General features: G+C 40.2%; 10 protein-coding genes, 3 long non-coding RNA genes and 1 pseudogene across 20 annotated transcripts; 8 read left to right on the top strand and 6 right to left on the bottom strand.

The window, feature by feature from the left end:
- Window positions 1-4,443: 4,443 nt before the first annotated feature.
- Window positions 4,444-11,394, bottom strand: LOC115684287 (phosphoglycerate mutase-like protein 1). Of its 2 annotated transcripts, none has more exons than XM_056303466.1 (10): window positions 11,111-11,394; window positions 10,203-10,264; window positions 9,944-10,051; window positions 9,738-9,817; window positions 8,865-9,027; window positions 7,769-7,842; window positions 7,513-7,602; window positions 5,190-5,309; window positions 4,888-4,932; window positions 4,444-4,810 (listed from the first exon to the last, which is right to left on the bottom strand). In XM_056303466.1, the coding sequence occupies exons 1-10, from the start codon at window positions 11,331-11,333 to the stop codon at window positions 4,687-4,689; spliced, it is 1,089 nt and encodes a 362-aa protein (XP_056159441.1). In that variant the 5' UTR covers window positions 11,334-11,394; the 3' UTR covers window positions 4,444-4,686. The 2 variants fall into 2 exon arrangements, with proteins under 2 accessions (XP_056159441.1, XP_056159442.1); XM_056303467.1 differs by having other exon boundaries at window positions 10,203-10,329; window positions 11,111-11,212.
- On the bottom strand, window positions 10,441-11,104 carry LOC130135104 (uncharacterized). Of its 2 annotated transcripts, none has more exons than XR_008814594.1 (2): window positions 10,703-11,104; window positions 10,441-10,618 (listed from the first exon to the last, which is right to left on the bottom strand). It is a non-coding gene; the product is annotated as an uncharacterized LOC130135104 (long non-coding RNA). The 2 variants fall into 2 exon arrangements; XR_008814593.1 differs by having other exon boundaries at window positions 10,716-11,104.
- Window positions 11,395-24,381: 12,987 nt separating the features above from the next.
- Window positions 24,382-27,880, bottom strand: LOC115684329 (GDP-mannose transporter GONST3). Its single transcript, XM_030609066.2, has 2 exons — window positions 27,492-27,880; window positions 24,382-25,798 (listed from the first exon to the last, which is right to left on the bottom strand). Exon 2 carries the CDS (start codon window positions 25,795-25,797, stop codon window positions 24,709-24,711), a length of 1,089 nt encoding a protein of 362 aa, XP_030464926.2. The 5' UTR covers window position 25,798; window positions 27,492-27,880; the 3' UTR covers window positions 24,382-24,708.
- Window positions 27,881-28,490: 610 nt separating this feature from the next.
- Window positions 28,491-30,893, top strand: LOC115684324 (uncharacterized; annotated as a pseudogene).
- A 4,283-nt stretch (window positions 30,894-35,176) lies between these two features.
- Window positions 35,177-36,880, top strand: LOC130135047 (formin-like protein 3). Its single transcript, XM_056303283.1, has 3 exons — window positions 35,177-35,896; window positions 36,558-36,761; window positions 36,806-36,880. The coding sequence occupies exons 1-3, from the start codon at window positions 35,177-35,179 to the stop codon at window positions 36,878-36,880; spliced, it is 999 nt and encodes a 332-aa protein (XP_056159258.1).
- Window positions 36,881-37,461: 581 nt separating this feature from the next.
- LOC130135113 (uncharacterized) lies at window positions 37,462-38,951 on the bottom strand. Of its 2 annotated transcripts, XR_008814602.1 has the most exons (3): window positions 38,285-38,951; window positions 37,885-38,188; window positions 37,462-37,781 (listed from the first exon to the last, which is right to left on the bottom strand). It is a non-coding gene; the product is annotated as an uncharacterized LOC130135113 (long non-coding RNA). The 2 variants fall into 2 exon arrangements; XR_008814601.1 differs by lacking the exon at window positions 38,285-38,951 and having other exon boundaries at window positions 37,885-38,265.
- A 92-nt stretch (window positions 38,952-39,043) lies between these two features.
- LOC130135112 (protein FAR1-RELATED SEQUENCE 5-like) lies at window positions 39,044-42,276 on the bottom strand. 2 transcript variants are annotated; one of them, XR_008814600.1, is made up of 3 exons: window positions 40,052-42,276; window positions 39,721-39,966; window positions 39,044-39,645 (listed from the first exon to the last, which is right to left on the bottom strand). XR_008814600.1 is itself a non-coding variant. In XM_056303491.1 (2 exons), exons 1-2 carry the CDS (start codon window positions 41,758-41,760, stop codon window positions 39,640-39,642), a joined length of 2,046 nt encoding a protein of 681 aa, XP_056159466.1. In that variant the 5' UTR covers window positions 41,761-42,276; the 3' UTR covers window positions 39,044-39,639. The 2 variants fall into 2 exon arrangements, 1 of the variants encoding a protein (XP_056159466.1); XM_056303491.1 differs by having other exon boundaries at window positions 39,721-42,276.
- A 999-nt stretch (window positions 42,277-43,275) lies between these two features.
- LOC115665048 (tryptophan synthase alpha chain) lies at window positions 43,276-50,522 on the top strand. Of its 2 annotated transcripts, none has more exons than XM_030586930.2 (10): window positions 43,276-43,433; window positions 44,443-44,667; window positions 45,117-45,263; window positions 45,338-45,403; window positions 45,888-45,996; window positions 46,803-46,879; window positions 47,399-47,476; window positions 49,132-49,209; window positions 49,966-50,025; window positions 50,106-50,522. In XM_030586930.2, the coding sequence occupies exons 2-10, from the start codon at window positions 44,482-44,484 to the stop codon at window positions 50,238-50,240; spliced, it is 936 nt and encodes a 311-aa protein (XP_030442790.2). In that variant the 5' UTR covers window positions 43,276-43,433; window positions 44,443-44,481; the 3' UTR covers window positions 50,241-50,522. The 2 variants fall into 2 exon arrangements, with proteins under 2 accessions (XP_030442790.2, XP_030442791.2); XM_030586931.2 differs by having other exon boundaries at window positions 43,281-43,433; window positions 44,430-44,667.
- Window positions 50,523-51,774: 1,252 nt separating this feature from the next.
- On the top strand, window positions 51,775-54,770 carry LOC115684347 (peptide methionine sulfoxide reductase B5-like). Its single transcript, XM_030609082.2, has 3 exons — window positions 51,775-52,191; window positions 54,080-54,236; window positions 54,417-54,770. Exons 1-3 carry the CDS (start codon window positions 51,824-51,826, stop codon window positions 54,579-54,581), a joined length of 690 nt encoding a protein of 229 aa, XP_030464942.2. The 5' UTR covers window positions 51,775-51,823; the 3' UTR covers window positions 54,582-54,770.
- A 1,305-nt stretch (window positions 54,771-56,075) lies between these two features.
- LOC115684334 (K(+) efflux antiporter 3, chloroplastic) lies at window positions 56,076-67,039 on the top strand. Of its 2 annotated transcripts, XR_008814586.1 has the most exons (20): window positions 56,076-56,305; window positions 56,726-57,100; window positions 57,555-57,656; window positions 58,440-58,520; window positions 58,659-58,760; window positions 59,241-59,318; window positions 59,736-59,804; window positions 59,951-60,001; window positions 60,612-60,725; window positions 60,800-60,901; window positions 60,991-61,125; window positions 61,631-61,812; window positions 61,884-62,019; window positions 62,861-62,932; window positions 63,021-63,122; window positions 64,521-64,682; window positions 65,234-65,323; window positions 65,417-65,578; window positions 65,746-65,845; window positions 66,264-66,383. XR_008814586.1 is itself a non-coding variant. In XM_030609073.2 (19 exons), the coding sequence occupies exons 1-19, from the start codon at window positions 56,270-56,272 to the stop codon at window positions 66,534-66,536; spliced, it is 2,424 nt and encodes an 807-aa protein (XP_030464933.2). In that variant the 5' UTR covers window positions 56,078-56,269; the 3' UTR covers window positions 66,537-67,039. The 2 variants fall into 2 exon arrangements, 1 of the variants encoding a protein (XP_030464933.2); XM_030609073.2 differs by lacking the exon at window positions 65,746-65,845 and having other exon boundaries at window positions 56,078-56,305; window positions 66,264-67,039.
- A 671-nt stretch (window positions 67,040-67,710) lies between these two features.
- On the top strand, window positions 67,711-70,823 carry LOC115684336 (pentatricopeptide repeat-containing protein At2g35030, mitochondrial-like). The gene has a single exon (XM_056303265.1). The coding sequence runs from the start codon at window positions 67,820-67,822 to the stop codon at window positions 69,995-69,997; it is 2,178 nt and encodes a 725-aa protein (XP_056159240.1). The 5' UTR covers window positions 67,711-67,819; the 3' UTR covers window positions 69,998-70,823.
- A 2,230-nt stretch (window positions 70,824-73,053) lies between these two features.
- On the top strand, window positions 73,054-84,317 carry LOC115684337 (probable sphingolipid transporter spinster homolog 2). Its single transcript, XM_056303461.1, has 17 exons — window positions 73,054-73,234; window positions 73,281-73,372; window positions 74,364-74,495; window positions 74,991-75,092; window positions 75,767-75,871; window positions 75,994-76,069; window positions 77,210-77,284; window positions 77,680-77,782; window positions 77,861-77,926; window positions 78,451-78,523; window positions 79,047-79,141; window positions 80,093-80,169; window positions 80,366-80,479; window positions 81,143-81,262; window positions 81,964-82,092; window positions 82,691-82,769; window positions 83,888-84,317. The coding sequence occupies exons 2-17, from the start codon at window positions 73,311-73,313 to the stop codon at window positions 84,016-84,018; spliced, it is 1,539 nt and encodes a 512-aa protein (XP_056159436.1). The 5' UTR covers window positions 73,054-73,234; window positions 73,281-73,310; the 3' UTR covers window positions 84,019-84,317.
- A 1,529-nt stretch (window positions 84,318-85,846) lies between these two features.
- Window positions 85,847-87,647, top strand: LOC130135105 (uncharacterized). The gene is made up of 2 exons (XR_008814595.1): window positions 85,847-86,565; window positions 87,436-87,647. It is a non-coding gene; the product is annotated as an uncharacterized LOC130135105 (long non-coding RNA).
- A 157-nt stretch (window positions 87,648-87,804) lies between these two features.
- LOC115684333 (general transcription and DNA repair factor IIH subunit TFB4) lies at window positions 87,805-94,892 on the bottom strand. 2 transcript variants are annotated; one of them, XM_056303487.1, is made up of 12 exons: window positions 94,746-94,892; window positions 94,506-94,594; window positions 94,096-94,366; window positions 93,752-93,798; window positions 92,339-92,376; window positions 92,209-92,254; window positions 91,689-91,742; window positions 91,450-91,518; window positions 90,185-90,261; window positions 89,247-89,342; window positions 88,624-88,744; window positions 87,805-87,876 (listed from the first exon to the last, which is right to left on the bottom strand). In XM_056303487.1, exons 1-11 carry the CDS (start codon window positions 94,774-94,776, stop codon window positions 88,672-88,674), a joined length of 891 nt encoding a protein of 296 aa, XP_056159462.1. In that variant the 5' UTR covers window positions 94,777-94,892; the 3' UTR covers window positions 87,805-87,876; window positions 88,624-88,671. The 2 variants fall into 2 exon arrangements, with proteins under 2 accessions (XP_056159462.1, XP_030464932.2); XM_030609072.2 differs by lacking the exon at window positions 87,805-87,876 and adding an exon at window positions 88,060-88,335.
- Window positions 94,893-106,348: the final 11,456 nt, after the last annotated feature.

Raw genomic sequence — 106,348 nt, 5'->3', positions numbered from 1 at the left:
GAATGACAAAAAACTGAGCTAATAAAATTTAACTTACCCATAAAAAAATAGGTGCTATAGACTATAAACTACAATATCTCAAACATATTAGCACCTTTTTAAATTTCACACAAACTCTCTCCTTGCTTTATAAAAAATAGGTCGTCCGCATCATAAAGAAGAAGCTAGTTACATAAAGTGCCTTGGAATATAAACACTCTGCTAATACAACTAATCTCGGTATCACATTATCTGGAATGAACAAGCAACCGGGAATCCACTTTTTGGATCAGAATGGAGTAGCCCCAGGGGACTGACAGACTTGCCACGTAATAACAGAAGCTCAGTAGACTCCTGAATTCACCCCATTTCTGTCGAATTTACATTGCATCCATAGGACAACCGGAACCACCTGAGAGAAGCCGACGGACACCCGAATCTCAAATTTGAAAAACGTTTGCTCACCGCTATCTCTAAAGGGGCAAAAGCACTTCACTTGCTACAGGATGGGATTCATTCACTTGAATTCCTGCTAGAACTACAAAAAGCTCCAGTCTTAATGCACCACTACTGTTGAGCAGCCTTTCCTCGGGTTCATAGAGTCGTCTTTTTCCATTTACCCACAACGTAAGGTAACCAGAAAATTACACGACATAGATTCACAAACTTTGAAGGCATCTTTTTCATCAAGAAAAAATTGGGTTACACAAATATAGACTCAAAATAATAATAAAGAGAAACCCACAAATGAAAAGTACCATAGCAGAGCACATTCTAACTTAAAAGAGACTTTTCAAAGTCCATTTTGCATCTGAGGTGTCAAGCAAGTCCAATCAGCCATGCAGGATTTTCTGTGCGAAAACAAAAATGTATCCACATAGTCAAATGTATAGAACGAAAGAAAAGGCTTGCTTATCTTCAAGTAAATTGCCCAATCTGTTTATATTGATGCCTCGAAAATTATATACTTTGGAGGCATAAGCTAAATTCTCTCACTTCAAATTCATGGTTTGTGCTAAGATTTCTGCAGACAGACTAGGAAAAGGTTCTCCTTATCTAGAGCATTTAGATTACATTATTCATTAGCTGGAAAGCACAGTTGCCTTCAATTTACAAAATTTGCTCCGATCTAATTCTGAGTACCACTCCATACGCCAATGTTTACACTATCACACATTCGAAGAAGAAGGTATCAAACGAAGCTGTGACTTCAGAACATTCAATCCGCCAAACACACTATTCCACCCGTAAATGTGAAAAATGCAAAAACAATCCCGTGCCGAAATTTGTTCACACCATACCCAACAACTAAAAAGCTTTTTTCCTTCGAAACCGTCAAGCTTTCCACCAAATTCATGGTGGATCTATGTTATCAGCATGGTTGTGAATTTGGACACTACAAAACATCGCAACATCAACATGAATGTACAGCACACGATTCAGTACCACGTGTTGAACCCTGTCAAGAACCATTTGGCGACCAACGAACACGAATCGAGACAAGCCCACATTGATTTCATTCCAGTCCCAGAATCATACGAAGTCATACCCACCAAGCACAACAGGGTCGGCAGCCCAATCCACATCCACCCGCGCACCCAGAAATTGCACAGACACGACCGAAACGAACCGACACGACAAGAACTTCCACGAATTAAAGGGACTTCCCACCGGGTCGGGTCGGAGCTCGAGGAGGCGCGGGAATTCGGACAAATGGAGTACTCGTCAATCATTACTTGGAATTTCGCCGAACGTTCGGGTCGGAGGAGGAAGAAGCGCGAGGTTGTCCCGGCCCGTCGCGAGAGGAGGAAATCTCAAGTAATGATGACGAGTGCTTCATGAGCCGAATTGAGTTTCAGCGCAGAAGCAGCAGAGAAGAAGTTGAAGAAGACGAAGACGGCTGAAGAACGAAGCAGAAAACTTGCCACGCTTGGAAATGTAGGGTTTCTCACGTATACCTTTATAGGGGTGGCTACTTATAATTAGGGGTGTGCCGATCCGGTTCCCGTTCCTAAAGTTAAAAGAGGTTCGGCTTCCATTCTTCTAGCCGAACCGACTGCATCGATCCAAGATATTTTTTCTTCAAAAAATTAATAAAATGTAAACTAAATCCTAAGTGAACTTTATCGACATAAATTCTTTGATAAAAATTAGTAAAATGTGAACTAAACTATAAATGAACTTCATTGATATAAATTCATCGATAAAAATTAGTAAAATGTGAACTAAACCCTAAGTATTTGACCAAAAAAACCAAATCCTAAGTGACCTGGTTCTATTAGATCGGACCGGAATCGACCGCGACCGACGGTCCAGCCGCCACGGTTCCCAAAATTGGGAACCGGTTCTCCCGGTCTGGTTCCCGGTTCCACTCGAAACCGGACCGGACCGGGAGCCGATCACCCCTACTTCTCATACTCAAGTTTTGACCCCCACCATTTTAAGGTCTAATTTCAAAATAAAATACCAACTTTATTTTGAATAATAATTCTGTCCCGAATCTTTTTGTTTTCTTATCTCGTGAGAACTAGTCGATTTTCACTTAAATCTCAAATCCGGCCAGACCAATTCGAAAATTTCACGTCATAGGGGCCGGGTTTAGGACTCGAGTAAAAATTGGTACTTTTTGTTAAGATAGAAAAAAGAAAGTTCGGACCAGAATTGTTACTCGAGATAAAATGTGTGCTTTTATTTTTTAAATCAGCCCTACCATTTTACAAGGCGAGCAACCGGGCCAATTTAACCCGAAAATTGAAACGAACCTGTATATATGTAGTGAGATGCAATAGGTGTACAAGAGCACTCAACTAACAAGTTTGTACTAGTCATGAGCCAAAAATGTGTATATATATATAATTAGGTTTCCGAGCAGAAGCAGAGAAGTTGAACAAGAAGAAGAAGGCGGCGACGGCGGCGGCTGAAGAAGGAAGCGGAAGAGGGTTGCTTGGAAAGCTAGGGTTTCTGAGGCATCATTTATAGGTGAGGTTACTTCTGCTGTGCAAGTTTTGGCCGTTTCATTATGTAGCATGGGCACCGGGACCAGTTTAACTTGAGAATTGAATAAAAAAAATAACGCATACATCGATAAGTGCACTAATAATCTTAAAAGTGATAATGAAAATGCAATCGAGTCATAAACTTCGAGTTAAACTTGTCACATTAGTACAATCGAGTAATTCCGTTCAACTTTGCTGACGAAAAATATCGACATGGCTCTTTTTTTATTATTTTCTCTATCCTACGTGGCGATGACATGGCTAAGACATTTTATTCAAATTTGATTTTTAATATAAATTTCATTTAAAGTATATAAAAAAAAGCTAAATTAAAAATATATATTTAAGAAATCAAGCGGCGAGCCGGTGCCCCACCATCGATGTAAAGGCCCTCGCCGGGGTCTTCGGACCCCAGGTTAGTGGCGACCATCCCATAACCTCGTTGGTCCTTCCCAACGAGGGCTTGTAGCCCTCGCCACCTAGTTTCTCACCCCCTCTTTTAAAAAAAAAAAAAAAGAGCTTATTTTTAATTTAATTTAAATAAAAATTGTATTAAAAATCATATTTAAACCAAAACGACGTTATTTTAACCTTATGTTTCATATTTTAACCACTTTATCGCCTTGTAAGAAAGAAAAAATATTATAAAAAATCACGTTAGCATTTTCTTAGCCTAGTTGAATGGAATTAATGGAAGAACTCGATTACATCAATTTGCAAAATTGTAAAACTCAATTACACTTTCGTTACAAGTTATAGAACTTTTAGTTCACTTACCCCCTTATATATATATATATATATATATATATATATATATATATATTATTGGAAATCACATATCTACGTGTATTTCACATAAAAATACGGGTCTTTGACTAATAGAGGTTTGGGGTGGTCCAAGTTCGACCATAGAGAGAGAGGGAGAGAGATTTGCTAATTTCTGTGCTTTGCTTTGGATATTAGCTCAAATACCAAATACTAAAAGATAGAGCTTGATGATGCATGATGACTCGTCTGATTCAAGCAAAATCGAGTGGTTGACTTTGTCATTTATGTCATTACAAACATGAAAAGCCATGGATATCATATAACTTCTAACATCCAAAATCCAATCTACTTTTAATACTCTAGCTTGAACTGAGCTCAAGTGTGAGCCTAAGATGACCTTGACACATCATGATCCATAGTTTGATGAGAAGGTTGATCTCGACTCTCGAGTAAGTCGAATTGTGAGCTATGCGAAGTCCGATCAGACTACTAAACCATAACCTAGCAATTTTGAGCGGGACACAATAATACAGTATATCATGATGCAAACTGGGAAAGGTCCGACAGAAGTAAGAACCTGCCGTTTGATATGAATTGATAACTATTCATGTTCATGCACCAGTTCTACTTGTTCTAACCAGAAAATTTCGAAGCACCAAAAATCTGGCGCAAGGCTAAAATGCTACAGTTCATTCCGTAATGCATCGAAAAGGATTTGCAATTACTGAGAGTAGAACAAGAGATCGTATAATGCAGAACATCCATTTGCTTATGAATTAAAGGATGGGTTTTCATACCCAGATGCAGGGACTGAGGAACACAAGCTTCTGCAAGTTGATATTCACCCACAACAACAGAATTTCTGCACTAGCTTGCAGCTGCTGAAGAATCGTTGAGATCTCTCTCTCTCTCTCTCTTTCTCTCTCTCAGGTGTCAGACAGGGTTAGGGTTGTTCATTCTTGGAACTCTTTCCTTCCACATTGTTTTCTGTAATGTCGCTAGGGTGGTCAGGTCCATGAGGAATCTTTCCAGGAAAATTTGTGGCAGAGGGATCGGATCCAACATTACTGAAAATGAAGATGAAGCAGGGTAAGCAATTCGAAATAGAAGAAAATAAAGGAGCAGCAAGACTTCACAAGCTCACCTCTTGTCCACGAGAACCATTGACCGCAGTTCACAGTTTGCAAAGCTGCCCAAATATTATAGAAGTGTCATCTCATTGCAAGATAATACTACACTACAAGATACATAGATGGCTCTAAAAAACTTCCAACAAAAAGGAGACATGCAGTCACTCATTCATCTCAATCATAACAATGGGATGGCCGAAATTAAATCCTATTGAAGATTAAACGTTGGAGCATAAGGCAATAGAGTTCAATAATTTTCATATTTCTACCAAGGCCAAAATCCAAGAATTAATGAACAGGTAAAACAGATACTCACTGTCTACATATTTCCCCTTTCACCAAGGGGTGACAATCTTCTCCGAAAGAAGTTAACGTGTGACACAAGAAACCACTATGCGTGACAATTGCTATCTCCTTTTCTTTCCGTGTCCACAACCTGCAGAAGTAAATAGAACCATTAAGGCCAATTTTTATTGTACAGCCGAACCAAAAGATAGCTTGCTTAAAATCCTTGCTACCAAAGGAGAAGGCAAGCGGCTTGCATAGTCAAAAGTGTATGCTCTTAATTATTGACCCTATTCAGTTTATCAGCACTCTCCATCCACTAGATACAGCTGTTGGCCCACCATGAAATAAGACAGTACATTTTCGCCAAACTTACTAATCCACGATATCCACATAATACTTAGCTATACCGAGCTACTAGCATAAAAACCCAGGCAAAGCATTATATCAAGTTAAAAGATAAACACTTACATGAAATTTCAATTGTTATTAGCATGAATCTGTTTTTCAGAATGTTGTCCAAGTTGAAATGCTATCTATGTTGTTTTCCACCTCCTTTTGAAGAAAAATATAATTATATTATCATTGTTTTCTAAATTTTTATACGTATCTTTCGAATTAAATATTCTTCCTATTTATTTTCCTTTTGCCATCAACTAAGCATTGTTTCTGAAATTCCCTAATTTTCTGCTGTTAATTTCTTATAGACATATTGATATAGATTTCAAAAGTCAGCTAATCCTCAAAGGGAGTATATTTGATAGTATGACAAATAATATACACAGTCACCTCTAGGTAGTTAAAATGTGGAAGAAGTAAAGTAATACTTATTCCAAATACACGTGTCATTCAGCGAAAGAATGAGGATATGAAATTTTTTATACCATCTGTGGAGATAATAAAAATCTCACAATGGATATACATTTTTAAAATTCACAATCTGATTCATTAAAGAACTCTGAATGCAATTTCATTTTAACGTGGTTCCTTTTCTATGATTAGTATACATTAGTAATTTACTATGTTATATAAATTTCACAAATTCAGGGTTCTTTGTTTATGCTGGATGAATACATGTAGATCACACAAAATACATCTTTCTTCTTTTAACTAGTTTATCCTTATTTGGAAAATAGAAAACACCATAGTATTATTAGTATAATTACATGAAACCCATTTGTCTTTTCTATTCTTTATAGTGCGTTAAGTGGCTTTTCTATATTGGGAAAATTAAATATATGGCATCTAAGTAATTTGCCAATTGTCATCCCACTTGAAAAATCACCAAAGCTTTCAAGATGTAAGATACGGTACTTAGCTATAGTTAGCTACTGTAAGTTGTCTGGTTACAGAAGGCCTATCATAAGTTTATATGGGACCTACAAATCCAACAAGGTAGAAGCACTCAGGCAATTGAAAATTCCTGCCTAAGATTCTGTCATATATATAGCACTACGTCAAACTGGACCGCCATAAAGTCGAGCAAGAATCAAGATTCCAATAAACCATATGTATCGAAGATCCCAGTTGCATCTTCTGGCGTCTTTCTCTAGCCACTTATCATGCTTGACTATATAGAGTAGAGAATTATCCATAGAGCTAATAAAGCATATCCGCTAATTTGACCATATCCAGTTTCGAAGCTGAATTTGGGGCACTTAGGGAAGGTGTAAAAGTATTAATTCAATTAAGTTGCACAATTGCAAGTTGAATTGGATGCCAATGCAATCTTAAACAATCTTTCGTCAAATCTTCTGAACTAATACCTCCAATATTGGATTGCAGGATGGTCATCAACCAGGGAGGCAAATCAAATTGCTGATATGCTAGTTGGATGGGAAGGACAACAAATGAAAGATACCAACTATGGAACCAAAGCCAGGATGAACCTGCATTTTTGGCCAAAGAAGACTTGAAAGGCGCCTCCTTGCTACTAGACTTATTACTATGGACTTGGATATAGCATCCTTAGCCATTGAAATAGGCAATGTGCAAGCTTCAAGTAGCTTATGTGATGGTAGAAATGTATTTTGACTACCGATTGGTGCTGTTTATTTGGCTGTTTTTGCTGGTTTGCTTGAAACTCTGTTCTTCGTTCATTGATGATTATCTCCGTTTAATCGGGGGGAAAAAGGAACATGGTATAATATGATTACATGAGAAAACCATAGGCTGTTGAAACTACTGAAGTTGCAGTTTCATTTTATTATACGGTATATGATAGGACAGAGCTTACAAATAAACGAAATTTCATGCAAATGCGAGTTGGTTTTGCAGCTGTAATCCTGCTCACTGAAGAGTGAGTGGTGTGGCACGCATGTCAAAGCCGAAAAAGTAGTTAAGCAACCACTAACCAGTTGAGGAATTTAATTCCCCTAGCTGCAAGTTCTTCTTTGGTCTCTCTAACATCTGCCTTCCACAAAACATCCTCATCGCTCTGAATCTGCATATAATATGACATAATGACCAAGCTGCCGCAAATTAGAAAGAACAAAAGAAAGCACATAAAGCAGACTAACTTAGCAGTTAGCAGCACCAAAGACATACTAGTGTTATATATAACACAAATATACTGATTTATTTGAGTATATAACAAGTCAAGTACTTTCCAGGGAGAAATCAACTCCTGGAAAAAGAAACTGGTAATCAGTAATACTTCTTCTCTTATCGCAAGGATGAACACCCTGCAATCAGGAAAGGAGAAAAGTGTTTAGAATCCATGCATAACAAAATGCCAACGCTAATAATTGCATTAATCCACTCAGGTAACCGAAAGGAAAACAAATGGAAAAGAGAGTGAGAATGAATCAAAAGTACCTAAACTAGTTAGATGAAGAAACTTAAGTTCTCTAGTACTTGCAAGACAAACTTGCTTATTACAACAAGTTGGCACAAGGACATGATGCATCGAACGACCAAAAGGACATCCTTGACTATGAATGAAAGGAACTAGAGCATTTTTAGCAAAAAAAAAAAAGAAAGGAACTAGAGCATCTAACTGGAAAAGCTTAAGGAGCCATGAATCTATCATTTTCTAGGAAATCATCAAGAAACACTCAGAACAGAATTGAGGAGAGGGTTACAAAAGCATTTGACAGCACCTGAGTTGGCTTTATTGATTGTACTGCCTAATTGAACGAACCTACTAATGATCGTCGGTGCAGTTTTAACTCTCAACTGTGCCATGTCTATCCATCTCTTTTCTTTTGGTTTAGTGAAGAGCTTATTAACAATAAGCCTGCCATGCACAATGTTAAACCACTTAGTTTCCAATCTATGAATGTCATTCTCAGGTTCACCTACTGAGAGCCTTCCCATTTGAACTTGCACTATCCAGATTCCTTAGGCTTGGCTAGATAACTATAGGGCATGGATTTGACAAGATTTTCTTAGAGCAACTGTCTTGTTTCAGGAAAACATGAATTACGAGCATCAGATAGCACTGCCCACAACCTTATGCACATGCAAAGACCAACTCAAACAGAAAAGGCCCACTAATCAACAAGAGGAATCTTTGAGATTTATCCATCCTTATGTCCATTAACTGAAAGCTTTCAATATGCTGAGAACTCTAAAAGAAACTTATGCGCATACAAATATTACGTGTACCATATTCCCAAATAAAAGCATGAAGTGTAGCATTGAGTAGAGCACATTTAAACAATGCATACCAAATGTTGATTGTCAAAAAAAAAACAATGCATACCAAATGTTCTCGGCAAAGTTCTACTGCTACAATTGGTGGAGAGTCTAGACTTGAAATAGCACCACGATCACTATTTCCTGCATTTGCAACCATTAGTGGTAGTATATCCAACCTATCTGTGTAGCCTTCACCACCAAATACTCCAACAGCTGTTTGAAGAGTCCTACAAAGCCATGTTCATAAGAACTGCAAGAATCAAACATCTAATCAAACATTACAAGGGAAATAGAATATTATCTTGTACAAAGTATGTGATGAACAGATATCACATGCTTTACTTAGCTATAGTCAAAGTTAACTTATACAGCACTATATATCGGCTATTGAAGTCAATGAAAGAAGTAGTTGATGCAGGTTTCAAAAGCTCTAACAGAATGCCCATGCACTTCATTCAATCTTTTGTGCCTCCTGTGACATTTCAAGACAAAGTCTTAATCCAGTCAATGTGCCTAGACAGAAGTCGCAGTTAGTCCATTATAATCCTGCTCAAAGTTTCAAGAGGCTAAATTTCATTTCAAGCGACACTACTCAAATGAAATTCCTAAAAGAACGACCCACTTCAGTACATTGACGCTATTTCCCAAGGTCTATACCTAATAGTCCTCATAGAAGACCTGTTGAAATTCAATTTTTCCAAATCTTCACCCTATAGGTCCATTGCTTCTATTTATACGGATGATTACCTGTTTTTATGTTGACCTTTTCAACGAAATGATTAGCATAACTATTCTAATTCAATGTTGAACACTTTTTCCCTAACTAACAGATCACGATACAGAATCCACAGCAAGCAGAAATAGAATTACTATCAGTTCCAGCATACGAAAGAAGTCATAAATCAGTCAAAAAGCACAAAAGCACTGGCAGCAGTACCTCAGCAAAGGAGATGTTATGACTAAATCAATCTTCTTGGAGAGTCCACATGCCCGAACATGCTTCCTCAGATTATCAACCTGAGCAGCACAGCAAAGCACAACAGTTGTTTTTCTAAGATGGGCAATTCAGTCCGGAATAATATGAAATGTACGGAAATGCAGAGGATTCTTACTGGAAAATAATATTGTTGAAAGCAAAATTACCTGCTGCCAACCTAATGGGGTGAGATGTGCATCAAAATAATCCGGATTCATGTAGGTTTTGTAGTTCTTATCTCCTTCTACATTGTGAATCCCCTGTCCATGCCTCACCTGGATGTGAAGTTTCATAACATCATATTCTCTTCAATGCATTGCAAGAAAATTCACCAAGAGGGATACAATGACGTCCTTCATCAGGCGTAGCAACTTCAAATCCAGAACTGACACAATATATATTTGAACAAATGAATTTGACACCAACCAGGTGAAGAGTTTTGCAGCGATGGAAAGGAAACAAGCTAGGTCCTGAAGCTCCCTCCATTTCTGCCATAGATTGTTTACATGCAAAGGAAGCAACAACTATGTTGATAACAATGACAAGCAAGTTACTGCATTGACAGTATATATGAAGTTATGAGGAGAGAATAGGCCCTCCAAAGTTGTGCCCCAAGTAGGAGCAATTCAGAGATGAAAAAAAAAAAAAAGCGGGGAAGTTGAAGAAAAAACCCACTAAAGAACTCGTAAAATATGATATCAACTAAGAGCAAACAAGAGGAGGTTAAAGTCCACTACGAAACTCGAAAAACGACACATCATTGCAAAGCATCAGATCATGTCAACTGTCAAGAGCTTCACCAGCACTACTCTTGCATCATGGACAAAAAAGAATCAATGCTTCTGACAAGCCACAAAATTTGAACATGTTTTGTTATCAGCTCCCAAATGGGTCTGAGTCTGGCTCAAAAGCTAAAAGAATCACACCGAGTAAAATTACATCAGTCCCAGTTTGAGCTCATAATTAGCCCACCATTCTTTTTCCATAGAAATTCACTTGTGCTACCCAATTTGAACTCCCAACCGATGATGCCCCTCCCTAAAGATGACAGAATTCGTATATGCCATGCTAACAACAGAGACAAAGGAAGAGAGAGTCCACCACCATCCAAACGAAGCACCAGAATATGCCGTACAACTGGGTCGACAAAACGAATTAAAAAAAGGCGGATTCAAAGAGCCTACTAGTTCACCCATCTATCGATCGAAAGACAAGAAAGAAAGAAAGAAAAACAAAAGTCAAACCAAGAAAGACCACGGAAGAACACGCCACGGATGAGCAAAGATCCCAGGGCAAGAGACCGTGGAATCAAGAACCCATCAAACCCATCTTACCGGAAGGAGACGAGGAGCAGCAGCGGACCGAGAGAGACGGCGGGAGGAGCCGGCGGCGGCGGCCTTGCGCGGCGGAAGTAGCGGGTGATGCTGCTGCTGCTGCTGAAGGAGGAGAAGGAGGAGAAGAAGAAGAGAAGAATGGGGTTGAAGTGGAGCTGCGAAAGGTGATGGTGCGGGGAGTTGGGAGGGATATGATTGGCGAGGGAGCAGCCAGAGGAGACATCAAACGACCGGAGAGAAACGAGCGACTCCTGTCGCCCGTTCCTTCGTTGGGACGTGATTGGTTCGGCCTTTTGGCTTCTTGCCTGTTGAGAAAATTTCCGTATTTATCTTGACTTCTTGGAATTGAGATCGATATTATTTTGTCTTCCACGAGGCGGCGATTTTCGATCCGACATGGCGAACTTGCGCAGCCCGGGATTGGACTAAATGAGCCGTGCTCGGGACTTCTTGACCGCTAGCATCTCGATGATGGAGGGGAAGCGCTTTGACGGGCTCGCCATTTCGACTAATCCGTATATTTGCGAGACTTTTCTGATAATTGCTCAAACGGACCGCTAGCAGTGGTTAGACATGTTAGAATGGGGCATAGACCTATTTCATAATCCATAATTGATGGGCTGCTGGGTTGTCATATAGATTAATTATATTCGATAAATGGGTCATAAATGGGTTTAGAATAGTAAAACCTAAAATAATATGAGTATTAAATGAGTTCACAACTTACATAGACCTAATCCACCTTTACGACTCTCTCTCGCCCTTCCTCGATCTCCCGCTCGTTTACTCCATGCTCTCAGCTCAATTTGGATACGATTAAAAATAAAAGTGTTTTATCAATATGTGTCGGGTCGGGTTTGAGTTGAGTCGAGTATGTGTTACTAGATTTATATTGTATGAAAATTGATCAAAACGGATTAAACGGGTCAATTTGAGCCGAACCAAACCCGACCCTACTCGTTTAACAGGTCTAGCAGTGGTCGTCCCTCCCCGGCCTTTTACCTATTAAAAAAAAATCTCATCTTCTTTCCACTAAAGTGAATTGCGATAATAATAAATCATTGGTTTCATGCGATTTACATCAGTCCGTGGAATTAGGCAGTGCAAATTCATTTTAGTACATCTAACATATTTTATCCAATAATTTTTCTTTGTTTTGTAGGTGATACGATCGATAAAATAAAACCAATCACAATGTAGGAATCGCATGGAAATTCATGCTTCTAGCCGGACTCGATGTAGATCTTACGTAACCTTGATATGCGATTGTCTTGATAAGGTCAGGGCTTTCACCAAAAGCCTTCCCAGATGATCCCAGTTGCTGCTGATGAATCTACCTTTGCCAATCAATTGCAAGTGCTCCTTGAGAAAACCCTAAAGAGATCATGTAATAGAACACTTTTGTGTCCCATTTAAATCCTTAACTAAAGTTGTACAATCGAAGAACCGACGTAACACATTGCACATTCGAGACCATGGGTAATCTAAGGTGCATGGCACATTGCGCGATTTCGTCGAAAGCTACGAAAATGCTTCTGGGAGAATATACCGTTTTTCTACGTTATGTTCATCTTGAGCCAAATTTCATGGACAGTCGGTGATCGATTGTAGGGAGGCTTCTATCTCGACTCCTCGTTTATAAGCATGATTGAGCACCCAAATTCTGTTCAATAAAGGTATGAAGCGACGGCGTATTACAATTCGAGTCGGAGGAGTCTGAATTCGATCAATTGCCAGGATCAACTAACTAAATCGTTAGGTAAGTCCTCCCATGAATGCTCCAATGCTAGTGACAATTAGTTTGCAGTCACCGCACAAAAAAAACCACCGCTATTACCAAGTGCTTATACGTCTTCCTTTTCCTTTCTTAAAAACTATCGCGGTAAATGTACTTCTGAACTTTTGTTCAACTCAAATTACCTTAAAGCCTTCGGAATACACGAATTTTGACATGCAAATTTGTTTATGATTTTTGAAAACAAATTAAATTTAACATGATGTTTTAAGTTTTGTTGGAAAAGCCACTAATTAACTTTGCAAATATAAATATGGGGTTGACTTGTGGAATAAGGAAATGAAAAAGTCAACGACTTTAAGTTCATAAAAGGCCATTTTCAACTCCTAAAACGTCCTAAGTAGCCCTCCAATTTGCTAGCTCAAAACAATAACATGGCAGCTAATCAGAAAATGGCAGTGCAAAACAATAAAAAAAAAGCAAGCTGACAGCAGCTAGGTGTAGAGTAAAATGCTCAAACTGAGAGGCACTCTCAAGGGATTATAATGTATAGAAATCCTCTGAGGGGTTATCCAGGATTCAACTCTTCAAAGAGAAGCTAGAGCGGATGATGTTATTGCTGGAGATGATTGGTGTTGGCCTGCATCAAGATCTGAGGCCACTAGTTGCAATTCAATCTGCTATTCGTGGTTTTATGGGCCCTGATCCTGCTCCGGCAGACAGAGTGATCTTCTCGTGGCCCAAATCTGACTACGGTTTTTGGCATAAATCGATCGATCTGGTTTAAGCCAAATGTTGCTGAACATGGTTTTTATCAGGTAGCTCGCGGACTAAAGACCCAATGAGAAAGTGGTGTATTGTTGATGAAATATGACCTTCTAAACTGCCCTAGGCTCGCTTATTGAAGTGGAGCCAACTCTTTGGGTACAGTTACAAGCAATCTGAGCTTCACCCTTTCTTACAAATTGCATCAGTCTGATACATTCAACTCACTTTTGACATACTTCACAATTACAGCTTGAATAAGCAATTATTTGTGTCGTAAGCCCTCCAAGACCTTAGCAGTCTCATTCACATAAAATGACTCCCAAACTGGCTTAGACAACCTACAAAATGTTGAGTTTTCAACCTTTGTGTAATGTAAATGTCCAGACACCTATTTTCGAGCCCTCAAAATTGCGCCCCGAACGTCCAATGCACTCTGGAAACTGGTCACACTCCCCGTCCACAAGTACCGGATGTGCAATTCTCAATCGCTAAAAGTCGGACGTCCGGTTCGCATGGCCCGACGCTCGATTCTGAACCACCTTGATATGCTTCTGGTATTCCAAACCCTCTTCCTTTTTTCTTTTTTCTTTTTTCTTTTTTCTTTGTTTTTGATAATCCGGACTCCAATGACCAAATTTCGCAACAGGCACCAACCGCCATGCACTAACCGGAAGAGAGCTCTAATCTGGCCCCACAAACTAGCCTCCATGTAAAGAAAGAGTATTATGCCCTCTTCCCTTTTATTGGGCATAAAAAAAAACCAAAAAACCCAAGAACTGTTATATATCTGGACATAATGTCAATTTTGAAAATAGTTGTTCTTCTTTTCATTTAAATGTGTTTTAGGGTATTGCTAAATACATTCGGACTATCTCCATCTTTTAACGAAAATTGGAAAAAGTGGAGCATACTGTGATGGAAAATATATCCTGTATGGTAAAGAAGTAGACAGGCCAAGAATATTATAGGGAGATGTTTCATGGCGTTGTTCTCGTGGACTGTAGCCGTTGTTGGTATTATTGCTTGCTCCAACGCTGTTCTTTGGATGGCACAAAGTCAGCTATTTCACATCGTGCGCGTTGACACAGAGAGAGAGATTCAAATTGGACATGACAGAATCAAGAGACATCAAACCAAAGAAAAGAATCAATGGATATTGTAGGAAAGAGCAAGAAGAGACACCATTGTTCCAACATAGCCCAGACAGTTTCACTCAAAATACAACTGGAAGGGTAGGTTTCCTGGTGTTAAAAACAACTGAAAGGTGTACTCTTACTGAGAGAGAGAGAGAGAGAGAGAGAATGAACTATGGATCACTTACAATACTAATGTGACTATCAAAGTCAACCAAGTGCAAACAAATTCACGTTTGCATTGTGTATTCGGATTTTGACTTGTCTTTTACATAAAGAAAGAAGGAAAAGTGTTACATTTTGTACATTGTGATTAATGATTGCTTCATTGGAATTGGAGTGGGAAGCAAAGAAAGTTGATCGGATCCAAAGAGTAAAGTTGAGTAGAAATGGCTACAAAATGTATAGATACAGGGACACAGGCGGAGGAACCTAAAGAGACATGCCTTTATAGAGTTCATTGAGCTCGGTTTCTGAATAAGAGGAGGACAATCGAAAACAAGAAAATGAAGATGAAAACCGCGGATGCTGTTCAAATATTGGCATTCATTGCTGGATTTCTCCTCGTTTTCGATGTTGCTGAAGGCGATCCGAACACAACTGTGGTGTACAAAATCTGCAACGGCATAATTGACCCAGGGGGCGACAGCTTTGAGTTTAATACACTGACGGTTCTTGACAATTTAGAGAGAAATACGTCCAGTCATGGTTATAACTACTATAACGCATCTCCGGATGGTGACGGCACCAAGTGCTACGGCCACGCAAATTGCAATTCCAATCTTTCGAAGCAGGATTGCCATACGTGTGTATCAACCGCTAACATATTCATACTTAACGAGTGTTTTCTGAGCAATGGCGTTCAATTTCGGTCAAAGGATTGCAGAGTTAGGTATGAGCAATACCCGTTTACTGAATAAGTTATAAGTCGCTCTCGCACGAATTTGAAGTTTGTATGCAAGATGTTGAATGCTGGCAAGCTACTGGAGTTTGTTCAATAAAGAGAGTGCTTCTCGTGGATGTTGAAAGCTAGAAAACATCGTACAATGCCTTTGCTTTCCACGTGAAAACATTTTTTTTTCATTATTTTTCAATTAGTATTTTGTCATTTTTGCTAGTGTGGCAGTGCCAACCCGGCACGTCACCACGTCAAGTTGATGTGAAACGCGACACCGATAGTACATACAGAGGGACCGCAGATGAGGATGGTAACCCTCCCTCTCCTTTGGCAGAGGGGCGAGGTGACAGACATTACTCTCTCCCGTTTGATCACTCGATTTTTTCTTTTTTTGTTCTGATGTGAGCTGCCACGTTAGCGCCATCTCATCACTCTACGACAACTTTTGCCACGTCGACTTAACATAACCACTTCAGCAGAATTGATGACAAGTACCGGAAGAACTCAATTGGAGAACAAGAGTTCAAAATCGAATTGCAGACATAAAAAGAGGGGGAAAACAGTTAGGGGAATGAAAATGGAAGCTGAAAATGAACACTTAGCTAGCCAAGATCCGCCAAGCAAATTCTCTTATACCACCTGAGTATGTGTAAGCGACCGGTCCATGACAATTGCAATTTCCTCAAGGAGGGGCAATCAAACGGTTGGTACCGACTCTATGGACATCTAGAGACCTACATAGGACTTTCGCAACAAGGGTCATGTTTTGTTTCAATCATGATCGGAAAAAACTCTCTTCAATCAAGTTTCCGATTGATGGGTTACAAGCTTGAGTATCTCCGACACTTTATTTTGGTTGAGTTTGCATGTGATTGATGTCTATAGCTCGCAACCCGCTTATCAGAAACGTAGTTGAAGGGAGTTTTTTCCAATCCAAGTTGTGGAAAATATTGCGGTTACGAAATTGAATCGCCACTGCAACGACATTAGAAATAAAATAGCCGCCACACTTGTACCACTCTGTGTGATAACATATTGGTGATGCCATCTAGATGAGGATATGGAACTCATCATCCTTACAGATTTCGGGTTGTTAAGAGAGCGAAGTTGAGTGAGAAGCTTTTCCTTGTCTCTGTAACGGCACTTATCGCGACAATCGTGCAAGTACTTCAAAACCAATGAAGAATTTACGACCAAGATCAATGGGATCAAATTCAAAATCATCCAATTTCTTGCAACGAGTCACTTAATCTATCACAATAGTGATGACTGCATCTGAGGTTCATCGACAAACAAAGCGAACACCATCGAGTATGCTTACTGTCAAGATCAATGGGATGAATGAGAAAAGAATGGTAGCAAATGAGTGCAACATCTGCCTAGATTCGTGGTCGGATCTGACGAAGGCTCGGTACAAGTCCACATATGAGGATGCCATCGAAGCAGTTTAAACCGATCGGAACAATCTAACTGCAGACAAGCAAATGAGAAAACAAATTGAAGTGATTCTACTTTCGTGGAAACATTCGTTTCTCTACTGATCACTGGCTCTTCTTCTGCTTTTTGTTTGGCTTCTACTTCTCGTAAAAGTTTAGGGATGCTTGTTGCTTGCTGATGCATGACCACACCAGACATACAAATCAAAAGCCACACTGTTCCTAGTCTTGCATGAGGTGGCAATTTAGATTCCATGTCGTGAACCTGTGAGCTGCTCATGCTGCATTGCCTGGATGAGGCATGTTCCATACTTCTTGACTGCTAGTATTTCGATGAACTGTGATGACCGGCTCACCGACTGCAAACCTTCAGATTGCGGGCAGTGTGGAGTACCAATCGATCAATTTGGCATCCTACTAAATGGAATTTAGATAACAAAAATTGATTGATTCCGTGCGATTTACATGAGTCCGTCAAATTAGGTGGTACAAATATATTTTAGTGCAAGAAACTTGTTTTATATATTAATTTTCCTCGTGTTATAGGTGTACATGACCAATAAAATAAACCCAATCACGATGCAGGAATTGCAGGAAAATTCATGCTTTTGGTGACTCAATACAAATCTTATGTAATCTGAAGTAATTCACTTAATCAAATACTTGCTATCAATTATTTCCCCTTCTCTCGGAATCCAAGTGGCACTTTAATACCGAGCTCTCTAATCATTCTTTGCTTCAATTTGAATTTGTAATCAAGGATTTAATTCTTTTTAGGTGCACTTTAATCAAGTGTAAGCATGACTGTTATGCTGAAAAAAGAACAAGAAGGCGAAAAGACTTTGTAGGGGATGGTTGATGACAGAACCAGATGTTAGATCAAAGAATCCAATCTTCCTACTACTAACGATTGTCCTGAGTCAAAATGAACTTGAAAGAAGGTCTGGGCTTTCACCAAAAGCCCACCCAGATGATCCCAGCTGCTACTGATGAATCTACATTTTCCAATCAATTGCAATTGCTCCTGACGAACACCCTAAGAGATCATGTCATAAAACAGTTTTGTGTCCCATTTAAATCCTTCATTAGATTTATATAATCGAAGAACTGAGGTAGCACATTGCGCAATTCGTCAAATGCTACGAAAATGCTTCAAGAAGAATGTATCGTTTTTCGACGTTATATTTATCTTGAGCCAAACTTCATAAATAGTCAGAGATTGATTGTAGAGAGGATTCTCGGCTCCTCATTTAGAAGCATGATTGAGCTCACAAATTCTCATCAGACGGCGAATTACAATTCAAGTTGGAGAAATCTACGTTTGATCAATTGCAAGGATCAACTAATTAATTCATTAGATAAGCCCCCTTATGAATGCTCCAATGCTAGTGACACTGATTTTGCAGTCATTGCCCTAAAGAAACCACAGCCATTACCAAGTGCCTTTACATTTTCCTTTTACTTTATCTTAAGTTTCGATACATGTATTTTTAACTTTTCCTCAACTCAGATTACCTAAAACCTTGCGAAATACACGGATATTGACATGTAGATTTGTTTATGATTTTTTCAAAAAACCTTAACCTTTACATAATGTTTTAAGTTTTGTTGGACAAGCTACTAAATAACTTTGCAAAAACAAACGTGGGATTGACTTGCGGAATAGAAGATGAAAAAGTTAAAGAATCTAAGTTCATAAAAGGCCAACTTCAACTCCTAAATAGGCCTCCAATTTGTTGGCTCAAAGCAATAATATGGCAGCCAATCAGAAAATGGCAGTGCAATCAATAAACAAGCAAGCTGACAGCAGCTATGATTGGAGGAAGATGCTCAAACTGAGAGGAATCCTGAAGCCGTATGTAACATACATTGTCGGGATTGAGAAAGAACAAAGTAACGAAGAAATGAAACTACACAAGAACCAGATCAATAGAAAACCTCATCACCATAGCCATTTCTTTATACTCTGTAAAAATTCATTTGAAAGCCCTCCATCGTCACCACGCACATGGACACACAAGGACAGAAAAATAGAAAAGGAAGAGAGGAAGAAGATCATGAGAGAGGGCTCTGCTCCGTTCTTATATGCTTTCGGTCACGGAGGATTAGGGTTTTCGCTCCTCCGAAATTACGGTTGTGCCCCCCATGGGCCGCGGTGTCAGTTCCGGGCTGGCTCGCTCTTGGGCTACGGTCCATCCCTTTTTTGGGCTTGGTCCGTGAAACAGTCTCTACGATGCCATGATCAGCGAGAGCTCTGTCGAGTCCCACACTTGTTTTCGGTCAAAGTCTCCGTTGTCTTCTTCACTTCACTATGTTGACCCGGAGCCAAATTTTCAAACGGACCTTTACTCTCAACAGGGATTTTATTGGATAGATGTCCTCCAAGGGGTTATCTGTGATTCAACTATTGAAAGAGAAGCCGGAGAGGTTGATGTTATTGCTGGAGATGATTGGGGTTGGCCTGCATCAAGATCTTAGGCACTAGTTGCTATTCAATCAGCTATTTGTGGTGTTATGTGTCCCAATTCTTGTTCTGCAGACACAGTGATCTTCTTGAGGCACGAACTAGAGTTGGGTTCCTCGGCATAAACTAATCTGGTTTAGGCCAAATTTCCTAAACATGGTTTTCGTTGAATTGGTTGCGGACCAAAGACACAACGAGAAAGTGAAGTCATGTAGATGAAATGTGTATTTTGTGCAAGCAGGAGCCTGAGACTAGGGATCCCTTGTTTCTCACTTCCCATACTAGTTTACACATACTAGAAAACGGCTAAATTTTCAACCTTGGCATAGTTTGGATGTCCAGACACCTGTTTTCGAGCCCTGGAAATTGGGCACCGAAAGTCCAATGCACCTTGGAAACTGGTCAGATGGCCAGTCCACAAGTATCGGATGTGCAATTCACAATCACCAAAAGTCAGAGGTCCGGTTTGCACAGCCCGATGCTTGATTCTGAACCACTTTGCTGTAAGTAAAGAAATAGACAAGACAAGATTACTACAAAGTGGCGTTATTCTCATGGACTATACCTGTTGTTGTTGGGAAAATTCCCTATGTTGGTTTAACAATGACAGAGACAATTAAAGGCTACTGATGTGTGTATTGGTGTAGTACCAAGTGATATATACACAAACCATTAGACAAATGATATACCATCATGTGTGATTCCGAGTGCTCTGTCATAGTCTGAAATGATCTGCCGATATAAAAGGAACACTGCCAATATATGAGGTGAACAAGGTATTGGGCATAGAGATATCTATATGCTCGAAGGATATCTAAAAATGTGAACAAGTTGACAGGACCTTAATCGAGGGATAATTGAAGAACGGGGATGTTCATAATGGCTTGGAAGGACCAAGATAAAGGTGAATAGTTAGATGGACATTGGTGATAGTGAACAAGTCTAGAATTGTGATGTTCATTGAAACTTGGAAGGACCACACTTGTGAAGGTAAATAGCTTGGTAGAGTCATAATCATCAATATGTTTGGAAGGACTAGAAGATAGAAATGCAACGGATAGTTATTGGGATAATAGATTGTTGGCTAGAGTAATTTTCTTCAAATGAGGTTGGAAGACAATGACAATACCAATAATCTAGTGAGTTCAGTGAACAAAGGAATCAATAGTGATGCTGATGTCCTTGGAGGTCTTTGGAAGCTGACTCGATCAATTAGTGAAGACGAGGAATCAATGGGGATCCTGATGTCCTTCGAAGTCTTTGGAAGCTGATGAAGCCAAGATGATCATTGGATGATTGATCAGAAGTCATTCCACACGAATTTGTAAATGGACCTCATAAACAAACTGATGATAATCAGCACCTTTTTTTGGGTAAGGGATCGAGCTGATATCAAGTCCCGAAAGGTGCTGGCCATCTGCTCATCTAATTGGAACGTTGATCAAGATGACACTAGCCATTACAAAGGCTTGTAGTTCGCATCGGGAGTACTAGAGATAAATCAAAGCAGTTATGGCAATTATAATAGAAGACAAACACTGATAGGAGCAGTCTGACAAGTTTAGGAAACTGCCACTAATAGAGAGGGGCCGTTCTGCTAATTGTTACGTAGAACCAACAGCTACTTCATGGAGTTGAGTTGCAAATGGTTATCTAAGGTTGGATGGCTATATATTCAATCCAAGAGAAGTAGTGAGGTTGGGTGGAAACGAACAAACCGAGTATATAGCTCTTGAGTCTTCTTCTTTGCTTTGTTAGCAACTATGTTGCTGATAATGTCTTTGTGTGGTGCTACTTAGTTGTAATCATAGTAGAGTCAAGTGTATAAGTGTAAGAGCAGTGGTTGTATCCTGATAGTGTGATCTATCCTGTGAAAGAAACAACACTTGCCAGTTGTAACTTGCAGTATTGATTACTTGTGGATTCCAGCCTTGTTATGGTCGTTAGTCTTGGAAGTGGACGTGGGCTTAAGGATAAAGCCGAACCACTATAAAACTCAACGTGCTATCTTCCATTTGTTTTACTATCAGCTCATCCGATTATGTTCTTTTGTTCATCAGTAACACTCCTAATTACATTAAACTATTTATGCTGATAGTGAAGTTTAACTTGCCGTATTTCATAAAAGTTCTTTATAATTTCTCATTCAACTTATTCATCCCCTCTAGATTGTAATGTTATCTCCAATAATTTGTATCAGAGCCTCATTGCTCGTTATTAGAAGTTCTTTTATTTCTTAGCATAAAAATAATGTTATGGCTAACTTTACGAGAGGTGTTTTTACAAGTTTCTATTTGTTGATTATCTGTTCTTTAAACTCAAGATTTCAGGAATTACTTTGTTACTTTGAAGGATTTCTTTGTTTTGAATCGAAGTCTTCCAAATTTGTATTTTACTAAAGGATCTTCATTACTTTCAAAATTTCACAAACCCTCCTTCTTGGCTTTGAAAGAGTTTTCTAATTACTTTGATTAAGTTCTTTGGATAGAAGATCATCCCAGTTCAAATGAGCAGTCTTACTTTCTAGTAATGTTGTTTATGAAGATTGTTCTTTAACAAAAATTTGTTCTATCTCGAAGTCTTTAGTCCGTCTTGTTCATTTCTCAACCTACACGATCTCACCACAAGCAAGAGAAAATATAACCAGAATTCTATTTCATCAATGTGTTCATCCACGACAATTAGCACATCTATTTCAAATGATATGTTAGGTGCAACAAGATCGATGATCGTGATGAGCAACCAAATGGTTGGAAACAAAGCAAACAAGAAGGCCATGATAGCAAGAGCAATCACTATTGGAAGAAAAAGAATGGAGCTCCTACACTCGCATATGCGACTAGAGAAGAACAACCTCAAGTTCCACTTACTCCTATCCTTCACAATATTCAGAGAAGACCTGCACTAATTGCTTAAAGTTATTTACTTCGTACATTGTGCATTGTTTCTGAAAGTTATGAGTATTTCTTCATACGTGATAGTTAAAGAGATTTGGGATCAACTCCAAAGCCACATTTGAAGGAATCAATAGAGTAAGGGAAATGAAGTTGAACATTTTGATTGGTGATTACAAAATAGCATCAGAAGTGAGGTAAATAAGAACATTGCTGATAATCTACAGAAGATCACCAAATATGATCCTATCCAAATGTCAATGCTATCAACGAATGATTTCAAATAAGCATTGATAAAACTCGGATTCAAAGGTATAGTATTTGGTAAACATCTACCTTGAGTAAGAGAATCAAATTTCATGATTATCCTCTAACTTGCTAATCTTGATAACGCAAATGCTTGACAAGAATATTATAGGGAGATGTTTCGTGGCGTTGTTCTCGTGACTGTAGCAGGCATTGTTATTATTGCTTGCTACAACGTTGTTCTTTGAATTGGAGTGGAAAGCAAACAAAGGGAGGACAATGCAATGGCTTTAAGTTCCCAGCGTGCGACAACTTCGGGGCTAACGTACTAGGGGTTCTCCACGATCTAGAGATAAATACGGCCGATCAAAGTTATAACTACTATGCTTCATCTCCGGATGCTGATGGCACTAAGTGCTACGCCCATGCGACTTGCAATAATGATCTTACGCCGGGGGATTGCATCACGTGTCTATCGTATGCTAACGACTACATAATCCACGAATGTTTTCTGAGCATCGGCGTTCAACTTGAGGTGACGGACTGTAGAGTTAGGTACGAGCAATACCCATTTACTGAGTAAATCAGTAGTTCTTCGCACATGAATTTGAAGCTTGTGTGCAAAACGTTGAATAATTGAAAGCAATGGAGTTTGTTCAATAGAGAGAGTGCTTCTAGTGGATGTTGAAAGTTATAAAACATAGTAGAATGCGTTTGCTATATCATGGCTGATGCGGTGTAATGCAAAACTTCTCTCCAACCAAGTCTTTGATTGGTGAGTTTCAACAGACAGACACATTTGATTTTGGTTGAGTTTGAATATGGGTGATGTCTATATCTCATGACCCACTTTCGGAGACGTGGTTGAATGGAGTTTTCTTCGGTCCGGATTGGAGGAAATTATTGCCGTTACAAGATTGTACCGCCACTAAACAACATTAGAAATTAAATTACGGTGGCATTCGTACCTTCCTGTGTGAAAACCTATGGGGGATGCAATCTAGATTAGGATATGAATAGAATGTTACCTTGGTGTCGAAAGAGCAGATTGAAAAATTAACCAAGATCAATGGGATCAAAATTCAAAGTCATGCAATTTCTTGTAAGTGGTCCACTTGAGCTATCACAACAGTGTGACTGCATCTGAGATTTATCAACAATCGAAGTGAACAATGGTCGGAAACGAGTACAACACCTGTCTAGTATTCGTCACCGGATGCGACAGGCTTGGTACAAGTCCACGGATGAAGGATGCTACCCACCATTACGATCTATTGAAATATCCTGCAGACAAGAAAATGAGAAAACATACATAAGGAACGATTGTCTACTCATCCTTCATCATTGTCCTGTTTACGCTGTCGCCGTTCTTCTCCTTTCTCTTTGGCTTACACTTCTCTTACAAGCTTAGGCATGCTTGCTGATTGCCGATGCACGAGCGCACCAAGCATATAAATCAAAAAGCCACGCTGTTCCTAGCAATTGTTGAATGCTTGCCCAAGTATGAGATAGCAAGATTAATCCCCACTAAGCCAATCCGAGGGGGAACCAAATATGGGTTGTGCATGCAGTGTCATCAAAGCTTCATGGCAGCTAAAACTATCAGTAAAGGAACTCTGACGAAGATCAATTCAATCCACTTTTCAAAAGCATGCAATATCCTGCAACAATTAAAATGGCTACTTAGGCCATCACACTATTATATCTAATCACTACATGTAACATTTAAGAGTAAACAAAGAGAACAATCTATAATTGTTTGTATTGACTAGATCACTGGAATGAATGAGAAAAGAATGATATAGCAAAGGAATGAACCGTCTATCTAGATTTCTCATCAGATATGATGGAGACTCGGTACACCGAGATGAGGATGCCAATTAAACGGCATGGTAACTCACAAAAAGAGCAGAGCAATTTACGCTGCTCAAGACCAATCTAACTATGGAGTGTGGACAATCCACCATAATATTTTGACACAGAAGCGTGAAAACAAATGAAATGAATTTATTTCACGGAAACACTCATTTCTCCTCATCATCACCGGAGCTTTGTTTGCTAGATTGCATCTGAATTAGCTGCTGCTGTTCCTCCTCATTCTCTTTGGCTTCTACTTGTTTCTCAGGCTTAGGTTTGCTTGTAGATTGCTGATACATGACCCCTCCAATCATACAAATCAAAAGCCCCACTGTTCCCAGCAGTTTTGAATGCTTGTCCCAGATAACAAGATTAATCACAACTGTCAATAGCTTGTTTACAATGCCAAGCACTGTAAATCCAGTGGCAGAAATTGCCCTCCTACAGGAGAACCCAAAGAATGAAATCGCTAGACCAAATATGCACGATAATCCCACGGGCAAAACCACCTGAAAGGAGTACCAATCCGACTCATCGGTGATTTCATGCTTTATCTTCTTCAATTCACCCATTATAAGAAGCTCCAGAGGAAACAGTAGAAGAGCCTCAAGATTATTATACAACACAAGACCCCACGTATTTAGTCCGATGGTCATGACCACATGCTTGATGTACACAAAATCTATGGACATGCTCACAAGATAAGCTAGAGCCCAGCTGTATGCCATGAATGTGAACTGATAATCTGTAAGCACATAAAGAATACTTCCACCAAATATGGTGGCCAATGAGAGCCATGTTTTCATCGAAGGCCATGGTTGATGCAAGAAAAGAGTCTCTCCTATGGCAACAAACATGGGAACTGCAGAACGGAAGACGATGAATGTATCAACATTGGCATGGAGGAGGAGCTCACTGTTGGTGAAGAGAGACAGGTAGAAAATTATAGCTGCAGGCAGAAACCGCCACATGGTCACTAGACCAAGTGAATCATGCTCTATGAGCTTCAACCGACCACAGACAAATACACCAGCAGCACTTGTTAAGTACTGCAAAGCAGTCAGAGCACCAGGGTAAGGGAACTTCATAACTGCCCATTTATTGATGATTGAGAGCAATGATGCTGAGATGCAGTACCCAGCAGCTATACCATAAATTGAGGCTTGGTGAAGCAAAGCATTGTACCAAGAAGAGGCTCCAGTATCAACTAGAGCCTCCTCAGCTTTTGGATTTTCCACATCTTTATTAGTAGACATCCTGTGGAAAAGGAAAATATCAAAAACCCATTTTCCCCCTATAGTAAACGTGCTCTCCAATTTTATAGCCAGATATCAAACAAATAAACGTGAAACGAAAGTATAGTAACTTCCTGAAAGAAACGTTTAGAGGAAATGCTACTAAGTTGCAACTCGATACGCACTACATGTATATGCAAGTAAAAAATTCATCACCATCTACACTATTGAGCAGTTTTCTTTTGCAAGTAATAATTTCTATTCCAATTAGTTCCAATCAACCAAAAAGGTGTCAAGAATAGAAATGAGGAGACAATTCCCATTCCATTGACTTTAGTCCCAATTACTAAACAAGCCCTTAGGGAATTTGGCTTTGGGTCAGGTCATAGAAAGCCAAACAAATTAGCAGTATTTTGCCCTGTCCCAAGAAAAATGACCTATGAACACCCCATATAAATGAAGCAGTGGCAAAGAAAGGAGATGAAGAATCAGATAGACTAACCCGAGAATGATTCTTCGGATGAGGTGAGGCAAAGAGTAGAAGGGTTTTCAGGGGGCTTTAAAGCTTTAAGTCTGCCAGTTTTCTGCTTTTTGTTTTCCCACCTTCCTAAGCGGTTTAGAATTTCTAATTATTATAAATAAAATTTTTAATTTATTTTTAGCGCGAGTTTTGGTATAAAGTTAAAGATTTGAGATGTTTAATATCAACTAAAATCAAACTTTAATAGTTAATGAAAACAAGCTCAAAGCCACAATATCCCCAAACAACACCTAATATTATTTGTGATTAGAGCCTTCGCCATTGAGCCTTTGCTGAACAGAAGTGACTCCTCCACTTGAAAAGAAAAGAAGAAAAGTTTCAAATGGTTTATATGAGGAAAAATGGGCAACTGTTTTCATCAACTCAAATTATTTAATTAACTCTGGCATGATTATTCACCACACGAAAAACCCACCGGTCCCACCCTCACTAAAACGTGACTACATGAATTACCCTTATAAGTAGAACTCTCGGAGATAACAGATATCAAAAGGCACCTTCAACTTCTAGAAGAGGTTGAAACGCCAATCCAAGTTTTGGCCACGGTCTAAACCAAGGAACCAACCGTGTACACTATATAACTGATAATGGGTATTGAAAAGAAGCATAGAAGACACAATAACCCAGCGCCATTCTCTCACAGCACCTCAAAATCTCCCGGCAAAACATGCAAAAGCTGTAAAAATAACTTCATAGCAATAAAAAGCGAGGCTCATCACCTCAAGGAAGACCAAAACCGGGTATCTGCTAACTTATCACGCCGATACAGTAAAAAGAAACAATCAGAAGATCAAGGGCTCTTGCAATACAGCAAAAGAAGCACTCATTTCTCTTTGCAAAAGTAAGGCATTTGGCAAGCGGGCATCGGTACTTCACGCTTGAGCAAGTGAAATTTGGGGGAAAGTGAAGATTGCACCATGCCCAATATGGCTTTTTTACAGGTTGGGCACTCCAACACAAGCATGCCCCATACCAGCAAGAGGTGCGCAAGATTTCGACGTCAGACTTCGAACAGAGCAGCAACGGCTCCTACCCATAACCTCTCCTCGACCTCGTCAAGCCCATAACCAAAACCCGTTCGCGCCAATCATCCCAACAAAAAGCACCCCCAGAAACGTCGCAACCCTCGCAACGCATTCCCAAAACCGAACTAATTCGAAAGAAAGAAACTTACCCTCCGCGCCTCGCCTCTCCCCGCGTCGGAATCCCAAGAGCGAGAGGCTGAGCTGCCGATCGGCTCTATCGCGCTCCGATCTCGCGAGCGAAGATCCGACACTGCCGCAGCATGTTCTCCTCCCAAATCTTTCGCACCCGAATCCTTCCCTTCAGCGCCCCGGGGGGGGGACTCCGAATCTCTCGGCGAGATCGAACGACGGAGGGAGGGGGACGGGGATCAATGCCGGACCCGGGAATCGTCGGATTCGGACTCCGGCAGGGGCGCGCGAGGGGAGCGAGATAGATCGGCGGGGAAACGGCGCGCGATCGAGCCTCGGGTCCGCGATTTTCCTCCTCCTCCTCCTTCTTCTTCTTCTTCGGCAGTTCGAGCTCGCGGTTTGGCGAAAGGAGAAAGCCCGAAATGCTTCAGCCAGGAGCGATGCAGCGAGATAGAGAGAGAGAGAGTGAGTCCAGCTGGAAAGCGGAGAGCGAAACGGCGCCGTTTCTGCGAGGAGGGAGAAAATATTGGGTTGTCGCGGACCGCCAAGTCAGCGTGGTCCCCTACCACTCACGCGGCGCCGCGTGGTCCACGCAGCGCGGGTGGGGCCGGCGGGCCAGGCCGCATTTTGTGCACGAAAAATTAATGTTTTTTTTTCCCTTTAGCCCTGCACGCCTAGTCTGCCCGCTAAAAACCTTACGCCCCTTCTTTCAAGTCTCTCCCCTCTCTCTCTCTCTCTCTCTCTCTCTTCATTAATGGCAGCCTCACCCTCCTTCTCTCTCCTCCTCCATCTCCTCAGCGCTCCCCCTCTCTTCTCAAACGAAGCCCCGCCCAATAGCGGCTGGGTCCCGAACCTCTGACCGCCGTCGCCTCCACATTGTCTGATCACGAGTGGATGTCCTTGAAGTTTTGCTACAGGGAGGCGCAAGTATTAGAAAGAGATTTTGCTTTTTGGGCCTTATTTGTTTTTTTTTTTTTTTTTTTTTATCTTGCACCCTTTTTGTCTTCGATAAAGTGGTGATGCCTGTAACTGAACTGAGCTAAACTCGCCAATGTTCTCTGGAGCCTTAAGTATAATAGGTTTTAGCCTGCACATAATTTGGTTGAATGTTGTGGTCCTCTGTGTAGCGGAACTACTAGCCGAACAAATTGTCAGAGTTGGCATACTTGGCCTTGTATCTAATGTATGAGGGAAGAAGTCTTTCTGGTACCCTTACATAAGGGAGCTTGATCATCAGCGAGGAAGGGGCCAGATGGCATTGGAATCTCCGCTTTTGTGGGCAGAATCTGAACTTGATTACTTAACAGGCAGTCCAACAAAAGTACTACAGTGCTATGTTTTGTGGTTGCTCTGTAATAAATACTTGGACAACTACATCAAAGTTTATTTATTTGTTTTATGTTTCAAAAGTCTGAAACTTTACATTCTGTGTCGAGGCATCAGGCCGAAGTTCTTGAGAGGGCTGAAGGGATTAGAAGAGAATACCATGAGCTCGACACTGTTTGGTTTATGGCTGGTTCTTTGTTTCAGGTAATAATTTTTGCTCTTATACTTTGTCTGTCCAGTTCCTATCACCAGTAATTTTCTTTTCTGTACTTTTGCCAGTAATTATGCTAGCTCAGTGAGTCTACTTATTTTGATTTTGTAGCAATACCCTCATGATATTCCGACTGAGGCCTTTCCGTTTGAGATTTTCAAGCAAGCCTTTGTGGCAATTCAATCTTGCGTGGTGCATTTCCAGGTGCTGCTCTCCATACCTTTTGCATGGGGAAATAAGCAATGTTGCTCTCACTAGATAACTTACATTTTGTAGTTGTTTAATCAGATGACTCCTGTTTGATTCAGAAAGTCAGTCTTGCGCGAAGATTTGCTTTAGTTCCTCTTGGTCCCCCATTGCTAGCATATAGAAGCAATTGCAAGGCAATGCTGATGGCTGTTGATGGTGCTGTTGAACTAGTAGCTGATCGTGCATATAAGGCTGGAGAACCATTAGCTGTTTGGTATGAATTCTTCTCTTGCTGAAGTTGGCTTTTCAGTGTAAAATCGAGGTCTTCCTTCTTTTCTTGCTGATCCTTATGGCATCCTTGTTCTGCACTTCAATGCAATCTTAATGGTTGTTATATTTGGTCTAAGGTGTGGACCGCAGCCTAACTCAAGATTGCTTTTGAATTACAGTTTTGTTGATGAAGATAACTCTTATGATCGGCTTGGGGTTGAGGTAAAAGTGGCTGCTCTTTTCCGTGCCATTTCATCATATGCTTGTCAAACATTCTGATATGCTTTCCTCCTTCTTGTCTGTTTAGGCTTCTTTGAATACTGAGGATCCTCAATATCAGGATAAAACAATGGTTGCTCAATGGAACGGAAAGCTTTCGAAACAAGTTTTTTATGTATGAAACTTTTTGCAGCAAATTAGTAGCTTGGATTTGCCTCTCATGAGTATTGCATTGCTTTGTTGTGCTGGTGTACGCCAGAAAGGAAAGGGAAGCTGTGTTTGATATGCTTCCTTATTTGCGATTGGGCTATGTTTCAGATCCTTCGGATATGCAGTCAGTCATTTCATCCCAAGGTCCAATCTGTCCGGTAAGTTTCATCCTTTGAAATCAATTTTAGTTTTGAAGTGCTCTCATGTTGTGGTTAATTCATATATCATTTATCTAGCATTTAGCTTATATAGTCTGAATAACAGATTAAACTCTGGTGGATTACACGTTAGTTTTTGGCTACTTTTTTGGTTTTTTTGGTTTTTCTGATTCTCGATGCATCTCCTAGAGTGACCTCATGTGTAGTTCACTGATACTACTCCATGTAATACTGTTTGTATATCCAAAGAGAAGAGGGTTCACTAATAATGTTTTTCTTTAGAAGCTTCGTCAGTCTTCTCATGTCATTTTGGCAAGAATTAATTTGTGAAATGTCAAATGTTTTCTTCAGGTGAGTCCTTGCACAGAGAGGGCTGTCTTGGATCAACTAGTTGAATATTTTGAGTCACGTATTGCTGGCTATCCTACAATCTTGAGCGAAGATGAGTCTTTGGTAATTTGACTCTGTTGTACTCCATTTTATTTCTTCAACTGCTCCACATTTTGTGCAAGTACAGTGGGAAAGATGGGTATGGCTTTATCAAAAATGAGTTGAAGTGGAACCCCACCTCAGTGGGTTTTGATGCAGGCCTTAAGACAAGAGTGTGCACTGTGTTTTAGGTTCAAGGAAGACGTGCACTGGTTCCACGATGAAGAGACTCTCGCTAGGCCTCCCTTATTCCTTACTATTGTTAAAGATGCTAACTAGTCCCCTGTCCCTGCCCCTTTCCTCATAGCAGGTCTTTTGTGTGACTTTCATGTGAAGTGTTCATCTTTTTATGAGGCAAGAAGATGTTATTTTGCAGGCACAATTTGCTTTGTAAATACTAGTGACGGATATTTCCTTGCTGCCTTTTTATGAGGAAACGGCGCGCGATCGAGCTTCGGGTCCGCGATTTTCCTCCTTCTTCTTCGGCAGTTCGAGCTCGCGGTTTGGCGAAAGGAGAAGCCCGAAATGCTTCAGCAAAGAGAGAGAGAGAGAGAGAGAGAGAGAGAGAGAGTGAGTGTGTCCAGCTAGAGAGCGGAGAGCGAAACGGCGCCATTTTTGCGAGGGGGAAGGAGGGCGACTTTAGGGGTCGTTTGGCAAGTTGCAAAATAGTGAAAATTTCTGTTCTTTTGTTCGCGGAATCAGTTTGGGAACAGAAATCCGTTTGTTAAAATTTTTGTGCCCGGGCGCAAATTTGCAAAAAATTATTCCCAGAACCAGTTTCGGAACAGAATCAAGAAGCAAAAAAAAAAAGTAGCTTCTTGATTCTGGAACAATTTTTCCATTTCTGATTCTTCTTAGTTTTCTCCTTTTTTGGTTTCTTCTTCTTCTTCTTCTCGGTTGCCGCTGGTGAGGGTGTCGCGGCCCTCGCCGGTGGCTAGCGAGGGCGGCTCGCGATCGTGACGGCGAGGCTTTACACAGCCATGGCAAGGCCGACCACGCCAAATCTGGCCAAGGTCGAGCCTCGTCCGGCCAAGGCGAGGTTGACCTCACCGTCGCCACCCCCTGGCGACGGCGAGGGCGGCGGCGAGGGCCGCAACGCCCTCGCTGGCCCTGGCCTGTGGCCGGTCGCAGACGCCAGCGGCCGACCATGGCCAAGGAATGAAAGGAAAAAAAAGAAAAAAAAGGAGAGAAAGATAAAGAAATATTAAAAAAATTCAAGAAATTATTAAAATATTATTAATAAAAAGAAAATTTGTGTAGTTACCAAACGCATTTATGTTCTTTTTTCTATTATAAGAATAGAAATTTTGGGCAGTTGTCAAACGCCTTCAAATGTTTAGAAATCGTTTTCGAGCACAGAATCAAAAATAATCATTTCTGAGCAGAATCAGTTTCCGGGTACAAAATCGTTGCCATGCGCACCCTTAGAGGTGTGTAAAGGAACCGGGATCGGCCCGGAACCGGCGGTTCCTGTGGGGACCGGTCCGATTCCTGGTTCTAATTTACTAAAACTAGTGAGTACCAGTCCAGTTTCTGGTTCTAGGCGTGGAACCGTCCACCCGGATCGGACCGGTAATATATATATATATAATTTTTAAGAAAATTTCAACCAAAAAAAAAAGAAAACACTTTTAGAAAAGTGAAAACCATACTTCCATCAACTCACGGTCGCGCTTTTAGCAGTTCATCGCCTCTCTCTCTCTCATTCTCGGTCACCTCCATTTGTGTGAAACTTGATGGGACCGGTTCCATGGACCCACCCGAAAATCGGACCGGACCGGCGGTCCGGTTCCCGGATGATTTGGTTTCAATTTCTTGAAACCGGTCCTTAGCGGGCGATTCTCGATTCATCTTGGGAACCGCTCGCCCGGACCATGCTCACCTCTAAGGCGAATCATCTTGAAATTGGATTTTTAATTTTGCTATGAAATAAATATTAGCACGTGTGAGGGAGATGCAACTCCTCTATCCTCTTCAGTAATGATGACACAAAAGGTCCCCGATGTATGATGCGACTTCTAAACTTTTAGTTTGTTTAATACAGTCCGTGAATTTTAACCCGTTGTGCAATATTGTCTCCAAACTTTTGATTTGTCCGATATGGTACTTGAACTTTGGGTATATGTTCGAAGTTTTCCCTAAACTATATAAAAATGTTCAATACTGTCCATGATGTCCATGAACTTGAATTGATCAAAGGACAGCATTGAAAATTTTCATATATTTCAATGAATAGATTGAACATGTACCAAAGATTCATGAAACATATTGAACAAATTAAAAGTTAATGGGCTACACTCATATTACACATTTGGTCAAAAGTTTATGGACCATTTATGTCATTTTCCAAACTCTTTTTTGATTATCCATTAGAAGGAATATACACATCTATACATTTGCAAGAATATGAAAAAAAAAAATGCAGTAATGGAAGAAAATAATCACGAGTTAATTAAGGAAATAGACTTAAATCGGTGTAGGATAAGGAAATTTACTTGCGTTTGGATCTTATACACGAGAGATTCATTGAGTAAATATGATAATTTTCTTCGCATTTTAAACTACAATCTTGTCCATAGTTTGGTAATACGTGAGCATTATATAAATATATTTTATAGAAAAAGAGCATTATTTATATTATCAGCTAGTATGGGGTACTTTTGGAATTTTAGGTGAAAGTTTGAAATTGAAAGCTTTTTTAGGTTTGCTTGATTATATAATGGAAGAGATGCTAAAGATTAATTGCTGAAATATTATGAAGATCCACATAATTACTTTTCCCTTTGGTATTGTGTGTGTAAATATATATAAGTATATAGTATTTTTTTTTATCTGTCCTAACCTAACTCTCAACTCACTTTCAAACTTTTGTCATGTCTCTTTGTAAAATGTGAGAGTCGAAACCCACATCTAAAACAACGCGTCCCCATCCTTAGCCTTTTGAGAAGGTAGGAAATCGAACTCATCACCTGCCCTTCCCAAGTAGGAAAGGTGGTCACCCAGTGGTTATACAAGTATATAGTTGACAAGAGAAATTAAGTACCAAACTAATATGTGAATATCTTTTAAGAAAAAGTGACAAAAAATTTTAAACTATGTCCGTTGTGACACATACATCCATAACAATTTTTGTGACATCAAAAATCCCAAATTATGCCCACTCTTTTTTATATCAGTTAACCAAAGTGGACGTCATATCAATATTGATTGCTTTCTAATGTTCATGTAGGTGGATTTTTAACGGTTTTTCATTGACAGAATTTGGAGAGAGGGTAATTATTTCATATAGGTACAAATTTGGGAATTTTGATCTCGCAAAAAAAGTTTAGGCCAAATTTCACAACAGGCATAGTTTAAGGTTTCTTATAACTTTTGCCCATACTTTTTTACCTTTGAAGTGCAGGCAAGTTTGGATTTTTCCGCTTTTGGCAAAAATCCAAATGGGTGGTTGGATTAAATCTCAAAAATGATGCATTTTTCCTTTTAATCGGGAAGTAAAATTTAGGTCGCTCGACTTTATTCAGAAATATTTGAATTTAGCACGATAAATTAGGTCTGTTAGATTGATGGATTGGATAAGGTATAGATCGGGTCGAAAATATCAGGAAAACGATACAAATGGTCCTTGAATTTTGGCCAAATATGCAATCTGATCTTTGAACTTTAGCTCAATGTGCAATTTGTTTTTGAAGTTTTATTTGTTCCTGATTTTGAATTAATGGAAGAACGATATTGAACATTTTTTAATATATACTAAAAATCCAAGGACCGCATTAAACAAATCAAGAACCACGCAAAAAATTATGCTAAAGTTCAAGGACCATATCGAACAAATTAAAATTTCACGGATCACATTGTATATTAAGCTAAAGTTCAGAAATCATTTGTGTCATTATCTCAAAATGGTCTGACTCAAATCTATTAGAAAAGGTAAATTAATCATGATCTTGGAAAAGTTTAAGGATTATGCAGTAGGATGATGATGAGAAAATATTCAGAGGTTTACACACGCCACATCACGTGCCTACGTGGCGTGCGTAAACTCACGTGGACCACTGATAATAGGACATGTGGCTGTGACGTGGAATAAAAAAAATAAAGCTATATTTGGTTTCTCTCTCCTCTGACGCCGTAGGATAGAAGACCCTCTCTTCTCTGTGCCTATAGGAGGAGGCGTGAGCATGGAAGTGAAGCAATAAGGCTCCGTTCGTTTGGCGGAAAATATTCTCCTTTTGGAAAATATTTTCTCGGAAGTCATTTTCCTGGAAAATGTTTTCCCGGAACATAATTTTCCGATGTTCGGTGACCAATATGAAAAAGTTTCGGAAAATATTTTTCGCCGGCGACCGGCGGCGGCGTTCGGCGGCGGGCGGCCGGCTGCGTCCAGCGGCCGGCGGCAGCGGCAGCGGCGGCCGGCGGCCAACGTTCGGCGGCACGGCAACAGCGAGCGGCCAGCCGGCGGCCTCGGCCGCGACCGACGGCGGCGGCAGCCGGCGACCTTAGTGAAGAAGAAGAAGAAGAAGCTCCGGAAAATGATTTCCGCTTTTGAAGAAGAGGAAGTCATTTTCCGTAGACTTAGGCTATTTTGTGAGGGGGGAAGGAAAATATTTTCCCACGGAAAACATTTTCCGCCCCCCGAACACCGGAAAATATTTTCCGGGAGAATATTTTCCGCCAAACGAACGGAGCCTAAATGCGTGCATTAATTGCTGTGTCTCTCCCCCTCTCCCTCTCTTTTCTCTTTCACATTAGTTTGAATTCCATTACTTTTTCACTCTTCTCCTTCCCTTCCCATAACGCTTCTTCTCGTCTCATCCTTGTTCTTAGCTTTTCTTCTTCACTTTCGTCGTCAGTGGCTCCGGAAATCACCGGTGAAAAGCGGAAGGCCGATCGCAGCGGCTGGGTCCCGAGACCCCTTCCGCCTCCTCCTCCGCCCTCCCGCCTCTCGCCTCCGTTCTCCGCCCCCCGGCTTCCACCTCCCCCCTCCCGCCTCCGCCTCGTCGCCTCAGCCTCGCGGCCTCCGCCCTCTCACCTTCCGCCTCCGTCCTCCCGCCTCCACCTCCCCCTCGCGGCTTCCGCCTCGTCGCCTCCCCCTTGCGGCCTCCGCCTCAACCTCGTGGCCTCCGCCCTCCCGCGCCTGTCCTCTCGCCTCCGCCTTCGCCAGCCTCGCGGCCTCCGCCTCCGCCCTCCCACCTTCCGCCTTCGTCCTCCTGCCTCCGCCTCCTTCTCCGCCCTCCCGCTCGTTGCCTCCCCCTCACGGCCTCCGCCTCGTCGCCTCAGCCTTGCGGCCTCCACCTCCGCCCCCGTCCTCCGCCTCCGCCTCAGCCTCGTGGCCTCCGCCGGAGAAAAGTCGCCTCCGCCCTCCCGCTTCCACCTCCGCAATCAGTCAAATTTTTTTTTTGTTGGTGTTAAGGTTTGACTGATCTTTCCGTATAATCCCTTTTTTTTAGAAGTCTATTAAGTTATATAACCCATTATATGTGGAGATCAAAGTGACTAACTGAGAAAATGATTCCCTCGGAAAGTTTGGAGGAAAAAATAAGACAACTAGAAAGAGAATATATTCTCTTATTCGTGGGTCTCAAATGAGGTAAGCAACTTTCTACACCATGCTTCTTGTTGTTAGTCAAATTTTACTGGGAAAAATTCTATCATTGTGGTTAATTCTATAAGGCAAGCTTTTTTAAGCCACGATTAGTGGAGCTGATAGATTTTGAAAATGATCCACAGGAACATGTAGTGGAAAAAGATTGTTGTAGGTTTTGTTATCTATTACATTTATTTGCTTGGATTACTTTTGTTGATTAAATCTAATCTAATTTTGATTATATGATATTATTACTTTAGTATGGCATCTCGAGGATCTTCAAATTGGTCGGTTGATTTTCCATCCAAGATATGTCCATGTCCTCAAGGGGAATTATGCACGGTAAAAAAAGTGCAAAAAAATCCTATTAATCGAGGAAGGTTATATTATGCTTCGACTTGTAATGTAAGTGTATCAATTTACCATATTGTGCATGTAGTGACATTTGTAATACTTGATATTGCTTTACACTAATTTTTTTTTTCAGACAGATAATTGTCGGGGGTTTGTGCAATGGGTTGAAGATTATATTGAAGAATGCAGGATCTGTTCGCCTAAAAATGTGGACGCAGTCAATTCTGGAGAGGCATCAAGCGAAAATGAAGAATTGGCAATCATAAAAGGAGATTTGAAGTTAATTAGAAGAAAAATAGGCTTTATTATGTCAATGATAATATTATATGGAGTCATCGTATCTGTCCTTCTTGGAATTGTGATTTCTATGTTACTATATAGGTAATTATAGGAGTTAATCTTGATGGTTATGTAGAACTTCCTTTACTTTACTATGATCAGTTTAACAAAAGTTAAGACGTTGGCTCTTATTTCTCATTTTCAACAACAAAGGGCGATCGTGGAAATTGGTTCGTCGTATATCAGTTTACTTTTTCTGGCTTAGAGAGCCTCCGAGTTCGTCAACCATACGATTATGAGTGAACTCCCCAGTTGTTAACAAATGGGTTATTTTTTCATAGGACAATAATGTTGTCTTAGGGAGATGGGTATTCATAGACCTCAACACTAGGAATAAGTGAAGCTTTAGTTAGTGATTTGCGGTTGTTTATATACTTGCTCAAATTCTTCTACAATAACCAAGAATCGTTCCTTCATTATGGAAAGACAATAATGTTTGGAAAAACCGTATTTCTTCTTTGTGCATTCATTTGGAGATTTCATTATCCAATAATTGGTCATGTAAATGGGTCTATCAAATTGAAGTGTGCGTGATATTCGATGTCTGTAATAACATGAACGTGTTTGTTTGATATTCCTCCCAGAGTTATTTCTCTCACGTTTCAAATTCATCGAGATGTTCCAATTTTCGAGCACCATGAATTAGGTTTATGATCACATAAGCGATTGAAGGCAATTTCTGATAAGCTGCCAATACATTTGGAGCTGAATGACAGAGTTTTTTTACATGTCAAAATTTCATATAGAATATACAATTTACAATGACTAACAACAGAAGATGGCATGTTATTAAAACAAAACTGACCATTCAACAGGCCCAACAATCAAGAAAAAAAGAAAATTCTCAGTAGAATCTCAGTGGAAGTTTCAGTCACCTAGCTACCTATAACGGGTTTCTCCCTTCATCAATTTTGATAACGAGGAGATGCTCAAGGTCTGACCCCTTTGGTCCTTCAGAGTATAGTGTCGGGAGATAAGCCTCATACGCTCGGAGGTAACGGGAGACAAAATCTTTAACCTACAAAATGCAAAACTTTTACTCTCAGAATTCAACAATCAGATGGCTGCTGCATGTACAACTAAAACTAGGGCATGTCAAAGACTGATAAACAGGAAAGCACCTCCTCATCAGACATCCCAGGATTTCCGACCTCTCTCATGGCAATTTCTGTATGAAAAGATTTCGCCAAAACGGTTTATACATAGTTAAAATCATGACAGAGAAAATAAGTAACACAGTGAATTTGTAGATGGGATTCTACATTTCGATAGAACATAATGTGGTCATAGGGAAGGTGAGATGCGAGCCTGCAAGCGCCATTGGTAGACACAACTGGTGTCCTCAATCTTGATGACTATCCATGCCTCGACAAATTTGTCCCACGCATCATAATAAGCTTCAAGATTCTTGTTTACAGTCTCTAGCTGTATAACAGACTCAGAAGGTATTAGTCCAGTTATCATACAACAGCATGACGAAAAAAGTCATCCAAACATCTGCAAGATTCCGTGAGTCCCAACCTTTGGATCAACAGCTTTGACTACATTTGCTAGCAAGGGTTTGAATCCAAGCATCCAACCTTCAAACAAAACAGCCTAGAAGACAAGCGGAAGTCATAACATCATTGATGGAATAAAAGAAAATCGAAATTCGAATCTGCAAGAGATGATCAAATCCACAAAAGATCGTAGCCATGCCCACAGCTGAGTCAACCTTTCGTCAGGCATCTTCTGAGAAAGGATAACCCACTAAATAACCCCATCGGTTCTGCTTGCCTTGTAGTTGCCAGTATTTATACTACCAAGTCATTGCGACTTTAACATCTCTATAGCCCATGCCCCTTCTATCGGTTAGAAAAGACATACACAATCGATTTTTCAACTAGTGCAAGTTCATCCTCTCACCATCTTGCTGCCTTTTTGTCTAGAAATATCTTATCGTTAATGGCCCTTCCACTTCTGGCCAAGTCCATGGATCACCTCTGTCACCCTTTCCATTATAAGCAGACTGCAAGGGAGGAGAACTCAGCATTGGTGGCATAAAAATAACACCTGATGTGTAATGTTCGAGCTACATAATGAACTCTAAGGAAGAAACAAGTTTTGACAGAAATCAAGACCGCCAATCTTAAACCCGAAACCATATGCATCGATTCAGAGTATCTACAATGATCATTCGTCAAGTCATTTGCAATGATCATTCATCAACTATAAATCTCCCAGTCCATCCACACTAGACCGTGATGGATTTAGAACAAGAATTAGAGATGCTGGGCACCCTAGAATTATAGACTTGGCAATCGCATTCACTTGGCTTGGCTAGCCAATGGATCCGTGAGCTTCAAAGTGTACCAATGCATTCAAATGAGCATTCATTTCATCTCACATATGGAGAAAACAACACAAATTTTGGGCTGAATTTGCCAAAAGGATCATTTCACTCGGCATCTAAATTGTTTGACTAGAACCACATACAAGATGACTTCACCTCAAGCATCAGGGATACAGAATAACAGCTAAAGCTATTCTACAAAAAATTTGTAAGAATGAACAAAAGATGTAACTATTAACTCAGGTGAATCCTCCATTCAAACCGAACTTAAATAATAACTTCTTTTGATCACAATCCAGCATCTCGCTCATGCTACAGCCGATGTTCCTTTGGCTAAAAAATTTGTAACGTTGCTCAAGTCTTTTTTCAAACTATGGGGAAAGAAGTCGGGATAATCAGCAGCTTCATCGAGTTGTCTCCCCATTATATCAATCAAAAACCTAATCCGAGGTTTTAAAGAGCTGTTAATGCTTTTAATCAGAACTGGAGGATAACCAGTCACCAAATTCGCTATCTACCCATCGTAGTGAATGATCGCCGAAGGTCAATCCTGCAAAAAAGGAAGAGTATCATAATAACTTCATGGCTTTCATTGATGAAATCACAAATTAAACAAGCATCATACCTTGTGTGAGGTGCCTCCTGCGCATGAAGATGGTTTTCTCTTTCGCTTTTCACTAGCGCCCTTCAACCGAGTGTTTGGTACACCTTTTGGTCTTCTCCGAAGGGGATCAAGTATTTGAATTTCATAGTTTTCTACATCTTTAGCTTCATCTCTTTCCACCAAGAAATTAATATGATCATTACCTGTCGAAGATTGCATTTTGTTTGTGATATGGGAGCGAAGACGCAGCAAGGTTGTAGTTGCGAGCTCCTCCGAAACATCATCGTTTGCACTAATATTCATGACACTGAAAGCCAATTGCATCAATCTCTTCAAGCATAATGTTTTTGACTTTACCACAGCATGAGAGCTTTGTCCAACATCACAATAAGTCCCTTGTTTTGCAGCTTTTGTCCACCTCTTCAGAATGTATTGTGAAGGAATGCTCGTAACATTTACATGTCTCAAGATGCATAAAGTATGCCTACACAACCATCTTCGCATTTCAAATAACTTGCAACTACATGTAATGGTTAAATCACTTGAACTAAAACAAACAACATGCCTCCTTTCACTACTTTCAGTTGCCACGATATAAGTGTGCACTGGCTCATCAATTTCCGATCTACAAACACCCACAGACAAAGCATGCAAGAACTCATCCTGGAATTTTCGATAAATGACATGAGTGTATAAATTTGCAACATGTTTCAAAATTCCACTATTTTCAACCATAATCCGCGGCTCTCCTCGAGCACACTCAAAATCATCAACAACTTCAAAGTTGCACATTTTTTCTGCTTGCTTCTCATAATGATTGACAAATTCAGACAAAGTCATGGTCTTGCATGCCATATCTTGAAAGACGTTATTTGTGCTCTCACTTCTTTGTGTGGATCTAATTCCTGCAGAAAAAATATCTTGGCCAAATGCAGGACACCATTTATGATGTAGCTGGTACATGTTATTTAACCACTTGTGATCCCCCAAGCTCCATTCTTGACACATAGCTTTCCAAACATTCTCCATTTCAAATTCATATTCACAACGATACAAAAACTCATGCCAATAGTTATCACGAAAACTCGGATTTCTAAGAAGATGCCCAATATGATGCGTAGCATTTTTCGCAATGTGCCATACACATAAACAATGATTAGTATTCGGAAGAACAGTCTTAATGGCATTCGCCATGGCTTGATCTTGATCGGTGAAAATAGTCTTGGGTGCTTTATTACCCATTGCCTCTAAAAAGGATTGAAATGCCCAAACAAAAGAAGCAATAGTTTCATCCAATAAAAATGCACAACCAAAGAGAACATTCTTCCAATGATGATTCAAGCCAACGAAAGGTGCACATATCATATTGTACTTATTTATACGGTAAGTTGTATCAAATACCACCACATCTCCAAAACTTTCATAGTCTAGCTTGGATACACCATCAGACCAAAAAAAATTGGTCAATCTTTGTTCCTCATCCAGTTGAAATGTATATGAAAAATTGCTTCCATTTGATTGTAAGTAATTAAAATGGTTAATGAGACTTTGACAATCACCCGTACTAATCAAATCCCTTCTCTTCGATTGTAAGAAATTTTGACAATCACGTAAAGTGAAGCCAATATTCTCTTGTCCTCCCGCTTCACCACTTAGGTAGGAGTACACTTTCGTAGCCCTTATACTAGCTCCAGCCATAGAAGTCAAAATGCTTTTATTAGTATCTGTCATGTGCCTGTATGATCTTATTAAGTGTTTCTGATTATCGTCAATGAAAGGATGATTATGATCATCCTTAAACTTGTCGACCATCCAAACTCCATTTTCAATTTTGAATCTTATGCAAGCTTGACATCCAGTTCTCTTTACTGTCCTATAAACATATCTTTGTTCATGAGGTAGGATTGGTAGAGAGTGTCCTTCACAATTACAAAGAAATGTGCATGTTCGCGATATTCCTTTTCTATTGTTTGCCTTTTGTCCTCTTCTCACTCCAAACCTCTTGGAAATTGCATATGCAGTGTATGTCTTACATGCTTCGTCCCCGTTAGCAAATATCATGCCAATTCTAAATTCAAATTCTTTATCGACATTATGCACAATGATATTATCCCCTGTAGCCTCTACAAATTTTTAAAAGAAAATTTCTAATCATTTAAAGAAGGCAGATAAAGTGAAAACAAACTTTAATGCTAAGAAGATGAGTCATACCCATTTTTCCCGAGAACAAATCGAGCTAGCAGCAAAGTACTCGGAATAATCTGTCCAAAATTTGTACAAATGTAAGTTAGTGACCGTAAAAGATTGTGAAGTGTGCATATTTCAATCATAATTTGAAATGAGTGTAATGAAGCATGTCATAATTCCAGTCTATCGAGTGTAATTCTAGGTCTTTGCATTCACAAAAGTTGGCATTTCTGAAGCACGATCACATATTTGGAAGCAAAAGCCTATTGCAATGTCTGTGGTGAACTTGCCAAATCTACACATTTAAAAAATAAAAATAAAAAAACACGATGACTCATAGATATCAAGGATTCTACTGGCGGCAAACCCTCCAGCAAGAAAGATGTAGCAGAAAATTCCCTCGTACACATTTGAAAAAAAACACACACAAATCACATAACATATCTAAAGATAAATCATTTTCAATTTTATCTTTTATTTCAGTACTGATTTGAAATCCAAACTTGAATTTGATTATAGTTCACGTGGAATGTTGAGCCTGTCAAGTGTTTAAATTGGGCTTGATAATGTTAATGAAACTCGTTCATGTTTGAATGTGGTCTTGACCAAAAAGATTTCAGGTCGTGACTAAGTTGAGTTTAATTGTTAGTGAGGTTGATTGACTCAAGTTACCTAAGGCCCCCGTTCAACTTCATCTCGTATATCTGAAGTGGCAGTGATTTGTTATCGAAACTCAGAACTTCACAATCTCTTTGAGGAAAAAATCTCCAAGTTTGCCTTCATCCTTGTTCTCGAGAGATAGATGAAAGACACTGGCGGAAGGTGGGAGGGCGGAGGCGGAGGCCGCGAGGCTGGCGGAGGCCGGAGGGCGGAGGCCACGAGGTTGAGGCGGAGGCCGCAAGGGGGAGGCGACGAGGCGGAGGCTGCCAGGGGGAGGCGGAAGCGGGAAGACGGAGGCGGGAGGACGGAGGCGGAAGGTGAGAGGGCGGAGGCCGTGAGGCTGAGGCGACGAGGCGGAGGCGGGAGGGGGGAGGCGGAGGCCGGAGGGCAGAGAACGGAGGCGAGAGGCGGGAGGGCAGAGGAGGAGGCGGAATTAATGCACACATTTATTGCCTCACTTCCTTGTTCACGCCTCCTCCTATAGGCACAGAGGAGAGAGGGTCTTCTATCCTAGGGGGTCAGGGGAGAGAAAAATCAAATATAACTTTATTTTTTTTATTCCCCGTCACAGTCACATGTCCTATTATTAGTGGTCCACGTGAACTCAGCACGCCACGTAGGCACGTGACGTGGCGTGTGTAAATCACTGAATATTTTCTAGATGATGATTGATAGCAACGTGCCACGTCACTTCTTTCTGATGACTGGTCATCTATGGGAGTTGAAATCCCTTCTTACCAAATACAGCGAGCCTCGCAGATTCGCATGCAAATGGCTCTTATACTCCAGAAATGGCGGCTGGAAGTGACCCGGCATTCCAAACCCTAGCGCTGTAGCCCCCGCCGGTCAACTCCCACCTCCGCTCCGGCCGCCGTCTCCCGTCGCAGGTAACGGCAGCTCGCCGCGGCGGCGTCCCCTTGCCGCCGCGTGTTTTTCCCTCGTAATCTTGCTGTCGAGCGTGACCGGTGTCTGCGAGTGTTCTTTTGAATGGGTTCGTTTTCCCGGTTCGTTTTCCGATCATCTCGCTGTGGCTGGTCGGAAAATGGTTGGAAGTGAAACTGGTGGCTGTGCTCGTTCTATCTTTCTTTTCGAGGAGATTTTGGATTCCAGAACGTGTTGGGTGTTGTTAGTTTCGTCTGAATGTTAAGATTGGTGTCGATTCGATCATGAACTTCCGAGACACTGTCGTGTGTTTGCTTGGATGTCGGAGTTGCTTCAATGTAATGATTAAATTTGCCAAATTGGATGATTTTTTTTATTCCGGGTTATGTGTCTCTCTTATCTTGCATGTCATTTTGGGTTGATTGGTTATCATTCTAATTGTAGTTATCATGGTTAGATACTCTTTTTTGGGGGTATTGGATTAATGTCTATGATGTGAGGAGTTTCTTGATTCCGTGTGATATCATAACTTATCCAGTCCAACTGCAAGCAGTTTGAAATTGGGTCGTCGAATGAGTTGAGAAATTTACAGCATGGATTCTCTTTTCTTTTCGTCTAGTTTTCCTCATTTTTGGGTGAGGAAAGTGTTGTCTCGTTTAATCCCCTTTGCTGAACACGAAGAATAAATCATGAAATAGCTTGATCCACAAGAGGCGGTTGGATATGTTATGCATGTCAAACCCTGTTCTGTTGTACCATCAGTTCAAGCTACTCGTTGTTTCAGTTTCCTCTTAGCGAACGCTTGTGAGCCGTGAGTATTAGCTGGATTCTACTGAGTTCATTGTACTGAGATATGCAGTCGCAAGTGATTATATCTGTGTATTATCTTTTAGAGACGGCAACATGCTACTTCTATCACTAATTTTGTTTGGAGAACTGCTATTATGTCACATTTGACATGATGTGTTTTCCTTGTTACTTGTTTATTAATTCATTAATAGGATTGAAGTGCAGGAATAAGAGGTTTTAAGCCGTTATCCAAAGGCGCTGGGTATGGCATTAGCTCTTAAACCAACTTGCTTTGTTCAACTTAAGAAACCCAAATCTTGCTGTGCTTTCCAGTCTTCGCGGCAACTAGCAGTTGTTTCTACCAAAAGAAATACAACAATGGCTGCTCTTAGCATAGTATCGACAATTGGCATCTCTGAGACATTTGCTAAATTGAAGAAAGAAGGCAAGGTAAGAATGTCATTTGAGTTTCTTGTTGTTTGTTAACGAATTCAATGACTATCCTTTTTGACTATTTACTTCATAATTTTCATTGTTTGTTGGTTTTTGGGTTGGAAGTTCATCTTGATGTGACACGACATGGTTGCTTTCTTGTTGAATCTTAGTTGAACTACTGATCAGTTTTATGCAAAGTGTTGGGAATAAGTAAGGTTCAGCAATTGTATCTAAGAGTTTGTTGTACCATTGTTAAGATCAACTCTCATTGCAACTAGTTCAAACTTGTGCAACTGGCTAATCAACATGTCGATTGATTTCCTATGATATCACTAGCTACTTTAGTTTTTGGCTATGATAGTAATTGGAAAAGCAGTAGGTAATGCTTTTGATTTTTCATCTTTTATTTTAATATAGGAGGGATGCTCTTTTTATGACAAATGTGTTCTTTCATTTTTGCGAAGGTGGCATTAATTCCTTACATCACGGCTGGTGACCCTGACCTTTCAACTACCGCACAAGCTTTGAAGGTGCTTGACTCATGTGGTTCAGATATAATTGAGCTGGGTGTTCCATATTCTGATCCTCTAGCAGATGGTCCAGTAATTCAGGTCTGTTATTTCAATATCTTATAGTTTGTTTATTCGAGGTATTGTTCCTTCGTCTCATAGATCTTCGTTTTTAGGCTGCAGCCACTCGAGCCTTGGCAAGGGGTACTAATTTTGATGCAATTATTTCCATGTTGAAGGAGGTAAGACTGTATGTTACTTCATGATTTCTGCCATACTCGAAGAGACTGATTAATCATTGCCAAATCTGTGGCTTCTTCTCCTTCTAATGGACAGTTCAAGGTCCAGTATGATTGATTCTAGTCACATTATATTTACTAACCCAGCCTTATCTTCTAATCAAAGAAATTAAATTTGTGATGCTGCTTTTGAAATTTTCCATATTATGTGTTACCCTGACCTTCAATTCCTGATGATAGCAAGTTAAACTTGCTTAACATAATACTAACTTTTAGGATGAAATTTCTCGGTAACATTACATCATATTGTTCTTTTCAGATTCAGTGCTCCAATTTTGTACTAGTGATCCTAGTAGTGTAGAAACAGTGATGTATATGTGCAACCATCCCTGGCAGTTGTAGAATGGTCACAGTACTGTTGATTTATATTTTGTTTCTTTCTTGCATATTTGAGATCTGTTCTGATGCTGCAGTTTTAAATTAATAGGTTGTCCCGCAATTGTCATCCCCTGTTGCTTTATTCTCATACTATAACCCAATTCTGAAGCGCGGAGTGGAGAAGTTCATGTCCATCGTTAATGATGCAGGGGTTCATGGTAATTTGCAAGTTTCCCTCTTGTCTTTTGACTTGAAACACTTACATCTACATATAACATTTTGGTTAAATTTAGTAATTTGAGGGAAAATAAGTTTTCATTTTTTCCCACAGCCTTGGCCAAGATGAGAGATCAGTTGAATGTATTCAATTTTGGATGTAGATGTCATGGTGTAAGCTAGCATTGTCATCATGCCTATCTAACTCGATTGCATAGTTCAGTTCTTAAACTTATCCATGTTTAGTTTTTCATTAAACATTTATTGAAAAAGCTATCAGGGGGATAATCACCAATGGATCAGATGAATAATACAGTCATAACATTATGAGCAAAAGCCAAAAGGTTATTTTGGAAATCTATCATGAAACTTTTTACCAAAAGTTACCCTTTGTGACCCTAGAAAAAGAGTGAGAAATCATTTAAACCAATTTTTGGCTTGGGCCAGTATGCAGATCAAATTGCCAGGACCGCTGGAATAAGTTTTCAATCATTATTACGGGTGTGAGGTGTTTTCTTTCTTTCTTCTTTCTTTCTTTATAGGTGAGATGAGTATAACTCATCAATTGAAGATCTCAATGGAAGTCTATATGCTATATAAGGAGCTGCTGGAGAATTTTCATGTTTGCTCTTCTTAAGTGATGCACCGATGTCTAAATTAAGCAGTAGTGATAATAATTTCGTAATAATAACGGAGGATGCTTTTTAAGTTGAAAAAGTAAAATCGGAAGTACATTCTTGTTCATCCATGGTCTCTAGATCTGTCTTAGTTTGTAATCTTGTCTGTGCCATTTTATTGTTTTTTTCAGGGCTTGTAGTTCCTGATGTTCCTTTGGAAGAGACTGAAATCTTAAGAAAGGAAGCTCTTAAGTACAAAATTGAACTGGTCTGTCCAACTCTTAAGACATCTTAACATTCTTCACCATTTACTTGTTTAAATTTTTGAGGATCACGTTTTGCACCATTTACTTGTTTAAATTCCTGAGGACGACACTATGCATTATGGATATAAATTCTAATTTTGGAATTAAAATAACAGATCTACCTCGAGCTTATTGACATCAGAAAATCGTAATTCTTCACATATTTTTGCTAATTGTTTCCCCATAACAAAATAAAAAGTCAAATGGTTCTTCACTTTGTGACTTTCTCATAGTTAGTTGTGCACCTTGTTTATCTTCTATGTCCATTTTGTTATTGTAGGATAGGTTTGTTTTCTGTTTTGTTGCAAAGTGTTGTACACGTCGACGAAAAGTTTACTACATAGGGCCTGCATTCTTATCCTTAAATGGCCTGTCTAAAAGTGTGATGAGGTCTGCTTTTGCTGATGTAATCTTGGCCTGCTTTGTTGAGGTCTGTTGAATCAAGTTAGCCTTACTCTAGCCTCTGTGACTATATGATTCAGGTGTTGCTTACTACACCTACTACTCCAACCAGTCGAATGAAAGCTATAGTTGAAGCCTCGGAAGGATTTATATATCTTGTAAGATCCTTTATGCTGCTCATCCTTTTCCAATGCTGATCATTTGTATTGATGATGAGTGTTTCTTATTTAAATTGATTCAGACTATTAGACAGAGATTGTATATTTTCCAATGAGAGTTTCCTTTTCCAATGCTGATAATTTGCATATTTTCTGTTTGTTTCGCGGAAAATGAACAATTTGGAGAAGACTTTCCTAACTTAAATCGTTTGATCTCAGAAAAATGAGTTAACGGAAAAAATTTCATTGTCGACCATATGTTTAGGCATAGACTGTCATTAATTCTGCATATATTTTTATTGACTCATTCATAAGCGATAGATAGCAAAACATTTTCGAATTGCTGGTTTCCCATGAAGCTGAAGGAGCCAATGTGACAGTGTCATTCGTGTTACTTTTATTTGGTGATCACTTTTGATTGCTAAAGGTTCTCTTTGTTCATTTGCACAAGTCATTTAGACAATTAATTCAGATCATAGCCGGCAGCGGACAGCAATAACCCTGTAATGGAAGTACTAAGGCACGAAAGTTCACTTTAGCTGGATGAAGTGGGGGAGATGAAGATTGTGAAAATACTTTCTGTTAATCTCTTCAACTCTTGTTGCTTGAGGCAGTGTACGTGCTTTAATCCAGCTAAAGTTGGCCTGAAAAATGAAATAGGGCTTCTTTGAAAGTGGCTACAACTATTTATATGGGACTTAACCCCTGGGCTAGTGCCATTTTTGTGGAACACGGATAAAATTGACAATCTGATTACACATATAATAACCTATGTATGTCATTTCTGTTGCATAACGTAAGCTACCGCTTACCAGTGTTGACTTGAATTAGATCAATGTGAAGCTCTCCAAATGGATGAATTCTACTCTACATGACCCAAAACTTATTAAAACACAAGTAAGAAGTATGAAGCCAATCCTGTGTACAAGTGTCGATATTACTTTGAACTTTTCTCGTGAATAAACTTTGTTGGTAGGATAGGACAAGTTTCATGTCTTAGTTAATTTGCGAGTAATGAAACAAGAGGGAGACCCCAGTCCGATTATCCTGCTTCACAACAGCAATTTAAATCTTTCTTTAAACCATCTTCTGCTTTGCTGTTTCGTTAAGTCTAACAATGTTCTGTATCTTTTACTTGACTGGAGTGTAGAGGAGTTGATCATGTTATTAATGTAATTGCTATTATCTCATGCGTTGATCATGTTCTAGCCGCTGATTAGTCAAGCATTGCGCATCTGTCTGAATCAGGGAAGTCAATGAAAGGACATACACATCCATGCAACAATGCGTGCCCGTGTGTATATATGCATAAGCAAGTCCCTGGATTAGGACAGTAGCTGATTTGAAGGGTTACGGCGACATTGATGTTGCTATAGTGGTTTCATTGCTCTTGCTGGTCTCTAATTGAAAAGTAAATTTTGGTTTCATGTAACATCATGCTATTAGATTCCACATTCACTTGCTTCACTGATGAAAGTTTCGCGTATAGTAAGCTTATAGCAACGGAACACGCATGAATTATATGCAATTGTTATTCTGGGTGGTCCAGTGTCAGCATTTTGCGTGACACTATTGTTTCATTTTTCTTTTTGAATTTCTGTGTTTTTTAGTTGATTCACAAAGAGATGACATGGCCATTATTTTATTTGTTATAGGTGAGCTCAGTGGGAGTAACTGGGGCTCGAGCATCTGTGAGTACTCGTGTGGAAACTCTTTTGCAGGACATTAAGGAGGTTAGTTGATTCAGAACATTTCGCTTGTTTCATAATGGGCGATTTCATGCCATCAACTACCTAGGAATACTCATTAAGATACTCATCATGATAAATTTAGTTTTCAGAGGATATTCTCATTTTCGGGATTGTCCTTACAATTGCAACAGAAATAAATTCAGTACAGCCTCAAATCCTTTGGGTGTGAGCAGCCTACATTTATGGCCATTTAAACATAATGGTAATAATGCATTCTTCAGAGAGCAGGAATTTAGTCCTTAGAGCTTCGGTTTCGTTCCTTTAATTGTTCTATGCAGCTTCAAACAAACCTTGGCCAGAGGTGTATTTGAAAGACACGACAGTGGGTGTCATATTGAAAGTTTTAGGGCTCAAAGAGAACTAGATGGCCAAAAAGTTTGCCTGAAGTCTCCTTTGTGGTTTTCTGTAGCCTGTCTTATTTGAAGGACAATGAGTTCCTGGTTGGTTGATAAGTCTAGATACCAATACTCCACATGCAGATTAATAATCAACATATCAGGAAGTTCATGTCACTTCCAGCTCCATCATGGGATTTATTCTTAGTATTCAATTAGAGAGACACTTAAAGATGGTCCTGTGTATATTCATTGACTTGTGGAACACCTCGTACCCATTTGAGTTGCTGTATTCTCCGAAGTTGGGCATGTTGGTGAATATGCTTCGATATTGTTAAACATTGAAGTGGGATAATCTCAGGGAAACTCTTTTTCAATCATTGAGGCATGCATGCTCTTGCAGGCAACTACTAAACCCGTAGCTGTTGGCTTTGGCATATCAACCCCTGAGCATGTGAAGCAGGTTAGTCTTTATTGGCCTACTTTGATGAGCAAAGACAGTTATATCTCGTGTTTGTACTCGGTTTTCATTCATTCTCGCAGGTTGCGAGCTGGGGAGCTGATGGTGTGATTGTTGGAAGCGCGATGGTGAGACTGCTGGGCGAAGCCAAATCTCCAGAAGAAGGGCTGAAGGAGCTCGAAGATTTCACTAGATCCTTGAAATCTGCGCTGCTTTGAGAGGGTTTTTGTTGATCTGACTGGCTTGTTAGCTCTTCATTTCAGCCTTTTGGACACAGTGGAGATTATTTAGATCAAACCCCTTCGGGGTTCCCTTAATTGTTACAGCATATGTTCGGTCCAAGAACTCTTTTGAATTTATGGGCCTTTTCGTCCCGGAAACCGGTTTTCAGTAAACTGCAATTTTCAGTCAGTACTCTGAAGAGCACCTTCACTTCTCAAAACGATTTGTGAGATTGATCTACTGTAAATTGCTGCATGAGACCCAAGTCCATTCGAATATTCCATTTGTGAATGATTTGAACTCAAAAATCGTAGTAGAGTCATCGCATTCCGGTTTACGTGTAAGTTGATTGTTACTGGAGATTCATAGGCTTCTCAACACTTTGATCTTGCTTTGAATCTGCCCATTCTAGTCACCTGCCCAACTATAATCTCTTGTTGCTGCGAGGAATATATATATATAGGGACTGCTCAGAAATATATTTCAGAATTATATATCGACGTTATATTTGGCGTTGACTCCGGTCAAATTCTCACCGAATTTTAATGACGTGCTCTCGGATGCAATGTATTCTGGAATACTTTTTTTATATTTATATCACTTGTTTGACGAATTTGCCTTGTGTAATTAGTCGTGTGCCGTGATCTACACATATGGTCGGAGTCGACATCGCCAGGGACACATTGCAGTCGATTTCTAACATTCACGGGGTGAATTGCGAAGGATTGAAAGGTGGAGGGGAAATTTGCAATAAAATTAAAAACTTTGGTAGTAATGTGTAATTAGCCTAATTATTATACCAAGAATTTTGTTTTTTTATTTGTTCTATCTCTAATTCTGCTCACTTTTTTACTATTACTTTGCCTCTTGCAAAGCGCGGAAATCGAACCCGACCCTTACGATACTAGCGTCTAGGGTGTGCAAAAGAACCGGGAACCGCCCAGATCGCTCGGAACTGGACCGGAACCGGTGGTTCCTAAGGGAACCGGTCCGGTTCCTGGTTCCAATATTTTGGAACCGGTGGGTACTGATCCGGTTCCCGGTTCTAGATGTGGAACCGGTAATATAATAATAATATATTATATTTATTTAATTTTTAATTAAAAAAAGAAAAAAAAAATCCTAAACCCCTAAACTAAAAGCGCTAATAACTTCACATTAAGCCGAGAAACACATTTTTTCGCTTTCGCCTCACGCTTATTCTCACTCTCTCACTCTTCTCGATCGATGCTTACCTCACCGTCTTTGACTCTCCGTCCTTGGCAGGCGGGATCGGTTCCTGGACCGGCGGTCCGGTTTCCGAGTGGATTCATGGAATCAACGGACGGTTTTCAATTTTAATTTTTCGGGAACCAAATCCCGAACGAGCGGTTTCCCGATTCTGGGATGAGAACTGTTCACCCGGATCATGCTCCCTCCTGCTACTAGCGCCCCTACCCCGAGCCCTCTGCCGCAGCAAGAACCTTCTTACGTGGCCCCGTTCTCCCTCACTAATCTCATTGCGGTTTGAAGCATTCAAAAAACATTTGACAGAGACTCTCTGTCTCTCTTGGCATCACCAAAAAGAGAAGAAGAAAGAATGGGATTTGAAGCTCTCAAGCTCTCGCCACTCTCCTCCTCCGCCAAGTCCATCCTCCTCTTCTCCACCGCCGCCGCCGCCGCCGCCGCCAAGCCCCCTCTCTCCACCCTCCTCCCCCCGCGCCCTTCCCTCCTCAAGACCCGCCTCGCGTCCTGCTCGACGAGGTCGCCCCCGCCTCGCCCCGCCGCCGCCGCCGCCGCCGCCGCTGCACATCGGGGGTTCGGCTGGTCGAGCCGTCCGAGGCGGGGCTTCCGCGGCGGGGTCGTCGTGGCCATGGCCGCGCCCGGGCCGGTCAGGAAGTCGGAGGAGGAGTGGCAGGCGGTCCTGTCGCCGGAGCAGTTCCGTATCCTGAGGCTGAAGGGCACGGAGTTAGTAGTTCCTTTGGTTTCTCTTAAGTTCTTTTCTTTTTGGATTTATTGATGTTTCTGCTGGATTATTTGGGTTCCTGCTCTTCTTGATGCCTCACTTTCCGTACTGGGTTGGGATTTGTTCGAGTTGGGTTGGTCTCGTTTGTGACGTAATCGCCATGCTGTCTCCTTGAAGCTCGGGGACACTGAGCAGCGAGCTTTGGAACACAATTCTGTTCGACTGAGGCTGTCTCGGGCTGTCTATTTATGCGACCGCGCGAAAGATTTTCGCAAGTTTGTGCGACGATGTAATGTGTTGAATCGGAAATGGGTTTTGAGTGCAGCACATTTCTAGCGTGTTGAGCGGTGTGTGTAGGAAGTGGATTCTTTGTGAATTACTTTTATTTGGAGAACCCACTGAGGAAATGCAGGTGTTCTCTGTGTTTTTCGAGGTGCTGGGGAGGGTTATATTTTCCTGGGTTTTTTTGTGGGAATGAGCTGTGTTAGCTATTACTTAAGTTCTCTGGTACTGTCCTGTGTTTGGAAAGACTTGGTTTTTGTTTGTAAATATGTCGGCCTCTTTAGGTTCCTTTGGGTGCTAAGGATTTGTTGCTACATGAGTACCGAAATCTTGGTTACTTATGAAGTCTTATGCTTTTGACTGTTCATCAAAACAAAGGTGAAGAGGTGTCGAAATCACCCTAAAGTGTGAATCATAGGGTTATTTATAGATATTGTTATGTCAACGATTCCATCATTTGATTTAATCAAAGTCACAGCTAAACCTCGAGCCAAAAAGCGACTCTCAGAAAACCAAGCCATCCCAGACTTTTTGGACAGAAAAAAACTCAAAAGAATCAGTTGGTTCGAATCTTTGTGTTTTGAAGAGCTATTTTTTTAAAAATTTTGTTTCTCAAAACAACTGCTGTCTATCTGTGTAAGGGAGTGGAAGTCAGTCCAGAATGATCTCCATTTTGACTTTTGTAATGCTTTTGCATTCCCTCTGTGTAATGCTCTTTCTGTACATCTCTGTATCTTGTTTCTATTCATTTTACTTTGATTGTTTGAAGGGTCTCTTAATCTTTTAAAATAAGAAAGCGATGCAGAGCCAGTAGTCAAGCTCCTAAACTACTAGCTCATAGCACGTCCTCAATACATTATAGACATATGCAGGATATATGACGGATCAAGGGACGAAGTTCCTAATCCTGTTTTCAAGAGAATCTCAGCACTAAGAATCATGTCCTCATGTTAGTGCTGCAGCATTTTAGAAAATCATTTATTTGTCATTCTCATGATCGTACTGTTACCATCGATTGCCCTTAAGGCTGATCGTGATATCTGAAGTTCTTATCAACCCTCTTTGTGGGGCTTTCGTGCTTTAGTAATCAATCATTTGATGACCTTGTGCACCTGATGGACTTCAGTTTGGTACTACGCATTGCTCGGGCAAACAATCCTTTTCGTGTGGTTTTGGATAGTATTAGCTTGTGGAGGTGTTATACATACAAACAATCCTCTTTGACTATTCTTAACGGCTTGGAAATGATCAGAGAGGACTTAAAAGTCGCCAAGCCTAATGCAAGTAGTTGAAGACTCATATATATATATTCTTTTTGAACGCAATCTCATCCTCTTTCTAATTCTAGTAATAAACCAATGGAGAATAAAGGAGCATAAATGAGTACTTTTCGATGCCTCCTCTGCTATGTTTTTGTACAACAAGCAACTCTTTCTCTGGTTTGATATCGGGGGGTATCATGTGTGGTAAATCTTGGACACACACACATATATATTAATGTATTATCTAAGAACAAAGACGTGTGACCAAAAAAAAAAAAAAAGAACAAAGACGTGTTATCTTGATCTGTTGATCCTTCTCATTTTTTGCTGTTCCTCTAACATGTAGATATCCAGGCACGGGTGAATACGACAAGTATTTTGAAGAGGGGGTGTACACTTGCGCAGGATGCGGGACTCCTCTTTACAGGTCCACAACTAAATTTAACTCCGGCTGCGGCTGGCCTGCTTTCTACGAGGGTCTCCCAGGAGCTATAAACTGCATTGTGAGTTTCTTTTCTCTTTTGCTCATCAGTTAAACGTGTTGGTCATGAGTATTGACAGACAATTCTTACTAAGTTGATTTCTATGAAGGCTCGCTCTTCATGTCATCTCCCATATTGTATTTGTGGGGTTTTCTGGACGGTGAAAATGAAAAATTTATTGGGCGTGCTCTGTGATTTCAGCTGGATCCAGATGGCATGAGGACGGAAATCACTTGTGCTGCGTGCGGCGGCCATCTGGGTCACGTGTTCAAGGGCGAAGGCTTCCCAACACCGACCGACGAGCGACATTGCGTCAATAGTATTTCACTCAAGTTTGTTCCCGCCAACTCTTATCCTTCCCAGTGAACTTCTGCAGCAAGACAGTTCATTCACCGGATGCGGCCTTCAACTGCTATCGTCATCTTAGATTGTTTGCTTCCGATCTCCACACTATGTACATCAAGCCCTTTCTGTAAATCTTCTCGATCTGGATCGAAACCGCATATTTGCTGCCATCTCTCAAGTAATAAAAAGTCAAAATCTTTATTCTTGTTATCATCTTGCAGATGCTTCTTGCCGAACTGTTCTAATGCGTGACATGGTGAAAAGGTTGTGCTTAATGTAATCAATCACTATATACGTATAATGGAATGAACTTCAAACATTTAAGTAATAAAGTTAACCTTTTGTTGCGCTTATGAAATTTTGATAGGATTTTTATTAGGCTCCCTGTTAGGGTAAAAAGCAACTTACGACCCTTGCCATTGAATTATTGACATGCGGAAGAATTCGGTCGCTTCTCGAACATCGGAATGTGTAAATAATTTGTTTTGATGACGTGAAAATAAATTGGACACAAATAAATGATTTTCCAATATGCTTAATCTAAGTACTTTTCAGACTACTATTAGCTACTACTTATTTTTATTTTTTACTCTTCGAGTGGGTGATAATTCTCCGGTGAGATGTCTCAATCATACATGATATCAGTATGCTTAAAAGGAATGAAGAAGTATTGATCCCCTGGCAACTGGGAGAAATAAAAATGCCAAGCAGTGAAGGCAATCAAGTTGATGTATACTGACATTTGCAAGTTGCAAATTTTACTCTTTTTGACGTGAGATGAGGTTCTGCCTGATATAGACAATTGCGATATTCTTTATTTGCTTTGGACTATAAGTGATTTTAGGATATAGGTCGTTTTGGTTCGGTTCCCCCTATAGAACTGGAAACCAGACCGTTTAAACACCGATTTTACTTATAGAAATTGGAAATCGGACCGATACTCCTAGGAACCGAACCTAATTGACCAGTTCGATTCGGTCTGAACGGTTCCCGGTTCGGGCGGTCCGTTTTGCACACCCTTAATTCTTCATGAGAAAAAAGCAATTGCCAACCTAGGAACTTTTGCGTGTGGTTAGTAATTTACATAGACAAAAGTTTGTTCGAATACATCACTGGTCATAATAAGTAACCTTTCTAATGCGGCGTATGACTTATGCAAGTAACTATTTATTTACCAATAACTAGTGGGTTTATCTCTTCATTCAAGTTATTTTTCTTATCAATTAAGTCTCCAACGTACAAAATTGAAAGCCCATTTACCCAATTGCCCAATTTTTTTTTGAAATTGAAATTGATCCGACGGCCTACATTACGTTGTTAGAATTCAATGATTCTAACTACACAACAGTATCGCACAGAATCCATGATCTCAAATTCATTCAAAGGGTGTTCCCGTAAATATCATCACGCTATCAACATACGCAACAATCCACGTGGCGGCCACGTCAGCGCCGGCGGCGGAAATCGTCATCCATCCATCCAGGCAAGAAGAGCAAGGATCCAAAAGAATCTCTCTCCCGCATCGCGGGCGCTCGCATTTCCTCCACAATCTCTCTCTCGCTCTCTAGCTTCCTGCTTCGCGGCTTCGTCACAGCCTCACCTTCGCTCCCCGCCCCCCTTCAAAACTCGCGAGGGAGGACGACCCACGAAGAGCTGAGATCGGTTCTTGGTGCGGAGCTCCCGCATGCGCTTGAGCTCCTCCTGCCGCCATGTGGGAACCGCTCAACCTGGGTCACGTCCCGAGGGTACGTACCCTCTTCGCTTGCCGGTTCTGGGTTCACCCGTCTGCGCGCGCTTGCTTGGCTGTTTCGTCCATTTTTTTGTGAGCATCTGTTCTTGGGGTCGTTGAGAATTTGTGCCCAGAAACCGCCTTAGGATTGCCCAAGCGCCTGTGGGGCCGCCGTGTGAAACGGCTGTGAGTGTTTCGGAAGATGGGTTGGTTCCATATGATTATTTCGACTGCTCAGTGCTGCTTGGGATCTCTTTTGCATACCGAGCAGTCCGATGTAGGAATGCTCCTGTTTGTAAAGTGACCCACGATACAGATTCTTTGTTTCTTCCACTTGTGTGTTATAAGCATCGTATAGATTAGCATCATTCTTGGCTATGACGGTACCATGGTTGATTGAAGTGATGCTATGTGTTACCCCTTTCTCAACTTGCAGGGATATGGCATGGTGAAGCATGGTTTCGCTGCCCCCATCTCATGTGGCTGTGGACATTCTTTGAAGAATTCGTATTCCTCTAGCCAGCAAGTCCGTGCGCCACCTTTCGCCTTAAAGTATCGGATTGGTCGCCGCTCGTTTGTTTCAGGAGATACCTGTGAATATATAAGTTTGCTGACTTCCTCAAGATTGGGTCAGAGGCAACTTCGTCGCGGCAATTATAGGCTGGGCCGTTCTGGAAGAGCACGGATACGAGCGACGATTGATGTCGCTAGTGCTGTTGATGTCATCAATGATTTGGGAATGGATACTCTTACATTTTTAGCAGTGACTGTAGCAGTCGTCCCAACATTCAAGTTACTCAAAGCGAGTCCTGTAAGAAATACCTTTTGATTCATACTTATCTCTTTTGGTGTTGGGGCCTACCAATGGTCCTCATGCGTTGACCACACGCACATGTTTGTTAGTTGAGTACATTAACAGTAAGTCTAAAATTCACTATGTTATGTCAAAGGGAAAGAAGAATATTAACCACTTAGGTCGTTAGTTGATATAAGCCTGACTTCAGCAATAATTGTTGGTAAAGTGCAAGGTGCTTCCTTTAATTTCCTCTGTCCCACCTACTTAGGAGGTTGTTGTGCTATGGGCCACGGCCATCAGAATCTTTGTTTTCACAGCATGTGAACCAGTTTGCGACTGTCCTCAATCAAACAGACCATGCATACCTGCATAAACTGATCTTTTTTAATTGAAACATTCAAGTCTCTTATTGCAAGATTCTATATGGATGGAGGCATGATTGGTCTAAGAGCTATTGTTGTGTCTTCAGATACTTGGTTTCTTCTTTGCCGGAATTGTACTTAATCAGTTTGGATTTATAAGAAATCTCACAGATGTCAAAGTGCTGTCTGAATGGGGCATCCTTTTCCTGGTAAGCTAGTTTCTCTCTGCCGATAATCTGAATTATTGTATCATCTTTTTCTTTTTGTCGCAATTAATGATGTTTCTAACTTTTATTAGTCACTATTTTCTGAAAGAATCGTTACTTTAAGTGTGGCCACCCTCACTTAGCAGCAAGGGAACAAGTGAAAGTAATGATACGTCGCGATGTTTCTCTTTCAATCAAGCTTCTAATTTCTTTAATTGGATGACACAATACGTTCAATAGATATCCAAGTCCCATCTATTGTTTGCATCTTGGGTCTAGGGTGTGGAGTGCGCATCAAGAAGACTGACCCTTAGCTTGATTGCACAAACTTCCACCTCCATTAGTGACCATTCCTATGTCAAGAAGTTGGAATTGTCCATTTTTGTGTTTTTAATTGAAGTGTGAGCAACTTATCACTTACTCATATTCTAGACATGATAGTAAGTTGGGAAATGCGTTGTCTTGAATTTTTCTGGCAAGTGTTGCATTTCAAGATCAGGAGGGACAATGATTTCCCATCTGCTGTCTTCGTTTTGGTAATTTGAGCCAAAAACACTAAGGTGATATCTTGAAGAAAGATCTTGAGCACTTCCAACATGGTGATCCATGTGACTCCACTTAATAAGTGGCTTTGATTTACTATTTTCCTTCTTTTTTCCCTCTAGATATTCAACTTTATTATTAACCAGTGGAGCAAGATACGCATGTAAATAGATATATCTCATCTATCATGTTCTTTATGGACATGACTCTACTCATGAAAGAACCATGCATCTTCCTCTCCAGCTGTTCGAGATGGGATTGGAGCTATCACTTGCACGCTTAAAAGCTCTTGCAAAGTTCGCCTTTGGCATGGGATTGACTCAGGTAAAGTGTTGTAACATTGCATGAATTACAGTTTGAGGTGAAACTTTGGAGGTCCAATCCCTTTTACTATTCGGCATCTTACTTTCTTTCTCAAGAGTCATATCACATTTTGACATTCCATTTGTTTTCACCTTAAAGGTCTTGTTATCCACTCTGGCTTTCACGGCATTTGAACTTCCACCTAATGGAGCTGTAGGAACAAAAATTCTAGAGTTCCTTTTCCACTCAAGGCCAGATTTGGTGAGTATGTTGTCGACGGAGTAACAATATATTGCATCTACCACAATACGTGGCTTCATGCTAATGCTTGTATATTGTGTCTTAAAACCATCTCATTTGTCACAAACATTCCAGCACAATATTTCACTCACATATATATTTTCTGTGGGTCCTTAAATGTTTTCTCATGTTCTTAAATTTCAAAGATTTTGTTATTATGCTCACCTTAAGCTTGCCTTAAATTTGAATGGTAGGCTTGAGTACTTGCTCAGCAGGCTGACTGCTTATTTTTGGTGCTCATGCCTATCTACTTATGAAGCCGTCACCTAGTAGAATATGGAGAAAGTGCTTCATCTTAAATAATGAAGATTCTTTTATTGCACCGTTGCTGAAGATTGCTTTGGCTTTTAAATTGTAAAAACTATCGCACTGGGATTGCCCAAGGTCCATACTGTGGATCCTTGTGTTGCTTTTTAATTGACCAAACTTTGTAAATTGCAGGTGAACATCAGAACTGTGGATGAGGCAATAGTGATTGGTGCTGCTCTCTCTCTATCTTCTTCTGCTTTTGTCTTGCAGGTAGTTAAATTTTCAGAAATCATGATTTATTTGGTATATGCACTTTTCGTTATTCATACAGTTGGACTTTGCCCTACTTCTTGCCAATTATGAGATTATGGTTGGATGAATGCATAGAATGGTATGGCAATATAGAGACCTTACTAGATACTTATCACTAAAAAATGTAATTGAAGATGATACATAGAATATAATGCATGAACTTGTTCTCCCTGTCCTAAGCTCTTATTTTTATTTCTTTTTTTGTCCTGTCAGTGTGTGACGTCAGAGTCATTCTTGTGACCGCTGATGGCAGAATAATATGATCTTATTGATGCTTCTTTGATATAGTTGTACAGATTTTATTCGTCTCGTGAGCATTTGCTCGTTAGAAATCAATCTTCCAGGTTTCAAGAGTTTGCTAAAAATAATGTGTAGCTTCTTGCAGAGAAAGGTGAGCTGGCAACGAGATTTGGTTCCGCAACTCTGGGGATACTTCTTTTACAGGTTAGATTTGGTTCTAATGATATGAGATTTTCTTTGCTGCTAGTTTAGCATGTGACTAGTTTTTTCAATCTTTTACTTCACAAGCAGGATATCATGCTAAGTAGAGGTGCATGACTTTTTCGGGTCGAATGACTTGTTTTTTGCAGGATATCGCTGTTGTCCCTCTTCTAGTTATCCTTCCGGTGCTGGAGAGCCAGGTTCTCTCTCTCTCTCTCTCGCTTGCTGTGTGTGTGTAAGAGGTCTTCCTTGTGCATGATGAGGAGGCAGGATTTACTCGGGGAGGGGGGAATTAGTTTAGGGGCGACATGAAATATTTTTTTCAAAATTCCTTAAAATTCACTAGGAAAATTTCAGTAGCCAGGCTGTGACCAGACCAGCCTATGCTTGGGTCCACTTTTACATGTGAATTTGGGTGGGTGCATATGGGTACATTGCATGTCTGGCTTGATTGTTTCTATTTCTAGGGTTTACTTATGTGGAATCTTCATATGGTAAAATATGAACAAATAGTAAGAAGTAGCATTCTTTCTGAGAGTAGAACTCATAAGCCAGAAAATTGATTATAGATGGAATGGTTATAGGCTGAGATGCACGAGACAGTAAGAAAAAGTTGAAGACAGCTTTTTTTCATTTTCGCCCCTCTTTTTGATGTTTTGCATGAGTTGATTTTGTTGTTTTAGTTCATTGAGAGTGTAACTCAAGTCTTTTTTAGTGTCATCACTGTAAACACTGGGGATTCAATGGTTTCAGACACTTTATTCAGCTTATCAAACCTTCGCTCATGGTCATCTGACTCTTCTTTTGCAGAATTTGGTTGAGGAAAGCATCTGGCCTGTGCTTGCTCAAGAAAGTTTAAAGGCTTTAGGTGGTCTTGGTTTACTTTCTCTCGGAGGAAAATACCTGCTTAGGCGAGTTTTTGAGGTGTGCTTCAGGGTTTCTTCAATAGTAAGAAAAATTGAAATAACTTCTATTCTTAATTAACTTCATTACATCAGGTTGTCGCAGAAGCAAGGAGCTCGGAAGCTTTTGTTGCTCTTTGCCTGTTGACTGTTGCCGGGACTTCCCTTCTCACCCAAATGTTAGGCTTTAGTGATACTGTTAAGTGTCCCTACCCACAAAATGCCTTATACTCTGAAGTGACTTCTCTTTCAGAAATTTTTACGAGATGTTAACATTTTATGTGCAGCTTGGAGCATTTTTGGCTGGGGCATTGTTAGCTGAAACCAACTTTCGGACACAGATTGAAGCAGATATCAGACCATTTAGAGGCTTACTGCTCGGATTGTTCTTTGTGACTACGGGGACTTCCGTTGATATGGAGGTGGGAAAATGTTCTTCTCACCATCATTGTGTTCGCAAATAGTTCTCTGGTTTGTGTACATGAAGGCATATCTATGAGATCTCTTCATTCTACTGGTTGAATTGGGATTCAACACTACTGAACTTTTGGCACCAGGTTGACCCAATCATAAATTTCCTTGTGAGAACATCAATGGACCTTGGTACTTTTTCTGAGTTGAGAAATTTTTAGGGTTTTATGAGTTGAGTAAGCCTTTTGATCATATGTTTGCATTGCTTGTTCTGTGAATTTAAACTTTTGGCACCAGGTTGACCCAATCATAAATTTCCTTGTGAGAACATCAATGGACCTTGGTACTTTTTCTGAGTTGAGAAATTTTTAGGGTTTTATGAGTTGAGTAAGCCTTTTGATCATATGTTTGCATTGCTTGTTCTGTGAATTTAAAAAGACATCAACCATTGAAAGAGAATTGCAACAATGGCAAGCATATTTTTCTTTCAATGCAACTGAAAATTTTACTTTGCAGCTGCTTTTGCGAGAGTGGCCCAATGTGCTTGCTCTCCTGGGGGGTTTAATCTTCATCAAGACCCTGATTATAACAGCAATAGGTCCCCGTGTTGGACTCACTTTACAAGAAAGCGTAAGAATAGGATTGCTCCTATCACAGGGAGGGGAGTTTGGATTTGTTGTCTTCTCCTTGGCAAACAGGTTAGTTATGGGTACTTGTTGGCTGGTCCCTTGAAGTCATTGGCTCACAAAGTTCTTTACCACCTGACCAGGCTTGGGGTGCTGCCGCTTGAGCTGAACAAGCTCCTCATAATAGTCGTAGTGTTGTCAATGGCATTAACACCTTTGCTTAACGAGGTTGGAAAGAAGGCTGCAGATTTTATTGATGACAAGTTTGAAACTGAGGAAGTACGTTCTTCTTGTCATATTTAACGATTGTTGTTTTATAAAAACATCTAAATTAGTCTCTCTCATTTGCCTTTCTAGTCATTCGGATCAATCGATTAATCTCGTGACCAGTGCATATTCATAAAACTGCAACTTGCGTGTTATGCCTTAGAAAATTGATCGTTCTTTATTGAACTACTAAAACTATATTTGTTGAGTGAAAATTTTTATGTTAAAAACAAAACTCAAGGAACAAATTTATACAAATCATCTCAAAGGCAACATTCATATTCTTTTCGAGCCCCTTAACTCACTCTCATGTCTTGACTAAAGGAGGGAAAAGCTGATCTGACCCGAGAAATTTGGCCAAAATTCTGATTTGATATTAAGCCAACTTGACCAATATGTCAACTGCATGAAACCTGAATTACTTGAAAATGCAATAACCAAACCTGACAAAACTTGGTCAAGATGATTTCCCAAACTAACCTGATTCCAACTCCAAAAACATCTATCTGATCGAAGTACACTAAATCATGATCATGAATTAATTCCAAAATTTGAGATCCTTGTCAGTTCATTTCCTGAAAATATGTATTATATTGCAAAATCTACGTAATTATGAATTTTATGGAACTAAGCCTCTGCAATCAGAATTCGAAACTGACTTCTATCTAATAAACTGAAACTAACCCTGCATCTCGAACTAACTCAACCTGCCAGATTGCCAACTCCAGTCTCGATGGTTTTATTAACACAAATCGCTAGTCAGCTGAATGGATAGCCTGGGCTAGCTTGTTTAGTTCACTGATGGAATTTCGCAGGTTGTGCTGCAGATTAACTCTTACGTGTATTCTTGCAGAAAGTCATGGAGATTGCAAGCTTCGATGCTAGGGATCCTGTTGTGATTCTTGGATTCGGACAGATGGGTCAGGTATGATTTGGGCATCGAGTTCTTCCTTTGATTAAATTACCACTTCGGCTGCTTTTATACACCATGGTTATAAATTCTATCCATGCAGGTCCTTGCCAATTTCTTGTCAGCTCCGTTGGCTTCTGGAGTTGATGGTGACCTGTCTGGTTGGCCTTATGTTGCTTTTGATCTCAATCCTGCTGTAGTGAAGGTTAGTTACCTTTTCATAATTTCCCTGATGAAATAAGAAGGCTGTTAACACAAAGCTGATCAAGCCTAACAGTCGTTGAAGGACTTTCACATACTGTTTTGAAGAAGGAAATAGAGGACTGTCAAACATAGATTTCAGTACTGTCAAAGCTAATAGCTGATTAATATAGTTTCTGCAATTAATAAATAAACTATCCAAGACAATCACGTAACAGTATTGTTGTCTTGATTAAGTAATGTAGTATCTATGAGCACTAACATTTTTAGCTTTTCCACTCAAAATGAATTGGGATAAGTTCACTTTTGGTGCTCTAACTTGTACTGTTTGTGTAACTTGTCATCCGGATTTCCTTTCTGTCAATTCAGCCTTCTTACTTGCATGATCTTTGCTAGACTGTTAGTATGCCGATGTGATGTTCTGATATGACAGTTTTTATTATTAGGGAAAAGAAAACCAAAACCAAAATAAAGTATTAGAAAGCTATTTCAATTAAAATAATAAAGAAAAGAGGGAAAGAGAACTAGATAAAGAGTAGCAGGCTGCTCTTGAAGGGAGAGGGGGGAGGGGGGGGGGGGGGGGGGTGGAGTGTTCTGTTGCCTCTCCAGTTGCCAAAGAGCAAGGATGGACCCAAAGGGGGGCCCTGGGGATCTACAAGTTGGACTTGTTGAGGGCCCATATAATTATAAGCTTATTGTGAATGACATACTGGGAATGTTCGTATGGTCAAATAGATCCATCGGATGCATATATTCATCTGTCCGCTTTTTGCTTCAGGATCATAAAGAAACACATTTTTCACTGGAAAGGGTGGATTTTCCTTGCATAGGAAATTCGGACCGCAGCCAGAGATACTGACTTTGACATATCCGAAAGGATGAACTGTAACTTCCCTTAGGAGAGTGAAACTGGAAGAATTTTCAAATTAATGACTAGATGGAACCAAGAAATGGCACATCCTCCGTGGAATTCTAGAAGTTCGTCTTTAGGATCGTTCGTCTTTAGGATCAAACGATTCCATTGAATTTAGATGCTACGTTACCCATTGAAAGGGAAATCGTTTTGGTAAATGCTGTTGGGCTTGTGCAGCTGCTTGGTGTTTGCTGTACTTGTTCAGGTCATATACTTAGATCCACATTTGCTGGTGTCTGAAAATCCTGTCATGTTTCTCTCTTTTTCGAGATATCTTCAATTTTGCGATTTTCATCAGAAGGAAACTAGTGAACTTCTGTCCTATTGGATTTGTCTCTTACTGATGTACTAGTTTCCATTTTTCGGAATGAAATACTGAAGTTGGTAGTGCTTTGATAATTTTTTTAATTAATTAATCTTTTGACATACTGAAGTTAGTATTGCTTTGATAATTTTTTAGGTTAATTCATCTTCTATTTGAACTCTCAGGCATCTAGAAAGCTTGGTTTTCCTATTCTTTACGGAGATGGATCACGTCCAACTGTGTTGCAATCTGCTGGAATTGCTTCTCCAAAAGCTGTCATGGTGATGTACACTGGACGGAAGAGAACGATAGAGGCTGTTCAAAGGCTTCGACTTGCCTTCCCAGCTGTAATCTCTCTCTCTCTCTCTCTCTCTCTCTCTCTCTCTCTCTCTCTCTCTACATGTATTTTTAGGTGCATGCATTTGATTTGTCCGAGTCCACGCCTACATAATTATTTGTACTACCTTCTATTCTTACGCCCTTATAATACAAGTGCAAAGCCGGTATTTTAGATCATGTTGCTTTAAAGCGATGGCACTCTAGAAGATGTTAATGGACTTTTGTGAAGAGGAATGCCAATCATGTGTACCTAGCCTCTCAGAGTTCTAAATGGAGGAATTAGGCCCCTCTTCTTTTTCTATGTTGGTTGAAATCAAATTAATTCATGAACATGGGGGCCTTCAAGGAACAAGAAAAAAAATTTCTGGATCTTTAGTGACAATGACTCTCATGTCAATATCATATATGTGGTCAGCTTCTTCAATATACGTTCCTCCTAGTTCTCGGTTTGTGGACATCATATAATTTCTACCTATATTGTGCTTGCCTGTTGTAATCACTTCTCAAGTTAAGGTAATTCTTTGTCTCACTTTAGTAGTTATCTCATTTTTCACTTCAGATTCCAATTTACGCGAGGGCCCAAGACGTTACGCATCTTCTGGATTTGAAGAAAGCAGGAGCTACAGATGCTATCCTAGAAAAGTCTGAGGTAACTACTAATATACTTTTTTCTTATGAATTTGTATGCTCTTGACTATAGTGCGAGAAATTAATTTAAGTCGAGTTTCATTTGTTCCTGCAGACAAGTTTACAGCTTGGCTCTAAGCTTTTGAAAGGGCTTGGTGTGATGTCCGACGATGTAACATTTCTGAGTCAGCTTGTTCGAGATTCTATGGAGCTACAAGCTCAAGATGAGGTCAGGCAAAATGATGGTCGAGAATCTAATGTGATGAAGCCACTGCAGGTACTCAAACCTCACGTGTTTTGCAATCTGTTTGACTTGCTGCACTCGATGGGTGATGCCAATGGGATAATAATCTAATGCAGTTGTTTCCTAACAACGAAAATTCACAACAAAAGCCTGAGTGGTCTTAGACCACTATATTTAGATGCCCTAGTTTTTTATTTCAGCTTAGTAGGAATGTTTGAAAAACGTTCTGCACCACAATAGCACTGGAAAGTTGACAGTCTTACATGGCGGATTTTCGATGGCAAGTGGCCTAAAAAAGAGGTAGTCCCGAGACTAAGTAAGCTTTCATTAAATTGTTGCTAAAGATCACGTTTTGTACATCTTTTGCCTGTTTCTAGGTAATCTTACACTTCACCTACTAATTGAGCCACTAGGAGCTTTCATCATCAGGTCTCGGCCAGCTACGTCTTTGCTAGAGTTATTTTTCCAACATGAACCCAAATTATGTTGCTATAAGGTGTAAAAGTAGAAGAGATTACAAGAGTGATTGGGCATTTTTCTGAAAGGGTCAACTACCTGAACAGTGGGTGATTATTTCTCTTTCCTTGATAAACATTCTCTCCGATCAGTGTCACTGCCTTAGCCTTTTAGCATCAAAATCAGATTTTGAAGTGTCACCCAGTTGCTTTCCAAAGCGTTTGCATTCTTTCACATATGTTATGATTTCACCATTCGTCAGGTAAAAGCAGGTGACTTAGTTGGGAAACAGAAGTCCTCTTTATCAACTGCCTCTGAAGAGAAAACGTCTGGAAAGAACCAGGAAGAGGCCGCAACAGGAAATCACTTCAATGAGAAAGAAGCCCGAGCAGGTCATGATAGAGAGCTTCAGACGTCCGAGGATCTAGACAGTCATTTCATAAGTTGTGAGAAGGATCCCGAGAACGGTGCCCTTGTTGGGAAATCCGCCGGTGCTACCTCTGCACAAGAAGTAGCAGATCCGGACCACAACTGAAGACCGAAGAGGCTGGAAAATCTGTCGCCTGCAACTACTGAGGCACCACAAGGCTAAACCGGTACAGCAGAGGCGTATATAATCAAAACTACTGAGAGAGTTCTGGACAGCTTCGAGGTAGAGGATAGCGCGTATATAATCAAATGTCATGCAAACAAAATCAAGTGGGAAACTTGATCTGTTTCAAGTGATGTAGCTTTCTTTTCTTTCCTTTAAGAAGCGAATGGAGCTTCGAACGAAATTTGGGGATTACTCTGGGAGGTAGCGGACAGTTTATTCATCTTCTTGCTGCTGCTGCTGCTGCTGCTGGAAAAGGTCTTAGTGCTGAGGCATTATGTTATGCTCTATCTTGAAGGGTCGTCCAGTCGTCCAGTGGGTTCATACATGTATACACTAATGGTCATTAGAAACGCGATCCTATTATTATTTGCGCACGACGCCCATATTGAACTTATTTCGCGCGTTTAAATTCACTCCGACGTAACTATTCATTATTTTTCAAAGAGGAGAATGCTGCTTCAATGCATCTTTATCCCTTTAAGCTTATTGATTTGCAGGGCAGTTTGAGTATGGCTATCGTCGTTAAGTACTGGAAAAGTGGCGTGCGGTCCTCGTTTCCAGAATTGCAATTTCCGTATTATGCACGATCAATATTTTGAAAATCGAATGTTTTCTCATTAAGAATGTTTAACAAGTGCTTCGGCGACACTGGTTAACAATGCCCCTGTTTAATTGTAGCTGTATGGTCTCAAGTGAATCGCATTACGAGCACATTCTCACCGTTTCAAGCCTTATATTAGTTGGAAACACATGAAAGCAACTGAAAGACATCATATCGTTCTGAAAGTTCAAAAGTCTTGGTTAGATGCTTGTGCTTACTTTATTGTATTTTCCAAATTCGCTTGATCTTCATGCATGCTCTGATTATTTCGAGGTAAACAACTTCTTAAGAAGAGGTTACGTTTGTTTTGCGAATAATAAATTATTTAGAAAATATTTTTTTAAAAACAATTACTTGGTGCCGCTTACAAGAACGCACGAATGAAAAATAATTTTATCATCAACAATAATATTTAATCATGTATTATTATCGATAATAAAAATATTTTAAATTGATAAATTATTTCAAACAATATATTCAATTATTTATAGAGAAATGTTTCCAACGAGCCAAAAAAACAGAGCCTCGGAGCGTCAGTGATGTCAGTGCAGCAGAGCTAGTTAAGGACTAGCTTGCGAGCAGTACAATCATTCTATGAACATCTCACGATTCGCATCGCATCATGAGAAGGGCAGTGAGGGCCTTGGGAGAGCAAGGGAGCCACCTCTTCGACCAAAATTCGAAGATCACCCAGTTGGGTCGATCGGCCCGGGTCGAAGAAGCCATCGATGTCTTCTCCAGTATGACCCAGAAGAACACCGTGACGTACAACTCCATGATCTCTGTCTACGCCAAGAACGGCAGAATCCGCGATGCCCGGGAGCTGTTCGACGGAATGCCGCACCGGAACTTGGTTTCTTGGAACACCATGATCGCCGGGTACCTGCATAATGATCGGACCGAGGAAGCTTACCAGCTGTTCGAGAAAATGCGCAAGAGGAACCGTCATACGTGGGCTTTGGTTGTAACGTGCTTTGTGCGGAGCGGGCAGCTTGAGAGGGCGAGGAAGCTGTTCGATTTGGTTCCCGATAAGCAAGATGTTGTTCTGTGGAATGCCATGATAGCGGGTTATGCGAAGAAGGGCGAATTCGACGAGGCGAAGCTACTTTTTCATGAGATGCCGGTTAAGAATTTAGTTTCATGGAATTCGATGCTTGCGGGGTATACAAAGAATCGGGAAATGCGTTCGGCATTACGATTTTTTGATGGAATGGTGGATAGAGACATTGTGTCATGGAATTTAATGCTAGATGGATTTGTTCAGCTGGGCGACATGGACTCTGCTTGGAACTTCTTTAGAAAGATTCCAGACCCAAATGTTGTTTCTTGGGTCACTATTTTATGTGGGTTGATGCAAAACGGAAGGGTTCTGGAGGCCAGGAGACTCTTTGACGAAATGCCTAGGAGGAATACGGTTTCATGGAATGCAATGATTGCAGGGTATATCAATAACCGTCAAATGGATGAGGCCATGAGCCTGTTTATGGAAATGCCAGAAAGGGACTCTGTGTCATGGACTACTGCGATTAATGGATTTGTTCGCATTGGTAATCTTGACAAAGCAAGACACCTTTTAGAAGAAATGCCCTTCAAAAACAGTGCAGCCCAAACAGCAATGATACATGGATATGTGGAAAGTCAGAGAATGGATGAGGCTGGTCAACTGTTCCATCAGATTGAAACCCGTGATGTTGTTTGTTGGAACACCATGATTGCAGGATATGCTCAAGTTGGAAGGATGGACAAAGCCTTGGACCTGTTCAATCAAATGTCAAAGAAAGATGCAGTAACGTGGAATACTATGATTGCAGGTTATGCTCAAGCTAGACAAATGGACAGTGCATTTGCAATATTTAGGGAAATGAAAGAGAAAAACATAGTTTCATGGAATTCTTTGATAACAGGTTTCCTTCAAAACAATTTATATTTGGATGCTCTGAAGAGTTTCGTGTGCATGTGTAAGACGGGAATAAAACCTGATTATTCAACCTTTGCATGTGGACTCAGTGCTAGTGCCCATCTTGCTGCAGTACAGATGGGCAAGCAACTTCACCAACTTGTAATAAAAAGTGGTTATGTTGGAGATTTGTTTGTTTGCAATTCCTTGATCGCCATGTATTCTAAATGCGGACATATGATGTTCGCTCAACTTGTGTTTGAAACTATGGACAATCCTGATGTTATCTCTTGGAATTCCCTGATCACTGGATATGCTTGGAATGGTCATGGAAATGAAGCTGTTGCGCTCTTTGAACAGATGCTTCTGGAAGGGGTTACTCCCGATGAGGTGACCTTTATCGGAGTTTTATCTGCTTGCAGTCACGGCGGACTGATTGATCAGGGAACAAAATACTTCAGAAAAATGACGGAAGTGTTCGCCATCAAACCTCTAGCTGAACACTATTCTTGCATGGTGGATTTGTTCTCTCGAGCAGGAAAAATTGAAGAAGCATTTGAAATTGCTTGTGATGCAGAGACTAAAGAAAATGCTGGATTGTGGGGTGCGCTGCTCGGAGCTTGTCGGAAGCACCAGAATCTAAGACTTGCCAAATTAGCGGCTGAGAAGCTCTCAGAACTTGAATCCAATAAAACCTCAAACTATGTACTCACATCCAACATAAATGCCGAGGTTGGCAATTGGGATGAAGCGGAGAAGGCAAGGATATCGATAATGGGGAGTGGAGCAGAAAAGCAAGCTGGCTGTAGCTGGATTGAATTGGGAAATCAGGTTCACATATTTGTATCCAATGATCAAGCGCTGCCCAAACCACAAGAGATCTACACAACATTGAACTCTTAGCTGCAAAGACTTTCGCCACATGCATGGCATAAAAAGCAGAGTCCTTCAAATTTTCCGTAGCTCTAGCATTTTACAGGAAAATCGATTAATGATCATTCCGTTGCTTATCATTGTTAACATCCCATACTTGGCAAACCGTATAGTACTTTACTAACGTGAGCTCCACAATGGAGGGACAGAAGAGCCAGTCATCAGCGCTGACCAGATCAAAGTCATTGCTTCTCCATTCGTCTTGACCGTCCAGTCTTCCATCCGTAACTTTTCTGCTGTTGCTGAGGACGACTTGCTCCCTTCTTGCTATCAGCACCAACACCAGTCGCAGCAGCGTGATTCGGTTTAAGAGGTACAGAAGGTGAGGAGGCGGCTGCCCCACCGGAACCGGCTTGATCCGGTCGGATCGCCTCACTGGCCTTCTCCATTGTCTTCATCTGCTTCTTCAATTCCAGGCGGGACGCAGCCCCGACAATGACGGACTTGGAGGACCTCCTCCTGGCCCTCATCTTTGTTGCCTTCACGCTCTTATTTGTCTCCAGGAACAAGCCCCAGATTGAGTGCAACCTGTTGAGGATTAAGCAGCTGTACAGCCTCAACTAAGAGGCTAGGATTCGCGCGGGGCAACGCAAGGGGCGTCCAGTGGTTCATTGGCGGCAACTCAAGTGCAATGATGCCAAGGCCACGATGAGGCAAAAGAAGAAAATAATCTGTGAGAGAGTGGAGTTCTACAGCAAAGGGGATTACAACGAGGGCGAGTTCCACAAGAGGAGGTGCAATGGGAGTGATGGGTGCTTACTTCGTCAATGGGTGATAAGAAGGGGATTGGATCGAAGGCAAGTACGACGGGTACGGGATCAAGAGTTTGGCTTGTAGGAGCCAGTAGCACTGGCAGCATTGGGATGGGCTTCGGCACAGGTTTGGCGTGTATACGTTTTACACTGGGTGGATTCATATGCTGGAGAGTGATGTAAAGGGCAGAGCCATGGGGTTGGGGTGCAGAATTGTGCTGATGGAAGCTGCTATGTTGGGGAATTCAAGTCTGGGGTCAACCATGGACTTGGGTGTTACTATTTCAGGTGAAGATATTTTTCTGTTCTTTGTTGTGTATGTTTCTTTGCCTCTGATTTGGATGTGATCATGTTTATTTTTTGTTGGGTTCAGTCTCTTTTGATTGTAGATATAGGACATTACAATTTGATTTCTATCTGTGTAGGTCTGCGACAGGTGGTATGGTTAATTTGTTGTTTGAGCAAATTAGATAGGTTCTCTTGTGATCTGGAAGTTTGTGATCGTTTTTATCCTGTCATGTCCAAATCTGGGGCTTTTTCCCCAAAGGATTCAACCTCAGGATATGTGTGTCCTCAATGATTTTGGATATGATTTCTCAAGATTATAGAAGAGTGAATGTTCATCATCATGTGCTCTGGGCTCTGGTTGATGATCTACACACAAAAGCGCACGCATATGCTGGGTGTTCTGTTTATTTTTCAACTTGGAAGATCTGAGGACGATAGAGACCATAACCATTGGGCTAATTATTCAACAGTATCTTTTGCTCTGGTGCTCATGCCCTGATTTTTCTTGTGTCAATGATATGCTGTTGTTACAGGAACGGAGACAGATATGCTGGACAATATTTCGGCGATAATATTCATGGATTCCGTGTCTACCATTTCACAAATGGCCATCGTCGCGAGGGTTCTTGGCATGAAGGTTCGAAGCGAGGCTATGGGGCTCTAGTTCCCTCAAGAACCCTTTACCCCTACTAACCAACGCAGTTCCTCGAGCGAATTCGGGTACTTCAGCTTTAAGTCCTCATCCCTGTGCAAGGCTGATTACTAGATTCATCTGAAATTTATGGTAGAATAGTAGGTAGCCGGTTATCTGAGCTGATAAACGCTCCAACTGTTGAGCTTCGTCGAAATCTTTTATCCTTTTCGGCAACGGACCTAAAGGGATCCCGTCTCTTTCAGTATTGTTTCATGTGTTGTTTAATTCCGAATTGCATAGATGTTTTGACTCACTTTCTTGCCCTTCTAAACGCAGGTTGCCAAAAAAAAGGGCAGCTGGAAATGCACTTCACCTCCGCCGAGTGGACGAACGGGCCGTCGCGAGTAGGGCTGCAACTGCCGCTAGACTTGCCTCCGCGTGCGCGGATATTTAAAATTAGTGCCGATGTGCGGATAATTACAATTTACGATCAAGCATTCTGCTCTATTTGCTTTTTATAGAAATGGTAGGATCCCTCTTTTCTACGATCAAACATGTATGTGGGTGCGTATAACGGGGAAAATTCCAAATAAAGGCCTGAAGTATCCTCAAAATAAGGGCTTGAAGTGGATTTTGTGTCAAATAAGGACCTGAAGTGCTATTCTTTTTATTTTCCTTTTTTCTTTTCTTCTTTCCCATTTTCATTTTTACCATTTCTTTCTTTTTTCCTCCATTGCCGGCCGACGAGGGCCTGGCGACCCTCGCCAGCCACTGGGCGAGGGCTCGGCCAGTAGCTGGTGAGGCTCGTGGCCCTCGCCTACGGCCGGCGAGCGCCTAGGGCGACTATCGCCGGCGATCGACCGAGCCCTCGCCCAGTGGCTGGCGAGGGTCGCCGGGGCCCTAGCCAGCCCTCGCCGGCCATTCGGCGACAGAGGGGAAAAAAAAAGAAAAAAAAAAGGAAAATAAAAATAGAAAATAAAAGGAAGAAAATAAGGTCATGCCATTTCTTTGAAAAAATAATGATACTTCGAAACCTCATTTGAAATAAGATTTACTTTAAATACGTATTTAAAGAAGTAAGTGCACTTCAAGCTTTTATTTTAAATTTTCCCCCTAAAACGTGACGACAAATCCTCTAGCATTTTTGAACCCGAAAGAGGCAACCAGAATCTGAGGATAACGGCCAGCCCCGTGGAGGGAATATTCGATATACTCATTTCCTCCAACTTTCATTTATTTTATTCATTCGTTTTTTGATGACGTCACAATTCTTTTCTTTTCTTTCCTTGCTTCTTGGTTGGTCCCTCCCTGCCTACGTTTCCTTCCTGCCTCCTCTTCCTCCCTCCGTCAACTACCATTCCACCATTGCAGGACGCCAAACCGCCGACGACTTCTCAGTCGCATCTTCTCCATCGGAATTCTCAGCCGAGGAGGGAGCTCGAAAGTTCCGGTAGCAGCAGCCGCCGCAGCCGCCGCCGATCAGCTCCTTGAGCTCTGCGGCAGGGAACGAACAAACGAACAACCTCGCTCGAGGTCTAGACAGAGAGAGAGAGAGAGACAGAGAGAGAGAGAGAGAGAGAGAGAGAGGGAGGGAGAGGGAGAGGGAGGCATGGCGGGGGTTTCATCAGTCTCGCTCGCTGCCCCGAACCCTTCGTGGTTCTCGCCGAAAATGTACTCCCCGATTCCTGATCGCTCCTCCCTTTTGTTTCCGTGGCTCTTTCGGTAGCTGTTTATTGCGGATTGCTGGATCGGAACTTCGGGTTGCGTGTTCGCCGCGCGTAGTGCGTTGCCTGGGGGGTCTGGGGGAAGTAGTTTGGAATTGGAACCTTAGGGGCCTCGAGATGACCCCGAGGCTGAATCCGTAAGGAAAAGAGATGCGAACTTGCCGGCGGAATTCTGGTCCTTCGTTCTGGTTCTGTTGCTCTGTGGGGGGGCGGGGGGGTGAGCATGGCCGGATTAGCCGTGGCTTCGAGAGTTTGAGGGTCTCGCGGGGTGTTGGGGGAGACGGCGAGGGTGGAGAATCATCACGCTGTGGTGATTTTTTCGTGTACCGTGTTCTTTGGTAGAAGCCGAGTTCTAGCGGGCATGCTGTGGTGATTGTGTGTGATGGCTGGTTCTGCAAAGTCGCGACCTCGGCTAGTCTGTTGAAACCTTGTTGCTTTCTGCAGGCGAATTCCGAAGCTTTAAAATAAAACAGCTGTAGTTTCTCTGTAGTATCTCGCTCGTTTAGTTTGCTTGTCTGCTCTTTTTCCTAAAAGAAGTACATATTTGAGATACATAAAAAAGTGCATCATACTCCAAGTATCCTCTGAAGTGGCAGGGCTTGCATTGCCCGAAGATGTTTCATTTGGAGAAGACTGCTCATTTAGAAAACCGTGTATTGATTTCTAGAGTTTAAACTTTGAGGCTTTATCATAGATAATCTGGATGCTGAAAAAATGCCCGTAGCAAAGCTCTGGATAGCCAATTTGAGGACTATGACTAGGTGGAGGCAAAGCAAGTTAATATAGCTGTTCCTAATTACATATATGATGCCCGATCACTGATAGGTGCAGGAGGACAAACAGTGGACGTAGAAGGAAAATATGTATTTCTCAAAGTGATTAATGTTATGTTGTTGAAACAACTACTTGCTAAAAATCTTCCCTATATGAATTTGCAGATTGCTTACCATGTTCTGCATAATTAACATGCTCACCTACATTGACCGTGGAACCATAGCAAGCAACGGTGTTAATGGAAGCAGCAGAACGTGCACAGAAAGTGGCACATGCACTTCCGGTAGTGGAATACAGTAAGGCTGTCAGAAGCTTTCTTTTCACACACGAGTGCCGAAAAATATATTGCTCCTGATATAAGATATCATTTCCTTCATTTAGTTGGTTCATCTCCAGCAATTTTTTTTTTTTGGTCAAACATCTCCAGCAATTTCAAAGAATTGATATCTTGCTTTCTCATTTTGGTTGACACTTGTGTTTGGTACATTTTCCTCAAATTTTCAGATGTCTATTTTGGCTAGATTTATCCCAGTGAATGATAGCATGTAATGCTCTGTATATGCATGTATATGTGCGAGTTTCCCCTTTTTGTATTCTTTGTTACACAAAAAGGGGAAACTTATATCACGGATCCCCAGAGAACTCGCTGCTGTAATTCTGTCTACTCATTTATCTGTCAACATTGTCCATGTGGCTTCATGAAGCAGTATAAATTTTTCGCCCGTTGCTATGTGTGGTTTTCTTTTTCTGTTTTTTGCATTGAGAATGCTCAAGTTCCTTTTCGTATGCAGGGGTGACTTCGACTTAAGTAATTTTGAAGATGGAGTTCTATCATCTGCATTCATGGTTGGACTTCTCATTTCTTCTCCTGTATTTGCAACATTAGCGAAGAGGTAATAAACTTCTGCTATAGTTTTGGTCATCGGGAAAGCATGAAAGTAGTGGGTTAAAGTAAAACTACATCACGTGGTAAATTGATGTAATTCTTAGACTAAATAGAGCGTCAATGATAAAGCAATACATCGGATAAATCACACGGCATAGAGAAAAGTTAAGGGAACTTGAAGGGGAAAGTGGTAGTTCAAAATGTCTTTTCAGAAGAATATAGACTAACATTGTAATTTGCCCAAGGTTTCCTCTCTTGTGCATCTTCTGCAATGCTTACTTTTTTAAATTACTATTTCTTGCTTTAGGCGAAGTTGTAGGTTGCCCTGTTAGAAATAGTAGCTCTTTAATATTCCAAAGTGTGAGCTGCAACTACATTTCGAGCAAAGCAATTGATTTATTCTCTGAATGCTTAGGACAGTAAATTTAGCAGAGCATCCATAAGTTTGTGAAATTCATTTTGGGATAAATAAAATTTGTCATGTGGGATTATTTTCAAAAAGAAAAGGATTTTTGTGCCCTATGCTACGTCATAATCTTCCTGGATTTGATTGAGCAATGAAACTTGAGTCTGTTCTTTTGCATTAATGTCTTTGTTGTAATCATTTGAACATACAAGTTTTGAGTTGTCATGATGATTCCATTTTCTCTAAACCATTCTTATGTACCTTTTCTTTTGCAGCTTTAACCCATTTAGGCTCATTGGGTTCGGACTTTCAGTATGGACTTTTGCGGTGATCGGTTGCGGCTTCTCATTTAATTTTTGGTCCATTACCGTCTGCCGCATGTAAATGCTTTACATTTTCTCCTTGCTTTTATGATGCTGACTCTTTGGATTATTTCATAATAGCTCATGGCAGTGCTTGTGTCCATATGGTTATCTTTACTAGTGATCATGTTGTTGGTTAGGCTTGTTGGTGTTGGTGAAGCTTCATTTATCAGTCTTGCAGCCCCTTTCATTGATGATAATGCCCCGGCTGCTCAGGTTTTGTCTCTACTATTTGTACTGTGCTATGTTCAAATATTGCCAGTATTTTAATTCAGTTGTGCGGCTAACATTAGAAGATAATTAGTTCTTGTGACTTCTAAGTTGGTTACCTGTCCACGATGTCCCTTTTTCGACCTTCATAAATGGATGTTTTCGTTCATTTTTTTTTTCCACTTGTGAAGGTGTTTATATTGGAGCTGTCAAATAATTTATGGAGTTCCTTACTTTAGTCAGTTTTACCTTATTTCTTTTTTTCTCACTTCATTCTAAGCTCAGGTTTGTATGCCTTGTGAGATCTCTGTCTGGCATATAAGCCTCTGTATCAAATTGACATCTTAACTGTGGGAAATAGGTGTTACCACTTTCATTTAACAGTAGAGGATTCTAGTTTTAAGTTTTGTTGATGAGGCTACTGTTGTCTGTTTATTCTGAGTATCCAGGAATATCTGCTGATTGGTCAAGAGTATGTTACTAATTGTGGTTGCCACAAAGAGTGTACTGGTCCCTTTCTGCAGATTGATAATATTTAGTAGGTGGGGAGGGAGCAATTATAAAGCAAGATGACTTGTTTTGTTAACTCAATTTTCCTTTTTGTGTACACGTCTCAATTAATCGCGAAGGTTTGTCTAATAGTTGAGACTTTATCCTGTTGGAGTTCCAGAAAAGTTGCTAGTTGCAGACTGGTGCTAAAATATGTTTTCTTTAGTTTCTAGAGATCTCCAACTTGTTGAATGTAGTCACTCAAAATACCAACATTTGCTGATTCCTTTCAGCCACTATTTGGAATAACCAATTAGAATGTAACGACTATTTGCAGTCGTCTAAAAAGTTACTGCATTGTTGTGGAACGTCAAGTAGTTGTCATGATCGCAGATATTGTCTGTGTGGATTGTCCAGCACTTTTTTAATGGTCTGACTGAAACTTATAATTTCTCATACTGACTTTAAGTTTTATCTAAAGGATGACAATCCTGTAGTTTTTGGTATTGAATCCCCTTTGTTCAATTTATTTTACTAACCTACTCCATTTTCATATTCTCTGTTATGAATGACCTACTTAATGACCCTTCTGTTTTATGTTTGCCGCTGCATTGTGCAATACTATACTTTTCTGGTGATACCCTGTCTTTATTGCAGAAATCGGCTTGGTTAGCAATATTTTACATGTGCATACCAACTGGCTATGCAATGGGATATGTTTATGGTGGACTAGTAAGTTTATATTTCATAATCTTCTGATGTCATAATTAAGGTATTAAGAAATCTCAGTATGTGACAGTTGCACCTTCTGCTGTCTATCATGAGGCTGCTAAGAAGTCGTTGTGTTTACTAGCGTAGGTGTTTACAGGGGCTTATAGTAAAGCTCAACCATCGATTCTGATATTTCTCTCTTGTTCTTTTACATTTAACAGAGTCAACTTATTGTTTATGCCAAATTTCAGCTGGGCACATCATAAATGATTAGGAAACCTCCATATGTACAACAGGTTGCTAGATAACCACAAAAAATAGAAACCTTGGCCCTAAAGTCTCTTTGACATATATCCTAACTTGATATTATTTGTCATCCTCATCTCGTAACTGTCCTTTTTCTTATGATTCCATAGGTTGGTAGTAATTTGAATTGGCGTTATGCATTCTGGGGGGAAGCAATTCTGATGTTTCCATTCGCCATCCTTGGTTTTGTCATGAAACCTTTGCAATTGAAAGGCATGTGTTCCATATGAATTCTATTCTCGTATTGCCAACTACTTATGCTATATATAATCTAAAACTTTTTAAATACAGGCTTTGCTCCTATTCAATCAAAAGAAGCACCATCAGACATAGAGAAGCCTTCTTGTGAAACTGAAGGTTCTCCCTGTTATGATTAACTTTTTGGAGATATATGGCTGTATGTGTTGTCTGTTAATTATGTCAACTGATATCTCATAGAGCAATGGCAAGATAGATTAATTCAGTATGATTGTTTGCTGTCGTGAGCACCAATCCACATGTTTGTTCTCTCCCTCACTTTGCATATTCCGTCGGAATTGGGGTGGGTGGTTAGCGTGGGGATAGTCTGCTGAGGTTATATATATATATATTGTTTAATTTTCTCACGTTTTAAATGATTTGAACTTGTGACTAGATACAAAGGCTTAAGTCACTACATATAACATTTTTATCTCACTTTAAAGTGCAACCGCTGTTGTGACTCCAAGTAATGTTTATCTACTTCCATTCTACTCTTGTTGGATTGTCCTAATTTTCCATAATTGTATTGTGCTCCTTCTTCAGAGCAAATATCTCTTGGTACTCGATTAGTGATGTAGCAGAGGATTCAGTTCCAAATGGGAATTCATTCTGTCAGTCTTCTTATTAGTTGTTGAATGCAGATGTGGAGGTCAAAGATGGCAAGATATCCATGAAGGATGAGTGCAATGGCAAATGCTCAAGTATATCATCCAGGTACTGCAAGTATCCTTAGATTGAGAATAATTGGTATAGTGAAGTTGTACTAGATCTCATGTCAATAGAATAAAACTGTAGTTTTGGATTGTTGCCTGGTCTATTAGTTTATTAAAACTAGGAATATTTCACTTATCGAAGGCATATTTACAGGAGTTTGGATTTACGGATACCAAATAACGGCTATATAGATTTGTAATTTGCATTGCTGCAGCATTTTACCCCTAGGTCACCGCGGCATTTTGGAAGCATAAGGGACACTCAAACTGTCAAATTGCCACTTAATCTCACTTAAATAGATGCTGTATGAATTGACGTGATGCATCACGGGGCACTTGCTGTCTGTACATGCTTCCGTATGATTGTTGGGCCAATGGAAGTGATGTATCCTGTTTTTTATCATAGTACAGAAGCTTCAAACTGGATACTGATGATATAAGTTTCATATGAACTAATATGGAGTAGCATCGGTGAAGTTCATGTCAAATTCTAATTTTCATATCATGATTCTTTTTTGATGCAGGTTGATTGGCTCCAATTATTGGGATCATTTGTCAAGATTCGCTAAAGATACTAGAGTTCTATTGAGCAATAAAGTATATGTTGTGAATGCTCTAGGTAATTATACTTCGTATGTTTACCTAGTTTATGTTGGTTCTGCACAAAATGAAGAGGCAACTGCCTAAATTTCTTTCTTTGCCTGGATATGGGGTTGATGATTAAGAGAATCTATTATCATGATCATTAGGTGTCTGAGATAGGAGTGGCGATTCATTTTGATGGTTCATGTTCAACTTTTCATGTCATACCAACTGAGGATATGCTTCTAAGCGAGTCAATTTGAACATCGCTAGTATCATTAATTGTGTCAAAACCCTCAAGCCAAATATATCCCCGTATATAAAATAGATAAGACAGATCCAATTATCATGTAACCCAATTGTGTCTCTGCAACCGAAATTCATTCATGTAATCCAATTAATGGAGCTATTTGATCTATCTGTTGCCTTTTACTCATGGTAAGGCTTGGAAGCCTCTGGAGCATTCTTTGGACAATTTTATTTTCTAAGATCCTATGCTGTGAGATAGTTGTGAATAATAAGACAAATATATAAAAAAAAAATTTGGGGAAAAGTCAACAAATTTGTTAACTTCACTTCCTTTTCTCCTTTGTTTTTTTTAGAAATACAAGAACCTGGAAGATAGGAGATTACTTAAATATAATAGTAGATTTATGAGATAGAACTAATACCAAATATGAATAATGCTTAAACTCGTTCGTGTTCTGGGAATATTTAGCACGACCTTATATTAAATGGTTTACACGGATCTATTTTGGGTCTAACTGATACGATCTATTTACTAAATGTCTTTGTCCAGTTCTTCTTGTGTTCTGATTTAACTTCTCATGTCATGTTAGACTTAAGAATTATTGCCTTAGTTTCTGGTGGCTCATGGATGAGTTATCAATACAATAGTCATATGTGGATACAGTTCTGCTTCTTCATGATTCTGCTTCTTAGCTGTATCTCTTCCAGTAACAGTTTACATTGCATCTGGCTGCTTCAGGTTCCATAGCATACAACTTTGTCCTTGGTGCATACTCATATTGGGGACCCAAGGCTGGTTACAATATTTACAATATGGTACATTCTTATACTTGATGATTTTTTCTCTTCTTCTGGCGTCCTGTTTATACACCAGTCTTGTATTTAGTTATGCAGCAGAAATCCTGCATGGCTTTGCTAAGAAGCTGAGCAAGGATTTTATTGAATTTCTCCACCTAAACTTAGGTAGGCTGCATTTTGTAGATGTTATCTTATAGATTCCACATCTTTGCAGACTGATGCAGACCTGATATTTGGAGGGATTACAATTGTCTGTGGAATAGTAGGAACTCTTGCGGGAGGTTATATCCTTGATTTTATCTCTTCCACAATCACAAATGCGTTCAAGGTAGTGGATGCTCTTGATCTTTCAGATTAATTTTGTCTTATCTGTCTGAGTATAGGTGTTCATTTTTTTAATTGATGCATTTTCTCCCATTTTGCTTTTTCTGGATTTGTCAAAGAGAAGCAGTTGTTTACTTGGACACTTCAAGGATCTGTTTAATATTGATTTTTATAGGACAGGAATGAGGGCATCAATCCTTTATGGCATGGAATGTCGACTGCTCCATCACTAACAAAATAAGCTTAAATGAGGTGATAATATTCTGATGGACATGTGAGTACTTTAAAAAGATAAAAATAAAAATTTGTAATCAAGAAAGGTTTGAGCGTGGAAAAAATTAAAATTACTCCTACGGCTCCTTTGCTTTAATTTAATTGATACTTAGAAATGGTGCTAGTGTTGAGGGAATGTAATTTATATTCTGGAGGAGCTTGTAAATTAGACAGACCGATGGACAAAAGTTGAAATTGTCTCCGATGTAGTAATGCGCTCTTTGTGAAAGAACAGAATGAAGATGCAATGTTTTTCAGCATATCATGCTGCAACAGGAGTAGTAGACTAGTAACCAAGGAGAGGTGGAAGTTAAAATGTGGAGCTCTTTTTACTATTAGCGTAACGTGCAACCTATTATCTGCATTTAAACTTCTTTTTCAATGTCTCCTACAGCTTCTTTCGGTAGCAACATTCCTCGGGGCAATATTTTGCTTCTCTGCCTTTTGCTTCAAGAGCATGTACCCTTTTCTGGCTTTTTTTGCTGTTGGTGAGCTACTGGTGTTTGCTACGCAGGTACTATATCTTATCACCAGTCAACATACTATTTCTCCATTTAATTTTGCTTCTGGTGGATAGTTGTTTAATATAATACTGAAGTCTCCTTCAACTTATTCATTTGGAATTGCCCTAGATAAAAAGTGTATATGTTGAGAAATAAAAGATTGATTTCTTGGATCCCTGAAACGAAGCAAAATCTGGAAGTCATTTATTTTTCAGCTTTGTATTCTACATTTTCCAGTTTTCTCTTTTTCCATGTGGAAATTATTACAATTAATCGTCGTCAAACATCAGTATTAGGCATACAATGTCTACTTACTAACATTAGCTTCCCCATCATTGACCCACCGATTGTATCTCCTCAAATAATTGTTGCTTAGACAACCATATATTTGCCACTTTATTTCTGCAGAATGTTACAATTTATTTAATGTATTGCTCTTTTATCTTGTTACTGTCTTTCTTCAAACTGCAAGATAGTTTTACAAGTAAAAGATGAAAGTTTCTGAGGCCAGGAAATATCTGCAGTTTTTGTTGGATATGAATTTTTGAAACGTAAAAATCAAATATGTTGGAGTTAAAGGCCAAAGACAGGAATCGATCTCTTTTTATTACATTTGACTCTATATGTGTTTAGCCTGCTGTCATTGGGATACAAATTTTTCTGGTTAACAGTTGTGACATGACTCAAATACTTGCTACCTTTTATTCTTCAGGCACCCGTAAATTATATAAATCTTCAATGTGTTAAGCCAAATATGAGACCATTGTCTATGGCGATTGCAACTGTTGCACTTCATGTCTTTGGAGATGTGCCATCGTCACCCCTAGTTGGTGTTCTCCAGGTTAGATAGTGATCTTTTTGTGCTTATTCTGAAAGTAATTATTGGTATTTTGTGGACCGAGACTGATCTTAGTGAAAAATTTGGATATCTTGTCTTTAACATTTCTGAAATCACATGTTAAACACATTTTGTTCTTGAAACCAAATAAAATTAGGTTTACTTTGGACATAGATTACCACTTTTGAGATTAAATTTAGAGGATATTCCTGGATGAACTGGTAAAACTTAAATAAATTACCAGTTTTAAGGTAAAGTATAGGTGGCAAAGGATTTTATAACTAATAAATCTTTGGCTAGGCAGCAGATCCGGGAGTATCGATCATGTTAAGGAACAAATATCTTTAAAAACGTATTAGACGGATGAGTTTGCAATAAAAAATTGGCTGACTATAATTTGAGCTGCCTCTTTCTTTATGGCTAATCTGTACCTTGCTTGCGACTGGAAAATTTTGGATAGGCATGACAAAAATTTCCAATCTAGCATCAAAAGGGATAACAGTCCACATATCAGAGGATGTGCCTCTTATCTGCTTTATTTATCCTAAAAGACTATTAACAGTGCTACTTACAAGTTGGAACTAACTGAGAGATCGTGCAGGACTATGTCAATAATTGGAGGGAGACTGCTCTCATTCTGACGGCAATCTTGTTTCCCGCGGCTGGCTTTTGGTTCATTGGTAAGGATTTGATTATACTTGAAATTATATATATTCTCTTGACGCAGTTTCTGCATGTATCTATTCCAAAGATGATTTCATTGGAAAGGCAGAAGAAAATGAAAATATAAAAAGTGAAAAACACTCTTAGTTAGAGGGCTCTGGGCACTGGGACCAATTAGTTAGCAGAAGAAATGATAGGGATAGGACAAAAAAGAAAGTTTGATCCTTTCCACTTGCATTGTTCCTTAGTTTTGTTTAAACCTCGTTCTCTTACCATTGGTCCTCTTAACTTATTTTGATCGTGCATTGTGATCCTTCAATGATCATATGTCATTATTTCCTTTTTCAAAATGCTGGCATGGCTTTCCTTCAATTGAATTATAGGAATAATATGGTAGAATAATATTATGGTAAATGTAATTTTCTATTGGCTATTTGTTCATCCGACTTTTGTCGAGTCCAATCCATTCCGCCAAGTGTCACCAAGTTTATCTTTCCCTTGTTAAATGGGCTCCCTAACTTCTTTGTGAAGATCAGATTGAGAAAATTGTGGCAATTTTAGAAGACTTGACTGAACTAGATGAATAATTCGGAGGACAAATTTTGAAAACACTATAAGTTAGGGAGACAAACTTAGACTTAATTATAAAATTTTCTTTTCCATTTTAAGTGATTTCACATGAGACATGGCTGCATAACCATTTGGTTGAGGATATGATGACCAATGAGGGAAGGTCAGATTGCACAAGCCGCGTTAAGAGGACTCAACTGCAGAAAAGAAAAGTTGGAGGACGATACTGAAAAATAGAAGTATAAGTTAAAAGGACCAAAAGTCTGCTTTACCTAGGCATTATATGGACAATTTGGATATCACTGTCAAACGTCAAATGGAATGGTAGTTCTGCACGGTTGTGGAAAGAGACAGGTAGAGAAGCTCGGCATTGGTGTATAAAATTCACAACAACCTGGGAAAGATTTTTGGATGGGTCATGCTGCCGAGTGGGACCCAACGGTTGGCTCGGGTTCGGCATTTACAGCCGATCCTTAACTAGGCCTAGATCCTACTATGATCCTTCTGTGTGCCGCCCCTGTTCACCTAGAACAATCACAACTGATGCAGTTGCTTAAAATCGCAGGAACTTTTCTGCCCAGTGTCGATAGATTCGATGAGGAAACCGAGCCGGATACCAGTGCGACCCACGAGTCGAGCACGACGCCCTTGCTTGAAGAGAAGACTACAACAGAAGCGACGGAATCCATCACGTGACCGCGAAACATCCAGCTTCTTTCCACTGGAACCAAGGTCATTGAGCGTACGCTTCCTTCCTGTGCATAACACTACTCACATCCGTTCTCGGATGTCCTCCTCGGGTTTGGCTAAATCCGTGGTTGTAACAAAAGAAGAAACAGAGAAAAGCAAAGTGAATAGTTTGGAAGGCTTCTGCTGTGTAAACGAGATCATGTGTATATATATTATCTGGCAATATAGATTGATAGTTCTCAAAGTCAACACAAAGTTGGTCAACTTCTTTCCTTATCTACATGGGCGAATCTTCTCTTGCAGAATTATGACTTTCCCAGTGGCGAGTGTTCTGCATCTAGTTGATTCCGAGACTACTTTGGTCTTGTCAGTACTCCATCCCAGCCTCCAGCAGAAACCTTAATTAGAGTTTAGGGAAAAACGAATATAATCGTTTGGCTATTGAGTACTGTTTTGTTAGGCTCTGTTTGCTTCGCGAAAATTATATGATTTGGAAAACTTTTTTCTACAAATAATTATTTATATCGCTTACAAGATTGAATGGACAGAAAGTATTTTTGTCTTTCACGAAGATGTTTATATGTAAATTATTATTGAAAATGAAAATATTTTTTATCGATTAATTATTTTAAATGATACAAGCGATAATTTATAGAAATCGTTTATTTTTCGTAGACAAATAGTGCCTCGATGGCTTGTGTTTGTTGTTAAGTCAACAAGGCATTGGAACAGCTGACTGGGTGGACCTCACGATGAAACATGCTTGGCCAATATCTCTGGTTGTCACTGGAGTTGATGGTAAACTTGAAAGAGACACTAATGAGATAATAACCATTTGTTCCTAGACCAACCTGGGTTAGAGTTCAATCATATGATGGACAACACATGCACAAACCTATGGCCACGCTTGATAATCAGGATAAAAGGCAGGATAGAATAAGGCTGGATATAAGAGAGATAAGATCAGAAACCACCTAGCCCCCACACAGGATATTTTTTATTCGCGCTATGTCCCTCTTATATCCGACCTTATCATGTTTTGAACAGAAACCAAACACATGATAAGATAAATTTCTTTATATATATGCATATTTTAGGTATATTAGTATAGTTCATTATTTATAAAATTTTGATTAAGGAATGATGGAAGGGAATTAAAAACGATAAAAAGAGAGAGTAAAAATAGTTAAAAAATAAGTAATAAAAATAAAGTAGAAGAACCTAGACATTAAATGAATAAATTCAAACTCAAAAAGGATCTTTCTAATTCTCAAAGAATGAGGGGCGAGAAGATTTCTATAAAAACCATACCCTCTCTTTTTTATCTGTAGCTTTATGTTGAAGATTCATGACTCCTCCGTAACTTCTTTGGAGAGAGTCGAAGTTCCTTCTCCTCTGTAGTTCTTTGTTTCACATTGAAGTTTCACGAAAGCAGCGAAATAATCGAAGCATTATACTTTTCAGGATCGCGAATGTGATTGATCATTCTTCTTCTCTCTCGCTAGAATTGGCATTCACTAGCTGATCTATCTCGTTGATGTCACTGTAGCCTGTTTATATTTTTTTGTCATGGTTGAACCTATGACTTTTGAATGTTATAATGAGCTCCTTTGCTGTTTAAGGTTTAGATCATGCAATAATCAATGACTGATTGTCGATGGCTCTCTTTGTTTGTGCATTTGTAATTTCTTTAGCAGTGAATTATGACAAATTCTTATCATATTTTTTTGTGTATTTTCGGGTTCATTTACATGCAGTTCTTACTAAATAATGGACAAGATGGGATATGAAAGTATCTCACTTTTTTACTGCAATTCTCTAAATAATTATAGAATATAAGGTAATCCCCGGATTTCACATCTTGATCCTCTACAATCCTATCTTAGTTAAATATTCAGACTACCAAACACAACCTGAAAGGTTTTACCCTAATCTCGAACCAAACGTAACCTGAGAGGTTTTACCCTAATCTCGATATTAATCATGACTGACCCATCATGTTCTCCCATGCATAAGTAGTCATGAAAACGCCCACAGTTTTATGCTTTAGCCCTAATCCTGATATTCATCACCACTAACCCATCAGTTTCTCCCATGCACTACAAGACATGAAAACGCCCACAGTTCTAGGCTTTCATCCTGTTTCCACCAGACCCCCCCACACCGCATTCTCTCCCAAAATATGTTCTTTTTGTAGCCACAAATCTCTCTCTCTCTCTCTCTCTCTCTCTCTCTCTCTCTCTCTCTCTCTCCTGTGTATGTGCTTTCTTCTCCATCAAAACATGGCACCTACTGCTGCAATGCTGATACTGCCCTACCAAGAGAGAACCACTTCACCATCATCATCATCTCAAACTTCATCACCACTCCAAGTGAAGTTCTCAGCAACAATGAAACGGTTCTTGCAAGAACATCACTCCATGAGAACCAGAGCACCAAAGGAAAAGACGATGGAGAACGCACGCACGTCTCGCGGGGCTTCTCCTCCTCCGTCTCCTCCCCCGCCATTGGAAAGGGAGCTGGACGAAGCTCTCCAGCTCAGCTGCTGCTAGGGTCTCTCACCCAATTCTTAAGTCTTTGAATGTTTTTTTTTCTGCTCGATATGTGAATCTGAATATAGCTATTAAGCTGTACATTCATCTACGGTCAATCTAATTCTTGTTCAAGAAGCCCATACGTGTCTTCTCTATCTTTTTCCTCTCTAAAGCTTTATCTTTGCACCGGTTGACTCAAAGGCGATCAGTATCTGTATGGCGAAATTGAACATTTCTGTCGTTCATTGTCCCTCCTGTGGAGTCGAAATGGATCTGGGTACAAACTTTAAAAAAAAAAAGTTTTCCTGATGGGTCACATGGGCACCATATGTGAACAATTCGGCAACACATTTTAATCATATTGCTCATTTGTCTGTCGGTTCAAGAAATATTTATAAGAATTTTTTTTATGTTTCGCAGAATTAATGCTCTGTACAGACTATAGACTAGATGGGTTGTGGTGAATATCTTTTTTATCATCATCATTATTATTGTTATTATTATTATTATTATTGCTGCTGCTGCTGAAGCGTGTGAATTCCTTCAGCAATACCAAAAGTTCCTCTTGTTAAATTAGGCAGCACTTGCATGTCAAGAACTCAATCAGAAGCCCTTCTACTGAATACAAATGCACAGGGACCAACTTTGACAAGATTGAAAGTAGAGGGACTGACTCAACCGGAGTCTTAGGGACTACAACTTTTTAACTCATCTTTTCTTTTTTCAACTTAGGAAATTTTCTTGGTAACTTTCATACAAAAATATAATATTATATATATAAGCAACAGTGTGTCACTCGGATTACACAGATAGTCACTTCGCCCTCTTTGGTTTTAGTACTTGCCTTTGCCGTTAATCCTTATTGCTGAATCTTTTCTTCTTTGGTTAGAATTCATTCGGTCCTTAGAGGACAAGGTACTGGAAAGGAGGGCAAAAGATGCTCAAGGAACAAATTATTAGGATAATGGATGGAGGATAAAGTGACATGGAAAATTTTATCTCCAAGAGCTATCTCATACAAAAGACAAATTCCAAAGAGCAACATAAGCCTAAAATAAGACCTATTTTGTACTCAAGGCTTTTACTTTCGAGTTGCATCGACCGATTCCTGTCGTTTTATTTGATTTTTGATGCGAAAGAAGTTGAGATAACCAGCTACAGCGGCTACATTCTGTTGCTACTACACACAAGGATATGTACTCACGCCCGAGATGCAGCACCTCAAGAAAGAGGCCGGCCTCGGTGCGATGATATATGGCTCCCATGCTCTAGGTTCATGATGGTACACAGAGACGGTCATGTCGTTAGGCACTCTCGATCCCGATATCACCTAAGAAAGAAGTAGCGTGTGAAAGATACATGTGACTTGAATTCTCCATATGAATACCAATAACATTTTCACACAGGTAGCTATTCCAAAAGAACATGCGAAATCGATCATTTTCAGAGAGAAATCCACATGAAGAATTTTTTTATCTGATCTCAATTCTCAAGCGTTCAGAGCTGAATAACATAGGACATAAATAATCGCAACCCTTAGGATTAACATGATATAGTATACAAAAATTTTGTTCCCCAAGAAAAACTCAAGGGAAGGGACTAGAAAACCTCCATTGCTACAACACCAGTTCGGCGAGAAAGACTCAAGAGGGGCAAAAAAAAATCCTCCATTCACTAAAATTAGTCGTTGCTCCGCATAACAGGTTTGGGAGTTCCCTAATTGCCAGGCATGTCACTGCAGTTGAAGCTCACATTGCAGCCTTCACATGCAGATACGAGCCTAATTGCACTGAGCAAAATCAAAGATTTGTAAGCTGGTGTGACAAAAATTTAGCTTACCTGTCGAAGTTCTTATACCATCAAAGCAAGAGTAACATTTTTAAACCTTGTACATGCATTCTAGTCAGGTCACCAATTGTATGTCCTAGTCCTAGTCAAGTGTCGGAAACCAGTACCCAACATTTCAAATGCCTGATTGGTGTGCGCACGCGTGCGTACTACTTTCATTCCATAGCAACGAACAGTGTGTGTGGGTTAACCGTGGCAAGTTTATGATCATGAATTAGAGGATTCTCACCAAACAGAGACTTCATCGATGAAACCACAAACATAGAAGCTGTGGAGCTTATGCATCTCCAGCCTTTCTTTTCTTGTTAGGTTCTGAGGCCGCATCTGATTGGGGCTGACCAAAAACAGATCTGCAAAAAAAAAAGCTCTAGTAAATTGACCATAAAAGCCAAACTGCAAAGCCAAACTATGAGAAATGTTCATCAACTTTTGCGAGCGCAGGAAAGAACACACCATGTCCTAATCTATTTGCCTCTTATGGGAGGACAATGGGGCCATCACACTCAGCAAATGGTCAATCTGAGTCTTTACACTACCATGAGCAAGTAATTGGTTATAGCTGCTATCTCAAATATTATCCACATATCAAAAAATTATGAAAAATTTATGTGAATTTACGTGTTAATATTGATGTATAGAGAAAGTTTTTGGATGTTTTGGGTTAAAAAATTCAAAGTGCATCTTGTCACAGAATTTTAAATCAAACAAAATGTATAAACGACAAGTTTATCTAGGCACGCCCTTATCCATTTTGGTCATTAAACATACCAGAGAAACAGAAACAGAGAGCTATAGTTTAAGAAACAGGAAAAATTATCATGAAAATGCAATTGAGAGATCAAAATCACTTACCCACAGGTTGAACATTTCTTGTGGTGCTTACAGAATATAGACAAACATACAGAACAGATGTAGCCCATGTCAATAGTTTTTTTATGGCAAAAGCACCTGCACATTTTAAAGTTCCTTTAGATTCACTGAGACACCAAAAATAAGAGGTCTACAGCAAAAATTTGTTCATCCCTCTGAAAAGACGGGTACATCAGAGATTTCTAAAACATAGAAGTTTGCAAGCTGTTTATCACAGGTTAGGGGATTGCATTGAGTACACATGAACATGTAATTTAGCTGAGAATATTTTTCTTTCTCAAGAACCCAGAGATCAAACTAATAAGCCTGATGCTCACTGTGAAGCATAGGAGTTTTTCCGAGGAACCATAATTAGACAAATGACAAATGCAGTAGAAGTAGCTGGCGCCACCAAGGTCACTCTTATTCAGACACACATAAACTAGCAAGATGAGGTCCGTTCTGTTCATTCTCACAGAAAGTTCCAGCAGAACATGAACTCATATTGGTCAAGAGAAAGTAAGAAGAAAAAAACCCATAGAATCTTTTCCTTTCTTTAATTATATGTAGATCAAATTACTGAAGCTAAGGCCTTTAACTCTTGCAAACCCATTTAAAAGATGTGGCACATCCTCAGAGAAATCAATTCCTTCCTCCGTCCACCTTCCACCAAGAGGAAATCAAAACAAACAAACTGGAAGTTTAATATGTTTTATCTATGTTTTTTTGTCCTTTTTAACCAAACACAGTGGAAGAATGATCAACAAAAGAAAAAATCCAATCCCCACATCTCTGTTTGTGTCAATGAGAGAGTTAAACACGAGTTATTTAACATATACTTTTGTGGCAGAAACAGGAGGAAAAAAATTAGATAAAAATACAAAGGTAGGCAACAAAGATGCAGCAGATGGAGGAAACAAAGCCAGGGAAAGCCGACGTACGATGCGCGAAAATCAACACCAACGGACTTGGGCAATTGCAAGAATCGACGAGAATGCAAATCAGTGGCAAAAACTGTCTGCAAGATCCAGTATGATTGCATTAATGCAAGGATGGAAGCCTGTTGATCAAGTACATAGCTACCAACAAAATACCATAATATTGGAATAAAAAAGGCATGCTAATGTTATGTGCATCAAAGATTTTTCTCCCTTTCAGAGATTGAGAGAATGTGTTCACTACTGAAATATTAGGGTTTCGTTCTTTTTCCACTTTAGGTTTGATCATTGCTTTCTCAACCTGTGGAACCTTTTTTGACAAATGGCTCATGCTTAACTTTTTTTGGGTCACCAAGATTAAATACTACAGGGATGTTACCTAATCTTTAAAATTTCTTAAGCCTCTCTGGTCTCTACCTAATAAAGAACAGGAAGGAGATTGAATAGAAAAAAAGAAAAAGATAGGGGACAGATGTATCTCCAACTCAATGAACTTCTTAGTCTTTGGCATGGGTGATCAATCTTGTGAAGCCACACACGTAACATTTTCAATCTTGAACATGAAGAAAAGAACAGTTGAAGCCAGGATCCACTGTTTAAATACAACAGGGTGCTCGAATAACTTAAAACACTCAATAGTATAGTCAGCACCAGATTGGTAGAAAAATCTAATACTCCCACTACAGCATGAAAAACATAATGTCTCAGAATTGGCCTCGCATTGAGCATCAGTAAGGAAACAAAAGACTAACAGATAAATCATTTGTCAACCAAAAAAGAAAAACATCAGTTACTTAAAACATCTTATCTTGATTCAGGTCCTGTTTTAACACGAAATTTTTCGCTGATTAGCAAGAACAAAGTAAAAGCCTTAAATTTCCCACTGGACATAAAAAAGGTACATATTTACAAGTTCATTGTGTGCCAGTCAGCAGAGCTAAATCAACTCTAAAGTAAATTAAACACAGGAATACCATATAAAGGTGTGTAGCTTATAACTTCATTAGAGATTAGTTTTAACCTGAAATATCTATATGAGCACAGAAAACCAAGAAAACAAGGAAAATTTGATCGCATGCAAGGGCGAGCAAGATAGATGGATCCATAAAAGTACATGTGCTTCGTTGAAACTTTTTCCCCTTCCAACAAGTTGCTTCAGGTCAACTATTACAAATCTTTACAGCCAACTTAAGTTCCACAGCAAAAAGAATACCCCAAACTAACAACCAGAAGTTGCTTCCTTGACAAGAAATATGCTTATCTCATACCGATAGATACTGAAATGTTCCATCCAATAGTTGTGGCTTCAGATATACGCCACCAGTAATATAGGAAGCCTGATCAAGTGATACCAACATCAACAACAGGTAGTGCAAGCAAAACTCAACATCAACGAAACATACAATATAATACTCTTTGACCACAAAGTTAAAAATGCTAAACTGAGAAGAAAAGGATCCAGGATTCTTTTCCCAAAAGTTAAAAAGAAAAAGAAAAGAGGAAGTACCTGCTGGAGAAAGGCAGAATTTTGAGCTCCAATGAAACAGGAATCAATGGGGACCTGCAGAAACAGAGTTTCCTGAGATCATACCCACTTTACAACCAGAGCAGCTTGCATACCGAAAACTAAAAATGACATTGACACCATGCAGAGGCAAGTTAGAAGGCAAACAATTGTCAGCAAAAAGGGCTGTACCTCTAATACTACAAAGCTTCAAAATTAGGTTCAAGAACTACCCAATATATAAGTTGTCCGCACAAAAATAAAATTTCTACAGTTGAAGATAATATTGAAGAAAATATCAGGGTCATGATCTCAAACCTAAGATCTGCCATTTAAAGGCTGTTATTTGCAAAAGGGCCCAATCAACAGTTCGGTAGCAATAATTGGCATTTGCAAAGTAGAGTGACGTGTGGCAAGAAATAACAATACTGCCCCAATGTAGTTTATTTGTCTCCGTTGGTGAAGATTAGATTAGTCATCAGTTAGTTATTTTGCAGAAGATTGAAGATAACTAAATACATACCATCGATCGCTGTGCAGAGAATATTGCATTCATGATGGCAACATATCTGAAAGGAAGAGAAGGTCTATAAATAATTTGTCTACAGCAAAGATACACAACAACAAAAGGGAAAAGCAAATTGAGCACTGACTGTTCAGGCCCATCCTGAGATCCATGCAAGCATAAAATCTGCACCAAAAAAGCAGAAAGAAATCACTATTAAATGAGTGCTCCTGGAAAACTTTATATGTGAAAGACATTATCGTGAAATAAACCTGGTAAAAAACGAGAAGCCACTAGATGACAGGTGTGGAAAGGAAAAACAATACAAAATGTGATGTCCAAAGATTTTCCTTTCAATGTTCCAAGGGAGAAATCCTATACCTCAGTACCATTGCTGCATTATAAGTATTTGCATTCAAAATATACAAGAAAGGTATATCAATATATCCACTTGATGCATGATCCTCTCCAATAATCCATGACCATTGTGTTCAACAAGTGAGCCTCTAAATATAGCGAGGTCCCAAGTTGCAAGTTAGAAAAACAGACATCAGAACATTGTACAGACTCAAAATCAGCAGATGCTCACTCTAATGTTGAGCACCACAATGATGGGAAATCATAGTGATAGGATGAAGGAACAACTATATTTGAATCATTTGTCTTCTTTTTGTGAAGAATTAGTCAACTATTTGCAACTAAACAATTACTCCCCATCTACCATTACGGTGATAATGCATATGAGTAGAACAAAAACAAGATCCTTTTGATTGTACTTATCTTTCAAAGGAAAGCCTTCTCAAACCTATGTCATCATCATAGGGTCTTTCAAATTATACCACAAAATTTAGATACTCAGAAGGCTTGGTTACTATTACCAGTACTTCCATTGTAACTTTCCTAATGTCATAAAATGCAATAAATTGCACAATAGAACAGAAAAGGAATTGACCAACCAAATCCAATATCACCTCAGTAAAAGCACTGTACTTCCCTTTGGTTATTTATATTTTAACATTAGGAATTCATGACATACTAGTCCATTTCTAACAAAACAAGGACGAGTTAACAAAATATTGGGTATCAAGTGGGTACCCCACATATAATAGATATCAGCATCTTTTGAATTAGTTCAGGTACTAGCCATTTGAAAATTCAAGACTTAAATCTACAATCACAACTGGACCTCTCAACAATCTGACTGTGGCAGCATCAGCAAAAATCTCCAGAAAACTTTTGGCCGCTGTTCATTTTTATTGCTTATGTGGAAATAAACGAACTTTTCTGTCATATAAGCCTAAGAAGAGTTAGTAGATTTATATAACTGCAATATCTGCAACCTCTAAACGAAATATAAACTCCTAAGCTATCAAAAGCAACTTACTTTTAGGTGCAATACTTATATTGCCTTAGACATTCTGCCTAAGATGGACCAACAACAGGAACTTAGTGCATGAAAACGTGAGTTTTTAGGATCTCGCTATGATGAATCCTCACAATCCACTTATTAATTCAATGGTGCATTGTAGATGATAGTCAATTCAGGATGTATAATACTTACTCGAGGATGCGGATGTAGCAGTCCTGAACGAAAAACTCTCTGAATGTCTGACAGTCAAATCAAATCAAACACATTTTCCACAAGTTGCATAAATATTACACCTTGCCTCTCAAATTTCACATTATTAATCAAACAATCTGCTAATTTACGAATGATCCGAAAGCGGACCACAGTCCCTATAAAAAACAACATCAACATGAAGAAGTACCAATTTTCTGCCAATTGCAGCTTTCAAAAAGAATTTCAACCTTTTAGTGCTACAAAAGATAACACTCATTTCATTTCCAGAACATTAAGGATCACACTACCCACAACTCTCAAGCAATCATATACACCAAGGATACAGCAAAGCGCCATCGACAGCGACCCGGATAACAGCGAAGAGGGTATCAAGCCTTCGGGCTCTTTCTTCAACAACTTCTCATCCCGAATCACGAATTCCTCCAATTTCTCCAGAAGATCAACGGACAGAGCCGACAATTTCCCCGTCCCCGACGACCGGTTCACCGGAGAGGAAGAATCATAAAGGTAGTCGCAGCAGTTGTGCCCCGTGGCTATCACCACGATTTGGTTCAGCTGATTGAGCAGCAGAACCGAATTCAAGAACGAAATCACCTACATAAATTTTCCCGAAAACGAATAACAAGAAAAGAAACGGTGGCTAAGCTCCAAAAGAGAAAACAGAGTGTTGCAATTCAGCAAAATCAAGAGTCCCAGAGAAGGAGAGGAGGGAACGAGGAGCAGTGGGGGCTACGTGAGAGATGAACTTGGAGAACGGGAGAGAGGAAGCGCTCCAGAAGAAAGGGTTTGTGTCCAGCAGCACCACGAGGAGGCTGACGTCGTCTGCAACCATGGACACGAAGCAGCAGCAAGAATCGTCAAGAATGAAGGGGGAAGAGAAGTAAAAGAAATGGGAGGGAAAATCCGAACTTTGGGGACGAAAGCAGATGGGTATTAGCGGGGAGGTGTCATCAGTGCCGAAGTAGAGAGGAACCTGCGTAGAGCTTGGAAGGAGCGGACGCCATGAGCGAGCGAACGAGCGAGCTTGCGCACGCCCTGCAATTGAAACGATGCAGCAGGGAAGGGGACGACAGTCAAGAGCACATAGACCGGGGTTTCGAGCCTATGGATCTTATTTATGATTTTTACTTCTTTGTATTGGAGGTTAATACCACATAAAACTCAAACTCATACATCTATCACAAATTTATTTCAAATTAAATTTTTAATTACCAAAAAATCTCAAATTGATACACTTATGATAAATTTATCCTCTATTAATTTTCATTAGATTTTATCATAAAATTACTGAGTTGAATGACACGTGACAGTTAACCGTTATACCAGTTTAGAGTTTTATCCATCTATTTATTACGTGTTTACTAATTTATGATTTTTTGTGATATTAATCCAATTTAATGAAGGATAAATTTATTTGGGATATTAGTGGTAAAAAAATTAGTTTTTGGTAAATTTATCACAAGTATACCAGTTTGAGATTTATCGTGATATGAACCTACTTTATAATTAATAGTGAGTTATGTTCACTAGAATTCCTAAAACTTGTCACCAAAGTACAATTGAGACCTAAAACTTCAAGTCCTAAAACTTGTCAAATTGATTCAATCGAGTTCTAAAGTTAACATCGTCAAATTGTTTAACGAAAATGCTGACGTGGCATATTTAAATCAATTTCACTCTCCAACGTGGCATTTATTATTATTTTCTCATTCAAATCTTATTTAAATTAAAGCTAAATTTTTATTTACAAAAACAACAATGAAAAAAAAGAAAAAAAAGAAAGGGGAGAGTCCTCGACGTTGGGCGCTGCCGCTGCCATTGCCGCCCATCTCTCTTCGCCGATCGTGGGTGAGAGCGACCGGCACTTGCCAGCGACCCTCTATAGGCCTAAGAGAGGCTCACCCAAATTTGGGCGAATCCGGCTATCAACATCGCCGGCCCTTGTGTAGGGCCAGTGAGGTCTCGCTCGAGTCTGGCGAGCCTCATTGACCCTGGCGAGGGCGGACGACACCTAGGTCTGGGCGAGCCACGCTGGCCCCTTGCAAGGGTCGGCGAGGCGTTGCCCAGATATGGGCGAGCCTCGCCGGCCCTTACCTGGCCACCCTCACCTCGGGCCGGCAATCGACTGGTGAAGGTTGCTCGCCCCTCTGACGATGGGTGGCGACGGCAGTGCCCTACCGGCGAGGCCTACTTTTTTATCCATTATTGTTTTTTTAAATAAAATTTTAGGTTTCTTTACTTTTTTAATCTAATTTAAATAATAATAAATGCCACGTAGGAGAGAAAGATTGATTTAAATATGTCACATCAGTATTTTTTGTTAGACAAATTGATGGTGTAATTTTAGGATTCAATTACACTTTGGAGACAAGTTTTATGACTTTCAGTGAACATATCCCATTAACAGTTGTAATATATATTTCTTCCTTTGATATACATTTAAAATAGGGCAACCTCGTGCTTCTTTTAAGGCAAATTCGACAATTTACTTCATTTTCCTTGCTCATCACCCGTTTTCCTCTCCTGCCCCTCTTTTTTTTTTTTTTTAAAAAGAGCATGATTATGGGCGACTTGATGCTAAGGATGCTTGGACGATCCTCAAAATTACCTCTTTCCATTTTGTTTTAGGGCAAAGGTCACAAAAAAAAAATGAAACTATGCTTACTTTGACACATTTACCTTGAAATTTTTTTTTGTGATATAAAAAACCTCAAATTAGGCCTACTATAACACATTTAACACCAAACTTGTACCTAGTGACATATTTACCCTCCGTCAAGATTCTGTTTAATGATTTTTCAGCCAAAAAAACGTCGTTTATATTTAACTTAAGCTACTTGAGCGTCATGTCAACACCATTTGTTTTTATAATGTCCATGTAGATAAATTTTTATCGGTTCTCATTTTGACGGAGGTTAAATGTGTCCCATAAATGCGAGCTTGTGATTTTTGGTGTCACAGAAAAAGGTTCAAGGTAGGTGATTTTTGGTGATTTTTACTGGCTACTTTTTTTCTTTATTTATTCTTTTTTTTTATAAGAAAGAAAGCAACTTGTCAAAATGCATATCTACTTGAAAAAACCCAACCAATATGATTAGTAATAACGTTTCACTTGAAGAGACTTAATTCAATCAATGATGGACTGAGAGGCGACTTGGAGAATGGAAGAGAAAAACACCCCGGAAGAGGGGTTTGGGTCCGGTAGCATCACGAGGAGGCTGACGTCGTCTACAACGTGGACATTAGAGCTTTAAGCAAAAGCTATGAGCGAGCGAGAGAACGAGCGAGCTTGCTTCTGAGCACGCCCTATAATGGAATGGCACATATACACAATGTCAAGGACGATCACTAGTCATGGTTGTTGGTCCTAGTGAGCTCTTTAGTACAAATCAAGAAAAGGGTTAAATTGAAGGAGCACATAAAACGGGTTTGGCTTTGTATCCCATCGTCTTCGGCCCTTCAGTTAAATCCTTACAAATAAACATCATTTATTATAGTTGAGATTTAGCGTTATAAATAATTAAGAAATTCTCCGTATATTTCACTATTGTTTCATCGTCTACTTTTGTTTATTCTTCATTCAGCCCTCTCTCTATTTAGAAAGAAAACAACTCGTCAAAATGCGGATTTACATGGTAAGAAGCCCGGCCAACGTGATTGATGACAATGTTTCAATCGAAGAGACCAAAATTTACCAACAGAAAGAGCAGATGATCTAATAACGGGACCGATTCAATCAATAATGGGACCACGGGGGCCTGGTGTGGTGGGCCGTCCTTCTCCCGACCACATGATACTTGGTGCCAAACCAAATAAAATACTGTATGCCATATCCTTGAGAAAATTACCAAAAAAAATCTTAAATGTATTGCATTTGTACCAATTCAGTCCTAAATCTTTCAATTTTAACTAATTTAGTCATAAACATTTTGACGATTTTTTTTTTTCGGTCAAAGACGATTTGTCAATTTAGTCATAAACTTTTTGATAATTTGCCAATTTATTCTTTCCGGCCAATTTTGGCCAGAAATAGCTGACGTTGTGGTTTAGTTAGCGCCGACCGTCCTACGTGGCATGGCCGACCCTAACGTAGACAAAATTTTAAATTTTTTATGAATTTTTATTTATTATTATTCTTTCTGTTTTCCTTTTTTCCTAACCCTAGGCTGGCAAGGGCGTCGCGGCCCTCGCTTGGATCTGGGCACAGAGGCCCTCGCCGGCCAGCAGGCGAGGGATGCGGTCCTTGTCTAGATCTGGGCGAGGGCCGATGCTCTTGCCGACCCAGGGTTAGAAATAAAAAGGAAAGAAAAAAGAAAAGAATAAAAATAATAATAAATTAAAAAATAAAAATTGTCTACGTCAATAGTGGTCGTACCATGTAAGACGGCTGGCACTGACTAGATCGCTATGTTATCGATTTTCGGCCAAAATTAGCCAGAAAGACTAAATTGGTAAATCGTCAGAAAGTTTAGACTAATTTGACATAATCGAAATGTTTAAGACTAAATTGGTACAAGTACAGCAGGTTCAGGACTAAATTGACCAAACTGAAAAGTTTAGGACTAAATCAATATAAATGCAATAAGTTTAAGATTTCTTTGGTAATTTCCCATCCTTGTACAGTATATACCGCCTCTTGAGTTTACTATAATTTTTTTGTTTCCTTCCCACCTCGGATTGTTTAGTTCGTCCGCCACCAACACTGAAAAGTTCAGCATCATCACAATAATTTACTTAGCCCGCGCTTTGAAGGGCATGTCTATATACATGGTTTTTAATCATTAGGAAATTTTATTAACGTGAGACATGATGTAAAAGAAATAATCGTATAATTTATTTTATAACATTGTAGAAGGATATCATACTTTATGAAAGTCTAAGATCACTATGCTATAGAGAAATATGCTATAATGTTGAGTTTTCTCGATGTATAAAATATAGGGATAATACCACAAAAAACTCCAAACTGGTACACCTGTGACAATTTTATCCGGAACTATTATTTGACCATAAAAAATCCCAAATTGATACACTTGTGACAATTTTACCCCGAACTAATTTTTTGATCACAAAAAATTCCAAACCGGTACACATGTGATAAATTTACCTTCCCCTAGTTTCCGTTAAATTTTACGGTTAAATTGCTAAGTTTGATGACACATGGTAGTTGACGGGTGTACTAGTTTAGGGTTTTACCCCACTGTTTGTCACAAGTTTACAATTTTTTGATTTTTTGTGATATTAATCCAATTTAACAGACACTAACAGAGGTTAATTTGTCATAAATGTACCAGTTTAAGGTTTTTAGTAGTCAAAAAATTAGTTTGGGGTAAAATTATGATAGGTGTACTAGTTTGAGGTTTTTGATAGTCAAAAAATTAGTTCGAGGTAAAATTATCACAAGTGTACCAGTGAGGGGTTTTTTGTGGTAAAAAAAATAGTTCGGGGTAAATTTGTCACAGGTATGCCAGTTTGGGGTTTTTGGTGATCAAAAAATTAATTAGATGTAAAATTATCACAGATGTACTATGTCACGCCCCGAACCACATCGAGCACGCGCCATCCTTCACTGGTCGATTAATGCGACGTTCCAGGGTATCGCCGACCTCACTTATAATTATCAGAGATTTGAAATAACCAGCGGAAACCTCAAAGTACCCGGACAAATAAAACTGGGATAATCAGGGAGAATATACATATTCATTTCTTATCCAAACTTATACGATATTCACAATTTACATCCGCCATATACACATGCACACCACACTATAAAACCACCGATATTTAAAAAGGATCGATGACCTCGATATCGTATCCTAAAAAATGGTACACCTAAAAAAAGTCTAATTCCAACCCCTACGCTAACCCCTACGCCCTTTGCTCGGCGTCCATTCTCAGTCCGATTCCTCGTCCTACCGAATCTAACTTCCTTAATCAGCTGTTCCTCCGAGGACTCGACTCTGCCTCAATCTCGATCGGGTGGTCGATATCACCCGACTCACTGGAACCTCGACCTGTTCCTCCCCGACCAACTCCTCAAAGAAATTGTCCTCGGGTACAAAATTGGGGTCCATCCACCGCTCATACGAGAGCATATACTCCGGTTCTTCTTCAGGCTCTGCAGACTCAGCAGGCTCATTCTCGGGTTCGGTCTCTGCCCCTTCTTGTTCCGGTTCTTCCTCTGGAATTGGCTCAAGGTCCACGTCCATTGGATCGTCTCCCGCTAGAGACCCTTCCGGCTCCGGCTAGTGCTCAGCCCCTGACGACCCTGGTGCTGCGGGCGCCGGATGTTGTCCTGACTGCGCCAGACTGGTCTCTACACTAGTCAATTCGCCATCAGGGGGAGGAATTGCAGACGGGTCCCAGTCTTCGACTCCATCAAAAGGGATGTCAAATCCTCGGACAGGACCGAACTCATCTATCCCGTCTCGGAAGAACTACGCGGTATATGTATGGGCCTGCCATAGGGGTAATCCTATATCTACAAAGACTACAGTTGTATGCTTAATCCATGTCATCTGGTCATCTATAGGAAACTCTACTACATTATGCTCGGTGTGCATCGGAACTCCAAAACGCTCAAGGGGCGGCGGCGGCGGATTCATAGCTTAGGTCGGGATTCTGAAAATATTGGTTGAAAACAACCATGAGATTACATCTCAATAAGTACACCCCTAAACCTCACCTAGGCTATCACGTACCTCCAGACAATCACAACACATAATCACATTCAACCATAGCATCGCAAGCACACAATTCTGCTTACCTGGGCCTTTCCATCGTGCAACCTGCACGTTAGGCATAACAGCACGATTTCACTCACATGCATGTTATGATTATATTTTGTGCATTTATTCCAACCTCATCACATCTTTTCCACAACTCTCGTCAGTGACTCGCGTTACAGTACACGCCTCAGGTTCACTGCGACCAACTCATCACAACACTCCAGGGCCCGCGTTACAGTACACGCCTCAGGCCATGTCTCTTGCCCGCGTTACAGTACACGCCTCAGGCTCAACATCTACCACCTATGGCACAACCCGCGTTGAAGTACACGCCTCAGGTTGGCAGTCTTCCGGTAATACCAGGCATCGTCCCGCGTTAAAGTACATGACTCAGGACGGAAACATCCCCGCGTAGTAATACCGCCTTAGGGATTTCCACGGCCACACATATCATTCCACACACGATCTTTTTCTCATTTACATGCTCAACACTCACTTGCCAATCAATTGGCCAATCACACGTGCTGTGCACGCAACAATTCACATATATTTTTCATGCTCAACAAGCATTCAACATGGCCAATTTGACAATTAATTCGATCCGCCCGAGCGTGCACACAATAGGCATATTTCAATCAATCAATTGCACACTAATGCACCCAATTTCACCACCACAATTCAACCACAGTACAAACACACAATCAACCTACAAATTGACATTTTTCCATATCCAAACTACGTCAAATCAGTTCCGACTCTTCACGACATTTTCCCCCAATTATTCGCCGGTTCTAAATATCCAATTTGCGTACCGAACCGAGCATCACAGCACTCAAATCAGCCATCCACAGCCCGCTTTCAACCTCAAAATTTCCATCAAAATTTCCCAAATTCAATTCTAAGGCCCGCTAATCGATTCCGCTCCTAAATCGTACAATTCCGCACCTAATTAAACCCGATTTCACCTGAAAATTGTCCGTTGATACCCGACGTCCTAAATAAGGTTTAGGGCGAGACTTACCGAGCTCTAGACTAACGCGGCTAGAGCGGAAAGCGGCGGCGATCGGCGGGGACGGCGGCGCGGCTTGGCGGCGGCGCGAACGGCGTACAGCGGCGGCCTCGGCTTCCTTTGGGGCGCGACCCACGGCCACACGGGCGGGAGAGAGAGAGAAAGAGGGGGACGGCGGCGCGGGGTGGTGGTGGTGGTGCGGTACGGCGGCGGACGGGCGGTGGCTCGGCGGGCGGTGGCCGGACGGCGGCGGCGCGGCGTACGGCAAGGGGAGCGGCTAGTTCAGTCGGTGAGAGAGAGAGGGGGCCGAAGGGAAGAGAGAGAGAATGGGGAGAGAGAGTGGTCTTGGCCTATTTATGGTCAAACCAATAATTTAGGGGCTAAAGTGACGATCTTGCCCTTGTCTCTCAATCCAAATCGACGGCCCAAATTCGATCTTATCTTGAAATCGACGGCCGAGATCGAATCTTTCCAAAAAATATCCAAGGGCAATTTGGGAATTTCATAAAATTCCAAGGGCAAAAATGTCCAACCAAAAAGTTAGGGCAAAATGACCAAAATGCCCCTCCCTCATAAAACATGCCCTTCATAAATTCCCAAGGGTAAAATGGTCACTTTTCCATTTTCTTGCCGAAATTGAATTTTTCTGAAGAATTCGGGACATTCCAAAGTTGCACGTCCCAACCACAACGTCGTCCTAACGTCCCGTTGTGACTCCCAAATTTTCCGATGTCCAATTTGGGCTCAATTAAATAATTAAATTTTATTAAACACAACTTGAGCGTTTCTCAAACTAACGGGCGGCTTTTTGGGGAAATTCGCATATTCGACCTGTGATCGATAATAAATCGAGTCACGTGCAAGTTCATTCGGTTCGTGACGACTTCGGTTGTCATTTAAATCGCGAGGATCAATCGCTAGTTCCGAGGGCACGATCATTTGGTATAGGTTCATGATCGTTTGCCAAATCATTTCGTATTCAAATGGAATCACCGTGATCCACTACTATGACAGTGGCGAACTGGCTCCTAGCTATCCTTGGATCGGCTACAGCGGCTCAAAATGTCACCTCGGCGATTTTATGGTCGAAAATCAATTCACGACCGAATTTTCTCTAGTCATACGAATTTAAATCTCTAATTAGCCTTTCCCTAATGGTTAGTATCCTAGGAATGATCGGGTTCCGGCGAGAACTAACTACAGTAAGGTACGTTCATAAAACCAAATATTTCATAAATCCCAAATGGATGAAATTCAGGATGTCACATACTAGTTTGAGGTTTTTCGTGGTATTAACCCTAAAATATATAGACAAATGATATTTTCAGTGTATATTAAGGAAAGCCATATCCGAAGGTAAAAAATAAATAAATAAGAAGATGTAAATTATCTATTTTTTAAACTAAATTGCAACGTAATCTTTTTTTTGTTAACGGGATAAAAACAGTAGGAGTGTCATAACTTTCGTACGGCGCTCACTTGAGTGCCATAACTTTTTTTCGCTCACTTAAGTGCTACGTCGGACTAAAATAGATCATTTGAGTGCCATTTCCGGCAAATCGTCCTATGTAGATTTTTTTACTTAATTTTCTATTCCAACGTGGATTTTTTTTTCCCCTTTCTTTTTCTTTTTCTTTTATTTTCTTTGCTTTTTTTTTTGGGCCGGCAAGTGTCCCCGTTGACCCTCACCGGCCGCGAAGACCTCGCCCAGAATGGGGGAGGCCTCTGTGATAGGTGAGGGTCCGGCGACCCTCGCCGGCACAAAATAAAAATGCATATTTATTTATGTTTCTTTTCTTTTGGATCTGGTCGAGGTTGCTTGGGTTTAGCATAAAGCAGTGGCAAGAATTATTATTTCATATTCGTAAGTCTCTATTCGGTTTCTGGGGTGCTTTTGTTTTGTGGGCTCTCAGCAAAGACACACTCGACTGCTTCGAGCATCAAGAACAATCGAATGCATATTTATTTATGGGTGCCATGAGAAGAAACTCTCTGCTCAGCGCCTTCGCGGCCAGCAACCAACAATCTCACCAGATCTGGGCGAGGTTTGCGGCCTCGATCAGCAACCTTGACCGACATCCAGCGACCAATGACCAGCGTCCCAAACCAACAAATCAGCGACCAACCATAGGCAACCCAGAAACCCCAAAACCCAGACCAACGACCAGCAACGGAAGAGGTGTAGTTGGGAAGGCGAGGTTTCTTCTCGGAGTCTCTGACACACCTCCGAACGGCGAAGGCTGGCGTCAAAGGGGATGGTTACTGTAGCAAAGGAGAATTCAGATATGAGGTCGAGGTGGGCGATGGACAGAGGTGAACGACAATCGACTACCAAAAGGGACAGGCAAGTGTTGACAGGGTAGCGAGGAGGAATCACTAGGAGTCTTGAGTGGCGAGGCGTGTGGTGGAGTCCTCACCGGATTTGGGCTCGGCTAAGCCAAAATCCCTAGATGCTACAATACCCCAATCATGGGGAGGTCTAATACCCTAAAAAATCTCAAACTTTAACTTTTATCCCAATTTTACCTTTTGTCTCATAAAAAGCCTTCAATTTTAGGTTATGTCCCAATTCTATCTTAAACTTTTTTTTTGTCTTATAAAAAACCTACAACTTTAGATATAGTCCCAATTCTACCCTAAACCTTTTTTGTATCATAAAAAATCCTCAATTTTGGGTGAAGTACCAATTCTACCCTAAACTTTTTATTTGTCTTGTCAAAATTCTCAGTTTTTTTATGAGACAAAAGGTAAAATTGAGATAAAAGCTAAAGTTTGAGGTTTTTAGGGTATTAGGCCACCATGGGGATGATAAAGTTCTTCATTGTGCCCATCTGCAAATTAGATTGGCCAAATAAAAATAAAAAAATGATAAAAAATAATAAAAAAGAAAAATTAAATTAAATAAATTTCTAAAAATTGTCTACGTAAGATTTTCCGGCATCCATATCGAATTTTCCAACGTCCACGCCGACTTCCGGGCGAGGCAAATCGCCAATGGTACTTAAGCACGCGCATGATAACTAAATCAAGCTTTCCGTTTTTTCTATTTTTCTATTCCCATTAATAGGTTTGGAGCAGAAATCTATTTAGTAATGTAATTTTATGTTTCTATTTCTAGAACAAATTTCCACTCTAGAAATAGGTTTGGAACAGAAATCAGAAATAAATTTTTTTTACTTTTCTATTTCTAGAACATAAATGAGAAATAAAAACTCTTCTCATCACTTGCCCTCACTATTAGCCGGCCGCTCCACCGTCATCGCCGGTCGTCTCTCGCCGCCGCTGGCCGTCGTCCTCTGCCTCCTATCGGCCGTCGTTCGTCGCCGTTCGCCGCCATCCGTCGTCGCTGGCCACCTCCCGCCGTCTGCCTTCCTCTACCACCCAATGGTAGCTGCCTCCCACCGTCGACCGCCTTCGGCTATCCTTTGTTGCCTATTGCCGCGGCCCAACATCGGCCACCTCCCACCGCCGCCCGCCCGCCTCCCGTCGACGCCCAACGTCACCCACCTCCCATTGTCGCCTAACATCATCCACCTCCCACCCACTGGCTGCCTCCCGTCGTCGTCCTCCACCGCCGGCCGCCTTCCATCGCCGTCGATTGCCGCCGTCCTCCTCTTCCACCCAATGTCGGCCACCTCTCGCTGCCACCCGCCTCCCATCGTCATCCTTCACCGATGGCCGCCTCCCATCGCCGTCGGCTACCGCTGTTCTCCTTTGCCGCCCAATGCCGGCTACCTCTCGCCACCGCCCTCCTCTTGTTGTCGTCCTCCGTCGCCAATCGCCTCCCATCGCTGTCCTTTGCCGCCGTCCGCCGTCCGCCGTCCCCCTTTACCGCCCAGTGCCAGCCACCTCCTGCCGCCGCTCGCCTCCCATTGTCGATTGCCTCCAGCCATCACTCGCCGTCCGCCGCCTCTCGCTTGCCGGCCACTCAGGAGGTAGAAATTTGTGTCATTATCAAACGTATATTTTGGCTCTGAAACTTGTCCATGGAATAAAAATAGAAAAATCTATTTTTGGCTAGAAATTGATTTCTGGAACAGAATGATTATCATTCACGTCCTAAGTTATTGATTTTTCAATTTTGTGGCACCTAAGTGAGCGAACAAAAAGTTATGATACTCAAGTGAGCGCCGTACGAAAGTTATAGTACTTTTGCTGTTCTTATCCCCCTTATTTAACTATTTTATAGCAAGTTTGAGAAAAATACTAGTATTGTTGTAATATTAAAGTACGGACAAAGCTATCAAAACCCCAAAGTATGCTCATTGTGACACATTTATCTTAAACTTTTTTTTTGTGAAATAAAAAATCCCAAAGTATGCCCATTATGATACATTTACCTTAAAAAAACTCTAAACTTACACCTAAGTGACACATTTACTCTTGTCAAAGTTCTGTCAGATATTTTTTAGTCAAAACAACATCGTTTTTATTTCACTTAAGCTATATGGATGCCATGTCAACATCGTTTACTTTCTAGCGTCTATATAGGCACATTTTTAATGGTGTTCATTGATGGAATATTTACGGGGAGTAAATGTGTCATACAATCATTGGTACAAGTTTTGGATTTTTGGTATCACAAAAAAAGTTAAGGTAAATGTGTCATAATGGACATAATTTTGGGTTTTTGATAGTATTTCCCTTCAAGTAAATGGAGTTATAAACTAATCCTGATATTGTTTAAATATCCTCGTATAAATTTACGAATCCCATTATAAACTGGCAATAAACTACTAAAATTGCCCTACTTCTCAAACCAAGTCGAACTTATTTACTCGGTGTATTTTTTTTCCGTTGGACTAAATCAAATTACTTGAAGAAAATCAATTAAGCTTT

This window comes from Syzygium oleosum, unplaced genomic scaffold (genome assembly GCF_021117445.2).
Source record: "Syzygium oleosum isolate NSW1041296 unplaced genomic scaffold, Sole_v2.1 Sole_v2.27, whole genome shotgun sequence".
NCBI lineage: Eukaryota > Viridiplantae > Streptophyta > Magnoliopsida > Myrtales > Myrtaceae > Syzygium > Syzygium oleosum.
Note: the sequence above shows the minus strand (reverse complement) of the source record. Positions and strands in the feature narration are given on the sequence as shown.

Excerpts from the sequence above, each read along its gene's own strand:
- LOC115684333 (XM_056303487.1), bottom strand. The coding sequence starts at position 94,776 with ATGGCGTCCGCTCCTTCCAAGCTCTACGCAG. Across the intron at positions 94,367-94,505 it reads TCTCCAAGTTCATCTCTCAC|GTGATTTCGTTCTTGAATTC; the intron begins GTAGCCCCCACT and ends AAATTTATGTAG. Across the intron at positions 90,262-91,449 it reads GAACATTTCAGTATCTATCG|ACAGTTTTTGCCACTGATTT; the intron begins GTATGAGATAAG and ends TGGATCTTGCAG.
- LOC115684336 (XM_056303265.1), top strand. The coding sequence starts at position 67,820 with ATGAGAAGGGCAGTGAGGGCCTTGGGAGAGCAAGGGAGCCACCTCTTC.
- LOC115684329 (XM_030609066.2), bottom strand. The coding sequence starts at position 25,797 with ATGTCTACTAATAAAGATGTGGAAAATCCAAAAGCTGAGGAGGCTCTA.
- LOC115684347 (XM_030609082.2), top strand. The coding sequence starts at position 51,824 with ATGGGATTTGAAGCTCTCAAGCTCTCGCCACTCTCCTCCTCCGCCAAG. Across the intron at positions 52,192-54,079 it reads CTGAGGCTGAAGGGCACGGA|ATATCCAGGCACGGGTGAAT; the intron begins GTTAGTAGTTCC and ends TCTAACATGTAG. Across the intron at positions 54,237-54,416 it reads CAGGAGCTATAAACTGCATT|CTGGATCCAGATGGCATGAG; the intron begins GTGAGTTTCTTT and ends CTGTGATTTCAG.
- LOC115684337 (XM_056303461.1), top strand. The coding sequence starts at position 73,311 with ATGGCGGGGGTTTCATCAGTCTCGCTCGCTGCCCCGAACCCTTCGTGG. Across the intron at positions 80,480-81,142 it reads CAATCACAAATGCGTTCAAG|CTTCTTTCGGTAGCAACATT; the intron begins GTAGTGGATGCT and ends TGTCTCCTACAG. Across the intron at positions 81,263-81,963 it reads TACTGGTGTTTGCTACGCAG|GCACCCGTAAATTATATAAA; the intron begins GTACTATATCTT and ends TTTATTCTTCAG.
- LOC130135047 (XM_056303283.1), top strand. The coding sequence starts at position 35,177 with ATGCGTGCATTAATTGCTGTGTCTCTCCCCCTCTCCCTCTCTTTTCTC. Across the intron at positions 35,897-36,557 it reads TTTTTTTTGTTGGTGTTAAG|ACAGATAATTGTCGGGGGTT; the intron begins GTTTGACTGATC and ends TTTTTTTTTCAG. Across the intron at positions 36,762-36,805 it reads TAATATTATATGGAGTCATC|GTAATTATAGGAGTTAATCT; the intron begins GTATCTGTCCTT and ends GTTACTATATAG.
- LOC130135112 (XM_056303491.1), bottom strand. The coding sequence starts at position 41,760 with ATGATATTTGCTAACGGGGACGAAGCATGTAAGACATACACTGCATAT.
- LOC115665048 (XM_030586930.2), top strand. The coding sequence starts at position 44,482 with ATGGCATTAGCTCTTAAACCAACTTGCTTTGTTCAACTTAAGAAACCC. Across the intron at positions 46,880-47,398 it reads TTAAGTACAAAATTGAACTG|GTGTTGCTTACTACACCTAC; the intron begins GTCTGTCCAACT and ends TATATGATTCAG. Across the intron at positions 50,026-50,105 it reads CCCCTGAGCATGTGAAGCAG|GTTGCGAGCTGGGGAGCTGA; the intron begins GTTAGTCTTTAT and ends TCATTCTCGCAG.
- LOC115684334 (XM_030609073.2), top strand. The coding sequence starts at position 56,270 with ATGTGGGAACCGCTCAACCTGGGTCACGTCCCGAGG. Across the intron at positions 61,813-61,883 it reads GTCTTCTCCTTGGCAAACAG|GCTTGGGGTGCTGCCGCTTG; the intron begins GTTAGTTATGGG and ends CCACCTGACCAG. Across the intron at positions 63,123-64,520 it reads TCAATCCTGCTGTAGTGAAG|GCATCTAGAAAGCTTGGTTT; the intron begins GTTAGTTACCTT and ends TTGAACTCTCAG.
- LOC115684287 (XM_056303466.1), bottom strand. The coding sequence starts at position 11,333 with ATGTCTCCTCTGGCTGCTCCCTCGCCAATCATATCCCTCCCAACTCCC. Across the intron at positions 4,933-5,189 it reads AAAGGGGAAATATGTAGACA|CTTTGCAAACTGTGAACTGC; the intron begins GTGAGTATCTGT and ends ATATTTGGGCAG. Across the intron at positions 4,811-4,887 it reads ATGGTTCTCGTGGACAAGAG|TAATGTTGGATCCGATCCCT; the intron begins GTGAGCTTGTGA and ends CTTCATTTTCAG.